This window comes from Bufo gargarizans, chromosome 1, assembly GCF_014858855.1.
Source record: "Bufo gargarizans isolate SCDJY-AF-19 chromosome 1, ASM1485885v1, whole genome shotgun sequence".
NCBI lineage: Eukaryota > Metazoa > Chordata > Amphibia > Anura > Bufonidae > Bufo > Bufo gargarizans.
Window position 1 is genome coordinate 387,516,434 of NC_058080.1, and position 144,179 is coordinate 387,660,612.

Genomic DNA, 144,179 nt, shown 5'->3' on the forward strand with positions numbered 1-144,179 from the left:
TTTTCAGTATAGGGTGTTGCCTTTTGGGTTGCATGGCGCTCCGGCTACGTTCCAGCGTCTGATGGATGTCGTCCTCAAGCCCCATCACCAGTATACCTCCGCGTATCTGGATGATATAGTCGTGTTTAGCCCAGACTGGGAGGGTCATTTGTCAAAACTTCAGGCAGTGATAGATTCTCTAAGGAAGGCGGGGTTAACTGCCAACCCAAAAAAATGCTCGGTGGGACTAGAGGAAGCTCGCTATTTGGGGTATGTGATTGGACGCGGAGTCATTAGGCCCCAAGTGAATAAAGTTGAAGCAATCCGGAATTGGCCCAGGCCTCGTACGTCCAAGCAAGTACGGTCATTTTTGGGCCTGATTGGGTACTACATGAGGTTCATTCCCCATTTTGCCACCTTGGCAGCCCCGTTAACCGGCCTCTTGAAGGGTAGAAAGTCGGTGATGGTTCGCTGGGGGGAGCAGGAGGAGGAGGCGTTCTCCCGTTTGAAGTCGGCCCTATGTGAGTCCCCAGTTCTGGTGACGCCCGACTTCAAGCGGGAGTTTGTAGTTCAAACAGATGCCTCGGGAGTAGGACTAGGGGCTGTGCTTTCCCAAGAGCTCAACGGGGAAGAGCACCCCGTGGTTTTTCTAAGCCGCAAGCTTACCCCAGCAGAAACCCGGTATAGCATTGTGGAGAGAGAGTGCCTCGCCATCAAGTGGGCACTCGAGTCTCTCAGATATTACCTTCTGGGGAGAAGGTTCCGTCTGGTGACCGACCACTCCTCTCTCCAGTGGATGAGTCGGGCTAAGGAGGGGAGCGCTTGGGTTACCAGGTGGTTCTTGTCCCTCCAGAACTTTAAGTTCACTGTTGAGCACAGGGCCGGCCGCTTACAGGGGAACGCAGATGCCCTGTCCCGGGTACACTGCTGTGCATGTGTTCACCCCCTCAGGCTTGAACAGTATGTTCAAGCCCTCAGGGGTGAACAAAGGGGGGGGATATGTAGGAGAGTCCCCGGAATAATAATGGACGGACGATACGTGCCACCAGAGGTCCTGGCCTCGGTGGAGTAAGAACCGGATCATTGCGGTTACAGCGGCGAATGCTGCTGGCGCAGCGTGTCCGGGCCGGTTCTTACTGGGAACAGGTAAAGAGTGGGGGGGTGCCTGTTCCCCACGGCCAGCCCAGGTTTTTGGTGGAGCTGGGCCTTTAAAGAACCCAGCCTGCTGATGATGGGGGTGGGGTGTGTCTTGCTGTGCTGGAGATTTCCACAGACAGAGTGAGTGCTGGTGAAGGAGAGTCTGGGCGCAGCACACATTGAAGGATAGCCTGGGACCTGTGGTGCTACGAGCCGGAGGGGCTCTGGCCTGAGGGAGACAAAGGCAGGTAGCTTACAAGCCTGCAGAACTGCTGTGGTCTGTCCAAACCAAGGTGACTCAAACCTGCTGTTTATTTTCTATGGAAGGACTTTTGTTTTATGCACTATGTGAATATGCCCCTGTGTGGTCTGCACATTGCCTGTTATGCCTTTGGTGTGAATAAAGTCACGGTGTATCACAAAGACTGTCTGTGATTGTTCAATACTGCCGCCGCTACCGTAGCCTACCACGAGCACATCCCCACAATATATATATATAAATAGATTACCCACAATCCAGGAGACAGGTTCCCGTTAACCCCTTGTCATGGTCTTACCTCCTTGCTGTTCTCCTTCGTTTGACATGTGCTGGCGGCCATCTTGGTTTCTGGGTTTCTTGTAGCCTCCCACCCTGCGGCTCCTCCTTCCCACTGGGAGGAGCTGGATGCCTAGCTCATATATATAGGAGGTCTGTGGCTTCAGTTCCCTGCTTGGTCCTCCTGTGCTCACATGCTTCTAAGACTGCTGCTGCTTCTGGTTCCTGATCCTGGCTTCGTCTGACTACCCTGCTGATTCCTGATCCTGGCTTCGTCTGACTACCCTGTTGGTTCCTGATCCTGGCTTCATCTGACTACCCTTCTGGTTCCTGATCTCTGGTTTCGCAAGACCCTGCTTCGGTTTAGCCATCCGTTTGGACTTTTGCCTTACAGCTTTATTTTCAATAAAGCCTTCTTATTTCCACTCATCTCTTGTTGTACGTCTGGTTCATGGTTCCATGACATTAGGACCAAGCCATGAATTCTGACGGTACAGGGCCATCCTCGCTACCTACGCTGGTTGCCAGACTTGATCAGCAGGATCACCTGTTGGGTCGGTTCGCTGTGGCGTTGCAAACCCTGCTTGAACGCACGGCTCATTTAGCTTCCGTTGCCGATGGGTCGGTTGTCGCTCCTGGGCCCGCTCCTACTGCCGCTCCGGTTGTTGCGCCAGAGTCTACCCCGACACCTGTTGCTGCGCCTGCAGTGTTTCGGGGTATGACCGGTTCTGCCCCCCTTCCACAGCGCTTTGGGGGAGAGCCAACTCAGTGCCGAGGTTTCCTTAACCAGGTGGGCATTTACTTCGAGTTGCTGCCACATGCCTTTCCTACTGAGAGATCAAAGGTGGCCTTCTTGATCTCGCTGCTCTCGGACAAGGCCTTGGCCTGGGCCAGCCCTTTATGGGAGAACAACAATCCGGTGGTTGCCGAGTTTTCCGGTTTTGTTGCTTCTCTTCGGAAGGTATTCGATGTGCCGGCTCGTGCTGCCTCTGCTGCGAAGCTCCTTATGTCCATCAGACAGGGTTCACGATCCGTAGCTGAATACGCCATTGAGTTTCGTACCCTGGCAGCAGAGGTGGGCTGGAATAATGAGGCTCTGGTCGCTGCTTTCTCTCATGGTCTCTCGGATGCCTTGAAGGATGAGGTTGCAGCTAAGGACCTACCTGTGGAGCTCGAGTCTCTTATTTCTTTCCTGATTTTGATTGACACCAGACTCAGGGAGAGACCTTCCTTTCAGGAGAGCCTGCGGAGGCCTTCTAACAGATTGGCGCCTACGTTTGCTGTCCCACCCGTGCCTCCCTCTCCTCCCACGCCTCCTGGGGATGACTTGTCTGGGGGTGAACCCATGCAGCTGGGGTTTGCTCGCCTGTCTGAGGGGGAGAGGGTACTCCGGAGACGCGAGGGCCGATGCATGTACTGTGGTCTCGGTGGGCATTTTCGGTTGGCATGCCCGAACCGTCCGGGAAACGCTCGCACCTGAGATCCTGTCGGGGGCAGATCTTGGGTGGAGTCTCCTCGTCCCCGGTTTCCCGTGTTGACAAACCACTGATTACTGTTGTCCTCTCCTGGGTCGGGGGCTCGGTGACGACCCAGGCGTTGGTGGACTCTGGTGCTGGTGGTTTGTTCATTGATAGTGTGTTCGCTGCCGCCAATTCCATTCCTCTGCAGCCTCGAGGTTCCCCACTGGCTCTTGAGGCGATAGACGGCAGACCCCTTCTGCCGCCACACGTGACTCATGAGACCCTTCCAGTGGGAATGGCCATTGGTGCCGTTCACAGAGAGTCGGTCTGTCTCCAGGTTATTTCGTCTCCACACTACTCGGTGGTCTTGGGGTACCCCTGGCTCCAGAAGCATAATCCGACTTTCGATTGGAAATCGGCCGAGATCCTCTCGTGGTCACCGCAGTGTGGGGCTAGTTGCATCCATGGGCCTGTCAAGTTGCTGTGTACTTCCTCGGACTCTCTGTTGCCTCCTGAATACGAGGAGTACCGGGATGTATTCGATAAGGTGCGTGCGGTTGCCCTACCTCCGCACCGCCCATACGATTGTGCCATAGAGTTACAATCTGGTGCCGTTCCTCCTCGTGGCAAAGTCTATCCACTGTCGGTAGCGGAGAATGAGGCCATGGAGGAGTACGTGAGGGAGGCGCTTTCACGCGGACACATTCGCAAATCCTCGTCCCCGGCAGGGGCTGGATTTTTCTTTGTGAAAAAGAAGGGCGGTGAGTTGAGGCCTTGCATCGATTACAGGGGTCTCAATCGCATCACGATCAAGAACGCTTACCCGATACCCTTGATTTCCGAGCTGTTCGATCGCCTCAAAGGGGCCACGGTCTTTACCAAACTCGACCTGAGGGCGGCATATAACCTGGTAAGGATCAAGGCGGGCGATGAGTGGAAGACCGCGTTTAACACCAGGACCGGTCATTATGAATCCTTGGTTATGCCCTTTGGGTTGTGCAATGCGCCCGCAGTCTTCCAGGAATTCATCAACGATGTTTTCCGTGACCTGTTGCAGCAGTGTGTGGTGGTCTATTTGGATGACATCTTGGTATATTCTGAATCCATGGAGGCCCACATTCTGGATGTCAGACGAGTGTTGCAACGGTTACGAGAGAACAAGCTGTTCGGTAAGCTTGAGAAATGCGAATTTCACCGATCCCAGGTAACCTTCTTAGGTTACATCATTTCCGCTGAGGGGTTCTCCATGGATCCTGAGAAGGTTTCGGCTGTCTTACAGTGGCCCCAGCCCAGTGGTCTTCGTGCCCTGCAGCGCTTTTTGGGCTTCGCCAATTATTATCGGAAGTTCATCAGGGACTTTTCCATGCTAGCCAAGCCTCTCACGGATCTGACCAGGAAGGGCAGTAATCCCCAGGTCTGGCCGCCCGAGGCCATCCGAGCTTTTGAGGCTCTAAAGTCCGCCTTTGTGTCGGCTCCGATTCTGTCGCATCCCAACCCTGGGTTGCCGTTTGTCCTCGAGGTGGACGCGTCTGAGACGGGAGTAGGCGCCCTCCTGTCTCAGCGTAGAACACCAGAGGGTCCTCTGCTTCCTTGTGGGTTTTACTCCCGGAAACTGTCTTCCGCGGAGTGCAACTATCAGATTGGTGACAGGGAGTTATTGGCCATCGTGCAGGCCCTTAAAGAATGGAGGCACTTGCTCGAGGGCTCGGTGGTTCCGGTTCTCATCCTGACGGACCACAAGAATCTGACCTACCTCTCTGAGGCCAAGAGATTGACACCACGTCAGGCCAGATGGGCTCTGTTCTTGTCACGTTTTAATTACGTGGTCTCCTACCTACCCGGTTCCAAGAACATCAGAGCGGATGCCTTATCACGGCAGTACTCCGAGCTGTCCGGGGAGGAGTCGATTCCGACTTCGGTCATACCTCCGAATCAGATCCTGGCCGCCATTCGCACCAGCCTGACCTCTCCCCTGGGTGAGCAGATTTTGGCGGCTCAATCTGGTGCTCCCTCTGGGAGACCCAACGGCAGGTGTTTTGTGCCTGAGGAGTTGCGCACTCGGTTGTTGCGAACCTACCATAACTCCAAGGCCGCGGGGCATCCTGGAAAGAATCAGCTGTCCTGGGCTGTTTCACGTCTGTTCTGGTGGCCTTCTCTACGTTCCGACATCGCCGCATATGTAGCGGCATGCTCCGTTTGTGCCCAGAGTAAGTCCCCTCGGCACCTTCCGTTGGGCCTTTTGCAACCCATAGCCACCGGGGAGCGTCCATGGTCACACCTGGGGATGGATTTCATTGTGGACCTCCCTGCATCCCGAGGCCATACGGTCATTCTCATGATAGTGGATCGGTTTTCCAAAATGTGCCACTGTGTACCTCTCAAGAAGTTACCCTCTGCACAAGAGTTGGCCTCGATTTTTGCCAGGGAGGTCTTCCGGTTGCACGGTTTGCCCAAGGAGATTGTGTCGGATCGGGGGAGTCAGTTTGTGTCCAGGTTCTGGCGCGCCTTTTGCTCCCAGTTGGGGATTCATCTCTCTTTCTCATCGGCCTACCACCCTCAGTCCAATGGGGCCGCAGAACGATCCAATCAGGCCTTGGAGCAATTCCTTCGTTGCTATGTCTCCGATCACCAAGACAATTGGGTTGACCTCCTGCCTTGGGCTGAGTTTGCCAGGAACACGGCGGTGAACTCTTCCTCTGGGACGTCTCCCTTCATGGCCAATTATGGGTTCCAACCTGCCGTGTTACCGGAGGTATTCTCTCCCCAGGATATTCTGGCTGTGGAGGATCACCTTTCCGTCCTACGTGCTTCTTGGGTACAGATCCAGAGGTCCCTTGAGGTCTCTGCGCAGCGCCAGAGACTCCAGGCTGATCGCAGACGAGCGCCCGCTCCTTCCTACCAGGTCGGAGACCGCGTATGGTTGTCCACCCGCAACCTCAACCTTCGAGTGCCCACTCCCAAGCTGGCGCCTCGCTTTGTTGGTCCCTTCCGAGTGCTTCGCAGGGTAAACCCGGTAGCCTATGCCCTTGCGCTTCCTCCTGGCATGCGGATCTCCAACGTGTTTCATGTCTCCCTCTTGAAGCCACTGGTGTGTAATCGTTTCACTTCCTCGATTCCTCGGCCTCGTCCGGTCCAAGTGGGCAATCGTGAGGAGTATGAGGTGAGCAATATCCTGGACTCACGCCTGGTCCGCGGCCGGGTGCAGTTTTTGGTCCATTGGCGTGGTTATGGTCCAGAGGAGCGTTCCTGGGTTCCCTCCGCAGATGTCCATGCTCCTGCCTTGCTCCGAGCCTTCCACGCACGCTTCCCTCAGAAACCGTTCCTTACTCCGCGGAGGAGGGGCCCTTGAGGGGGAGGTACTGTCATGGTCTTACCTCCTTGCTGTTCTCCTTCGTTTGACATGTGCTGGCGGCCATCTTGGTTTCTGGGTTTCTTGTAGCCTCCCACCCTGCGGCTCCTCCTTCCCACTGGGAGGTCTGTGGCTTCAGTTCCCTGCTTGGTCCTCCTGTGCTCACATGCTTCTAAGACTGCTGCTGCTTCTGGTTCCTGATCCTGGCTTCGTCTGACTACCCTGCTGATTCCTGATCCTGGCTTCGTCTGACTACCCTGTTGGTTCCTGATCCTGGCTTCATCTGACTACCCTTCTGGTTCCTGATCTCTGGTTTCGCAAGACCCTGCTTCGGTTTAGCCATCCGTTTGGACTTTTGCCTTACAGCTTTATTTTCAATAAAGCCTTCTTATTTCCACTCATCTCTTGTTGTACGTCTGGTTCATGGTTCCATGACACCCCTTAAGGACACAGCCTTATTTCACCTTAAGGACCAGGCAATTTTTTGCAAATCTGACCAGTGTCACTTTAAGGCCTCTTTCACACGGGCGTCATATTTTTGGTCCGGATAAGAGGCGGGTGCGTTGCGGTAACACCCGCGATTTTTCCGCGCAAGTGCAAAACATTGTCATGCGTTTTGCACTCGCATGAGAAAAATCGCGCATGTTTGGTACCCAAACCCGAACTTCTTCACAGAAGTTCGGGCTTGGGATTGATGTCCTGAAGATTGTATTATTTTCCCTTATAACATGGTTATAAGAGAAAATAATAGCATTCTGAATACAAAATGCATCTCACAAATATTTAGGACAGCACTCCTTAGGTAGTGAAAAAATAATGATTTTATTTCATGTTATTTCAGCCGGAATAGGTGGTATGTCAGTTGCAACGTTTCAGGCTTAATAATCGCCCTTCATCAGGCACTCTGAGGACCACACTGTGTAGACAGCCGGCGCTGTCTACACAGTGTGGTCCTCAGAGTGCCTGATGAAGGGCGATTATTAAGCCTGAAACGTTGCAACTGACATACCACCTATTCCGGCTGAAATAACATGAAATAAAATCATTATTTTTTCACTACCTAAGGAGTGCTGTCCTAAATATTTGTGAGATTTATAGTTCTGGAGGTGGAGCTTTAGAACACAACCTGGACGTGCACCCACCCTTGCCATTTTATGAATAGAGTGCTGTGGCCCATTTTCCTGTGAATACAAAATGCATAGTATAATAGTGCTGGAGGGGTTAAAAAAAAATAAAAACATTAACTCACCTTCTCCTCTTGATCGCGTAGTTCCCGGTCTCTTCTTTAATGATGAGCTGTGGGCTAAAGGACCTGTGGTGACGTCAGATCACATGCTCCATCACCACGGTGATGGACCATGTGATTGGAGCATATGATCTGACGTCACCACAGGTCCTTTAGCCCACAGCTCATCATTAAAGAAGTAAAGAAGAGACCGGGAACTACGCGATCAAGAGTAGAAGGTGAGTTAATTTTTTTATTTTTTTTAACCCCTCCAGCACAATTATACTATGCATTCTGTATTCAGAATGCTATTATTTTCCCTTATAACCATGTTATAAGGGAAAATAATACAGTGAATAGACTGTCACCTAGCAACCATGCGTGAAAATCGCACCGCATCCGCACTTGCTTGCCATTTTCACACAACCCCATTCATTTCTATGGGGCTTGCGTTAAGTGAAAAACGCAGAATATAGAACATGCTGCGATTTTCACGCAACGCATAAGTGATGCGTAAATAATCACCGTTAATGTGAACAGCCCCATAGAAATGAATGGGTCCGGATTCAGTGCGGGTGCAATGCGTTCAACTCACGGTTTGGTTTTTGGAAGGCAGATTTTGCTGGACTGGTTTTTTGACACCATGTCCCATTTGAAGCCCCCTGATGCACCCCTAGAGTAGAATCTCCATAAAAGTGACCCCATCTAAGAAACTACACCCCTCAAGGTATTTAAAACTGATTTTACAAACGTTGTTAACCCTTTAGGTGTTGCACAAGATTTAATGGAAAATAGAGATACAATTTCAAAATTGCACTTTTTTGGCAGATTTTCCATTTTAATATTTTTTTTCCAGTTACAAAGCAAGGGTTAACAGCCAAACAAAACTCATTATTTATGGCCCTGATTCTGTAGTTTACAGAAACACCCCATATGTGGTTGTAAACTGCTGTACGGGCACACGGCAGGGCGCAGAAGGAAAGGAATGCCATACGGTTTTTGGAAGGCAGGTTTTGCTGGACAGTTTTTTTTAAAACCATGTCCCATTTGAAGCCCTCCTGATGCACCCCTAGAGTAGAAACTCCAGAAAAGTGACCCCATTTTAGAAACTACGGGATAGGGTGGCAGTTTTTTTGGTACTAGTTTAGGGTACATATGATTTTTGGTTGCTCTATATTACACTTTTTGTGCGGCAAGGTAACAAGAAATAGCTTTTTTTGGCACCGTTTTTTTTTGTTATTTACAACATTAATCTGACAGGTTAGATCATGTGGCAATTTTATAGAGCAGGTTGTCACGGACACGGCGATACCTAATATGTATACAATTTTTTTTTATTTATGTAAGTTTTACACAATGATTTCATTTTTAAAACAAAAGAAAAGTTTTAGTGTCTCCATAGTCTAAGAGCCATAGTTTTTTCAGTTTTTGGGCGATTATCTTAAGTAGGGTCTCATTTTTTGCGGGATGAGATGACTGTTTGATTGGCACTATTTTGGGGTGCATATGACTTTTTGATCGCTTGCTATTACACTTTTTGTGACGTAAGATGACAAAAAATGGCTTTTTTTGACACCGTTTTTATTTTTTATTTTTTTACGGTGGTCACCTGAGGGGTTAGGTCGTGTGATATTTTTCTAGAGCCGGTCGATACGGACGCTGCAATACCTAATATGTATACTTTTTTTTTAAATGTAAGTTTTACACAATGATTTCATTTTTGAAACAAAAAAAATCATGTTTTAGTGTTTCCATAGTCTAAGAGCCATATTTCTTTCAGTTTTTGGGCGATTATCTTGGGTAGGGTATGATTTTTGCGGGATGAGATGACTGTTTGATTGTTACAATTTTGGCGTACATGTGACTTTTTTGATCACTTTTATTACCTTTTTTGGGAAGTAAGGTGGGCAAAATTTCAATTTCATCATAGTTTTTTATTTTTATGGCGTTCACCGTTCGGGTAAAGTAACATGACCGTTTTATAGATCAGGTCGTTACGGACGCGGCGATACCAAACATGTGTAGGGAATTTTATTTTTTTCATTTTTAATCAATTCTTTTCATTTTTAATCAGTGATAAATGTGTTTTTTGATTTTTACTTTTTTTTTCACTTTTCTTTTTTACCCAGACCCACTTAGTTCTTGAAGATCCAGTGGGTCTGATGTCTGTATAATACAGTGCAGTACTCTATATAGGGTACTGTACTGTATTTTACTTACACTTTGTCTAAACAGATCTATGCCTTCAGCACAGATCTGTTCAGCACCATGGACAGCAGGATGCCTGAGAAGGCGTCCTGTTGCCATGGGAACCTTCCCCGTCTGCTCAGTTGTAGCCACAACTTCGCAGATGGGGAAGGGTAAGGACGGGGCTGTCGGGGGGCTCTCTCCCTCTCTAAAGGCACAGCAGCCCCCCGATGGGAGAGGGAGGGAGCTCCCTGAGCTGTTAACCTTTTCCATACAGCGGTTCGTACGGACCGCTGTATGGAAAGGGTTAAACGGCTGACATCACATCACAGATGTCAGCCGTTTATACCAGGGTGTCAGCAATGTATTCAATAGGAGGCGGGCGGGGGATCGCGATCCCGCCTGCCGCACCGCCCGCAACCCCCCCCTGCACCTCCCACCGGGCTAAAATCATTCAGAGCTGCAGGGGGGGTGATAAATTTATATATTTTAGAAATACTAAAGTTTCTGATCGCCAGAAACTGCAGAAAGCGCAACAAACCGCAGGTCTGAATTGACCTGCGGCTTGTTGCGATCGCGGACATGGGGGGGGGGGGTCACGGGACCCCTCGCACATTTAGCCAAGGTGCCTGCTCAATGATTTGTGTCCTTAAGGACTCGGGAAACATGCCGTACCGGTACGTCATGTGTCCTTAAGGGGTTAAAGGGAGTCTTTCACGCAGATTCACCCTATTAACCTAATAGCAGTGTTATGTCCACGGCATCCCCCCCCCCCCCCTATTAAAACTGTGCTTACCGTTTGTTCCTTGCTAGCATCGTTGTGGAGAAAACCACTTTTAATCCGCATGCAAATGAGTCTGTGAAGGTGCCCAGGCCCCTGGGTCATTTTCATACGAAGGCACCCCCCCTCCGCCGTGTCTGCCCGCCCTTAGTCTCTGTTCTAACCTCCCTCCTCCCGTCCGTAATCCTGCGCATGCACCGATGAACGCGATATCGGCGCGTGCACATTGAATGAGCACTGTCGGGCCGCGGCATCTCAGTTTAGCGTGTGCATGCGTGGGATTACGGACAGGAGGTTAGAACAGAGACTAAGGGGCGGGCAGAAGCGGCGAAGGGGGGGAGTGCCTTCGTATGAAAATGACCCAGGGGCACCGACCGTTGTAACGCCGCCCCTGGGCACCTTCACAAACTCATTTGTATGCGGATTAAAAGTGTTTTTCTCCACAACGAGGCTAGCAAGGAACAAACGGTAAGCACAGTTTTAATAGGGGGGATGCCGTGGACATAACACTTATTAGGTTAATAGGGTGAATCTGCGTGAAAGACTCAGTTTAAGGTGAAATATGGCAGGTTCCTTTAAGGGGTTAAAGAGGACGTTTCATGGGTTAGTAGTATATCTGTATCTGCTGGGTACCCCCCGCTGTGCTGCCACCCTGCCAGTTTTTTTTATAGAGCTCCTGCACCCCGTTATGCCCCCCACCCCCCGCAAATTTCTCGCTCAGTATGCTAATAGTGAGCATTGGAGCAATGGGGAGGAGACACAGTCTCTCTCTATGGACATCTCCTTCTCCCCTGGCTGTACCGCTGTCCAATCGCAGCTCAGAGCATCACAGCCAGGGAGAAGAAAAATATATTTTTTAGGTTTTATTCTTTTTTTCAGTATTGAAACATAAAAGAACTTACACGCATGTGGTATGTTTGTAATCGACCCAGAGAACGAAGGGCCCGTACGGGTCAGTTTTGCCGCATAGGGAACAGATAGGGACAAAACCAGTAAAACGTGGCAGAATTCTGCCACCCTATTCGGAATGTTTTTTCCGGGTTCCCACTACACTGCATGCCAATGCCATTAGAAAGTACGACTTGTCTTGCAAAAAATAAGCTCTCATACGGCGATGTGAACAGAAAAATAAAGGTATGGCTCCAGGAAGACAAAATGGAAGCGCAAAAACGAAACAATCTCCATTAGGGCGCTTTCACACCTGCGTTCTTTTCTTCCAGCATAGAGTTCCGTCGTCGGGGCTCTATGCCGGAAGAATCCTGATCAGTTTTATCCTAATGCATTCTGAATGGAGTGAAATCCGTTCAGGATGTCTTCAGTTCCGGACCGGAACGTTTTTTGGCCGGAGAAAATACCGCAGCATGCTGCGCTTTTTGCTCCGGCCAAAAATCCTGAACACTTGCCGCAAGGCCGGATCCGGAATTAATGCCCATTAAAAGGCATTGATCCGGATCCGGCCTTAAGCTAAACGTCATTTCAGCGCATTGCCAGATCCGACGTTTAGCTTTTTCTGAACGGTTACCATGGCTGCCGGGACGCTAAAGTCCTGGCAGCCATGGTAAAGTGTAGTGGGGAGCGGGGGAGCAATATACTTACCATCCGTGCGGCTCCCGGGGCGCTCCAGAGTGACGTCAGGGCGCCCCACGCGCATGGATGACGTGATCGCATGGGTGAATGGGGCGCTCTGACGTCACTCTGGAGCGCCCTGGGAGCCGCACGGGCGGTAAGTATACTGCTCCCCACTACTACTATGGCAACCAGGACTTTAATAGCGTCCTGGCTGCCATAGTAACACTGAAAGCATTTTGAAGACGCATCCGTCTTCAAATGCTTTCAGTTCACTTGCGTTATTCCGGATCCGGCGTGTAATTCCGGCAAATGGAGTACACGCCGGATCCGGACAACGCAAGTGTGAAAGAGGCCTTATCTAAGTGGTTAAAGGACATAACTAACAGATACAGGTCAAACACAATAGTGTCCCCTGAAACCTTCTCATTTTCATCAGCTTGACCTTGAATTACTAGACATTTATCTGCATGTACTCTCTGCCATTCCTATCGGCAAGGCCACCCATTATCCCCAAATCTGCAGGCAACTGAATATGGCCGTGCCACCAGCCCTCATGGAGCTCTTTCCTACTACTAGGTAGCAAGAAGCACCTATATCTACAGAACGCGGGCACTGTATCTCTAATGTCACGTGGATCCTGCAGTCTGCAAATGCCAACCAAAGCTGCCAGCCAAGCGCTCATCAGAACACGCCCACTTCTCGGCTTTCCCCGCTACTGATTGGATAACGCGAGATTCAGACACGCCTTTCTAGACTGGCGCCAACCAGAGACTAGTGACGGTTGGAGCCGCGCGTGTTTCCTGAGGAGCTGGGTCTGTTTGGGCGTCTGACTCAGTACGAAGTGCGTCTGTCAAGGTTCTCTCAGACTTACAGTCAATACGAAGTACGTCTGTCTGTCAAGGTTCTCTCAGACTTACAGTCAATACGAAGTACGTCTGTCTGTCTGTCAAGGTTCTCTCAGACTTACAGTCAATACGAAGTACGTCTGTCTGTCTGTCAAGGTTCTCTCAGACTTAGGCCTCTTTCACACGACCGTTTTTTTTTTCCGTTTTGCGGGCCGTTTTTTGCGGTCCGTATACGGTCCGTATACGGAACCATTCATTTCAATGGTTCCGCAAAAAAAACGGAATGTACTCCGTGTGCATTCCGTTTCCGTTTTTCCGTTTTTCCGTTCCGTTTAAAGATAGAACATGTCCTATATTTGGCCGCAAATCACGTTCCGTGGCTCCATTAAAGTCTATGGGTCCGCAAAAAAACGGAATGCATACGGAAATGCATCCGTATGTCTTCCGTATCCGTTCCGTTTTTTGCGGAACCATCTATTGAAAATGTTATGCCCAGCCCAATTTTTAATATGAAATTACTGTATACTGTATTTGCCATACGGAAAAACGGAACGGAACAACGGAACGGAAACGGAACCACAACGGAAGCAAAAAACGGAACAACGGATCCGTGAAAAACGGACCGCAAAACACTGAAATGGACATACTGTCGTGTGAAAGAGGCCTTACAGTCAATACGGAGTGCGTCTGTCTGTCAAGGTTCTCTCAGACTTACAGTCAATACGAAGTACGTTTTTAATGCAGTGAGTATAGGATTCTCCCATACAGCGGCTGTCATTGGATGCTTGGAATTGTCTAACCACTGGCGGGGAGCAACAGGTTAACAGACAGTAAGGGAAAGCCATTATTGTGCACATGGGCATAGTTACCAGGGTAGTGGGCATAGCAACTACTACGGGGCCTATCTGTGCTCAGACATATGGCGCAATTAGGGGTAACAGGTCTGTATGGTGCCATGGAAAATGTAAGGGCTGTTTCACACTGCCCCTCTGAGCTCCAGCAGGATGCTCCACTCTCTGGATGCGGCATTGCCAAATGTTAGGGTACTTTCACACTTGCAGAGGATTCCGGCAATACGGACGCAAACTGATGGCAAATGCATTGAAATGCAGGATCCGTCTCCCGGTGTCATCTGGAAAAACAGATCCAGCATTTATTTTTTATTTGGTCTGAGCATGCGCAGACCACTATGCTGGATCCGTTTTGCCGGATCTGACATTCTGGGAAGTGTTCATTTTTTTGGGCCGGAGATAAAACCGTAGCATGCTGCGGTATTATCTCCGTCCTGAAAAGTCAAAAAGACTGAACTGATGCATCCTGAACGGAATTCTTTCCATTCAGAATGCATGGGGATATGCCTGATCAGTTCTTTTCCGGTATAGAGCCCCATGTGACGGAACTCTGTGCCGGAAAAGAAAAACGCTAGTGTGGAAGTACCCTACACATGTAGAGGCTTAAATATGCTTTTTACATTTACTCTTTGACTACTGATTGCCTCATTCTCCCATCATGTGTTTTTCTAACAAATTAAAAAAAACTTAACTTTTATTGGTTCTTTTATTTGTCTTATCTAACCCCTATTCTAATGCTGTATTGCAAGTGTTATTCTCTGCCCTGGTAGCTGCGCGCTAGCTCCAGACTTTTCCTGTTGTCTATTAGTTCCTTCTATATATTGCACTCATTGGGTTCACCTAATATTTAAAATCGCCTCATGCACTGCCCCCCGACATGTTTCACCAGCTACCTGGCGTCTTCAGGGGATCGGGCAGTGTGCAATAAATCGGCGTGGCGAGATCCATTTAACCGCCTAACGCAGGATCACGTTCTGGAGGCGGCAGCTCTGAGCACAGTCACGCATGTATGCGTCATCTCGCGAGACGTGAGATTTCCTGTGAACGCGCGCACACAGGATCGGAAGGTAAGCTAGTGGATCTCCAGCCTGCCAGCGGCGATCGTTCGCTGGCAGGCTGGAGATGCGACCACCAGAGGACACAGGCAGCTCAGTAATAAGTAGCACCAAACACCACTACACTACACCCTCCCTGTCACTTATTAACCCCTGATCACCCCATATAGACTCCCTGATCTCCCCCCTGTCATTAATCACCCCCCCCTGTAAGGCTCCATTCAGACGTCCGTATGTTTTTTACGGATACATGGATCAGATCCGCAAAACACATACGGACGTCTGAATGGAGCCTTACAGGGGGGTGATCACCCCATATAGACTTTCTGATCACTTTCCTGTCATTGATCACCCCCCTGTAAGGCTCCATTCAGACGTCCGTATGTGTTTTACGGATACATGGATCGGATCCGCAAAACGCATACGGATGTCTGAATGGAGCCTTACAGGGGGGTGATCACCCATATAGACTTTCTGATCACTTCCCTGTCATTGATCACCCCCCTGTAAGGCTCCATTCAGACGTCCGTATGTGTTTTGCGTATCCGATCCATGTATCTGTAAAAATCATACGGACGTCTGAATGGAGCCTTACAGGGGGGTGATCAGGGAGTCTATATGGGTGATCACCCCCCTGCAAGGCTCCATTCAGACGTCCGTATGTGTTTTGCGGATCCGATCCGTGGATCCGCAAAACACATACGGACCTCTGAATGGAGCCTTACAGGGGGGTGATCACCCCATATAGACTCCCTGATCACCCCCCTGTAAGGCTCCATTCAGACTTTTTTTTTTGGCCCAGGTTAGCGGATATTTTTTATTTTTATTTTTCTTACAAAGTCTCATATTCCACTAACTTGTGTCAAAAAAATAAAATCTCACATGAACTCACCATAGTGAGGGGTGTCCCAGGCTATGAGCTGTGCGCTACGATTGGCCAGCGCTGCAGCAAGGGACAACCCTAATACAAAAACTCCGCCCAGTACAACAGAGGGAGCTGCAGACACCGGAGCCTGTATCGGGCGAACGGAGCGGCGCCCAGACATACTAGTAAGTGCAAGGGGACCACTGGGCACCGCTCTGCCCACTGATATAGTTAGTTTTTAAACTAGTGAAAGGTCCCCTTTATATATGGGGTAAGTCAGTCTAATAGTAACTCATTCTGGAATGTCATGTTATTAGTAACTACATATATGAAAATTGAAATTGGGGTCTAAGTGTGACAGTTATCCTTAAATTTTTCTAGTATTGGCTACGTTCGCTCGCTGATGTTATTTTTTGGGATCTCGCGATAATTTTTTTTTTTTAAGGGGTCTCGCGATAATTGGCCTCATCCCACACATGTCTCTGCACTTTGATTCTTCTGGTATTAGCAATTGCTTTTGCGCTTATTTCGAACTTGGCAACATTGCCTTCTCTTGATCTGCGCATGTCCTAATACTTAGAATTTCGTTTTATCTTTATTAGCAGGTGCCTGATATGCGCTTTTACTTTAAAACATATGATCTTGAAATTGCTATTGCGATCTTCTGCACTTCTATTTTGTCTTGATAGTTCAGGTTTTCTTCTCTTTCTATAAGGGTACATTCACACGACCGTGTGTAATCCTTTCTGATTTGCGGTCTGCAAATAACGGAACCGTGTGTCCGCAAAAAAACGGAAGAAAAAATAATAATTACGGCCTTCAAAACAGACCTGCAAAAAACAGAGGACATACGGAAACCATTCCGTAGGTCATCCGCAATTTGCGGATCCATTGACTTGACTGGTGTTGCGGACCGATCTGTACGGACAATAGTAGGACATGCTTCATATTTTTGCGGAATAGAAATGCGGACAACATACTGAATATTGTCCACACATTTTATTCATCCATAGGAATGAATGGGTCCGCTTCTATTCCGCAAAATGCATAACGGATGTGGATCGAACGCGGAAAAAATAATACGGTCGTGTGAATGTACCCTTATTATGTATGTGCTTATCAATTCATCTTCCACTGGTACCTATTGGGTACTTGCGCTTTCTCCTGACTGTATATTTTTATGATCTTTCTGTATCTTTGGTCATTTTTATTTTTTATCCTTTAAGTTGACTTCAGTTTACTACTTTATGTTGGTTATTTTTTTGTTTTATTCTTTATGGATTTGGTTATGAATACTTATTTTTGCCATTCAATTTCTTAATGTTTTTTTATTTTTTGTTTTCCTAGGTTTTTCTGATTGTTCTCCTATCTCTGCCAAGGTAGGTACCTGTTCGGGTCTCGCCATTTTTATATTTTCTTTTAGGTTAGATTTTTATTATAATATTAGTATTTCTGTATTCCTATTTGTTCTGCTACATTCATAGAAACGATGCAAAGGTGAAGCCTTCATTTAGACCTAAGTGGGATAAACTTTTTAGTCGATGGATCAATTTTGTCTCTTCTTGCTGTAGCTTTCTACCCAAATCCCCTTGCCTAGGACCATGCCTTATTTTTTTAATTCTCCAAATTTTGAGGCTGTCACTTTTCCAACCATGTACTGCCTTTATATGTGTGGATAATGTTGTGTCAGTTTGTAGGTTGATGTCACTAAGATGTTTAGAAATACACCTTCGAAGTTCCTGTATGGTTTTCCCCACAAACAATTTTGGGCATTCGCATTGGATAGCGTACACTACCTTTGTTGTTTTACAGTTGAGATATTGTGTAATTTTGTATTTTTTCCTATCCACTGAATTTTTTAATTCCTTACAGGCTTGCATTTTTTTTTCCCTTTACCAATCCCCATTAGTTAATACCCACCCACCACCCTTGGGGAATGGGCGGGGCGAAGGAAAAAAAAAAACTTTATTTTTTTATTTTTTTTATATATTTTTTTGACACGTGTTCAGCCCTATAGCAACAATTTTTTCCATATTTCGTCAAGATTTATTTTATTTTATTTTTTAAATATGGCGCTCCATCACCCTTTCATCTTTAATCAGATTACCGATTGCTTTTCTCCACTGACCCATTGTCGGGGGTCTTCCTTTGCCTATTTCCATGAGGAGTCTAGCTTGGAATAAGACTGCTCAGGACCAATCTTATCTTTTTATTTAACTTCAAATGTTTGGTTGCCCCTAATATGCAAGTTACTGGATCTTCAGATATTTGAACCTTCAAGAATGGAAATACAGTCTCTGCTATTTCTGTCCAATATCTGAACAGTCTGGGGCATCTCCAGAAACAGTGTATTAAGGCTACTTTCACACCTGCGTTCAGAGCGGATCCGCCTGACACGGATCCGTTCATATAATGCAGACGGTGGCTCCGTTCAGTACGGATCCGTCTGCATTATAATGTTAAAAAATTTCTAAGTGTGAAAGTAGCCTCAGACGGATCCGTCCAGACTTTCAATGTAAAGTCAATGGGGGACGGATCCGTTTGAAGATTGAGCCATAGTGTGTCATCTTCAAACGGATCCGTCCCCATTGACTTACATTGTAAGTCTGGACGGATCCGCACGGCCAGGCGGACACCCGAACGCTGCAAGCAGCATTCAGGTGTCCGCCTGCTGAGCGGAGCGGAGGCTGAACGCCGCCAGACTGATGCATTCTGAGCGGATCCGTATCCACTCAGAATGCATTAGTGCTGGACGGATGTGTTCGGGGCCGCTTGTGAGTCCCTTCAAACGGAGCTCACAAGCGGACACCCGAACGCTAGTGTGAAAGTAGCCTTAGTCTGCTCTCACACCCATTCTATTCAGCATCCACGGGGATCTGTGTAGTCTATGAACTATAAAAAACTGTGAGATCTTGTGTGAACCCCTGTCCGAGACCCTAGCATAACTATAAGGGCATCTTTCCATTTCTCTTCCGTAAAAGATTCTAATTCTTTCTCCTATCTTTTCCCGGCAAGCATTATAATCCGTTTTCTCTTTCCCTCCGTCAAAATCTTATATCTCCTTGCGGTTGTACCTCCTCTTTCCCCTCTGTTAGTAAATTTATACAACATATCTGATTTTTCCCTTCTATACTTATCATCCTGCTCCACTGTCCGCAACGCATTCCTGAGCTGGGGGTATTTATACATATCCTTTTGGGAGATCCCGAACTCCCTGGCCAGTGTATTAAAGTCTTTCAACTTACCTTCCTCAAATATCTGATCTAAATATTTCATCCCCTTTTTTTCCCAGTCTATATAAATCCTAATCGATTACAGTTCCTTTAAATTCAAGTTTTTCCAAATAGGTGTATAGTGCAAGAACCCTTTGATCTCTAATATTTTTTTAATTTCCACCCATATATACTCCAGTGAATTTAATATTCTATTGCCTGTATTATTTTTCCCCAATGTACCTGATTCCAACACCTCTAAGTGATCCTATTCCTCTTTCCACCCCAATCTGTTTACTTCCTGCCTACCCACTAAGCCATTTAAATTGCTTTTTATGTGACCATATTGTGTTACTAAATAATAGAAAAACCAATTCGGAACCGCTAGTCCACCCTTTCGCACTGGGAGCTGAAGCACTTCTTTCTTTATCCGAGAAATAGCTCCTTTCCAAATGAAATCCCCCCCATTAGGCTATCGAGTAACTTAAAGATATTCTGTGATAATCTCAATGGGGTGTTTTGTAAAACGTATTTTTGGGAGGAAAACCATTTTTTATTAGGTTTACCCGACCCTGTATTGACATTGGTAATCTTTTCCAGATATGTATTTTGGTTCTAAGTTATTTTATTAAGGGGAGGACATTTAATTTTTCATATTCTTCTATATTTCCAGAGATTTGTATGCCTAGATATTTAAAATTCTCGTGGTTTTTAAGGACATGCACCCTTGAATCTCCATGTGATTGTCCATCTCCTAATAACATATGTGATTTCCCCCAGGTAATATTTAAACCGGAAAAAAAAAACTTTTCTATTATTTCTATTAAACTGATCTCCGGTATTGTGCAAAAACAATAAAATATCGTCTGCGTACATTAACACTCTTTCTTCTCCGCCCACATATTGAAACCCTTTAATCTCCCTATTATTTCTTATTATACTTGCCAGAGGCTCAATTGCGATAGCGAATAGAAATGGGGAGAGAGGGCATCCCTGCCTAGTGCCGCGGTAAAGGGCAAATGGCAGGGACAAGCTCCCATCCACTATTACTCTAGCCCTTGGATTAAGATATATATATAAATTGAATCCATCTTATAAATCCCTCCCCTATACCAACCCTTTTTAATACTGCCCATAAATACTCCCATTCAATACAGTCAAATGCCTTTTGAGCGTCCAATGAAAGTACCGCTTTCTCCCCTGCTTCTAATCTGTTGGCTTCGATATTAAGGAACAACCTTCTTATATTTGAGTATATCGTTCTACCAGGTATAAAACCTGTCTGATCTTCATTTATTACGACTTCACCTTCGACATAGGGGTGGGCGATATGGCCTAAAATCTATATTGCAATATAATTTTAAGCAAGTGCGATATATTGTTTTCTATGTTGGGGGGGGAGCTGTTTTTTTTTTTTACTTTTTATTTAATAACTATTAGCCTCCTTAAGGGCTTTGTGCACACAACAGCAGGGAGCTGACCATGGCGCCAGCCTCTCATGTACCCCCCCCCCCCCCGCCGCCTCTGATCTGCCCCCCCCCCCCCTTCCCAGCCTCTGATCTGTAAGCATTAGCTATCCGCCGCACAGACAGAAGAAGGAGCGGCCACAGCGCACGTGAGTATAATGCTGCTGGGTACCATGGCAGCCAGGAGTCAGTAGCGTGACTCCTGGCTGCCATGGTAACCGATCGGAGCCCCAGCATTACACTGCTGGGACTCCGATCGGAACTGCCCACTGCCACCAATGATGAGGGGGACCCTGTGGGATATGGCCGGCACATTCATTGATGGCGCAGTGGCCACAGTCCCTCCCCCCTCCTCCTACTCTGTCCTCATTGGTGTTCAGCGGCAGCCGCGCACAGTGGGGAGGGAGGGACTCCCTCCTTCTCCCTCCACTGTGCCGGCCGGCCGAGGAGAAAATGATGCGCGTAGAGAGCGTGATCATATCGTGGTCCGGCGATATGGCGAAAATCCATATCGTGGCCCAAATTTATATCGCATATCGCCTATACCGCCCACCCCTACTTCGACAGCCTATCAGCCAAAACCTTTGCCAGAATTTTAACATCCATATTTAGGAGAGATATTGGCCTCTATGACTCGGGATCTAATTGTTCTTTCCCCTTTTTTGGGATTAATGTGATAATTGCCTCTTTCATGGAATCCGGTAGATCACCTAGTCTTTGGGCCTCATTCAGTGTTATTTTTAACTCTGGTACTAAGGGCTCTTTCACACTTGCGTTGTTCTTTTCCGGCATAGAGTTCAGTCGTCAGGGCTCTATGCGGGAAAATTTCTGATCAGGATTATCCTAATGCATTCTGAATGGAGCCTCATTTATTTCCACCACCGATATTTCTTTTTCTAAATATTCTTTTTGGGCCTGGCATATCTCTGAAAGCAATCTGATCTAAGTATAGGTCTGGATCTTGTTTTGAATATTGTACCCTAGACTTATACAGTTCCAGGAAATATTCCAGAAACACTTTTTTTTAATACCTTCCAATGTACTGATTATTTCGCCCATTTTATCTCTAATCGTGTCAATCCAGGATTTCCCTCTTTGATTTCTTACTATACTTGCTAGAATTTTACCAACCTTTTCACCCTCTAAAGCTGACCGGATCCCTTGAAAAAGTAGTTCTTTCCTACTTCTATCTAGTTGGTGTTTTTTTACCTTTTCTTGTTCTTCCTCCCAGACTCTCTGATTGCAATCAGTGGGGTCCCCTCTCCCTCATCCCATAAATACCCCCCTACTCTAAATAGTCCCCCCCCCCCCCTCTGCTGGCCAGCAGTTGGGACGACTCCATAACCTAGCATAAAGACTCCTTTCCCCTCTGCCACCCCCAGCCTCAAAGGCCCTCCCCGTCCGCCCACTCGCTAACCTCCGGGGTCTGGAAAAAAAAACACTCTTTCCTTTATATTCCACCCTTAATTTTGCCGGGAAAAAGTAAGCTATACTTTAAGCCTGCCACCCTTAGTCTTTTTTTACAGTTATAAACTCTTTCTCGCTGGTATCATTGGGGGACACAGAACCGTGGGTATAGCTTGCTGCTGCCACTAGGAGGTGACACTAGGCTGAAAAAAGACTTAGCTCCTCCCCTGCAGGCTATACCCCCTCCAGCCTGGAGAGAGCATGTCAGTTTTTAGCTTAGTGTCGTAGGAGGCAGACCTCCCTGCTTTATGCAGGGCAGCTTTCTTTATTTGATACTATTTTTTATTTTTATTTTTTTTTATGTATAGTTTTCCTTTTAGGTTGGGAAACAGAGTTGCTTAGCCTCTCTGTTATCCCAGGGAGCAAGACCGGTGAGGAAATCCACCGCTTACCTCCCCACAGAAGAAAAAGGTGGACCAGGGCAGCCTCGCTCCCCTGCTCCCGCCAGCCAAGGGGTCACCTAGGTCCACCAAAGAAGAAGACCCTCCCGCCATGCCAGACTCCTGCCACTCCGGTGCCAGCAGCTGAGGAAGTGACCCTGCTGGAAAAGCTGACCTGCCGGTCCACGGGAGGGTGAAGAGAAGAGGAGGAAGATGGGGTGAGTACACGGGACTAGGTAAGTAGGTTTAACGCTCTCCCTGCCTCCCTCCCTCTTTGGACAAGTTCCGGACTCCCTTTTCCCTCTCTCTCTTCAGCCGACACCGGGCTCCACTCTCCCCCCACTTTTTCCTTGGCAGACACCGGGCTCCAATTTTTGTGCCCAGGATTTCTGAGGGCATCCCTCTACTATCCACCCTTCTAGGCAGCAGGCGCCGTGTGCGCCGCTCCGGAAGGGTTAAAGCCCGCACAGGACGACCGGACCCTGGCTTCACTTGAGCCTACCTCCCTTCCGTTTCCAGTCCCAGCAGCTCCAAGTCGCTCTGTACTCCGGCCGGCAGTGACATCCTGGTCGGCCGTTCTCCACAACTTTAGGCCCCGGCCTACTAGGCCGCAGCTCTCGTCCAGTTATGGGGGGGCGCGGTCTGGCCCGAATCCTTCCCGCCTAGCCTCCCCCTCCTCCAGTAGCTCGCTGAATAAGACCCCGGTCCTCCAGGAGGTTATCCCTTCCTGGCTAGCCATCCCTTTGAGGCTGGCACAGTATTATACTATCTGCGGTGCATTTTAACCCCTACCTGTCTCTTGCCCACTTGAGGCTGGGCATCCATTTTAAAATAAATAAATTAAATTAAAACAAAAGTGCATCCCGGATAGAGGAGGACCTCTGTGGTTTCCCAATCCACCATCCTGAGTTGTTTGATTGATGAGCACCGACTGCGCAGGACCTTCCCACTCACTCTCCGAGGTCGTGTGCTTGATAAGCTCTGCCTGCGCACTTCAGGGGAGCATCTCCGGACCTTCCCACTCACCCTCCGGGGTCGTTTGGTTGATAAAGCACCGCCTTCTCAGTCCAATAGAGCATCTCCGGACCTTCCCAATCCACCCTCCGGGGTCATTTGGTTGATAAGACAACGCCTACGCAGTCCGGTGAGTGAACCTCAACAGCTTCGGTGCTGCGAGAGATACATTTTATTTTATATATGCTAGGTTAACCTCTGGAAGTTCCCATTCCACCCCCCGGGTACTTTGGATGATAAATCCCACCAGGGCAGTCTGCGGCTGCCATGGACAAGACTCTGAGAGTCAAGATTGCACACAAGCGGACCAGAGCAGGATTTATTCCTCCTCAGTCACTCCTGCACCCCCAACCTTCCTCCCCAGGGTCTTGCTCAGACACACCCTTTCTCCCTGGAGAGGTTCTGTCCGAGGGAGGGGGGGTCACTGATTCGGACTGTCATTACCCAGCGCAATCTTCCAAGTTTGCGTTCATGATAGGCAGCAGTATTTGTTGAATGCATTGCTCCCTTCCTTAGGCAGAGTATTTGCACTTTTACTGAATACAGTACTTGCCTTAGACATTACCTCCTTTCATAGGTGGACTAACGGCGCTAGCACGGGCTTCAGTGCCGGCGGTAGGCGTTCCCCCTTCTGTAGGTTGCGGAATTGAATTTCCATGGGTACTATACTTACCGTATGCATTAGCCTCTTCCATAGGTGGCGTTATGGCACAGTGTTTCCCGTATGCATTAGCCCTCTCTAGGTGGAGTAATTACACTCTCACCGGGTATAGGACTCGCGATATGCATACCCTTTTCCTTACGTGGCATAATCTCTCTGCCATTGGATTCAGTTCCTGCAGTATGCATCACCCCTTTCCTTAGGCGGGGTGCTTTCACTTCCTCAGGATACAGTTCTTACCGTATGCGTTTTTCCCCTTTTTAGGGCTGATTTTTTGCACTATCTCTGAGGCAGTGCTCAACGTAGGCATTGTCAAACTCCATTGATGGGGTACTTCCAGTACTGTTGGATAGGGTTCTGAAGGTTGCGCTTCCCCCTGACTTAACAGGGGGTTCAGACCTGAGCGTTCTGAAACGAGCGCTCTGTATGCGCGATTGTACGGGCGTTTACAATCGCGCATACAGAGACAGGCGTGCACACATTGTCGCGCGTTCCCGAATATCTATGTGCGGGAACGCGCGACAAACGCCCCCAAAAAAGCTCAAGAACTTGTTTGAGCGTCGGGTATTTTACAGCGCGATCGTACGTGCTGTAAAACGCCCAGGTGAGAACCATTCCCATAGGGAATCATTGGTTTCTCCTTGTTGAGCGTTTTACAGCGCGTAGGAACGCGCTGTAAAACGCTCAGGTCTGAACTTGGGGTCAGCGTAATATTGCACTACCACTGGAGGTTATTTCTTCAGTTACTTCGACATCTCCATGCTTACCGTTATTTTACCCTTTCGTTAGTGATTGCTAACGGGTGGATAACTAAGCATCTTGAGATGCTGCACCTCCACTGTGCCAGGGCTCTAAATGCCTTAGTTTCTTTTGGGCCCTGGACTATTCATCTGGTAACTATGGATACCTACGGTGGATACCATGGCTATTTCCCCATTGTGGCCCTCTTTCTTGCCGGTACTGGTTTGGGGCTTGAATATGTCACCCTCTGTCCTCTCAGGGAGTTACCCGGCAACACTTCAGTATCCTAGAGACCAACATTTCATTTGGTCATGGTATTTGTCCTCAACAATGTGGAGGGCGTACGCTATTGCACATGATATTGTGATTTCGCTCCAGCGAGTTGAGGGTCGCACTGACTGTATTCTCTAGCTCCACTCCTCCTTATCTGGGAAAGTGGTTATGCTGACACTCTGGTTTAAGTTTTAGAGTGTGTTCTCCTCCGCATGTGCATCTTTTACTCTGGTGCTAAGGGTTGTAGCTGTTGCAGTAAGGCGGCCCCCCTCAGGTAGAGCTTCTTACCTAACTGGGGCAGTAGGGTTCCATGACTTACCGTATTTTTCGCCCTATAAGACGCACCGGCCCATAAGACGCACCTAGGTTTTTGGGGAGGAAAATAAGAAAAAAATTATTTTTAACCAAAAGGTGTGCTTTTGGTGGGTTTGGAACTAATGGTGGTCTGTGGGTGGCACTATTACTGGGGATCTGTGAAGGACACTGTTATGGGGGGATCTGTGGATGAAAGACACTGTTATGGGGGGATCTGTGGATGACGGACACTGTTATGGGGGGATCTGTGGATGACGGACACTGTTATGGGGGGATCTGTGGATGACGGACACTGTTATGGGGGGGATCTGTGTATGACGGACACTGTTATGGGGGGATCTGTGGATGACGGACACTGTTATGGGGGGGATCTGTGGATGACGGACACTGTTATGGGGGGATCTGTGGATGACGGACACTGTTATGGGGGGGGATCTGTGGATGACGGGCACTGTTATGGGGGGGATCTGTGGATGACGGACACTGTTATGGGGGGGATCTGTGGATGACGGACACTGTTACATGGGGAGGATCTGTGGATGACGGACACTGTTACATGGGGGGGATCTGTGGATGACGGACACTGTTACATGGGGGGGATCTGTGGATGACGGACACTGTTACATGGGGGGGATCTGTGGATGACGGACACTGTTACATGGGGGGGATCTGTGGATGACGGACACTGTTACATGGGGAGGATCTGTGGATGACGGACACTGTTACATGGGGAGGATCTGTGGATGACGGACACTGTTACATGGGGAGGATCTGTGGATGACGGACACTGTTACATGGGGAGGATCTGTGGATGACGGACACTGTTACATGGGGAGGATCTGTGGATGACTGACACACTGTTACAGGGGGGGGATCTGTGGATGGCACTGTTATATATGTGCCATCCACAGACCCCCCACCCCATAACAGTGGCATCCACAGCCCCCCAGCCCATAACAGTGGCATCCACAGACCCCCCCCCCCCTCCCCTTAACTGTGCCATCCACGGATCAGCTCGCCCACCCGCCTCTGCCGCCCCCAGTATACTAATATTAAATGTCTTATTCAATTAAAATGTATTAGATATGCCCCCTCACTCCTAAATTGCTAATCGTACCTTACATCCTATTCCTAGGTTCTGTAATGCAGGCCGGGCGGACGGCGCGTCACTCACTGACGTCACTTGCCTGCGCCGCCTGCTTCATTCATAAAGTAGGCGCCGCCGGCACATGACATCAAGGAGTTACGCTGCCGCCCGCCCGGCCTGCATTACAGAACCTAGGAATAGGATGTAAGGTACGATTAGCAATTTAGGAGTGAGGGGGCATATCTAATACATTTTAATTGAATAAGACATTTAATATTAGTATACCGGCGGGGCGGGGCTATAGTACATTGATTGCACCGCCCCGCCACTATTCCCGGCCCCCAGTTTCTCCTCCCCCGGCCCCCGCTCACTCTACATCGCATCCAGCGATGTTAAATTGTCAGCATTCGCCCCATAAGACGCAGGGGCATTTCCCCCCGATTTTCTTTTGGGGGGGGGGGGGGGAGTGCGTCTTATGGGGCGAAAAATACGGTATACTGCAAGTCCTCAGACCTTTCCCTCAGCATTGATGGGACATGCTGTGACTACAATGACACGAGGGGTCTTTACGTTGTCACAACATACTAGGGTTCTTCCTCCACAGCTCCTTCGTTTGGTGGCGGATTCTTCCAATATACTTGTGGTTCCCCTTACATGGGTTCCTTCTTAGGCAGAGGATGGCACCGCCACTATCATCCTGTGGCTTCTTCTGTATAGTGCCAGTCCCAGATGGGGAATGAGCTTTGTCCTGACTTTTTCTCTCCTTCCATCTTTTTCCTTCTCCGGCTCCGGGTTCACGGCCACACCGCAAGCCTTGGTGGCTCCTACGTTACTACTTTCCCCTCATCTGCATTGGCACGGGGTATTGGTTCTGATACCGGCTGGTGGACTGTGACGTCTCCACACCCTCCTTCTACAGGTGAATCCTTTCTATTGATTCTGGGTGCGCTACCTGTATCTACAGTTATCTCTCTTACGGCATGAGTAATGTCTGTCATGTCAGTCCGATGGTGATCATATCTTTTCACTACCCATTCCGTGGGTAGACTACGAGACTCACCATGCCAGGCGGAGCGGGGTTCCTGTCGTGCCTTACCACCGCTGCTGGACGTTTCGTTCCTGGAGCGGTACACCTTTTCTATTTCTTCTTCCTACTCAAGCCGCTGGTTGCTTGTCTCTACCGTCTATCGTGGCACTGCTCTGGACTCCCCTCATCATTTTTTACGTATCTGACCAGTGTTCTCTGGTATGGGTGGGGCGTTGGACGTCGTCATCGCACTCCATACAGCAGGGGTATTTCTCTTATCTTGGCCTGGTCAAAATTTTCGTCGAGCGGCGCTGCCACGCTGTCAATGTATGGTCACTGATGGAGCTCCTCACCGTCGGCGGTTCTCGCTCCGGCTTTAATCTACCTATCTCACATGTATTGGTTCCTTGGCCTGCGGTGGTGCGTGTCTGATTCAGGCATTTTTCTCTATGGGTTATCAACCAGCTTTTCAGTCTCCCTGCAAGCCTCTTCGGTTCTGGGGGCATCGGTCTGCCAATCGACCGCTTCTGTGGAGCGTCTATTTTGCAGAGGGGTATCCTGTTGTCTGGGATTTTGGCTCTGCATCCGGAGTTAGGGCCAGGTACCGGGTTTCGTCCAGACGACAGATGGTCGTTTGGTGGCGTTTCATTGAGGAACATGACCCCTCTCTGCAAATCTTCTCCCCCTCTTTTTATTTCTGGGAAGGTGGCATTCCTGGGGGCAGGCTTTTCCACCCAACGAATTTGGGAGTTGAGAGCGCCTTTCTTGTACGTACGTTTTTCTTGTCAAACTCGCATAAGGCAGTGCTCCGCCCATCACCTTCTTTTTTGCTGAAGGTAGTCGCCGCCTTCTACGTTGACAGGACATTGTTTTCCCTTCTTTCTCCTTCTCCCTAGCACTCGAGAGAGTGAGTTCTCCATCAGAATGAATTCGAGTTCGGAGGTTTGCTTGTCCATGACTAGCCCTTTCCACCTAGCAGATTTTTACCTGGTCATTCCTGGAGGTCCTTGGAAGGCTCGATGGTCTCCAAGGGGTGTTCCAGGTGGATCCGTTGGCGGCTGCTTAGGCATTCCGCTCCTGGGGCAAGGCACCGCCCAGTGGAGTTCGGGACATCTGACCAGCGGTCAGCTCTTCATGAGATGCACGTTTCACTCTGCATCAGCTTCGCGGTTGTATAAGGCAGCGCCTTGGTCTTCCTGGCACACGTTCACCAAGTTTTTTTTTTTTTTTGCCAGGTGCTTCCTAGGCATCGCCAGTGCTGCTCTGGGCCGCCGGGTCTCGCAGGCAGCAGTGCATTAAGCATTTGCGAGAGTTCTATTTCAATGGGCGTAGATTTTTTCCCTCCCCGTGGACTGCTTTAGGACGTCCCACGGTTCTGTGTCCCCCAATGATACCAGCGAGAAAACAAGATTTTTGTGAAACTCGCCTGTAAAATCTCTTTCTCGCGTGGTTCATTGGGGGACACAGCACCCACCCAGTATTTATTATTGTTGATAGTGTTGTATGGTTGGCGGTCGGGTGTTTAGCGGGTTTGCTTCCGCCGGTGTTTGTTGCATTCTCTTTTACTTGACACATGTTTTCTACTGCTCCTACTGCTTGAGCACAAACTGACATGCTCTCTCCAGGCTGGAGGGGGTATAGCCTGCAGGGGAGGAGCTAAGTCTTTTTTCAGTCTAGTGTCGCCTCCTAGTGGCAGCAGCAAGCTATACCCACGGTTCTGTGTCCCCCAATGAACCACGCGAGAAAGAGATTTTACAGGTGAGTTTCACAAAAATCTTGTTTTTTTGGGCATTAGTGTTAGCTAAGTAATCTGGAAAAAATCAAATCTTTACTCCCTGTATCTGATATTTTTCAGAATTTCTGGCATCAGATATTATTATATTGCGGTCCTTAGCTAATAGACATTTCACCAGTATCGGTCTGGGATAATTCTCTGGGACCCTATTTTTTGTGGGGACCCTGTGTGCTCTTTCAATAGCGAACAGGGGGGGAGAGAGTACCCTCTTTACAATTCTCCCTTATCCATTTCTCCATAAATTCAGTACAATAATCCCCCTCTGCACGCTCTGGGATCCCTACACATCTTATATTGGATCTTCTTGATCTATCTTCTTGGTTGATAAATTTTTGTTCCATCTTGCCATTCATCTGTTTTAAAAGTACCACCTCCTTCTCTAAATTCTGAACAGAATGTTCCACAACGGGGATCCTTTTCTCCATCTCATATAAACGCTACCTTACTTTCTCCATCTCATCCCTTATTATACTGACATCCATTTGCACTGCCCTGAGCTGCGTCACTATATTACCCATTACATTTTCCATCCTTGAGACAAAATATGTCCATCATTCTTGCATCTGTTTCTGTTAATATTGCAGAGGTTCCCCTCACTCCCCCTCCACCCATAGACCCATTCTCGTGCATCGAACCCTGAGACCCAACATCTGTAGTTTTTTTATTTTTGTGGGGATCTGGACCCTGGCGAGTTCGGAACCAAAAACGTATTTAAACCCTGTTGTTTGGACCCGCCCTCCAACCCTGTTACTGATCTCCTAGCGCTGCCCCCTGTAGGGCCGTGCTGTTCCTCCTTTTTCTTGGGTGACATTTTAACTCACTCCTCTCCCTCTCTCCCGCTTTCTTTGCCCTTTTTCTCCTCCCTTTTCCCTCCCCTCCTTCACCTCCTCGTTACAATACTGTGCTTATCCTACCCAGAAACCTTAAATCCAACGAGATTCCAGCCCTCGAATTTAGAATCTGTTGACATATTACAACAATCAGTTAAAATAACCGTACATTTGTTAGAAACACAAATTGTTAATATAGTAGGAGGTAAAAAGAAATGAGAGGAAAAAACAAGTCCTACAAACAGGTTATAGACACTTTCGTAATGTCTTTAAGTACCACAAAAAAAAGAAGAAAAAGTCTCCTCCTGTTCCAAAAAACGGGGAAATGGAAAAGTCACAGAGTTGGCAAAGCAGTTGGTCACTTAATGGTTTGACTCCAAGGATGAGGTGACATTGGGGTAGGTTAGTCCCTAGTTAATCCGGGAGAGTTTGAGGATGTTAAAGAGGGGAGGGTTAGTCCTGTATGAAAACGGTTTCTTTAGAGGGTTAGGGTCTAGGGTCCAGATAAGAATAGCAATTGGGGTAAATATGAAACGGCTACTGTAAGATGTATCAGCCGCTGAATAATATCGTCAGTCCCCCCCTTTCTTTTTTTCTCTCTTTTCCTTCCCTATTTCCCTCTCTCCACTTCTTGCTTGTTACTTTACTTCTTCCAGCAAAAAGTGAGGACATCAAGCCTCCAAATAGGGGTAGAGCAGCTTTTTAAGAAACAACCTCCCTCTTACACTCATTACACTCTCCACGCTCCATCTTCCAACTCCACTATTTACTCCACTCCTTTTTCCATCCGATCTGAATAATCATCCTATTATAGAAAAGGATGCATCAGGAACTATCCCTGAGAGCCATAAACTCCCTCTGTGTCTGGCCCAACAATACTTTCAGCTGCTGTGCGAATTACCCAGAGAAATGACACCAGACCGGCCCCAAGGCCTCAAACAGGAGCTACAGCCCCAACCTCTCCAGCTTCATTCGCTCACCGCCTCTGGAGTATATCCACTCCACTTCTCACCACAAATGGGGGACTCCTCGCTGCAGACAACGCCTACGGCGGCCCCCTGCAGTCAAACGATCAATATCACCTTCCGAGTTCTCCCGGCGGCGCGGTGACCAGCACAGATCAGGACCTAAACTGGAGCGTCAGTGTCGGCGTTGGGATCCCGCAAAACCTCTCAGGGCAGACTCCGCATCGGGTCAGCAGCGGCAGTGAGCGGTCAGTCGGGCAGCCAGTGTGCAGGGGGCGGAGCCTAGCATCACACGTCAGACGCTCCCATGCTCCTCTCAGGCTTGCATTTTACTGCAGAATTGGCAATTCCCACAAGGGTATGACCCTTTCGTGGTTAGCCATGTTGTTTTTGTCTCTGTTAATTGTTCCCTCTGATTTTTTCCTCTCCTGTATGTTATCATGGGATAGTCAGTAATGATATTTTTCAGGTCCTCATCTAACCTCAGAATATTCCAATATTTCTTTAACCACCTCAGGTCCGCCACACGCAGGATTTCCGCCACACGCAGGATTGCGTTCTGGCGCGTCATCTCGCGAGAGGCGAGATTTCCTGTGAACCCGCGCACACAGGAGCGAGCGTTCACAGGATCTGGAGGTAAACGAGTGCATCTACAGCCTGCCAGCGGCGATCATTCGCTGGCAGGCTGTAGATGCGATTTATTTTTATTTTTTTAACCCCCAAAAAGGTATATTAGACGCTGTTTTGATAACAGCATCTAATATACCTGGTCCTCTGGTGGTCCCTTTTGCTTGGATTGACCACCAGAGGACACAGGCAGCTCTGTAAGTAGCACCAAACACCAATACATTACATTCTCCTCCTCCGCCTTGTCACTTATTAACCCCTGATCAACCCCCTGTAAGGCTCCATTCAGACGTCCGTATGTGTTTTGCAGATCCACAAAACACGGACACCGGAAATGTGCTTTCCGCATTTTGCAGATACGCACATTGCCAGAACTATATAGAAAATGCCTTTTCTTGTCCGCAATTGCAGACAAGAATAGGACATGTTCTATAGGCTCTACAACAAACGCAATGTTCGCCCGATCTTGTGCGCACACTTGCGTTCAGTCCACCGCAGTGACAGAATTATTATTTTTTCTGATCACTGCACCAGAAATCTCGCGCAGGCGCAGTACCACCTGCATGATCATCAAGCTCCTGAGGCAACAGCGCTCAGATTACGTCACTGGGCTCGGCGCATGCCCAGTGAGACTTTTGAGGCTGTTGCCCTCAGGAGCTTGATGATCGCGCGGGTGGTACTGCGCGTGATTTGTGGCGGCCGACAGGAAGAAGAACGGGGCATTTCTTGAAGGTAGAAGATGGGGCGAGGGGGCGGAACCACTTGCCGGGGCTGTGGGAGGTTATTTCAGGATCAGGAGGCGTTCTTGGGCTTCAAATTAAGGCAGGCTGGGCACTGCAGGGGGCGGTCACTGGGCTCCTGAGAGGAAGAAAAAAAAAACGCCCCTCAGGGCACCTTGGAGCTTCATTAGCATATCTGAAAAGAGCTTCTTTTTTTTATCAAAATGACAAAACGAAATAAAGTAAGACCACCACTGCAGGAAATGAGGTATGAGGATGTTTTTGCAGGACTAGGCACTTGTATAAGTGAAGGGAATGGATAGTCAATAGTTCAAGACTGAAACTGTAAACCATTTGAAAAACTGCTGTCATTCAGCGAAGGCTATAAAAACTTGTAAACTCAGATTGTTAGCTTAAAGGGACACTGACAGGCCCAATAATCATATTTAGGCATATATGACAGTACAGGTCTTCTAAAGTGTATTAAAATCATATAAGTATATCCCCCCCCTGTCCACCTTATAAATACAGTAAACGGAAGTTTTATAACCTGGTAGAAGCGTCTTCATTCTGCCACTTGCGCCTAGCCAGCCTCGCCCCAACTGCCGTTTTGAAGCGCTGCCCAGCTCATCAATATTCACTTTGCTGGGCGGCTACTACTGTCCCCGACTTCACAAGATCCGGCGCATGCCCAATACAATCCTATCGGCATCGGCCTCCGTCTTATCTTCAGCGCATGCGCCCGCCACCCTCACTGGCCGGGATCACATCGCGCCTGCGTTCAGGCAGCATCTTCGAGGCCGCTACAGCCTCTTCGGTATGCACATGCGCTGGGCACTGTTGAGAGCGCTGCTCTCTTACACCTCAGAATGGATTAATACTAGAGGCCGATGCCCATAGGATTGTATTGGGCATGTGCTGGATCTTAGGATTGTATTGGGCATGTGAGGGGTTAATTACCACAGATCGCAGCTATTGCTCATAGAGGTCGGGAGCAGTCTGTGATTCTACAGCCAGCTCCCGCCTCCTGTGTATGAATTAATGAGATTTCTCTTCATTGGTGGCGCCGTGGCCACAGCCCCTTCTCTTGTCCTCCTTCCTCTCATTAGCGGCAGCACAGGGGGAGGGAAAACACTGCTTCCTTCTCCCCTGTGCTGCTTAGGGAACACGGAGAGCGCTGACAGCAGCGCAATCTGTGTTCCCAATACGTTATCGGGATATCGGCAAAATAGATGCTGATAACGGTCAAAATATTAAATATCGGCCGATTTAATATTGCTAAAACCAATATTCGGTCGATCCCTAATTTAACATGTATTTTTTATATCAGGACAAGTAGATTGTCATGAGGGACAAGTAGATCCAGCCCCCGCTTTAGTCCTTCGACAAGTAGTTTAAAAAAAAAAACTTCCACACCCCTGGTTTTGACTGATACGGCAGGCAGTTCCGGCGACGGAACTGTCTTCCGGATCACTCTTCCGCAAGTGTGAAAGTAGCCTTACCGCAACGCTCGCCGGTCCCATCGACTATTATATAAGATCTGGCAATGCCGCATCCAGAGAGCCCCGTACTGCTACATCACTGTGTGTACTATCCCCGTAGTGCGACATCACTCTATTTATAATCCCCGTACTGCGACATCACTGTGCATACTATCCACGTACTGCGACATCACTGTGCGTACAATCCCCGTACTGCGACATCTCTGTGCGTACAATCCCCGTACTGCGACATCTCTGTGCGTACAATCCCCGTACTGCGATATCACTGTGCGTACAATCCCCGCACTGCGACATCACTGTGCGTACAATCCCCGCACTGCGACATCACTGTGCGTACTATACCCGTACTGCGACATCACTGTGCGTACTATCCCCGTACTGCCTTTCGCCCTGGATTAGGGAGACCAGTCATAAGTGTTTCTAACATGTTGCTAATAGTGGTCATGGTGGAGAGAGGCCCCATGGTTATTTGTTACACCCCTGATTGCAGAGGCAATGCTTTGACAAAATGGGTCCTCCTTTAACCACTTCAACCCCCCTAGCTGAAACACCCTTAATGACCAGGCCACTTTTTACACTTCTGCACTACACCACTTTCACCGTTTATTGCTCGGTCATGCAACTTACCACCCAAATGAATTTTACCTCCTTTTCTTCTCACTAATAGAGCTTTCATTTGGTGGTATTTCATTGCTGCTGACAATTTAACTTTTTTTGTTATTAATCGAAATTTAACAAAATTTTTACAAAAAAATGACATCTATATATACATTTTTCCCTAAATTTATTGTTTTACATGTCTTTGATAAAAAAAATGGTTTGGGTAAAAGTTATAGCGTTTACAAACTATGGTACAAAAATGTGAATTTCCGCTTTTTGAAGCAGTTCTGACTTTCTGAGCACCGGTCATGTTTCCTACGATGGCCAGACAGTAGAAACACCCCACAAATGACCCCATTTCGGAAAGTAGACACCCTAAGGTATTCACTGATGGGCATAGTGAGTTCATAGAACTTTTTTATTTTTTGTCACAAGTTAGCGGAAAATTATGGAAATTTTTATTTCCTTACAAAGTCTCATATTCCACTAATTTGTGACAAAAAATAAAAACTTCCATGAACTCACTATGCCTATCATGAAATACCTTGGGGTGTCTTCTTTCCAAAATGGGGTCACTTGTGGGGTAGTTTATACTGCCCTGGCATTTTAGGGGCCCAAATGCGTGCAAAGTAGTTTCAAATCAAAATCTGTAAAAAATGGCCGGTGAAATCCGAAAGGTGCTCTTTGGAATGTGGGCCCCTTTGCCCACCTAGGCCGCAAAAAAGTGTCACACATGTGGTATCGCCGTACTCAGGAGAAGTTGGGGAACTTTTCCCATTTTTTTTATACAAAGTTGGCATTTGACCAAGATATTTATCTCACCCAGCATGGGTATATGTAAAATGACACCCCAAAACACATTCCCCAACTTCTCCTGAGTACGGCGATACCACATGTGTGACACTTCTTTGCAGCCTAGATGCGCAAAGGGGCCCAAATTCCTTTTAGGAGGGCATTTTTGGACATTTGGATCTCAGACTTCTTCTCACGCTTTCGGGCCCCTAAAATGCCAGGGCAGTATAAATACCCCACATGTGACCCCATTTTGGAAAGAAGACACCCCAAGGTATTCAATGAGGGGCATGGCGAGTTCATAGAAATTATTTTTTTTTTGTCCCAAGTTAGCGGAAATGGATTTATTTTTTTTGTTTTTTCTTACAAAGTCTCCCTTTCCGCTAACTTGGGACAAAAATTTCAATCTTTCATGGACTCAATATGCCCCTCAGCGAATACCTTGGTGTGTCTTCTTTCCGAAATGGGGTCACATGTGGGGTATTTATACTGCCCTGGCTTTTTAGGGGCCCTAAAGCGTGAGAAGAAGTCTGGAATATAAATGTCTAAAAAAAAAATCGCATTTGGATTCCGTGAGGGGTATGGTGAGTTCATGTGAGATTTTGTTTTTTTACACAAGTTAGTGGAATATGAGACTTTGTAAGAAAAAAATAAATAAAAAAAATTTCCGCTAACTTGTGCCAAAAAAATGTCTGAATGGAGCCTTACAGGGGGGTGATCAGGGAGTCTATGGGGTGATCACCCCCCTGTATGTCTCCATTCAGACGTCCATATGTGTTTTGCGGATCCACGATGTCATGTTTTACGGATCCGCAAAACACATACGGACGTCTGAATGGAGCCTTACAGGGGGGTGATCAATAACAGGGGGGTGATCAGGGAGTGTATATGGGGTGATCACCCCCCTGTCCTTGAACACCCCCCTGTAAGGCTCCATTTAGACGTCCGTATGTGTTTTGCGGATCCGATCCATGGATGCGTAGATCCGTAAAACACATACGGACATCTGAGTGGAGCCTTACAGGGGGGTGATCAGGGGTTAATAAGTGACGGGGGGGGGGGGGGGGTCCCGCTGGTGGTCGATCAAAGCAAAAGGGACCACCAGAGGACCAGGTAGCAGGTATATTAGACGCTGTTATCAAAACAGCGTCTAATATACCTGTTAGGTGTTTAAAAAAAACGCATCTACAGCCTGCCAGCGAACGATCGCCGCTGGCAGGCTGTAGTTCCTGTCTCTTACCGGACGATCCTGTGTGCGCGCATTCACAGGAAGTCACGCGTCTCGCGAGATGACGCGTAGACGCGTGACTCTGCCTGGGACCGCGATCCTGCGTTTGGCGGTCCGGAGGCAGTTAAAGGGCTTCTGTCACCCCACTAAACAGTTTTTTTTTTTTTTTTTTGTTTGTTTGCTTATAATCCCTATACTGCAATTTATGCATACATAATCAAATTAATCATTTTGGTTCAGTAGATTCTGTTAAAAACATACTTTTAAAATATGCAAATGACCTTGCTACCAGCAAATTAGGGCGGCTACTTGCTGGTAGCAGCCGCATCCTCCTATCCTAAAGACGCCCCCTCCGCATGTTGATTGACAGGACTAGCCAGAGGACTATCCCCTCCGCTGACCCTGTCAATCAACATGCGGAGGGGGCGTCTTTAGGATAGGAGGATGCGGCTGCTACCAGCAAGTAGCCGCCCTACTTGCTGGTAGCAAGGTCATTTGCATATTTTAAAAGTACGTTTTTAACAGATTCTACTGAACCGAATGAGCTCTCACACAGCTCTGTACACATAAAAATAAAGTTATGGGGGCCAGAATATGGGAATGCAACTTTTAATTTTTTTTTTTTTCAGTATTAAAACACAAGAACAATTATTGTGGTATCTTTGTAATGACTGCATCCTGGAGAATGAAGGTAGCATTCAGTCAGTTTTACAGCATAGGAAACTAAATACTAAACCCATAAAACTGGTGGAATGTTTTTTTTTTTTTTTATATATATTTAAATATATATAAAAAATCCTATCCCATTTTGGGATATATATTTAAATATATATAAATAATCCTATCCCATTTTGATTACCCCTCCCCCCCACTACATTAACCGTGCAACCGTAAATGGTGCCATTATAAAGTTCAATTTTTCACACAAAAACAAGCCCGTATACAGCTATGCGGCTGGACAAATGAAAAAGTTATGGCTTTGGGTAGGCTGCGAGTAAAAAAAAAACACAAATGGAAAATCAGAAAATCACCTGGTCATGAAGGAGTTAATGCTGGATGGCTTGGACATTGCCTCTAAATATCCATCACTTTGCCTAATTATCAACTGTCAACTGGACATTTAGGCCGAATGCACACGGCAGTGAGCGGTCCGTGGTATCCTGGCCTGGCAGTGCAGGAGCGCACGGAGTCATTGGTTGCTATGACGCCGTGCTCTTCATGCCGCACTACAGTAATACTCGTATGATCTATATGGCTGTATGCATTCGGCCTTACACGCCATTCTCCTCCGGTGAAGCCGTTTGTTGCCAGAGGGCGGTGTGAATAAAGTTGAATATAAGCTTTTCTATTTTTTTTTCTTGTTCTTTACCATTCTGTTTTCTTTTAGGCATGGCGGGGTCTTCATTGTTGTTTCCCGACATTGGATCTGTCTTTATGTGCAAAGTGTGCAACACAATACTGACAGAAGGACGCAAAGTGTGCGACTCCAGTGAAGTGTTGGACCTGATAGCGTTCCTGTCGGTTACTAAGCAAGTGCGGAAGGTAGTGCCGATACGCTATGATGTAAGCCCAAGTCTGGAAGGGTGCGTTTATATCCATCTGAAATGCGGAGTTTGCACAGCTAAAGTCGGCGTTCTTCTGATTTGTGCAGTTGCAGAAGTCGCTCACCTTAGAGATTTGTATTGTCTCTTTAAAAAATCAATTCTGTGCTATTCCATGAAGACAAAAAAACTGCTTGAAGGAAGCCGGTTTTATTTTAACGCTGGAAATTGTGTGAGACATCTTGAAGAACTGGAGAAGACGACGTTTGACACCTTCAGATGTATCCAGCAGTTTGCTGACACCGTACAGCTCCACATACCATTGCCTCTTGCTGAAGCGGAGTTAAAGAAAACCAAGGCTGTGAAATAAAACATTTTGGACCATGAGGATATGGCCTACATGAGCATTTGAATTTTTAGGGCTCAACCACACAAACGTGCGCTGTGCATTGGGGACCGCAAATTTTTGTCCCTAATGCACGTGGACACCGCTGATGGGTCCGTGATCCAGTAGAGCAGGTGGCGGCACGGACTGAAATGCTGCTGAAGCACTCCATAGAGCTTCCATGGCGTTCCGCTTGTGCCTCCGCACTGTATCTTCCGGATTGTGGACCCATTCAAGCGAGTGAGTCTGCACCTATTAAACTTTTGAAATGAATCTTTTGTTAGAAAATGTATGGTTCCATTTTACAACTAAGGTTGGGTTCACACCTGAGCGTTTTACAGCGCGTTCCTACTCGCTGTAAAACGCGCAACAGGCAAGAACCAATGATTCCCTATGGGAATGGTTCTCACCTGAGTGTTTTACAGCGCGTACGATCGCGCTGTAAAACGCCCGACGCCCCAAGAAGTACATGAGCTTCTTTTTGGTGTCTTGTCGCGCGTTCCCGTACATAGACTTCAGGGAACGCGCGACAATGGGCGTTCGCTTGTCTCTGTATGCGCGATTGCAAACGCCCGTACAATCGCGCATACAGAGCACTCCATCGCGAACGCTCAGGTGTGAACCCAGCGTAATATTCTCTTTAGATCTAAAATGCCAGTTGCACAGATTCCACCCTTTGTAATTGTAAGAACCCAAACAAAACCGTTTGCACTATGTTTAGCAGAAATTGGTATAATTTAGGCATACTACTAAGTCTTTGTTTCCAACTCCAGCAATTAATATAACCCTTAATATATATATTTTAATTATACATTCTAAAATGTGGAATAGTAGACGCACAGAACACAAATTGCTGAGCGTGAACTCAGATAATACCACAGCAGACAGCTTTCAAGGGTGGGGGACTATCCCTATGAACTCACCCTGGTCTAGTCCTCGGCCCAGGGACGACCCCTTAAGGTGGGGACTCCCTATACTCGAACCTGGACTAATAGAGTCCTACCGTAGCCCTGATATCATGGTAAGGATTAAATAGGTGCCTGCAAGTGGACGGTACAAAAGAAAAGACAAACGTTACATACACATTCTCCTATATAGATAGGGTCAGTTGATGGACTATGTATACAACCCTAGTGCTGTATTATAACAGCCAGAAGGTACGTAGTGCATCAAGGTGTACGTAATGAATACACCCACAAAAAGAATAACCCAACACGTTTCCCCCACTATGTGGGATCAGCAGGTGGTTAATAAAATCATAGATACCGGATATCAATAGTGATGTACCGATACCCGTAATTTGGGTGCGGACCACCAGTAATGATATATTAGTGTCCGTAATACATTAACGATGGTGAGGGAGCCATTTGATGATGGTAGGAGGAGATCAAGAAATCGTTAGGACCTAATGCAGACCATCACAAAGATAACTGATCGGAAATCGATATCCACTGAAATTACACTTCCATGGAGGCATCTGTGGAGGAGAAAAAAAATGTGGTATAGAATACAAGTCTAAGGCCTAGGTCACACGAACGTTTTTTGTTTTTTTTTGCGAGTGTACGGGCAGTTTTTTTTGTGTTCCGTATATGGAACCATTCATTTCAATGGTTCTGCAAAAAAAAAAAAAAAAATGTACTCCGTATGCTTTCCGTTCCGTTGAAAGATAGAACATGTCCTATTATTGCCCGCAAATCACGTTCCATGGCTCCATTCATTTCAATACGTCCCCCCCCAAAAAAAACGGAACACATACGGAAATGCATCTGTATGTCTTTTGTTTCCGTTCTGTTTTTTCTGAACCATCTATTGAAAATGTTATGGCCAGCCCAATTTTTTCTATGTAATTACTGTATACTGTACATGGCCTACGGAAGAACGGAAACACAACGTAACTCAAAAACAGAACAACGGATCTGTGAAAAACGGACCGCAAAAAACAATAAAAGCCATACGTTTGTGTGAACTAGGCCTAAAGCCTACACCTCCACCAGTGACCACCTCTAATAAAGCCAGAACTCAGTCTCTACAATCAACAGGAAGGTCCAACCAATGCTAGATGGCATCGATATACTTAGATAACCTAAATCAGGAAAGTACATATTCAGTTTCACCAGATATAGTAGGAATAATAGAAACTAATGGGAACTGTGTATCCCTACTTACGGTTAGTAGTCCATCTCTAAAGTGGAGCATCCTACTCCTCCAAAGGCCAGCTCCTATATGAGTCCCATACGCCCCTATTTAAATGCACTCATATTCAAAGATTCCCGCCCCCACTCAATGCGATGTATCCGTGTCGCCCGTCACTTCCGGTCTCTGGAATAAGTCATTTCTGGCCAATGGAACGCAAGTTGGTTCTCAGTCCGTACGCGCAGTTCCAGTCACGTGTTTTCTGAGAATGGAATACAGTGGACCGCAGATCTAAACGGAAGAATACTTATTCTGATTAGTACAGGTACAGACTGGCAATTAGAATGTCCCTACCATAAAACCGGCGCAGGGACAGCACTGAGGCACTGTATACCCTGAGAGAGGTATCCGGTCAGCAATGACCAATCCAGGTGGAATATATATATGGGGAGGAAGCTTCAAAACGGTTGAGCTGCAGTGATTACTAGAACTATAGTCTTATGCTATCCAAAGACACCTTCCTTTGATTATAGAGGGTGTCACATATGACAATGAATAGGTCAAATTCATTGAGCTAGATATTATTCAATTATAAGATGCTTCCCGCATCTGGCCAGTAAAGGGATACAAAATTTTACCATGGGCCCGGCCATGTCAGACAGCCAAGGCAGGGCACTAGCTGTTTTATTAATAACTGTCAGAGAAAACAGGAGAAAGTCAGTCTCTTGATCCCGTGGGGGGACTGGGACCGGGAACTATGTATCTATTCGCATTCCTTCTGAAGGATCTTCCTGTCCTGGTCACCCCCCAGGGGGAAGGAGGAACCAATCCAAGAACCGAGAATCTTAAACATCTCGGGTGTCCCCCATGATGATCATTTACATGTAATGCCTCTGGTGTTGCATTCTTCTTCATTATGTCATTCACATGTTTGAGGATCCTTCTTCTCAGCTCTCTCACTGTTTTTCCTATACAATCCATTGGACACGTACATTGACAGATGTAAATTGCTTCTACAGTTAATGAAATCCCTGACCTGAAAGGGCTGCCTGGTCACAGAGCTTGAATAATCTTGGATGTTGAGAGAAATTCACACACCTTACAAAAACCACATCTAAACATACCAATAGGTTTACGATCCAACCATGTACCCCTTTTTACCAAAGGTGTGAAGTGGCTGTGCACCAGGCGATCTTTTATACTTTCACCACGCCGATATGTGACAGGGATGCTCAGTGACAACATTGGATTGATCGGAATCCATCCGCAAAATGGGCCAGTATTTTTTCAGGACATTAATCACCTCTTGATTGGCTACGTCAAAAGTGGAGATAATCTGCAGCGGTTGAGGTCTATCAAGGGCTGTATGTCTTGGGACCAGCAGGTCAGTACGACTCTTCCCCTGGGCGTGTTTAAAGACCTCATTCAGAACTGTCTGCGGGTATCCCCTAGCCCTGAATCTGTCCTGTAGTCCTCTTGCTTCACTGAAAAAGGATTCGCCCTCAGAGCAATTCCTCCTGACCCGGAGATATTGACCCCTGGGTATACCCTGTTTAATGGAAATAGGATGATGACTATTCCAGTGGAGCAGGAAATTAGTGGCCGTAGCTTTCCTGTGTATATTTGTCACTAGTCTGTCACCCTCTTTAGTCACCCGCACATTTAAAAAGGTGATTGTGTTAGGATCGAGTTCATAGGTAAATTGGAGGCCAATCTCATTAATATTAAGGTCATCAATAAACCTTTTAAAATCCCCTGATCCACTTTTCCACACCAAGAAGATGTCGTCAATGTAGCGTGTCCAAAATACAATATTGTCAGCCCACCAGGCAGTCTGGTCAGGGAACACACAGGTGTCTTCCCACCAGCCCAGGAGGAGGTTGGCATAGGTAGGGGCTACCCTTTGCTGTCGCCCCTGAGCTGTTGGTAGAAATGTGCATTAAAGAGAAAAAAATTATGCGTAAGCGTAAACTCCAATAGCTGTAAGGCAAAGATGTTGTGTAAACTACAGTGTGTACCTCTGGTCCTCAAAAAATATTCAACGGCTATAAGTCCATAATGATGTGGAATGGAGCTGTAGAGTGACTCTACATTGATACTTGCTAATACACAGTCAGGGTCCAGGTTGAGTGTTTCGATCTTATTGAGGAAGTCCATCGTGTCCTACGTCTATGCGAGTAGGGACATAACAAACTGCCTCAGAACCTGGTCAAGGTAAACACCGCAATTTTGTGTCAGGGAATTTACCCCAGAGACAATTGGACGACCCCTGAGTGGTGTGGTACCTTTGTGTATCTTAGGGAATCCATAGAAAGTCGCTATACATGGGTTTCCAGGATAGAGAAACTCATATTCAGATAGGCTAATAACCTTATTGTTAAGACCCCCCAAAAGTATCAATTTTAAGTCCACCAGAAAGGACGGAGTAGGATTTGAGGATATTATCCTGTATCTATCCTTATCCTTCAAAAGGTCAAGGCACATAGGCAGATAGGCATCCTGGTTAAGAATGACCAGATTGCCGCCTTTATCGGACGGTTTGATGATAATGGAATCCTCTTTCTCGAGTGTCCTTAATGCCTGCATTTCAGCAAGAGAGAGATTAAAGGTTCTGGGATCGATTTTACCCAGTCGGTCTCAAATGATATTGTTATATGCCTTTTGTCAAACAACTCTTGTGAGTAGAATAAAACGTTTTAAAATCATTTGCTAAAGGGTGCTTCACTATTGTGCCAATCTTCTTAAACCCCATAGAGGAAACTGTCTGTGGAAGATCGGACCTTTTGGGGTGATAAGGAAAGGGGCCGGAGCCCTATGCCATCCACTGTTGACCGGGGAACATAGTTTCAAGCAGCGCGGTTCCAAAATTTTCATTATCTGTATCCAGTGTGAACGACCTACCACACTATCCCGGAACCTGCAGCAGCGCAAGTAATCGTCCTTACTGGGACACAGGACTGAATTTCATTTTTATTTAAAGTGAGTACAGAGGCTGGTCATTTTATCAATAGGAGAGAGCTCGTTTCACACAGTAGTAAAATACTTTACACACAAAGCCAGTTATGTGCGCAGTTTAGGACACATAGGGCCATGAGGGGGACCAGCATAAGATGCTATATGTGTGCCTCATATTGGCGCCCCTCATGGCCCTATGTGTCATAGCACAGATCCACCCCATAACAGTGTCCTCCACAGATCCCCCACATAAGTGTCCACCACAGATCCCCCACATAAGTGTCCTCCACAGATCCCCCACATAAGTGTCCTCCACAGATCCCCCACATAAGTGTCCTCCACAGATCCCCCACATAAGTGTCCTCCACAGATCCCCCACATAAGTGTCCTCCACAGATCCCCCACATAACAGTGCGTCCTCCACAGATCCCCCACATAACAGTGCGTCCTCCACAGATCCACCACATAACAGCGTCCTCCACAGATCCACCACATAACAGCGTCCTCCACAGATCCACCACATAACAGCGTCCTCCACAGATCCACCACATAACAGCGTCCTCCACAGATCCATTCCCCCACATATCAGCGGCATCTACAGAGCCCCCATAACAGTGCCATCCACAGATCCCCCATAACTATGTCATACCAAGCCGCGTCAGCGGCTCATATGGGAAAAGCCAAGTAAATAGACCTCTAGAACAATTCCCTTAAAATATTGCATATCGTTATCGCAGTTTTTAGGGCCCTAATCGCAATCGCACAAAATTCCCATATTGTGCAGCCCTAAAAGAGACTAAAGTTTGTGGTAGGGACAAATGCAAGTCCCCTCTTAAGAACCCCCATCTTCACCGCACTCAGAGATCTAGAGGTCAGGTTAATGATTTGAAGATCATTTACTGCCCTTTGTCCATCGTGGTCCGGTCCCGTAGTTGATAAGGAATGTTTTTTTTTCTAAAAAAGAAGGTTGTTGTGAGGACGGGTTACTGTTGGAGGCAAAAGATGGAGACGAAGAAGAGGAGGCATTTGGATAACCAGCCCCGCGTGCCGATCTCCCTCTTCCCCTGCCCCCATCACTTCGCCATCTTCTTCCCCCTCGTCTCCTAGGCCCAAACGAACCCCTATTATATGGGCCCCCGTATGGCCTGGGGTATGAATCTGTGTCCGAGGAGTCGAAGTCTGATGTCGAGATCTCAGACCCAACTACAGGTTCTTGATGCTGAATTTACGCTCTATTTTCCTTAAATTCACTGAGATCACGGATAAATTGCCTATTCTTCCGTTCTTTAATAAGGCTCTGAAACTTCTCAACGGAAGTCTGTAAAGACGCTTCACGTCTAGCAAAGTCCGGATCATCTTTGTGTTTAAGATCTACAGCTATCTGTTCTTGTAGTTTAGTGGAGGTTTTTTCAAACTGTTGTTTTTCTTCCTCCAACAGCATACCCATCAAGGTCAGAGAGCTGCGGGTAAGTTCATCGTCCCATCTAGTTAGTAATGTGGGTGAGGAAATCCTATCCGCAGGTCTCACCCGTAGATGAAGTCCCTTAGGGACTAGCCTGTGTTTCAGATAACTTTCAAAGGACCTAACCTCCCACCAAAATTTGATGTTGTCTTTATAGTAGTTATACAGGTCACTAAAAGCTAAAGTACCTAGTCCTGGAATATCTCTGTCTGAAAAGACATCTTTGGCTTCATTTATCAAGGCCTCAGTAAATATGGTCCCTGACAGGAAACTGGCTATTACAACAGTAATTCAATCTTAGTCCAGCAAATGGATATACAGTCTCAAATAGGGTTAATGAACATAAATCAAACTCCAGCAATTAATATAACCCTTAAAATATAAATATATATATATATATATATATATATATATATATATAAAAAAAAGCTTGATAAAGGCCTCATTGAGCAGGCCGAAACGTCGCTTGGATTAAAGTTTGGGGTCTTCACCCGTACATCTAAAGCTGGAAGTGCTGCCTCGTTATTTCACCTTTTGTATATCGTGGAGGAGTGGCCTACCTCTGTGGGGATTTGCACCCAGTCCACTAACTCTGACTGTGCTGCTGCACTATTTGTGTTTTATATATATATATATATATATATATATATACATATATATACATATACACTTTAATTATACATTCTAAAATGTGGAATAGTAGACACAGAACACAAATCACTGAGAGTGAACTCAGATAATACCACAGCAGGCAGCTACCGGTATCAACAAGGGTGGGGAACTATCCCTATGAACTCACCCTGGTCTAGTCCTCTGCCGAGGGACGACTCCTTAAGGTGGGGTGGAACCAGGACTAATAGAGTCCTACAGTAGCCCTGATATCATGGTAAGGATTAAATAGGTGCCTGCAGGTGGAAGGTACAAAAGAAAAGACAAATGTTACATACACATTCTCCTATAGAGAGAGGGTCAGTTGATGGACTATGTATACAACCCTAGTGCTGTATTATAACAGCCAGAAGGTACGTAGGGCATCAAGGTGTACGTAATGAATACACCCATAAAAAGATATACACAAAAAGAATACCCCAACGCGTTTCCCCCACTATATGGGATCATCAGGGGGTTAATAAGCTCATAGATACCGGATATCAATAGTGATGTACCGATACCCATATTTTGGGTGCGGACCACCAATATGATATATTAGTGTCCGTAATACATTAACGATGATGAGGGAGCCATTTGGGCATACTACTAAGTCTTTGTTTCCCATGTTTGAACTGTTCTTTTCAGGATTTGTGACATCGTGTTTTAAAGAAATGATGAATCTTAGATCACAAGCAGGTGGAACAGCTGCCTATCCTTAGGTGTACTGTGCATGGAGTCCATAGGCCCCACAGTATCAGGGACAATATCACAGAGCCTTTTTCAAAAAAACATGCAGGAAAAGTTTCTCATTATGCAGCACAATGTTTCAGCTTCCAAACTTTCTACTATTTGGGGAGTGAAGCTTTTCAGTTGGATTAAAAATAGTTTTAAAACCAGCACCTAGATCGGCTCTGTATGTTTTTGTAATTGCAGGTAATTAAACATTTATTACAGCTACTGACGTATTCAATGTATATCTGTATAACACCACCTGCTGTTTGCTTTCTTTCTAATTTCTCTGTCCTGCTCACTGAGATGGAAGCACACACTCCGTTACATTCTTCTACAGCCATGAGCTGCAGCAGAAGGGGCACACCCCTGAGAAAGGATATGCCCCCTAAACTGACAGCTTTAAATAAATCTAGCAGAGCAATATGAAGGAGGAAATGTCTGGATCTGTGTGAGTTACAGGGCTGGTTTTAGCTTTGTTAGATTGTGTATGATTTTCATTTTTTAGATTGTTCATGGGATAACCCCTTCAGGACCCTGCCATTTTTCACCTTAAGGACCAGGCCATTTTTTGCAAATCTGACCAGTGTCACTTTATGTGTGATAACTTTAAAACGCTTTTACTTATCCAGCCCATTCTGGGATTTTCTCGTCACGTATTGTAAACTTTTATTTATAAAAAAAATGCAAAATTTGCCAAAAATTTGGAAAAAATAGCAAATTTCTATTTCTCTACTTCTATAATACATAGTAATACCGCCAAAAAATAGTTATTACTTTACATTCCCCATATGTCTACTTAATGTTTGGATAATTTTGTGGATGCCATTTTATTTTTTGGGGACGTTACAAGGCTTAGAAGTTTAGAAGCAAATCTTGAAATTTTTCAGAAAATATCTAAAACCCACTTTTTCAGGACCAGTTCAGGTCTGAGGTCACTTTGTGAGGTTTACATAATAGAAACCACCCAAAAAATGACCCCATTTTACAAACTTTGTTAACCCTTTAGGTGTTCCACAAGAATTAATGGAAAATAGAGCTAACATTCCACACTTTTGGCAGATTTTCCATTTACAAAGCAAGGGCTAACAGCCAAACAAAACTCAATATTTATGGCGCTGATTCTGTAGTTTACAGAAACACCTAATATATGCTGTACGGGTACACGGCAGGGCGCAGAAGGAAAGGAATGCCATACGTTTTTTGGAGGGCAGATTTTGCTGGACTGTTTTTCTTTTTGACACCATGTCCCATTTGAAGCCCCACCTGATGCACCCCTAGAGTAGAAACTCCAAAAAAGTGACCCCATTTTGTAAACTACAGGATAAGGTGGCAGTTTTGTTGGTACTATTTTAGGGTACATATGATTTTTGGTTGCTCTATATTACACTTTTTGAGAGGCAACGTAACAAGAAATTGCTGTTTTGGCACCATTTTTTATTTTTTGTCATTTGCAACATTCATCTGACAGGTTAGATCATGTGGTATTTTTATAGAGCAGGTTGTTACGGACGCGACAATACCAAATATGACTTGTTTCAGTTTTACATAACAGCATTTTTGAATAAGATTATTTTAGTGTATCCACATTCTAAAAGCCATAGTTTTATTTATTTTTTGAGCGACTGTCCTGTGTAGGGGCTCGTTTTTTTTGGGATGAGATGACTGTTTGATGGGTACTATTATAGGGTGCATATGACTTTTTGATTGCTTGCTATTACACTTTTTGTGATGTAAGGTGACCAAAAATTGCTTTTTCTTTTTTTTGTTAGTTTTATTTTTGTTACGGTATTCACCTGAGGAGTTAGGTCATGATGTATTTTTATATAGCCGGTCGTTACGGACATGGCAATACCTAATATGTGTACTTTTTTAAAATTTATTTAAGTTTTACACAATAATAATTTTGAAACCAAAAAATAATTGTTTGTGTCTCCATATTCTGAGAGCCATATTTATTTCAGTTTTTGGGTGATTATCATGGGTAGGGTACCATTTTTGCAGGATGAGATGACTGTTTGATTGGCACTATTTTTGGGTGCATATGACTTTTTGATCGCTTGCTATTACACTTTTTGTGACGTAAGGTGACAAAAATTGCTTTTTTTTACACCGTTTTTGTGTTCACCTGAGGGGTTAGGTCATGTGATATTTTTATAGTGCAGGTTCTTACAGATGCGGCGATACTTAATATGTATACTTTTTTTTTATTTACTTAAGTTTTACACAATAACAGCATTTTTAAAACCCCCCCAAAAACTATGTTTTAGTGTCTCCATATTCTGAGCCATAGTTTTTTTTATTTTATGGGTGATTGTCTTAGGAGCTCATTTTTTACGGGATGAGATGACGGTTAGATTGTTACTATTTTGGCAGGCATACACCTTTTTGATCGCTTGGTGTTACTTTTAGTGATGTAAGTTGACCAAAAAATTGTTTATTTAGCACAGTTTTTATTTTTTACGGTGTTCATCTGAGGGGTTAGGTCATGTCATATGTTCATAGAGCCGGTCGATACGGACACCGGCGTCTACTTTTATTTTATTTTTTTCCTATTTTGTACAAATTTTTTGTTTTATTTTTTCACTTTACAGGGAGTGCAGAATTATTAGGCAAGTTGTATTTTTGAGGATTAATTTTATTATTGAACAACAACCACGTTCTCAATGAACCCAAAAAACTCATTAATATCAAAGCTGAATATTTTTGGAAGTAGTTTTTAGTTTGTTTTTAGTTTTAGCTTTTTTAGGGGGATATCTGTGTTTGCAGGTGACTATTACTGTGCATAATTATTAGGCAACTTAACAAAAAACAAATATATACCCATTTCAATTATTTATTTTTACCAGTGAAACCAATATAACATCTCAACATTCACAAATATACATTTCTGACATTCAAAAACAAAACAAAAACAAATCAGTGACCAATATAGCCACCTTTCTTTGCAAGGACACTCAAAAGCCTGCCATCCATGGATTCTGTCAGTGTTTTGATCTGTTCACCATCAACATTGCGTGCAGCAGCAACCACAGCCTCCCAGACACTGTTCAGAGAGTTGTACTGTTTTCCCTCCTTGTAAATCTCACATTTGATGATGGACCACAGGTTCTCAATGGGGTTCAGATCAGGTGAACAAGGAGGCCATGTCATTAGATTTTCTTCTTTTATACCCTTTCTTGCCAGCCACGCTGTGGAGTACTTGGACGCGTGTGATGGAGCATTGTCCTGCATGAAAATCATGTTTTTCTTGAAGGATGCAGACCTCTTCCTGTACCACTGCTTGAAGAAGGTGTCTTCCAGAAACTGGCAGTAGGACTGGGAGTTGAGCTTGACTCCATCCTCAACCCGAAAAGGCCCCACAAGCTCATCTTTGATGATACCAGCCCAAACCAGTACTCCACCTCCACCTTGCTGGCGTCTGAGTCGGACTGGAGCTCTCTGCCCTTTACCAATCCAGCCACGGGCCCATCCATCTGGCCCATCAAGACTCACTCTCATTTCATCAGTCCATAAAACCTTAGAAAAATCAGTCTTGAGATATTTCTTGGCCCAGTCTTGACGTTTCAGCTTGTGTGTCTTGTTCAGTGGTGGTCGTCTTTCAGCCTTTCTTACCTTGGCCATGTCTCTGAGTATTGCACACCTTGTGCTTTTGGGCACTCCAGTGATGTTGCAGCTCTGAAATATGGCCAAACTGGTGGCAATTGGCATCTTGGCAGCTGCACGCTTGACTTTTCACAGTTCATGGGCAGTTATTTTGCGCCTTGGTTTTTCCACACGCTTCTTGCGACCCTGTTGACTATTTTGAATGAAACGCTTGATTGTTCGATGATCACGCTTCAGAAGCTTTGCAATTTTAAGAGTGCTGCATCCCTCTGCAAGATATCTCACTATTTTTGACTTTTCTGAGCCTGTCAAGTCCTTCTTTTGACCCATTTTGCCAAAGGAAAGGAAGTTGCCTAATAATTATGCACACCTGATATAGGGTGTTGATGTCATTAGACCACACCCCTTCTCATTACAGAGATGCACATCACCTAATATGCTTAATTGGTAGTAGGCTTTCGAGCCTATACAGCTTGGAGTAAGACAACATGCATAAAGAGGATGATGTGGTCAAAATACTAATTTGCCTAATAATTCTGCACTCCCTGTATTTGGGGAAAATTACATTTTTTATTTATTTTTTTCACTTTATTTTTTGTTCTTCTTTGGGACTTCAACTTTTGGGGGTCTGATCCCCTTTACAATGCCTTACAATACTTCTGTATAAATACTTCACAGCAGCATAGGGACCCGCCCGACAACGTACGTGCCGCGGTCATCGCTGACAGCTCCTGCACCCGCCCGATCCCCATGAAGTATATGTACGTCATGGGTCTTTAAGTCCCGTAAAGGAATGACTTACATGTACGTCATAGGTCCTTAAGGGGTTCTCCGGGGAAAAAAAATGTTAGAAATAAACTCCTGAATGCCTTTATTTATAGTGGCTTGTTTTGTCTGCAGGAGCAGGAGCCCTGTGTAGACTGTGTTCTCTGCCTGCATCAGCACTGTGAACTACAATAATTTTCTGCTCACATAAGCAGAGTACAGAGCCTGCAATGGGGTTCTGCTTTGTGCTCTGCATTGTCACACAGGCTGTCCTGCAGTGTCATTGGGAGGACTAATTCCATGTCCGAGAATCTGACAGCGGCCATTTTAAGGGTACTTGCGGCAGAGTGATCCGGCAATCTGCATACAAACGAACAGCATTTGTAGACGGATCCAGATGAGGCATTAAGGCAAGTGTTCCGGATTTTTCGCCAGAGATAAAACCGTAGCATGCTGCGGTATTATCTCTGCTCTGAACAGTCAAAAAGACTGAACTGATGCATTCTGAACTGATTGCCCTCCGTTCAGAATGCATTAGGATAAAACTACGGAACTCAATACCGGAAAAGAAAAACGCTAGTATGAAAGTACCCCAAGTCCTCCACTGACTGGGTATAACTTGTCTTTTAGGGGGAAAAAAACTCATAATTATGTTGATGAAAAAAGGTTGCGGCTTTTCAGCAGATGACTCCTTAATTCCCAAATAGTCCATGTCTTTTAGAACTCAGACCTCATGCACACGACCGTAGTTGTGGTCCGCATCCGAGCCGCAGTTTTTGCGGCTCTTGTGCGGACCCATTCACTTCAATGGGGCCGCAAAAGATGCGGACAGCACTCCATGTGCTGTCCGCATCCTTTGCTCCATTCCGTGGCCCCGCAAAAAAAATATAGCATGTCCTATTCTTGTCCGTGATGCGGACAAGAATAAGCATGTCTTCAATGGGCTGCCCGTTCTGTTCCGCAAATTGCTGAAGGCACGCGGGCGGCTTCCGTTTTTTGTGGACCGCAAAAAACTGCACGGTCGTGTGCATGAGGCCTTAATGTCTATTCTTGTCCGCAATTGTGGACAAGAATTGGACAAACAACGGATGCGGACAGCACAGGGAGAAGCGGCGGTGCGGGGACCCAGGTAAGTATATTCCCTGTGAGTGGCCCGGCACATGAGGGGAGGTTATTGATATTGGATAACCCCTTTAACTGTAATAGATCAGTGTTCAGTTCTGTGCGGTCTGATCTACACTATTTTCTTTTTTAATGTACTTTCTGTTATGGAAATGTTCCAGTTGCAATATATTCTTTACTACTCAAATTAAACAGCAGGAGGCACCATTATAATGAAGTAATGTGCATGTCCACTAACTGAGCTTGAATGAGTATGGCTGCCACCAGCGTTTTCCACTGTAAGAAGGGTTGATGGCAGAAAGGGGACACACCCTGACCTGCCAGCCTGAAGAGGATCTAGCAAAGCAATGAATGAGGAGATCTTCATCCATGTCAGATACAGGTCTGGTTCTAGCTTTGTTAGCATTAGGCCTCATGCACATGACCGTTTTTTTTTTTTTTGCGGTCCGCAAAAACGGGTTCCGTAGTTCCATGATCCGTGTCCGTTTTTTCTTCCGTGGGTCTTCCTTGATTTTTGGAGGATCCACGGACATGAAGGAACGTAAAAAAAAAAAATCGTTTTGGTGTCCGCCTGGCAGTGCGGCGCCAAACAGATCAGTCCTGAGTTACAATGCAAGTCAATAGGGACGGATCAGTTTGACGTTGACACAATATGGTGCAATTGCAAACGGATCCGTCCCCCATTGACTTTCAATGTAAAGTCAGGAGTCCCTATTATACCATCAGATCGGAGTTTTCTCCAATCCAATGGTATATTTTTAACTTGAAGCGTCCCCATCACCATGGGAACGCCTCTATGTTAGAATATACCATCGAATTTGAGTTAGATCGTGGAAATTCAGATCCGACAGTATATTCTAACACAGAGGCATTCCCATAGTGATGGGGACGCTTCAAGTTAGAATATACTACGAACTGTGGACATGACTGCTGCCTCTCAGCACCCGATCTCTTACAGGGGGCTGTGATCCGCAAAATTAACCCCTCAGGTGCCGCACCTGAGGGGTTAATTGTGCGTATCATAGCCCCCTGTAAGAGATCAGGGGCTGCCAGGCAGCAGGGGCAGACCCCCCTCCCTCCCCAGTTTTAATTTCATTGGTGGCCTTGCGGCCCCCCCTCCCTCTATTGTATTCATTTCATTGGTGGCCAGTGTGCGGCCCCCCTCCCTCTATTGTATTAATTTCATTGGTGGCCAGTGTGCGGCCTCCCCCTGGCCCCCTTCCCTCTATTGTATTAATTTCATTCATTGGTGGCCAGTGTGTGGCCCCCCCCCTTCCCCGATCATTGGTGGCAGCGGAGAGTTCTGATCGGAGTCCCAGTTTAATCGCTGGAGCTCTGATCGGTAACCATGGCAACCAGGACGCTACTGCAGTCCTGGTTGCCATGGTTACTTAGCAATATTAGCAGCATCATACTTACCTGCTGCGCTGTCTGTGACCGGCTGGGAGCTCCTCCTACTGGTAAGTGACAGGTCTGTGCGGCGCATTGCTTAATGATCTGTCCCTTACCAGTAGGAGGAGCGCCCGGCCGGTCGCAGACAGCGCAGCAGGTAAGTATGATGCTTCTAATATTGCTAAGTAACCATGGCAACCAGGACTGCAGTAGCGTCCTGGTTGCCATGGTTACCGATCGGAGCCCCCAGCGATTAAACTGGGACTCCGATCGGAACTCTCCGCTGCCACCAATGATCGGGGTGGGGGGGGGGCGCACACTGGCCACCAATGAAATTAATACAATAGAGGGAGGGAGGGAGGGGAGCCAGGGGGAGGCCGCACACTGGCCACCAATGAAATTTATACAATAGAGGGAGGGAGGGCCGCACTGGCCACCAATGAAATTAAAACTAGGAGGGAGGGGGGTCTGCCCCCTGCTGCCTGGCAGCCCCTGGTCTCTTACAGGGGGCTATTATAAGTACAATTAACCCCTCAGGTGCGGCACCTGAGGGGTTAATTGTGCAGATCACAGCCCCCTGTAAGAGATCGGGTGCTGCCAGGCAGCAGGGGGCAGTCATGTCCACAGTTCGTAGTATATTCTAACTAAAGCTCTGAAAAATCTTTTATGCAGACGGATCTTCCGATCCGTCTGTATGAAAGTAGCCTACGGCTCACGGACACGGATGACAATCTTGTGTGCATCCGTGTTTTTTCACTGACCCATTGACTTGAATGGGTCCGTAAACCGTTGTCCGTCAAAAAAATAGGACAGGTCCTATTTTTTTGACGGACAGGAAACATGGATCACGGCCGCTGATGAACAACAGTGCATTTTCCAAGTTTTCAACGGACCCATTGAAAGTCAATGGGTCCGCAGAAAATCACGGAAAATGGACGGTCGTGTGCATTAGGCCTTAGTATGTGATTAGTGTGGTTTCGACACCCAGAACACCACCTGCCCCCCCCCCCCCCCACAGATCAGCTGTTTAAGAAGGCACCGACTCTTCTGTGAACACCAGTTATCTACAAACCGGATTCCAAAAAGTTGGGACACTATACAAATCGTGAATAAAAACTGAATGCAATGATGTGGAGGTGCCAACTTCTAATATTTTATTCAGAATAGAACATAAATCACGGAACAAAAGTTTAAACTGAGAAAATATAAAATTTTAAGGGAAAATATGTTGAATCAGAATTTCATGGTGTCAACAAATTTTCACCACTGTGTGGCATCTCCCCTTCTTCTTACAACACTCAACAGACGTCTGGGGACCGAGGAGACCAGTTTCTCAAGTTTAGAAATAGGAATGCTCTCCCATTCTTGTCTAATTCAGACCTCTAACTGTTCAATCGTCTTGGGCCTTCTTTGCTGCACATTCCTCTTTATGATGAGCCAAATGTTCTCTATAGGTGAAAGATCTGGACTGCAGACTGGCCATTTCAGTACCCGGATCCTTCTCCTACGCAGCCATGATGTTGTGATTGATGCAGAATGTGGTCTGGCATTATCTTGTTGAAAAATGCAGGGTCTTCCCTGAAAGAGATATGTTGTTCTAGAACCTGAATATATTTTTCTGCATTGATGGTGCCTTTCCAGACATGCAAGCTGCCCATGCCACACGCACTCATGCAACCCCATACCATCAGAGATGCAGGCTTCTGAACTGAGCGTTGATAACAACTTGGGTTGTCCTTGTCCTCTTTAGTCCGGATGACATGGCGTCCCAGATTTCCAAAAAGAACTTCGAATCGTGACTCGTCTGACCACAGAACAGTCTTCCATTTTGCCACACTCCATTTTAAATGATCCCTGGCCCAGTGAAAACGCCTGAGCTTGTGGATCTTGCTTAGAAATGGCTTCTTCTTTGCACTGTAAAGTTTCAGCTGGCAACGGCGGATGGCATGGTGGATTGTGTTCACTGACAATGGTTTCTGGAAGTATTCCTGAGCCCATTCTGTGATTTCCTTTACAGTAGCATATCTGTTTGTGGTGCAGTGTCGTTTAAGGGCCCGGAGATCACGGGCATCCAGTATGGTTTTACGGCCTTGACCCTTACACACAGAGATTATTCCAGATTCTCTGAATCTTTGGATGATGTTATGCACAGTTGATGATGATAGATGCAAAGTCTTTGCAATTTTTCGCTGGGTAACACCTTTCTGATATTGCTCCACTATCTTTCTGCGCAACATTGTGGGAATTGGTGATCCTCTACCCATCTTGGCTCCTGAGAGACACTGCCACTCTGAGAAGCTCTTTTTATACCCAAGCATGTTGCCAATTGACCTAATTAGTGTTAATTGGTCTTCCAGCTCTTCGTTATGCTCAAATTTACTTTTTCCAGCCTCTTATTGCTACTTGTCCCAACTTTTTGGGGATTTGTTGACACCGTGAAAATTTGAATCAACGTATTTTTCCTTTAAAATGATACATTTACTCGGATTAAACGTTTGATCTGTCATCTACGTTCTATTACAAATAAAATATTGACATTTGCCATCTCCACATCATTGCATTCAGTTTTTATTCACAATTTTTTTAGTGTCCCAACTTTTTTGGATTCCGGTTTGTAGCACCGTGCCATAGATTGTATCGCGCTCAGCCCCATTCACTTCTATGTGCATTGTCACTCGGCCTAGGGAAAGCTGCCTTCTCGAACAGCTGTTCGGTAGGGGTCCTGGGTATCGGACCCCCATCAATCAAATATTGATCACCTATCGATCATCATTATTAAAAGTTGGAAAACCTATTTAAGTGGGTATGGTCAAAATACTCATTGGAAAAATGTGTTGAGTATTTTCTGTGGAATCGACTGCAGAAATCCATGGCTGATTCTTGGATTTCTGCTACAGATTTATTTGTCATGCCGCGACTGCAGTGGTTACCTTACTACTCTCTTTAATTCAATTTTCCTTGTTCTTAGCTGAGCCTGAAGACGTTCTTCTGAGATGTGTTTTATTTCTCGATTCACAACTGTTCCAGGTGTTCTAATCTTGTTTGAACGTTTTAGGCCATGCTCGTTCCCACAGTGGTATCATTTTTGAGGTAATGAGTTCTCCAAAACGTTAACACAAAGATCTAAGTTTGATTAAATAGTTGTAAATACAGTGTATTCATACCAGGAACCTAATGGTCCATGTCAGTTCTGCTGTGGGAAAGCCTTTTTAGAAGGACAATTTTATCCTAAGGGCTGGATCTCACAGGCTTCCGTAGAAGGCAGACCCCAATGCCTATGGAAGGCATCAGGCTGCCATTGGGTCCCTGCCACTGCAGCACGGGGTACAAGAATGAGACACATATGCTCATTAGAGACTTCTCTCTCATACATCAGTGACAGTGTAGTCAATCCATGTGGTGATTGCTGGAAAGCACAAGATCTTTGAACTGCTGATCCTGGAGAGGCACTAAGTGACGAGTTGATCATTTCATTTATTTGCATGGTTTGAACTGATATGCAGTTTTTCTGCAGCCTGTATGTATTCTACTGCAGGCTGCTCATCCACATGACCATGTCTATTTTGTGGTCTGCAAATTGTGGATCAGCGGTCTGTTGCATCCGCATTTTTCGTGGACCCTTTGACATATAGATGTTCATCCGTATGTCCGCTCTGCAATGCATAGGGTCGTGCCTAAAGCTTACATCCCTTTAAATGTTATTTTATTTGGTTGTAAAGATGTAGGCTTAGATCTGTGTTCAAGAGAATGAAGGATACATGCCACATAATGTATATTAACCACTTCCCAACCACCCATTGACTATAAAAGTCCTGGGCGGTCAGGTTTATCTCTGATAGGACGTTTCTACATGTCTTTTCAGAGATAGCAGCTGCACGCTAATCATGCAGCTGCCGAACGGGGGCCCTCTGTCAGTGACAGCAGGGCACCCTGCCTTCTAGATCGCTGTATACACATTGATGAATGAGCGCTGTGTATACTGCAAGGAAGCAATGTGCTGCTTCCTGTCCTGGCCTAGTGGTCATGTGACCGCCGGGGCCCGGAGAATGCAGGAGCTGTCGGGTCTTCCATAGACCTCGATCAGCCCTGCTCTGAGGCTGTACCTCGCAGTATACCGCTGTACAGCCTCTCTGGGGGAGTGTATTTCCCATGTAACGGGCTACACAAAGTTTAAAATAAAAAGTGTTTTATAAAATAAAAAAGTTTCACATGTAAAAAAATATAGTTTTCCCTAATTAAGCCATTTAAAAAATAGAAAAAATAGAAAAAATAAAATAAAATAGACTTTGGTATCACCGCGTCCGTAACGATCGGCTCTATAGAACTATCACATGATCTACCCCATCAGGTGAACGCCGTAAAAAATATATAATAATAAACCTTACGTCAAAACAGATTATTTTAGTTACCTCACCTCCCAAAAAACGTTGTTAATCTATAAAAAAAGTCGCACGTACCCCAAAATAGTAGCAATAAAAACATCACCTTATCCCGCAAAAAAATGAGCCCCCACACAAGACCATAGCCAGAAAAAATAAATAAATATGGCTCTAAGAAATTGCAACACAAAAACTTTTTTTTTTCTAAAAATGCTCCTGTGTAAAACGTAAAAAAATAAAAAATACATATTTCGTATTGCCAAATCCATTACAACTGGCTCTACAAAATTATCACCCCATTAAGTGAACGGCGTAAAAAAATAAATAAATAATAAAAATTACTCCAAAACAGCTTCTTTTTTTGTCACCTCACCTCCCAAAAACATAATATCAATCAATCAAAGTTGCATGTACACCAAAATGGTAGCAATATAAACGTCACCTCATCCTGCAAAAAACAAGCCCTCACACAAGACCGTAGCCAGAAAAATAAAAAAATATATGGCTGTAAGAAATTGGCAACATTTTTGATCAAACATGTGTCTGGCCTGCATGCTAGCTTTATGGATGTGCACCTGCAACTAGGAATGTGCTAGTCTAAATTTTCTTGTAGATTTGCAAAATTTGGCCTGGTCAGGAAGGGGACAAATGCCCCGGTCTGGAAGTGGTTAACATGCCCTAAGTAATTTGTAACATAATTCAGTGTAATTGATGCTAAAAGCAAAAAATACTATCCAATAAAACAACCATCAATTTAACCCAAAATACACATCAATCTGGTATCAAATTGTGTCTTTATATCGGTGAAGTGTATACTTTTTGGGCTTGTTAGCGCAAAATCTTTTTTACTTTTTGCATTTTTAGTTTCAAAAAGTATTTATTTGGCTTTTTGCATATCAAAAAGGAAGGCAATTACATGAGCAATTCACGTAACAGGTAAATATGTCTCTTGGGTTTACACATGGTACATAGCACAATAAGCAATGCATGTTTGGTTGAATAAATAGAAACATATTGATCTGACATACATAAGATCAGAGGGAAATACTATATCTAATATCCGGAGAGTGAGGAGAAGCCAGCCAGGGTTCCCAAACCTTCTCAAAGGCAGCAAATGTATCAGTGCGAATAGCCGAAAGCTTTTCAAATATTAATATTTTATTGACCCTGTCCATAACATCTTGGAAGGATAATGAGTCTGAGCGCCATTTAAAGGCAATGTGAATCCTTGCTGCCAAAAGGATAAATTGGGCAAGTTTGAATTTAGCATAAGGAAGTTTGTGAGGTTTGTCACCTAATAGACAGAAGGGCACTGTCTTGGGGCAGCTACAGTCTAAGACTGAGGAAATCAGATGAGTCACCTTGTCCCAAAATCTTTTCACTATATGGCATGACCACCACGTATGAATCATAGAACCCACCTCGCTGCAGCCTCTAAAACATGTTCTGCAATGCGAACCTAAATCTGACCGACCTCCAAAGCAGTATTGAGTAATATGACAATATGGAGGTGGTGCGTAAAGCCTGCTCTATAATATTTTACAAAATCAGGTACAGATAAGCCCCCTTGGTATCTGTGTCTACATATCGTTACCCTGGATATGCGATGGCGCTTGTTTGCCCAAATAAACATCGGCACATCTCTCTGTAAGGATCTCAGATCTCCTATAGGGACTGGTATTGGTAGGGTCCTAAATAGATATAGAAGCCTAGGGAGAATCACCATTTTAATAATGTTTATTCTGCCTATCCAAGATGTCTGTAAGGTCTGCCATGACGTCAAATCCTGTCGTATCTTGCGGTAAATAGGTAGGTAATTTAACTTGTAAACTGAGTCTAGACTATTCGGCATCTGGACCCCTAGATAAGAGATGCGCTGAGGTCTGTACTGGAAGGGAAAACTGTTCAGCAGTGCCGATTTAGTGAAGGTAGGTGTATTGCATAAAAGTAGTTCAGATTTGGCATGGTTGATTGCTAGGCCTGAGGCTTTAGTGAAAGTGTCTAGGAGCTTTAGGAGGGAGGGAAAAGAAACAATGGGGTTAGTGATAGTTAACAGCAGATCGTCTGCAAACAGGCTCAACTTGCATTCTGATCCCCCAATTGAGTATCCTGTTATATCAGGGTGGGCTCTAATATGAGTAGCCAGGGGCTCCATGGCTAAGGCAAATAAAGCTGGGGAGAGAGCGCAACCTTGCCTAGTGCCTCTTTCAATGGGTATAGGGTAGGGTTTCGTGGTGGGGAGTTTAAGGAAGGCCTCTGGATTAGAATAGAGGGTTTGGATAGCTGCTAAGAAAGGGCCATTAACACCCATCTTTGAGAGTACCTTATAGAGATAGGTCCAGGTGACTGTCAAAGGCCTTTTCAATGTCAAGGGCTAGGAGTGCTAGTGGGGCTTTCAATTTGTTAGAGGAATGTATGACATTTAAATTCTTCCTAATATTATCAGGGGCTTCCCTATTCGGTATAAACCTGACTTGATCCTTGTGGACGAGTGATGGGAGAAAGTTTTTAAGCCTATTTGCTAATATAGAGGGAAAATTCACTTCCTCAGTGGTAATAGGAGTACTAAGCTCCAATTGAGCCTCCGGGGTCAATGAGGGAAGTCGTATAGACGCTAGGAAACGATCAATCTGAGTGCTGGAATCACCTACAGGGGCAGAATAAAGGGATCTATAGTATCTTTGGAAGGTTGCATAGATGGTGTCCGGATTAGAGGTATTATGGCCTGTCCTTGTAAGTATTTGAAATACATGATTGGTCCTTTGTTTAGCCTTAAGTTGGTTGGCAAGCAGCTTGTCTGGTTTGTTCGCATACTTATAATAAAAGGAGTTAGTCCACCGAAGCGCTTTTTCTGTATTATTCGAGAGAGCCATATTCAGTTGCTTAACTTCTTTTATTGCTTTGAGTAGGTATAAGGAAGGGGTTCTTTGGTGTGCCCAGACTAGCCTGTTCATTTTGGCCTCTAATCCTATCTGAGCTTGTGTTCTATCCTTCTTCCTTCTGGAGGCAACTCTTATTAACCTACCCCTCATAAAAGCTTTGTGGGTCAGCCAAAGCATCATTGGGTTAACATCAGGTGTATTGTTTTCAGTGAAGAAGTTGGAGAGGTCTTCCTGCAATTGGGAAAATATGGTCGGGTTAGTCAGGAGAGATTCATTTAACCTCCAGTGATAAGGGGTAGCAATTCGATGGGGTGTCATAAATTCTGCAATAACTAAATCATGGTCTGACCATGACGACACAACATGTCTACAAAAGGACATGTATGGTAAAAGAGAGGTGGAAGCCAAAATCATGTCAATACGTGTATAGGTCTAGTGAGCTCGTGAGAAATACGTATATCCCCTTTGCGGGCCATTGTGTTCCCTCCACGTGTCAGCTATAGCCAATGATTGCATAACCCGATCAGTTTCGAGTTGTCGGGTGTGGCATTGTAGGGGGAACAGAACGGTCTAAAACTGGATGGACCGTGAAATTAAAGTCCCCACACCATATTAATTTCTGAAACGTGAGTTTCTCAATTACTTTACTGACAGATTCAAAAAATTGGATGGGGTTATCTGTGGGCGCACATGAGTTAACAATGCAGAGAGCTTCCTCTTGGTGGGTCCCAACCAAAATCACATACCTCCCGTTAGGGTCAATACATGTCTGCGTTATAGTATATGAAAAGGAGTTTCTTAACAACGTTACAACCCCTCTACACTTTGATGTAAAAGTAGAGGAATGGAAGCTAGAATATTGTGGGTGGAAATACTTCGGGTGCGACGTTGGTGTGAAATGCGTCTCTTGGAGACAGATGACGTCAGGTGTGTGTTTGAGATAAATTGCAAAGGCGGTTTTTCTTTTCCTAGGGGAATTGAAACCCCTTACATTATGAGTTAGTAGTTTACACATCTTAGCAATATAATGACAGTCCCCCTATGGTGGTGCCGCCATCTGTCGCCTACACCCCGAAGCACTTCCACCCTGGCCTTCCCTCTCACCCCCGTACATACATTGACCATCGTAGCAGTATTCCCCAAGAGCACAACATCAAAATGTTATTTGCCCACTGGCTACTGGTATTGCCCATACGGCTCAGGTAGGAGAGTGTTAGGTCCCGGGCTACTTGAGAAACCTTGGCGTGGTGCCCGGGCTTAGACATGTTTTACACCGTAGGACATGTTGACTAATATCTCAATTTTAAAATCAGTTTGAGGTTTTAGTGAGACTGCAGAGTGCACCTGTCTTTGCTATTGTTTTGTTATATTGTTATATTGATTATGACATCCGCACTTGTTACCTTGTGTGAGATGTCTATTGTGGTACTTGTGGTTCGCCGCGGGCATCCTCCACCGTATGTATTTTGCTGGGGATCGCCATTAGCAACGGGCCACAAGTGCAGGATTTGCTCCCCTGTATATATACACACGACTGCAAGTGGGTTTGAGCACCTTCTGCTAATGCCACCCTGTCTTTTTAGTTTGTATATATAGATTCCTGGAGGTGTATAAACTCCAATTTAAATGTGCCTGTTTTCCATCTACAGGCCACATTTAGGTGCACCTGTTAAGCCTGGGCCATATCAGACAGTCTTGAGTGGGACTCGCAGACTCCTCCCTCCTCCCTCCTCCCATTGCAAGCATGGCTACATGCTGGAGGTAACTGGTGAGCTGTTTGTGAGTCGGCCTCATGCTCCTGTAATTTTCCCACTGGCTCCTGGTATTGCCCATACGGCTCAAGTAGGAGAGTGTTAGGTCCCGGGCTACTTGAGAAACCTTGGCGTGGTGCCCGGGCTTAGACATGTTCTACATCGTAGGACATGTTGACTAATCTCTCAATTTTAAAATCAGTTTGAGGTTTTAGTGAGACTGCAGAGTGCACCTGTCTTTGCTATTGTTTTGTTATATTGTTATATTTATATTAATTATGACATCCGCACTTGTTACCTTGTGTGAGATGTCTATTGTGGTACTTGTGGTTCGCCGCGGGCATCCTCCACCGTATGCATTTTGCTGGGGATCGCCATTAGCAACGGGCCACAAGTGCAGGATTTGCTCCCCTGTATATATGCACGACTGCATGTGGGTTTGAGCACCTCCTGCTAATGCCACCCTGTCTTTTTAGTTTGTATATATAGATTCCTGGAGGTGTATAAACTCCAATTTAAATGTGCCTGTTTTCCATCTACAGGCCACATTTAGGTGCACCTGTGAGGCCTGGGCCATATCAGCCAGTCTTGAGTGGGACTCGCAGACTCCTCCCTCCTCCCATTGCAAGCATGGCTACATGCTGGAGGTAACTGGTGAGCTGTTTGTGAGTCGGCCTCATGCTCCTGTAATTTTCCCACTGGCTCCTGGTATTGCCCATACGGCTCAGGTAGGAGAGTGTTAGGTTCCGGGCTACTTGAGAAACCTTGGCGTGCTGCCCGGGCTTAGACATGTTCTACACCGTAGGACATGTTGACAATCTCTCAATTTTAAAATCAGTTTGAGGGTTTAGTGAGACTGCAGAGTGCACCTGTCTTTGCTATTGTTTAGCACAACATCAATACAATGGAACATCATAACAGCCTGAGTGAACAGGCAACATAAAGTGTTACTACAAAGCCCCAACCTATGAGTAAAAAATGGCAGGAAATAGGAAAGAGGATACAGCCTAGCAACGGCTAGCAACCCTCTCTCACAACATCTCATAATCAGGGACAACATGAAAGTCCGCAAGATCGAGGCCCTATAATAATAAAACTGGCCCGATGTATTGGTTACGGGGATGAAATAAGAGACCCCGCAGTAGACCTGTGCAGAAAAACATAACTGTTACCGCTCTCTAGGTGAAGATAAATGGAAAGTCAAGTGTTCCTCAGCCTGGTCGGGCCCCAGGAGGCTGATGGTACTGTTGTCCAGACCCTTGCTGGCCTCTGTGGTTTCGGCGACGCTGACGGTAAGTCCTGATGGTCGTACTGGATCCCAGCCCGCTTCAGTGCTTCCAGGCCCTCTGCCACAGAATGGATAGTGTGAGGACGCGAGTTCAGTTGAAAGGATAAGTTGAAGGGAAATCCCCACCGGCATCTGATGTTAGCCTTCTGCAAAGCCTGCGTGACCGGCCTCATTTCTCTGCGCCTACGGAGTGTGGAAGGCGCTAGGTCAGCGTAGAGGTGGACTGACTGCGGGAGTCCAGGTAGGTCCGGATTGTCCCTTGCTGCAGCAAGGACCTTGTCCCTTGTATCAGGATGGTGGAACTTTAGGATTACATCCCTGGGGAGATCTGGAATCCGAGGTTTCCCCAAAGACCTGTGGACACGGTCCATTTTCAGGAAATGTGGTTCCGATTGAGGAAGCAGGGTAGCGAATAAAGCAGACAGAGTGGATTGTAGATCGGTAAACGATTCTGGTAGACCTCTAACTCTTAGGTTACCCCTCCGGGACCTGTTCTCGAGATCTTCAATTTTAAGTTCCAACTCTGCTAGTTGATTGTCATGGGAGTCAATGTCCTCCCGATCGCGGCCCAAAGCGTCAGACAAATCATCTGTTCCTGTCTCCAAGTCTGAGACTCTGTTACCAAGGTCTTGTATCTGGCGTGTAAAGTCCAAGACAGCTTGGGACAACTCTGTTTTAAATAGTGCCGCAATATTCTTGTACAAGTCGTCCGGACCCACCCAACTATCTGTTGTTTCTTGGGGCGGATCACCGCCATCCAACGAAGTTGGGCTGGCGGGAGTATCTGGCGCGTCCGCCATGACAGTCTGCCTGGTCTGTCGGAAGATCTCCGGCAAGGTCTGCGACGGGACTGGGGTGCCCGGAATTCTAATTTTCCCCTTGGTGTGGGTCATCTTCGGGGACCCCTGCATCAAATTTCAGGCTTAATGGAGCCCAGTAATAGGCGCTAAAGGTAGGGTAATCTCGATGTGCGGAGCGGAGCTCACTGAAGCATGACTTCCTCGTGAGCCGCCTTTTTGCATTTTTAAACCACTCACTGCAGTTCTGAAATATAGGTGGGAGGGTGGGTGTATTTAGCTATATTTGAGTTTCACTCACTTCAAAAAAGATAAATTTAGCCAACTAAGAGAGGCCATAGGCCTAACTAACTGGGACCTCAAAAATAAAAATACGCCACAAAATTGGATATCTTTAAAAGCATCCTAAAATCTCATTGTAAGAGGTACATACCGTATGGAAATAAAAGGTTAAGGAACAAAAAGAAACCAATGTGGATAAATAGAACTGTAAAGAAAGCAATAAATGACAAAAAGAAAGGATATAAATCACTAAAACAGGAGGGTAGCACGGAAGCACTTAAAAACTATAAGGAACAAAATAGAACATGTAAAAAACAAATAAAAGCGGCCAAACTAGAGACTGAGAGATTAATTGCCAAAGAGAGTAAAACTAACCCTAAAATGTCTTCAATTATTTAAATGTTAAAAAGTATAAATCTAAAGGTGTCGGCCCTTTAAAGTTAAATATTTTTTTCTCCAATGTATTCACTGAGAAAAATAAACTGTCAGATGAAATGCTGGATGTAAAAATAAATTCCCCATTAAAAGTGTCCTGTCTGACCCAGGAAGAAGTACAACAGCGACTTAAAAAGATTAAAATAGACAAATCGCCAGGACCGGATGGCATTCACCCCCGTATTCTAAGGGAATTAAGTAAGGCTACTTTCACACCTGCGTTAGGTGCATATTCGTCTGGTATCTGCACAGACGGATCAGCACCTATAAAGCAAACGCTTGTATCCGTTCAGAACGGATCCGTTTGCATTATTCTTTTAAAAAAAAGTCTAAGTCAAAACGGATCCGTCCTGATTAACATTGAAAGTCAATGAGAGACGGATTCATTTTCAATTGCACCATATTGTGTCAGTGAAAACCGATCCGTGCCCATTGACTTACTTTGTAAGTCAGGATGGATCAGTTTGGTTCCGCATCGCCAGGGGGACACCAAAACGCTGCAAGCAGCGTTTTGGTGTCCGCATCCAGAGCGCAATGGAGGTGGAACAGAGCCAAACTGATGCATTCTGAACGGATCCTTATCCATTCAGAATTAATTGGGGCTGAACTGATCCGTTTTGAACCGTTTGTAAGATCCCTGAAACGGATCTCACAAACGGAATTCAAAACGCCAGTGTGAAAGTAGCCTAATGTCATAGCCAGACCCTTAAGCCTCATGCACACGTCCGTGGAACAAGGACCGTGAGCTACCGGCCTGGATTCCTGCTGAGTGCATGAGCGCACAGCGTCATTGGATGCTATGATGCCGTGCGCCCGCTGCTCTACAGTAATACACTCTTATAGAGAATACGAGTGTATTACTGTATATCTGGACTTCTCCAAAGCATTTGACACTGTACCACATAAAATGTTAGTATATAAAATGAGAATGCTTGGACTGGGAGAAAATGTCTGTATGTGAGTAAGTAACTGGCTCAGTAATAGAAAACAGAGGGTGTGGTATTAACGGTACACACTCAGATTGGGTCACTGTCACTAGTGGGGTACCACAGGGGGTAGCATTAGGCCCTATTCTCTTCAATATATTTATTAATGATCTTGTAGAAGGCTTGCATAGTAAAATTTCAATTTTTACAGATGACACTAAACTGTGTAAAGTAATTAAAGAGGACCTTCACAGATTATGACAATGTGAACTAAGACATGGAGGGCGGCGCCCGGGGATCTCACTGCACTTACTATTATCCCTGGGCGCCGCTCCATTCTCCTGCTATGCCCTCCGGTATCTCCGGCCACTAAGTTATAGTAGGCGGAGATTTCAGTCACTAAGTTATGGTAGGCGGAGTCTGCCCTTGTTCTGCTGTAGCGCTGGCCAATCGCAGCACAGAGCTCACAGCCTGGGAGGTTATTTTCTCCCAGGCTGTGAGCTCTGCAATGGGATTGGCCAGCGCTACAGAAGAACAGGGGCAGACTCCGCCTACCATAACTTTGTGACCAGAGATACCGGAGGGCATAGCAGGAGAACGTTGTGGCGCCCAGGGATAATAGTAAGTGCAGTGAGATCCCCGGGCGCCGCTCTCCATGTCTGTATTCTTAGTTCACAGTGTTCAAATCGGTGAAAGGTCCTCTTTAACAGTGAAGAGGACAGTATACTACTACAGAGGGATCTGGATAGATTGGAGGCTTGGGCAGATACGTGGCAGATGAGGTTTCACACTGACAAATGTAAAGTTATGCACATGAGAAGGAATAATGCAAGTCACCCGTACATACTAAATGGTAAAACACTCGGTTACACTGACATGGAAAAGGATCTAGGAATTTTAATAAACAGCAAACTAGGCTGCAAAAACCAGTGTCAGGCAAGGTCAATAAGATAATGGGTTGCATCAAAAGGGGCATAGATGCCCATGATGAGAACACAGTCCTACCACTTTACAAATTGCCAGTCAGACCAGACATGGAGTACTGTGTACAGTTCTGGGCTCCTGTGAACAAGGCAGACATAGCAGAGCTGGAGAAGGTCCAGAGCAGGGCAACTAAAGTAATAACTGGAATGGGGCAACTATAGTACCCTGAAAGAATATCAAAATTAGGGTTATTCAATTTAGAAAAAAGATGACTGAGGGGAGATCTAGTTACTATGAATAAATATATCAGGGGTCTGTACAGAGATCTATTCCATCATCTATTTATCCCCAGGACGGTGACTGTGACGAGGGGACATCCTCTGCGTCTGGAGGAAAGAAGGTTTGTACACAAACATAGAAGAGGATTCTTTACGGTAAGAGCAGTGAGACTATGAAACTCTCTGCCTGAGGAGGTGGTGATGGTGAGTACAATAAAGGAATTCAAGAGGGGCCTGGATGTATTTCTGGAGCGTAATAATATTACAGGCTATAGCTACTAGAGAGGGGTCGTTGATCCAAGGAGTTATTTTGATTGGAGTTGGGAAGGAAATTTTTATTCCCCTAAAGTGGGGAAAATTGGCTTTTACCTCACAGGTTTTCTTTTTTGCCTTCCTCTGGATCAACTTGCAGGATGACAGACCGAACTGGATGAACAAATGTCTTTTTTTGGCCTTATGTATTATGTACTATGTTACTCCAGCAGGACGGTGGAGTAGTAAAATTGGAGTAGCTTTTCTAGACAAAGGTGTTAGATTTAAGCATAAGACAAATTAAACAACATGAGACATTTGATAAATGTGGAATAAAGTAACACAGGCTCAAGGAAAACTGACTACAAATATTCCTCTTATGATGAAACTCTTCCATAGTTCAATACTTACCGATAGACTGTGCTAAACCATACCACAATAAGTACTAACCCAAAAATTGACACACACTGTGCCCACTGCAAGTTTTTTCACAAGTTTTTTGACAATTTCTTTTACATGATTTTCTAAAGTATTTATGCTACGTCCATCAAGGAGTGTGGCTTAGCTGTGCCTCCAAAATGTTTGTACATTTTTGGAGTAAGTCTACACCAAGTTATAGGTGGTGTAAACCTTGTCAGTCTAAAGATGTATCAGATTTATCTGGCACAGTTTACGACTAAACTTACACTGTCTTAGGCCTCTACCGTTTTTAGCGTTCCATATATGGAACTCTTCATTTCAATGGATCCGCAAAAAAAAATGCAAGGTACTCCGTATGCCTTCTGTTTTCGTTGTTCCGTTCAAAGATAGAACATGGACACTAGCAGACTAGAGCCTATTGCTCAGGCATCTTCTCATTGGGGAATTTGCCTCATGCACACGGCCCTTGAGGCCTGCAAACAGCAGGTCTGCAATATGCGGGCATCGGCCGTGTGCTCCCCGCTTCACAGATGCGGACCCATTTACTTGAATGGGTCCGCAATCCGTAGCTGCGGTGCATAACGGAGGCACGGAACCCCATGCAAGCACTACAGAGTGCTTCTGTGGTGATTCTGTCTATGCCGCCGCACGGCAAAAAAAAAAATAGAACATCCTGGCCATATATTGAGGACTACAAATTGCAATCCCCAATCCATGGAACGGCCGCACAACGGCCTTGTGCATGAGGCCTTAAAAGGGTTTTCCGAGATTCTAATACTGACGACCTATTCCGTGGATAGGTTATCAGTATCTGAATGGGAACCAATGTGATCAGGTGTTTGAGAAGGCATTGGCGCTCCTGTAAGTGTTGGTGCCTTCTCACAGCTAGGCCAGTGACGACACATTTATCGGTCACATGGCCTAGGCGCAGCTAGGCCCCATTGAAGTGAATGAGGCTGAGTTGCGATCCAAACACAGACGCCATTCAACGTATGGCACTGCTTGGTAAGCACGGAGAAGGGCTTACCACTGCCTACTCAAACAGCTAATTGGTGAGGGTCCCAGGTGTCGGATCCCCAACAATCAGATACTGATGACCTATCCGGAGGATAGGTCATCAGTAATAAAATTTTGGAAAACGTAGCCCAGGATAGCCAGACATTGACTGGGGATCTCAAACAGAACGTGGATTCATTGCTAAAGACAATACAGTTCCAATCTGTAGCAGTCCAGGTTTCTTGTCCAAAACACCAGTGCAAACAAATATGAAGATGACTGACTATCAATGGCAGAACACGTAATGGGCACTGTGGCAGCAAATTTTCTTCTGCTAAGTGCTTGGAAATGGTCTTCAAGTGCATTGTAGATGAGTGTCTAGTAGTCAACAATCTCTCACCAAGAAGACACTACCAAAAAGTAGCCTCTGAGATCCTTTGTATAGGGCAGAGGGGGAAGCACTTTTACATCCTCTTGTGGCAAGACCCAGTGTCTGATCAGAGTTTTGCAGCATACTCGTTCCTTGTGTCTTTGGTCCTTCAATCTGCCTACTCAATCAAGAGCATGGTTCAACCAGTCTCTAAATATACAATATCAGAACAAAGTTAAGACCCTACATACACACAATTATTTACAATGAAACCTAACAATACTCCCTGAAAAAGAAAATTACTCTAGAAAAGACTTGAAGCTCTCAGCTTCATCCTACCAGTGTGGTAGTTTTCAGTAACATAATCCATCTTGTCTCTCTACGCAAAAAGCTTCATATTTTTTTTATTTCTTTATTTAAAAGGCATCTGTCAGCAGATTTGTACCTATAACACTGGCGGACCTGTTACATATGCACTTGGCAGCTGAAGGTGTCTGTGTTGGTCCCATGTCCATATGTGCCTGCATTGCTGAGAAAAATGTTTTAACTGCCTCCGGACCGCCTAACGCAGATCTGCGGTCCGGAGGCGGCAGCTGTGCGCTCAACGACGCATATACGCGTCATCTCGCGATAGCCGAGATTTCCTGTGAACGTGCGCACAAAGGCTGAAGATGCGATTTTTTTAACCCCTAACAGGTATATTAGACTCTGTTTTGATAACAGCGTCTAATATACCTGCTACGTGGTCCTCTGGTGGTCCCTTTTGTTTGGATCGACCACCAGAGGACACAGGTAGCTGTGTAAAGTAGCACCAAACACCACTACACCACACTACACCCCCTTTGTCACTTATTAACCCCTTATGAACCCCTGATCACTTCATATAGACTCCCTGATCACCCCCCCTCGTCATTGATCACCCCCCTGTCATTGATCACCCCCCTGTAAAGCTCCATTCAGACGTCCGTATGATTTTTACGGATCCATGGATACATGGATCGGATCCGCAAAACACATACAGACGTCTGAATGGAGCCTTACAGGGGGGTGATCAATGACAAGGGGGTGATCACACATATAGACTTCCTGATCACTTCCCTGTCATTGATCACCCCCCTGTAAGGCTCCATTCAGACGTCCTTATGATTTTTACGGATCCACGGATACATGGATCGGATCTGCAAAACGCATACAGACGTCTGAATGGAGCCTTACAGGGGGGTGATCAATGACAGGGGGGTGATCACCCATATAGACTCCCTGATCACTCCCCTGTCATTGATCACCCCCTGTAAGGCTCCATTCAGACGTCCGTATGCGTTTTGCGGATCCGATCCATGTATCCGTGGATCCGTAAAAATCATACAGACGTCTGAATGGAGCCTTACAGGGGGGTGATCAATGACAGGAGGGTGATCAATGACAGGGGGGTGATTACCCCATATAGACTCCCTGATCACCCCCCTGTCATTGATCACCCCCTGTAAGGCTCCATTCAGACATTTTTTTTGGCCCAAGTTAGCGGAAATAGTTGTTTTTTTTTGTTTTTGTTTTTTCTTACTAAGTCTCATATTCTACTAACTTGTGTCAAAAAATAAAATCTCACATGAACTCACCATACCCCTCACGGAATCCAAATGCGTAAATTTTTTTAGACATTTATATTCCAGACTTCTTCTCACGCTTTAGGGCCCCTAAAATGCCAGGGCAGTATAAATACCCCACATGTGACCCCATTTCGGAAAGAAGACACCTTAGAGTATTCCGTGAGGGGCATATTGAGTCCATGAAAGATTGAAATTTTTGTCCCAAGTTAGCGGAAAGGGAGACTTCGTGAGAAAATACAAAAAAAAAATCAATTTCCGCTAACTTGTGCCAAAAAAAAATATAATTCTATGAACTCGCCATGCCCCTCATTAAATATCTTGGGGTGTCTTCTTTCCAAAATGGGGTCACATGTGGGGTATTTATACTGCCCTGGCATTTTAGGGGCCCGAAAGCGTGAGAAGAAGTCTGGGATCCAAATGTCTAAAAATGCCCCCCTAAAAGGAATTTGGGCCGCTTTGCGCATCTAGGCTGCAAAAAAGTGCCACACATGTGGTATCGCCGTACTCAGGAGAAGTTGGGGAATGTGTTTTAGGGTGTCATTTTACATATACCCATGCTGGGTGAGATAATATTTTGGTCAAATGCCAACTTTGTATAGAAAAATGGGAAAAGTTGTCTTTTGCCAAGATATTTCTCTCACCCAGCATGGGTATATGTAAAATGAGGTGGGCAAAGGGGCACAAATTCCAAAGAGCACCTTTAGGATTTCACAGGTCATTTTTTACACATTTTGATTTCAAACTACTTACCACACATTAGGGCCCCTAGAATGCCAGGGCAGTATAACTACCCCACAAGTGACCCCATTTTGGAAAGAAGACACCCCAAGGTATTCCGTGAGGGGCATGGCGAGTTCCTAGAATTTTTTATTTTTTGTCACAAGTTAGCGGAAAATGATGATTTTTTTTTCGCCATGCCCCTAATGGAATACCTTGGGGTATCTTCTTTCCAAAATGCGGTCACTTGTGGGGTAGTTATACTGCCCTGGCAATTTAGGGGCCCTAATGTGTGCTTAGTAGTTTTAAATCAAAATCTGTAAAAAATGTCCGGTGAAATCCTAAAGGTGCTCTTTGGAATGTGGGCCCCTTTGCCCACCTAGGCTGCAAAAAAGTGTCACGCATGTGGTATCTCCGTACTCAGGAGAAGTTGGGGAATGTGTTTTGGGGTGTCATTTTACATATACCCATGCTGGGTGAGATAAATATCTTGGTCAAATGCCAACTTTGTATAAAAAAATGGGAAAAGTTGTCGTTTGCCAAGATATTTCTCTCACCCAGCATGGGTATATGTAAAGCGACACCCCAAAACACATTCCCCAACTTCTCCTGAGTACGGCAATACCAGATGTGTGACACTTTTTTGCAGCCTAGGTGGGCAAAGGTGCACACATTCCAAAGAGCACCTTTCGGATTTCACCGGTCATTTTTTACAGATTTTGATTTCAAACTTCTTCTCACGCATCTGGGCCCCTAAAATGCCAGGGCAGTATAACTACCCCACAAGTGACCCCATTTTGGAAAGAAGACACCCCAAGGTATTTTGTGATGGGCATAGTGAGTTCATGGAAGTTTTTATTTTTTGTCACTAGTTAGTGGAATATGAGACTTTGTAAGAAAACAAAATCAAAGAAAAAAAATCATCATTTTCCGCTAACTTGTGACAAAAAATAAAAAGTTCTATGCACTCACTATGCCCATTAGTGAATACCTTAGGGTGTCTACTTTCCGAAATGGGGTCATTTGTGGGGTGTTTGTACTGTCTGGGCATCGTAGAACCTCAGGAAACATGACAGGTGCTCAGAAAGTCAGAGCTGCTTCAAAAAGCGGAAATTCACATTTTTGTACCATAGTTTGTATAAATTTTACTCAAACCATTTTTCTTTTTTACCCAAACATATTTTTTTTATCAAAGACATGTAGAACAATAAATTTAGCGAAAAAGTGAAAAATTTCATTTTTTTGCAAAAAAATAGTTAAATTTCGATTAATAACAAAAAAAGTAAAAATGTCAGCAGCAATGAAATACCACCAAATGAAAGCTCTATTAGTGAGAAGAAAAGGAGGTAAAGTTCATTTGGGTGGTAAGTTGCATGACCGAGCAATAAACGGTGAAAGTAGTGTAGTGCAGAAGTGTAAAAAGTGGCCTGGTCATTAAGGGGGTTTCAGCTAGCGGGGTTGAAGTGGTTAATATATGCAAATGAGCCTCTAGGAGCATTGGGGGTGTTGCAATTACACCTAAAGGCTCTACTCTCTGCCACTCCCTCTGCACTTTAACAGGGCCAGGCATTATGATGTTTACACTGTCTGGCTCTGTCAAAGTGCAGGGGGCGCAGCAGTTGCAGTGAGAGCAGAGCCTTTAGGTGTAATTGCAACACCCCCAATGCTCCTGTTGCACATACAACAGGTCAGCCAGTTATATAGGTACAACTTTTCTGACAGATGCCCTTTAAAGAGGTTATCCCCACAAAAGGTATTATTGTGCAGTGAATAGGGCATTTCAAATGAAGTATTATTGCAACACACATACAATAAAATATTGTAAGGTTTTTATGTACACTACATTTTCCTTTTTGGCAGCACCCCTTTCTGTTTATTCTTCTAGTCCACCTTCTCCTGTATTTAGTAGTGGGTAACATGCTCAGAAGCTTCCCTACCCTTTGTGCTGGTGTGGTGGTCTTATAGAGAGGCAAGTGAAGTGGTCCAGACATGTTTAATTCATTCCTGCTTCTAAATTCATAGAAATATATTGCTAAATCATGTAGACAATGGGGAAGGAAATTGCTGGGGCATTAAATACAGGGTGGTCCACGAAAAAGTAGCCCACCTCCAATATCTCCAAATCAAACTGCCTAATAGTAAATGAGTCTTAGTTGCCCATAGCAACCAATCAGAGCTCAGCTTTCAGTTCCTACAGTGTTCCTACAGAAAAAATGAAAGCTGAGCTCGGATTGGTTGCTACGGATAGAGCAATTTTCTATAAGGCAGTTTTATTTGGAGATATTGGAGGCAGGCTACTTTTTGTGGGCCACCCTGTACCATATGAATCCTTGGGGTTATATGTGAGGGACTATTCTATGTAGGAGACGATGGGGTTAATGAGAGCTAACTATAGTGCATCCTGGCAGAAGCGGGTGCTTGATGAGTTTCTACTTACCCACAGACAAGGAAGAATATCCTCCAAATAAGCAGATAAGTGAATAAAAAAGTGTTTTAAATTCTGCAATCAAGACTGACTTTATCAATACCTTGTACTATCAAAATTTGGGGTTACACATGAGCTTCATGAAAATGCCTTGCAATTGGATGGAATTTTTACCTCCCTTTCTTTCACTTTGGCTGCTGCCCTGATTTTTTTCGCATGCTCCAAGATTCAGCCTTTCAGTTCTCTTGGTCATATCTAACTAGATAAGTCCACGTGGGCACATTGACGTGTCAGTTCCAGAATACAAACACTGTTAACAGTCACTTATTTACGGGCCATACAATTGCCACAGGAGAATGAGCCTCATTTGCAGCCTCAACTCCCAAAGGCAATGGCCCACTGGCCAAGGTTTACTAATCCTAAAGATGGCGTACAATTGCCTCATTTGCAGCCTCAACTCCCAAAGTCAATGGCCCACTGGCCAAGGTTTACTAATCCTAAAGATGGCATAAGCTTAGATAGGCCGTCTAGACCTGCACCAAGGCTGGATGGTAGATCTTGTGCAAAAGACCCTTTTCTATAGCTATGGGAGGAGAAAAAATAAAAATGTGGGATTTATGTAAATGAGGGGGTCGAAAAAAGTTGCTTTTTGATGTGTAATATCCTAATTCAAAAGGTTTTTCATTATTGATACACATATTGCTTGGTAAATTTGTGCTTGATTATAATGAATATTGAAATTTCCGAAAAAAAGGAATAAATTAATATAAACTCCACAAAAATTTGTTTAAGGAAGTAAAACAATTTTATTTATATTCTGTCTCTGATAATAAACACTGAAAACACATTGTAAAAATTTTTTTTAAAGCTTCAACCAACAATATTCATCAAATCTTGCTTCGATTCATTCCTAGACATCATTCTTCTGCTTGCTTTCTGGCCTCTAATAAATCCTTTTTGTTTCTCATGAGTACCGTATTTTTCGCCGTATAAGACGCACTTTCCCCCCCCCAAAAGTGGGGGGAAAATAGCAGTGCGTCTTATACGGCGAATGTAGCCGATTTTGCCTAGTTTTCAATGATACACCCGCCGCAATGCCGTGCGGCGGGTGTATCAGCTGTGAGGGAGGAGGGGCTGGGGGCGGCATCTGCATTTATGATGGCAGTGGGGCCCGTGCAGTGACTGTATTCTACTACACGGGCCCCGCTTACTGTATAATCATATCCCTAATAGTTAATTGTTGTGTGCATGTAAAAGCACAATGAGCGATAATGATGAGCGCTGTCTATTACTTACAATTAGAAGCGCTCGCCGTTCGGAGCAGAGAGGAGGGAGGAGGCAGGAGGCAGGCCGGGAGGACGGGCGCTGGGAGTGTGAGTCATAAGTCATGCGCCCACGCCGCCTGCTTCATTCATAAAGTGGGTGGCGCAGGCGCGTGACGTATGACTCACACTGCCAGCGCCCGTCCTCCCGGCCTGACTCCTCCCTCCTCTCTGCTCCGAACGGCGAGCGCTTCTAATTGTAAGTAATAGACAGCGCTCATCATTATCGCTCATTGTGCTTTTACATGCACACAACAATTAACTATTAGGGATATGATTATACAGTAAGCGGGGCCCGTGTAGTAGAATACAGTCACTGCACGGGCCCCGCTGTCATTATAAATGCAGATGCGACCCCCACCCCCATTATAAAAGCAAATGCGACCCCCACACTTATGGAGGGGATCTATGGATGACACATAGCATAAAATGCTATATATGTGTCATCCACAGATCCCCCCCCATAACTGTCATACACAGATCCTCATAACAGTGCCATCCAGAGAGGATCCCCCATAAGTGTCACCCACAGATCCCCCATAACAGTGCGTCACCCACAGATCCCCATAACAGTCCGTCACCCACAGATCCCCCATAACAGTGCGTCACCCACAGATCCCCCATAACAGTGCATCACCCACAGACCACAATTAGTTCAAAAGCGCACCTTTTGGTTCAAAATATTTTTTTTCTTATTTTCCTCCCCAAAAACCTAGGTGCGTCTTATACGCCGGTGCGTCTTATACGGCGAAAAATACGGTATACACTTTGCCAGAAGCCTCTGTTACTTGTTTCACACACCTCTCTATGGACTGTCCATGATATGGCCACCTTGGAACTTGCATTGGCTCTTGAACAAACTTTTGTATTTCTGATATTTTGAGTTAACAAGTAAGTGGAGGTTCATATACTTTTCCTGACCAGTCTATCAGTACCAAAAGTGAAGTTGCATTTGGATTTACTGCAGGTGTTTTCCTAGGCTAAACAGATGGGTATCCTGGTGTATCGTCATCTTCATTCCTTAATTCAACTATCTTCTGGACCCCTGCTTTCCTTTCTTCTTGGTCTTCCGAGCATAAAAGTGTCTGAAGCACCATTTCACTAAATGCGAACCACGATGAACGTTGGATTGTTTGCAAAACAATATCTGCTACTGCCTTCTTCTGGGATTTTAGGGGCTTCAATTGATAAAGAATGTGGTGGGGTCCTTCCACCCAAGAGAATTTCGATTTGATTGTAAACCAGCAGAGATAGTATACGCCAACAATGTATTCCACAAGCAGTTGCAACGTCTTCAAGTTGTTGCCTTTAATGCCATGTTTTGAAACCCATATGCGACAAAAGAAAAGGATTTCATGATACCAAAAAAGTAATAATACTTTTATTAGAGCATGATTAAAATGACATAAATAGAGAAAATTGATAAGTATGATGCCATAAACATGATAAAAAATTTGCGACAAATCCTATTTGCAGTTGTTAACCACCAAGAGTGGCTTATAAGCCTTATAGGACCAATTTCTAATAATGCCAGTTCAGTTGGAAGTACACCTGTCCTTATGGCCTGAGTTATCCTGTAACCATAAGCCTGATCTGTAGAGAGATCTTTGACAACAGTGTCACTCAATGGAACCAAAGGCTCCGGAAAGGATATTCTGACAAATGAGGGAATGATTTCAAGTTTAGTTGCACTATCAAGCATGTTGCAAATTTTACCACTCCACTTGTTGTTAGACAAAGTTTTCCCATCCAACTGTTTGATCAAGTGCCGCAAAGGTAGCTCATTAGTATGAAGAGCACAAACCAACCAGATGAGTTTACGATTCAGCTTTACCTCAACCCAATGCATGACTCCTCATTCACAACCATTGTTAACATTCGTTGAGTCACCACCAATAGCCTGCAAACTTTTATCAATGCTGTTTTTCTTAAAAAAAATCCACAAGATGGTTAGCAATAACTTCAGCAGGTTTCTTTTTCGTTAAGTCTTTCTCTGGAGTAAAATGGCAAAGATACCTTCCACCTGGCTCACTGCAAACAGTGTAATGCTCTTCTTTCACAATACTTGGAAACTGATGACTTGAGTTATCTGCTTGTAACAGAACTTTAGTGGAATCTTGGCGTCCATCAAAGAAGATAAATTCAATCTTGCCTATCCGGCATCGAGGATAACATTCTTCATCAAGTGATTTCATGACTTTTTCTTGTGCCCTTTTTACTTTATTGTGATCAACCACAAGTCTCCTGTCTCCTTCAGTAATTAATTCAGCATCCAAAAATGCAGCTGTTGTAATGGCAGCTGTAGCACGTAGACCAACACCATACCTAATACTTTGCAATGCAACATTGCGCAATTGTAATCTATTATACTGACTTTTACTTGAAGTAGAAGGTACATCAGAATCATCACATGGTATCTGCAAAGGTGAAAAGTATTTTATAGTATAATATAAGTATATTCTTAACCTTAGAGCAGAAGTACAGACAGAAATAATGAGAAGAAGGCACTTCTTGAAAGAAGACAGTCTGCTGCGAATTTTACATAAAACGTCAAAATATCACAAAATTGAAGTAGCTATTTACCAAGCAAAATAATGTAATTTCTTGTAGATATTATTGTGAATTGCTAACCAAAACACAACTTTTTGACCACCCTCATTTTTTTAATAACAAAGTCAAAAAATTTGACACGCCCTACTATTGGATAGCTTACTTTGAGACTGTTTTACAAAATAGCCCCCTTTCCAATGAAGCACCACCTACTTTTCTCTAAGCCCCACCACTTGTTGAACATATCAGAAAAGTCTAGGAACCCTAGATGTGCCAAAATTCCACCACCTTTTAGACATAGAAATTTTTAGCACAGGCACATCAGTAAATCTGAGCCATTGTGTTCAACAGGAGGGACATAAAGACTGCTTGTCAAAATGTCCCTCACATTACGTGATCTTCTGCATGTAATCAATGGGTAAGTGGGTAGGCACTTCAGTAAATCTCTGTCAGTCAAAACCATTAATCAGTTTCTATAGGGCATCCCATATCTGCCCAAGCTTCATTACTTGTTTTCTCTCCAAGGTAGAGTAAACCAATTCTCATATAGCTTTTCTTTAGGTGCCTCTCATTAAAGCTCCGTGCCTGATACATCTTTTGTCAATCCATTGCTTGTCTTTCAAACTTCACATTGTTAGAGCTGAATTGACCCACAGGGATTGCCTTCTTCATCTGGGGATAGTGAGAAGACCCCTTTATGTGGGCCAACACAGCCCAATTATCAGGAAAAAGGCAAAATTGCCGGAACGTCGGAGGAGGTGAGAGCGGCATTTATATGCAGTAATTATCTCCTCTCTATGGGTATGAGTGATTAGCTTGTCTGCAATGGAGAATCATTGTTTCTGGGCAGAAGATCCCTGCGCACCCTGCTCACAGCAACAACGATTTAGGTGACAGCATCAGCAATGCTTTCACCTGATGAACAAGCATTTGTTCTTTCTTCTGGCGATCACAGGCACCTTCATACATGGCAATTTTATTTCAAGACACGGAGGCTGCTATTGCTTCACCCTTCTTCACTGACCACCACATAGCAGCAAAGAAACAAAAGAACAAGGACATTAGAATAACATCATAACAGGCCCCTCCCATGTGTAGCCCGTATATATATATATATATATATATATATATATATATATATATATATTCCTTATCGCCCTAAATCCTTCTCTTTCTTTGCTGCTGCCACAAAGATAAGTACCATACCAATAGTTAAGATTTTTATTATTCGGATACTCATATATATTGATATTGGGATTATTAGTTTAGTTTTATAAGGGGTTTTACCTTGTGGTTTTTTTCCTTTGTGTTTTACCCTTATTTCCAGTGTCTTTTCTCTTTCCATCCCTATCTCCTAGGGATTTTTTTTTACCTTGTCCGCCTTTCTTGCCCCGTCCCCACGCCAGTCCCCTTGTGGGCTATTCCTATCATTTTCTTATCTCTTACCGGTCGGCGCTCGCTCTCTCATCCACTACCTCCCGATCCTGCTTGCCGCACTTCGGCCCCATTTTCTAATGTCAGTGGCGCGTCCGAAGTATTGCGAGACTTTGGCCGCCATGTTCATTTTCTCCTCCTTGTTGTTGTTAGCGCTTTTTGCACTGCCTAGCTCTTCGGGGCCAGCCTTCGGCTCCTCCCCTCCTGCCTACCGTAATCATGCCCCCTTCAGGGTCTTTCATCGCTTTTTCTTTGGCGCTTGCTCTTGGCCACGCCTCTTTTTGTGACACGGACAACACATAATGCAACAGCACTCTACGAACCAAATAAAGTACAAAGGTATATTGTATTGCAAATGATATGCTAATATATTAGAGATGCTTAGCAAATACATTTTGTACAAAATTATTTGAGCCCGTCTGCCGCACGCCAAGGCGATTTCTATAAGACGGGTCCTAACACTAAACTCACCTGTTGGGTGCCATAACATCCTTTTGTGACACGGACGGTCTCTCACGTCAGTTCGGCTGCTATTTTTGCCAGTGCAGTTTGTCTTCTACTAAGGTGCCTCATTAGCAGTAGGTTTTTGCTTTTTTCTGCCCCATTCATCCCTTTAGCTAGTGAGAAGTTACTTACTCTCACTAGGTGATAATAGCAGATAGGTTATATATATAGATTTATAGATTCCTTTGGTCCATTCCCAATCGCCCCAGCATGTCTGAACAGGGTTCTCCCTCAGTCCTCAAGCCCCTGAGGATTTCGATTTTGGGATCCAATCCCACAGCCTGACTCCTCATCCACCCACAGGGGATGACATACCTTTGTTGGATGAAGCCCAGGCAACGGCCATTCAGCATTCGGTCTCGAACGTGATTATAGTGGCCATGGGGTCCATGCCCCATACCCTCTCGAGGTCCATCTCAGAGGTTTTTCAGACCCAGCCATCTTCTTCCAGGGGTCAGGGCCACCCCAGTGCTGACGTATTTCAGCCGCAACCACCGGTCCCTTCTGCCTGCAGAAACCCTGTGAATAGTGTAGCTTTTACCACCCAGGAAAGAGCCTATCCGCGCCAAGCAGAAAAGGCGCGGCATTGGAAATGTGCCAGAGCACAGCCTGATACTGAATCTGATTCCGATGTCGGATCTGAGGAGGAGGCTAAGGCAGACGTTTTGTATGACTCGGAAAATGAATTGGAAAATATGTCGGGGGACCACGCCATCCCAGCCCCATCCTTTTTGGCCGGTAGCAAGACCTTAGCTGACGCCTCGGTCTCCTTGGTGGACACGTCGGGTGAACCACTTTTCAACCAGGACGTCCTCCATCATCCGAGATCGGCAGAGTGGCTCCCAGTGGACCACGTGGCCTAGTGTTTAGAGGCTCGAGTGCGCTGCTTAGTAAGGAGGCACTCAACAAGCTTAGGGCAGAATGTCCTAGACCGCTAGTGCCCAACAAAGTCTGCGATACCCCGGTCGTAGACCCAAAGATGGCTCAATTCTTATCTAAGTCAGGTTGGAATCCCCGCAAGGGTCTGGAGTCGGCTCTTAAAGCATGCCAAGATAAGCTTCTGGATATTTTCAGCCTATTAGCCAGAATTTTTGAGTTGGCAGAATCCGCTAGGGCGGAAGATAGGAGGGTGGACCCAGAAGAGCTTAGGGGTTGAATCCAAAGGGCTATTTGCATATCAGGCAATGTCAACACGTCCCTCTCCATTGAAAGGCACAAAGCCATTCTGTTCAAGATTGAGCCTAAGTTGGCCAATTTCGCCCTCACTGAGGCAGCCAAGGAGGCTCAGGGCTTGCTCTTTGGTGACTCCTTCATCAAAGATTTGAGCTGTTTTGTGGGCGCCTTTATGGCTCTTGACAAAGCTCAGTCCTCTATGAAGAGGGTCTTTCATGGTAGGGTTACCACCAGGGATGGCAATTTCAGGGGCCGTCTGTCCGGCCGCCCTACATATCAGACCCGAGGCTCGGGTCGAGGCTCCTACTCGCAGAGATCATCTTTTGCACCAAGATCCTCCTACCAGGATGCCAGGCAGCCATCGGGTTTCTTTCCTACCAGAGGTGGACAGGTCGCGGTAGAGGCTTCAGAGGGTCAACGAGCTCAAGACGACCTTACGGTAAGCATTCCACCTCAACTTTTTTCGGATGTTTGTGTAGCGAGCAGGCTCCATCATTTTTCTCACGCTTGGTCTCACATCACCTCGGACCAGTGGGTCCTTTCCACAGTCCGAGGTTTCCACGTAGAGCTGGTGGAGTACCCGCATCTTTTACCTTTTCCCCACCCTCAGGTTCTCCCGAGGTCATCTCAACGTTTGATAGACAGAGCGCTGTCAGACCTCTGCCAGAAGGAGGCGGTAGAACGAGCTCCAGACTCATATTCAGTTTTCCTCAGCAACATCTTTTTAGTGGAAAAGAAAGGGGACCAGTTGCGACCTGTTATCAACCTAAAGGCCTTGAACAGGTTCGTCCGATATCAGCATTTCAATATGGAAGGCATTCACTTCCTCAGAGACTTACTTCTTCAGGGAGATTGGATTGTGAAACTCGATCTCAAGAACGCATACCTTACTGTTCCAGTCGCAGAGTCCTCCAGAGACCTCCTTCGCTTCCTATGGAAAGGGGAGGTGTGGCATTTCACATGTCTTCCTTTCGGCTTTTCATCCGCCCCTTGGTGTTTCACCAAGTTCATGCGTCCAGCTATGGCGTGGCTCCGCAGTCGAGGAGTCCGCCTAGTGATTTACCTGAACGACATTTTCATTTTAGCTCAGGATCGTTCCATTCTTCTGAAACACCTGGATTGGACGGTCAACCTCCTCTCTGATTTAGGCTTTTTACTCAATCGCGAGAAATCTGTCTTGGTCCCTTCTCAGACCATGGAGTTCCTGGGTTTTACTGTAGACTCCTTAATGGAAACTTTAAGCCTCCCCCTGCGAAGGTCCGAGCAATTTGCAGGGAATTGCGCAGGGCATTGGCAGTGTCGTCGATCTCTCTTCGTCACCTGACCCGTATCATCAGCCTCCTGTCTTCTTCTATTCAAGCGGTCTTCCCTGCCCCACTCCATTATCAGGCCCTTCAACATCTGAAGGTGGCTTAACTCCACTCCGGAGCTTCGTATGAGGACCTGATATCTTTGGATTCGGAGACCAGGGACGAACTGACCTGGTGGATCCACAATCTCTCTGCTTGGAACGGCAAGGCGATTTGCGGTCCGCGACCAGACTATACGGTGGATTCGGATGCCAGTCTTCGAGGTTGGTCAACAGATGAATCCAAACCTCACATCAATGCTCTGGAACTTCTAGCGGGATTGATAAATTTGTTTAGATCGGCCATTTCCTCTGCACATCAAGGGTTCGACGGTTTATCGGCAGGCCAGCACCCTTTGGTGTGCCGTTTGTTGCGAGGTTCGCGTCTGTCTCGTCCTCCTAGGCCGAGGTTTTCCACTATGTGGGATGTCTCCTGTGTTCTGTCCCTTTTCTCTGCTTGGCCGTCTAATTCTGACTTATCCTTACGCCAGTTGTCTGCAAAATTGGTTACTCTGTTTTGCCTCATTTCCTGTAAGAGGGTCTCGGACGTCCGTGCCTTGGATCACAATGCCAGATCTTTTACCCCCGAGGGGGGTTTCCTTTAATATCACGCGTCGTACCAAGACTCACATTCGATCGGTCTCGTATCCTAGGGTCTCTTCTTCCCCGGCACTTTGCCCGGTGGCCTGCTTGCAGAAATATGAAGCTCAGACTCTAGTGCATCGATCTTCTACAGTTCCCCATCTTTTTCTATCCTTCTGCCGCCCTTTTACTCCGGTCACTAGCACCACTCTGGCGTGTTGGGTTAAGTGGATCATGACCTTGGCATTCATTTTTACAGCTCACTCTGCTAGAGGAGCTTCGGCTACCCCTATGGTTATCTCGGGTGCGCGGCTGGAGGACATAATGAGACTTGCAGATTGGTCTAGGGTTTCCACGTTTAGGGAGTTCTATTTTCGCCCTCCTCAGCATGCCTTTTCTTTGTTCATGGAGCAGCTTAGAACCAGCAATAGGAGCCTCCGTGTCTTGAAATAAAATTGCATGATTTTACTAAATTATGACGTAAAGTCATGATTTTATGAAAGACACGGAGGCAAGTATTGCCCCTCCCTTCTACCCACTCTCTATTAACTATCAGTTACAGGAATTTTTCGTTTCCTCCAAAGGGATTGTACTATTGACTGTTCATTTATGGATTTTTGTTTACCTCGTCTCCCAAGTGGAGAGTAATGTCCTTTTTCATGCATTTCTGTTTTTGCAGGATGATGGCTTGATGGGTGATGGTGTGCGAAGCTTGAGGGGAGGTCTGCAGTTTCCAGAGTTACTCATGTTATAGTTCCTCTGTTCCGTTTTTTTCTCCAGTTCGTATTGAAAGTTATCCGGAGTTTATGCAGTCATCGGTGTTGCATCCCGCCAAGAAAGAGGAGGATTTAGGGACATTTGGACTATATATATATATACGGGCTACACATGGGAGGGGCCTGTTGTCATGGTGTTATTCTAATGTTCTTGTTCTTTTGTTTCTTTGCTGCTATGTAGTGGTCCGTAATGAAAGGTGAAGCAATACTCGCCTCCGTGTCTTTCATAAAATCATGACTTTACGTCATAATTTAGTAAAATCAAGCAATTATCTCTCCTTCTCCAAGTGCCCCATTCATTGGCCCATGTAAAGAGGCATTAAGAGAGAGCTAGTTGTAGTGGCCTTTCTAAATACATCTGTGGATAAATATCCCTCCTCATCCTTTTCAGTCATGAGTCATGATGTCGAGAAATTCTGCCTGATTGACTGTACTTCCAAGTGAGCCTGATGATCAACTCTTTGGAAATCTGAAGTGTCAGTGTCTCCTGATGAAGGGACCTAACTAGTCTAGAAATCTGGCTATGTCTTCATTCATTTGATCAAATAAAAGCTATCAACTACACAGGTCTCTAAATTTTTGTCTTCTCAATCTACCAACTAGTAGTCGGGCCAGGATGATGTTCTAATATCGTGCACCTAAAGATGCAGATTCATTGAGGAGTGCACCTAGGAAGTATACACAGCATAATAAAACCTTTGGGGTCATCTGTGTAAAACGATGGTTTTAATACCGCTTGCACTAGTGCTGGATGCTCCGAAGTTATGTAGAGGCGCTGGCTTCCTTGCTGGCGTAGATTTAGATAATTCTCAACGCCTAAAACTGGCGTAGAAAATGATAAATGAGATGGGCCTGCTGGCCCGCCCACCCACGCCACCCCCCCTTTTTTATGCCTGGCATGAGCTGGGAAAAGTCGCAGATTCAGCCACAAATCACCTTTGCAACTGAATCTGTGACACACAGACGCCCAAAATTGGCAGTTATCTCATAATAAATGACCTCCATTGTCTAAATAGAAAATTCCAGAGGGGCAACATTTTTAGTAAAGTTCTAAGAATGATTTAGAAAAGCACCCATTACAATACTTACACATTCCCTGCTTATCTCACCTTTCTGGTTTCATCTTGTCAAGCAGGAAAGTCACTCACTAGTGTAGGAGGATCTCCCTGATGTAAAGTTCACACAAAGAATTGACATGCTGATCATCCAAAATCCACATGCCAATGTACACTTGTGGATATAACCTAATTTTACTAAATAGATTTTAAATAGATACATTTGATTTTAATAATCTGGCAGATCCATGCATTTCAAAACACTACTGAGTTTCAGAGGCTATTCACATAAAAAGGTGCTTGTACAAGAGCAGGTGTAATTATTTCTCGGCCGTCCAATTCACTCCAATGGGACGGCTCCTTCCTATTCAAATAGTAGAGAACTGCCGCTAATGTCTGCAACCGGCAATAATGCAGATCACAGGCATTTAACCATTTAGATGCCGTGGTCAGGCATGACCACGGCATTAAAATGGCAAAAAACCTGGAAGTGCGCACTTCCGAGTTAGGACTGGCTCTCTGTGCGGCGATCGAGGAAGCCAGTGCTTTGTTCTAATGCACTCTGAAGAGACCCAGCGTATTAGAGCTGCAGTTCCTATGAAGGCCAGCAGGTGGCAAGCCAACATAGGATAACCACAAATTGAGCTTATACTATAGTTCTATGGAACTACAGTATAAGCTAAAAGAAACCTGGTGAATATTGTAGCCTACTAGAGGGAAAAAATGTATTATTAAAAAAATATAAATTTTAATCACCCCCCCCCCCTTTCCCTACAATAAAAAATAAATACATAAGCAATGAAAGAAAAAACCATCATCATGGGCATCGCCGCATCCGAAAACTCCCGTACTAAAATATTAAAATATTTATCTCATATGGAGAATGACGTAATGGTAAAAAATATCTAAATGGCTGATTTGCCATTATTTCATTGCTTCACTTACCCCCCAAAAATTGAATAAAATGTGATAAAAAAAGTCACACACACTCCAAAATGGTGTCAATAACAACTAAACATTGCCCTGCAAAAAATTAGCCCCCACACAGCTCAGTAGATATGACTATTAAAAAGGTTATTGGGATCAGAATATGGTGATGTAAAAAATATTTTATTCTCATATTTTATTTTTTTCATTATTAAAACACAACAAAACCTATACACATGTGGTATCGTTAAAATCGTAATGATCTAGAGAAAAAAGGGCATACGTCAGTTTTGCTGCATAGGGAACGCCATAGGGACAAAACCCATAAAACTGTGGGGGAGTTTTTTTCCCCAATCCCACTCCATTTGGAATTTTTTCCGGCTTCCCTCTAAAGTGTATGACATTAAATGGTGGCATTAGAAAGTACAACTTGTTCTGCAAAAAAAAAACAAGCTCTCATACAGCTAAGTGAAAGGAAAAATAAAAAAGCTATGTCTCTGTGAAGACAGGGAAGAAAAATGAAAATGCAAAAACACAACCTCTGTTATCCAAGGGGTAAAGGGGTTGTCTGGATTTAATATATTCAGGCTCGGACTGGCCCACAGGGGTACAGGGGAATCCCCCGGTGGGCCCCTGAGCAAGGTTGGCCCCTAGTCTCCCACCCCTTGCACAATTGGCACATAACACAGAAGACTTACTACACTACATACATATATTCAATGTACAGCACCTCAACCAGCCTGTGTTTATATAAAAAAACTTGTTAAAGTATTTATTATATTCGGATGTATCCGTACGGTGGGCCCCCAAAATACATTTTACTGGTGGGCCCTAGGTACCCCAGTCCGACACTGAATATATTTAAAATAATAAATTATCCTGTTATTCAAGTTAGGCTTCTTTCACACTACCGTGTTTTTTTCCGTTTTGCAGGCAGTTTTTTGCGTTCCGTATACGGTCCATATACGGAACCATTCATTTCAATGGGTCCACAAAAAAACCGGAAGCTACTCCGTATGCATTCCGTTTCCGTGTTTCCGTATATCTCCGTACCGTGCAAAGATAGAACATGTCCTATATTTGGCCGCAAATCATGTTCCATGGCTCCATTAAAGTCAATGGGTCCGCAAAAGAAAAACATAATGCATACGGAAATGCATCCGTATGTCTTCCGTATCCATTCCGTTTTTTGTGGAACCATCTATTGAAAATGTTATGCCCAGCCCAATTTATTCTATGTAATTACTGTATGCTGTCTATGCCATACGGAAAAACGGAACCGAAACGGAAACAAAAAACGGAACAACGGATCTGTTAAAAAAGGAACGCAAAACACTGAAATAGCCATATGGTAGTGTGAAAGAGGCCTTAGGCCTAGTTCACACGAATGTTTTTGTTTGCGAGTGTACGGGCCGCTTTTTGTTTTCCGTATATGGTCCGTATTCGGAACCATTCATTTCAATGTAACAAGAAAAACGGTCCAGCTTCACTGAAGATACTTGAGGCTTTATTTAAATCCCGTGCAGATAAAAACCAACATACAGCAATGCAGAAAATCGACCGGTTTCGGATCACTGCAAGTACGGATCCTTAGTCATTTCAATGGTTCCGCAAAAAAAACTGAATGTACTCCGTATGCATTCTGCTTCCGTATTTCTGTTTTTCCATTCCGTTGAAAGATAGAACATGTCCTATATTTGGCTGCAAATCACGTTCCGTGGCTCCATTCATGTCAATGGGTCCGCAAAAAAAACGGAACACATACGGAAATGCATCCGTATGTCTTCCATATCCGTTCCGTTTTTTCTGAACCATCTATTGAAAATGTTATGCCCAGCCCAATTTTTTCTATGTAATTACTGTATACTGTACATGACATACGGAAAAACGGAAAGGAAACGCAAACACAACGGAACTCAAAAATGGAACAACGGATCCGTGAAAAACGGACCGCAAAAAACTATAAAAGCCATACGTTCGTGTGAACTAGGCCTTATTCTGTATGAACCCTCCTCTCCTCCAGGGCCAGCGCTACAGTCCGCCCAGGTGGGCTTTGTTTACATACGGGACATCATGACTACTGCCAAGAAGATGAAGTCATGGCTGGTGCAGCGGAGAGGATCGGATCAGAAGCATCGGAGTGGATCGGTAAATATGACGTGTTTTCTTATTTTAACCCCTTCTCTGCCATTTTAATTTGGACAACCACTTTAAGGTAAGATATTGTTTAGGTTGATTGTATCCTGCCACCATGGGGTTAATTACATCATGTATAGCTGACGAGTTGCTGAATACAGACCCTATACAGTACATTAGCCTGACTTGTGCAGATGTAAGCACTAAATTCCCTGTCTCATATAACAAGTGTGGGGGTTTTGCCCTCCTGAAGGGCGCCCCCCAGCCTGACTATTGCTTTATGTTAGTCCACTAAACATAAGATTTATCAGAGCATGTGTGTTAAGGCTTAGTGCTGTAGAAGAGGCTTCAGTCTCAAGTCAATTTTAATGTCATTATTGATAGAAAAGATCTGTGTCTGGGGAAAAGAGTTTTCTGCCTTTTTTTTCAATGAGGAATAATTCTACTCCCCCCCCCCCAAAAAAAAAAAAACATAATTTGGGGATGAAATTGCATTAATAATTACTGAAAATGATTAGAAAATAAATAATGAACACAATATGGTATTTCCAAACCATTATAAGCTTAACCCTTTGATGGGGCCAGACATGCTCAGATATGGTTCCTGTTGTGGTATTGTATTCTTTAAACATTTTTTACATTTTTGTGATTCTGATTAGGGATGAGTGAATTCGCATAAAACTTTGTTCCAATACCGTACGGAGCAGGAGCTCCGTACAGCATTAGAATGTATTGGCTCCGATGAGTGGTTCCTTGGAACTGAACCCAAGTTCGGAAGGTGGTTTTTTACAGTACAAATTAATTTACGAAGTTATTGCGCGAAGTCTCGTGGGACTTCGCAAAGCAATAACTTCGGCTCATCGGAGCCAATACATTCTAATACTGTACGGAGCTCCTGCTCTGTACAGTATTAGAACAAAGTTTTATGCGAATCGACTTCGGATGTTTTACCCAAAGTCGATTTGCTCATCCCTAAGGCCTCTTGCACATGAACGTTTTTTTTTTTTTCCCGTTTCCGTTTTGCGGATTCCATTTGTGATCCGTATGCGGAACCATTCATTTCAATAGTTCCGCATAAAAAATCGGAATGTACTCCGTATGCATTCCGTTTCCATATTTCCGTTCTGCTGAAAAACAGAACTTGTCCTATTATTGCCCGCAAATAACGATCCGAGTCTCCATTCAAGTCACCGGGTCTGCAAAAAATACGGAATGCATACGGGACACATCCGTAGTTTATCTGTTTTATGCGGATCTATGCCCACTTTGCTCATGTGTATACTGTTAAAATACATTACTGTACATTACATTAATGATAAAAAATTGTATGTTTCCATTTGCGATCCGCAAACAACAGATCGCATACGGAAACCATACGGAAATTTTGTGCGGAACTAAGGAACAGAAACACGACGGAAACATAAAACTGAACAACGAATCCGTTAAAAACAGACCGCAAAAAACTGAAAAATCCGTACGGTCATGTGCAAGACGCCTAAGGCCTCATGCACACGACCATTGTTTGTCTCCGCGTCCGTTCCGCCGATTTTAGCGTTTCAGGTGTGGACCCATTAATTTCTATGGAGCCGTTAAAAATGCGGATAGTGCACTGATTGCCATCCGCATCCATGATCCGTGGTTCCAGTCCGTCCAAAAAATATAACCTGTCCTATTCTTGTCCGCGGAAAACGGTTCACGGACCCATTCAAGTCAATGGGACCGCTAAAAAACGCAGAAGCACACAAGATTGTCATCCGCGTCCGCACCTGTTTTATTCCTATCATTTGCATGGCAAACCTGTCTTAGACTTTTTTTTTACCTTCCTTTATGTCTGCAAAAATAAAGGAAGACACGGAAACGGATCACGGAACAACGGAACCCCATTTTGCGGAACGGAACACAACAACGGCCGTGTGCATGAGGCCTAATTCTGATGTTTTTGACTTCAAGAATAGGGTAGATTATTTTAGTCTAAAACACTAGAAACCCAAATCTCGTGGACCTCTTTAGGGTGCCCTCACACGGTACAGATGTTGCAAAAATTTCTGCGACCCAAAATCTGTTCCATTTATCTGCAACACAATCTGCCTCGTGTGAAGGTGCCATTATAAGGCCTCTTGACCGTATGTATTTTGCGGTCCGCAAAAACGGATCTTTAAAAAATACGGATGACATCCGTGTGCATTCCGTACTTTGCGGAACGGAACAGCTGGCCCCTAATAGAACAGTACTATCCTTGTCCGTAATGCTATATAGGACATTTTCTATTTTTTTGACGGAACGAAATTACGAAATACGGAAACGGAATGCACATGGAGTACCTTCTGTTTTTTTGTAGACCCATTGAAATGAATGCTTCCGTATACGGTCTGGGTTAGGTGTTCTATTCATTTTATTATTTTCACTTATAAACATGGTTATAAAGGAAAATAATAGCATTCTTAATACAGAATGCTTAGTAAACTGTGGCTTGAGGAGTTAAAAAAAATAAACAAAAATTAACTCGCCTCATCCTCTTGTTCGCGCAGCCGGCATCCTCTTCTTTCTTCTTTCAGGACCTGCAAAACGTCATTTGATGACGTAACCGCGCTCACCACGTGGTGAGCGTGGGCACGTCAGCGCAGGTCCTTCTGAATGGAGATAGAAGATTACGCCATCAAAGGTCCTTTTGCAGGTCCTGAATGAAGAAGAAAGAAGACGATGCCGGCTGCGCGAACAAGAGGATGAGGTGAGTTAATTTTATTTTTATTTTTTAACCCCTCAAGCCACATTTTAGTAAGCATTCTGTATTAAGAATGCTATTATTTTCCTTTATAACCATGTTATAAGGGAAAATAATACAGTAAATGGACTTTTATCAATTTACTAACATCATCACCTAGCAACCATGCGTGAAAATTGCATTGCATCTGCACTTGCTTGCGGATGCTATACGATTTTCACGCATCCCCATTCATTTCTATGGGGCCTGCGGTGCTTGGAAAAACGCAAAATATAGAACATGATGCGATTTTCACGCAAACGCACAAGTGATGCATGAAAATCACTGCTCATCTGAACAGCCCCATTGCATTGCACCCGCATGGAATTCTCGCCCGTGTGAAAGGGGCCTAAGGGCAGATACAACTTCTCCATTTTTTCAATCCTCTCCTAGTTTTGGCTTCAACAACTGCTTAAAAAAACCTGAATGTGTGGTAGCACCCTAAGGGCTCATGCACACAAACGTATTTTCTTTCCGTGTCCGTTCTGGGTTTTTGGCGGACTGTATGTGGAACCATTCATTTTAATGGGTCCGCAAAAAAAGAAAAATTGAAGTTTTCATATGTCCGTATTTCCGTTCCGCCAAAAAATAGAACATGTCCTATTATTGTCCGCATTACGGACAAGGATAGTACTGTTCTGTTAGGGGCCAGCTGTTCCATTCCACAAAATACAGAATGCACACTGACGTCATCCAAATTTTTTGCAGATCCGATTTTTGCGGACCACAAAATATATACGGACGTGTGCATGAGGCCTTAGTTAAAGTGATCATTCAGAATCCGTTTGAAAGCAGATCTGTCATAGCTGATATTGTTCTGTTAGAGATTGAAGCCATGATGCTTACAAAAACAGAGACTTACCAAAGTGTATGTTGGTTGTAATCACAACCAGTAGTGTAATAACATACTAAAGTGAAATATAACATTATTAAAATATACACTCCTATCGACCGTGTGCTGCCCGTGGCCGTATTGTGGCCCGCATACGGCTGGTCCGCAATACACAGGCACTGGCCGTGTGCATCACGGATCGCAGACCCATTCACTTCAATGGGTACGCAATCTGGGAGATGCGGAACGGAGGCATGGAACGGAAGCCCATGGAAGCACTACGGAGTGCTTCCGTGGGTTTTCTGTCCGTGCCTCCACACCGCAAAAAAGTAGTGCATGCACTACTTTTTTGCAGTACGGACAGATCACGGACCCATTCAAGTTGAATGGGTCTGGATCTGTCTGCGGCCGCCGCACGGATGTTGTCGTGCATTGGCGACCGCAAATTGCGGTCCCCAATGCACGGAACGGCCAGCACACAGTTGTGTGCAAGAGCTCTTAAAGGGTAATAACATCCTTCCAAAAGATAGGTGATCATTCTGTGATTACTGAAGGTCCATATACTTGGACCCTAAGTGATCATAAGAATGGAGGTGCCCAAGTTACCTGGGTGAAAGGAGTGGTGGTGCACATTCGTGACCACCACTCCATTCACGTCTGTGGAACTGCCAGAGATAGCGGAGTGCTGTAATCTGTGAGTGATGGTCATGCATGTATACCATTGCTCCATTCACACGGCACATCTGTTCTCATGATAGGCGGGTGTCCCAGCAATCATACATTTATTACCTACTCTGTAGCTCACTGGGCTATGCTTTTTTCCAATTGCAGCACATGCCAACCAAAAGTGGTCAAAGCTTCACAACCCTACTCTAATCGTTTTCCTACTAACAGATTACTGTACAGTACCTGGTATATCAAGTGCTCTGCAGACATTCATAAGGAATACTGCAAGACTTCAGATTTCCACTCCTGGGCGAATGTGAATGCAGCCCTGTATATAATACAGGTTCAGCATTAATTTAATGGGAACCTTTCATATTGAACATGGCATCTGCAGAGCAGAAGAAGCGGATCAGATTGATGAATAGTTTGTGGGACAAAATTCAATAAAACTTGTAGTTTATACATTTATGTCCCTGCTCTTTTCCATGTTTAGGAGGCTACAGAAACCTAAGTTGCACCTTACAGCAGAAGAGGAAAAGTTCCTATTTAACCTCTTGGGGACACAGGACATACCGGTATGCCCTGATGTCCTGGTACTTAAGGACACAGGGCGTACAGGTACGTCCTGTGTATTTATGATCACCACCGCGCGGCGGGTGGTGATCGGAACAGAGTGCCTGCTGAAATCATTCAGCAGGCACTCTGTGACAATGCCGAGGGGGGTCCTGTGACCCCCCTGCTTCGGCGATTGCTGCAAACCGCAGGTCAATTAAGACCTGCGGTTTGCAGCACTTTTGGAAGTTTATGATCCCTGCGGTCCGTGACCGTAGGGATCAGAAACTTCAAAATGCCTTTTTTTTTATGTGCGGGGGTGTGGGCGGGCGCGCGATCATCCACCCGCCCCTTCCTCTCATTTTCAGGATGGCCGAGCTTGTAAAGCAGAGTGTCATCACATGTCAGCCGTTTAACCCCTTCCATGCCGTGGTCCGTAGGGACCGCTGTATGGAAGGGGTTAACAGGGAGGGAGCTCCCTCCTTCTCCCATCGCGGGCTGCTGTGCCTTTTCAGCCCCCGATTGTTGATGCGATCACAGAGGGGGGGCCTCCCTCCCCATCACCCTCTGCTCTGTTGTGGTAGCGGGTGATGATTACCATGGCAACCGGACGCCTTCACAGGCTTCTGGCTTTCCATGGTGCTGATCAGACGTCTGCTAAAGGCAGAAGTCTGATCAGACTAAGTGTAAAGTGAAAATACAGTACAGTACCCTATAAAGTGTACTGTATTGTATTATACAGACATCAGACCCACTGGATCTTCAAGAACCAAGTGGGTCTGGGTCAATATTTTTTTTAAAAAGGTGGAAAAAATGTTAAAATAAAATTCCCTACACATGTTTGAACGGTCATGTTACTTTCCCCGCACGGTGAACGCCATAAAAAAAAATTAAAATAAAAACTATGATGAAATTGAAATTTTGCCCACCTTACTTCCCAAAAAAGGCAATAAAAGTGATAAAAAAATTATATGTATGCCAAAATAGTACCAATAAAACCGTCACCTCATCCCACTAAAAATGAGCCCCTACATGAGAGAATGGCCCAAAAAATAAAAAAAAATATGGCTCTCAGACTAAAACATGATTTTTTGTTTCAATAAATGCTTTTTTATGTTAAACGTAAAAAAAAAAAAAAAAAAAGTAGACATTAGGTATCACCGCGTCCGTAAGAACATGCTCTATAAAAATACCACATGACCTAAACTTTGAGGTGAACACCGTAAAAAAATAAAAATAAAAACCTTACATCACTAAAATTGCAATAGCAAGCGATCAAAAAGTCATATGCCCCTCAAAATAGTGCCAATCCAACCGTAATCTCATCCCAAAAAAATGTTACCCTACCTAAGACAATCGCCCAAAAACTGAAAAAACTATGGCTCTCGGACTATGGAGACACTAAAACATGATATATTTTTTTATTTCAAAAATATTATTGTGTAAAACCTAAATGAATAAATAAAAGTTATACATATTGGGTATCGCCGCGTCCGTAAGAACCTGCTCTCTAAAAATATGACATGACTTAACCCCTCAGGTGAACACCGTAAAAATAAAAAATAAAAACGGTGTAAAAAAGCAATTTTTTTGTCACCATACATCACAAAAAGTGTAACAGCGATCAAAAAGGTATAGGCACCCCAAAATCATACCAATCATCTCATCCTGCAAAAAGTGAGTCCTTAATTAAGACAATCGCCAAAAAAATAAAAAAAACTATGGCTCTCAGACTATCGAGATAGTAAAATGATTTTTTTTGTTTCAAAAATTATATTATTGTGTAAAACTTAAATAAATTTAAAAAAATTAACATATTAGGTATCCCTGCGTCCATAACAACCTGCTGTATAAAAATAGCACATGATCTAACCTGTCAGATAAACTTTGTAAATAATAAAAAATAAAAATGGTGCCAATCCATTTTTTCCCGTAACAAAGCAAAACTCTATATTTATTGCCCTGATTCTATAGTTTACAGAAATGCCCCAGATATGGTCGTAAACTGCTGTATGGCCACATGGCAGGCCGCAGAAGGAAAGGAACGCCATATGGTTTTTGGAAGGCAGTTTTTGCTGGACTGTTTTTTTGACACCATGTCCCATTTGAAGCCCCCCCGATGCACCCCTAGAGTAGAAACTAGAAAAAAATGACCCCATTTAAAAAACTACACCCCTCAAGGTATTCAAACCTGATTTTACAAAGTTTGTTAACCCTTTAAGTGTTCCACTAGAGTTAATGGCATATGGAGATGAAATTTAAGAATTTCAATTTTTTGTTACTTTGCCTCACAAAAAGTGTAATATAGAGCAACAAAAAATCATATGTAGCCTAAAATAGAACCAACAAAACTGCCACCTTATCCCGTAGTTTCCAAAATGGGGTCACTTTTTTGGAGTTTCCACTCTAGGGGTGCATCAGGGGGCTTCAAATGGGACATGGTGTCTAAAAACCAATCCAGCAAAATCTGCCTTTCAAAAACCAAATGGCGTTCCTTTCCTTCTGCGCCCTGCTGTATGCCCGTACAGCAGTTTACGACCACATATGGGGTGTTTCTGTAAATTGCAGAATCAGAGTAATAAATGTTGAGTTTTCTTGGGCTGTTAACCCTTGCTTTGTTACTGGAAAAAAATTATTAAAATCGGATATCTTCCAAAAAAGTGAAATTCTGAAGTTTTATCTCCATTTTCCATTAAATCTTATGGAACGCGTAAAGAGTTAATAAAGCTTGTAAAATAATTTTTTAAAACCTTGAGGGGTGTAGTTTCTTAAATGTGGTCACTTTTAAGGAATTTTTACTCATGGGGTGCATCAGGGGTTCTTCAAATGGGACATGGTGTAAAAAAAAAAGGCCATCAAAATCTGCCTTCCAGAAACCATATGGTGTTCCTTTCCTTATGCGCCCTGCCGTTTTGTCATACAGTCGTTTACGACCACATATGGGGTGTTTCTATAAACGACAGAATCAGGGCAATAAATATTGAGTTTTGTTTGGCTGTTAACCCTTGCTTTGTTACTGGAAAAAATTGATCAAAATGGAAAATTTGCCCAAAAATGTTCTATTTTAATTTAATTTCCATTTGCCAATAACTCTTGTGGAACACCTAAAGGGTTAACAAAGTTTGTAAAATCAGTTTTGAATACCTTGAGGGGTGTAGTTTCCAAAATGGGGTTATTTTTGGCTGGTTTCTATTATGTAAGCCTCACAAAGTGACTTCAGACCTGAACTGGTCCTTAAAAAGTGGGTTTTGGAGATTTTCTGAAAAATTTCAAGATTTGCTTCTAAACTTCTAAGCCTTGTAACATCCCTAAAAAATAAAATGGCATTCCCAAAATGATCCAAACATGAAGTAGACATATAGGGAATGTAAATTATTACTATTTTTGGAGGTATTACTATGTATTATATAAGTAGAGAAATTGAAACTTTTTTCCAAATTCTTGGTAAATTTGGTATTTTTTTATAAATAAAAATGTTTTTTTTTTTACTCCATTTTACCAGTGTCATGAAGTACAATATGTGACGGAAAAACAATCTCAGAATGGCCTGGATAAAGTTTAAGGTTTTAAACTTTTAAAGTTATTAATATATAAAGTGACACTGGTAAGATTTGCAAAAAATGGCCTGGTCCTTAAGGCTAAAATGAGCCCGGTCCTTAAAGAGGACCTTTCATCAGAATTAAACTTCTAAATTAACTATACAGGCATGTAGAGCGGCGCCCAGGGACCCCCCTGCACTTACTGGTATACCTGGGCGCCGCTCCGTTCTCCGGTAATTGCCTCCGGTATCTTTACAGTTAGGCTCCACCCAGGGGAACCTGCCGGCGCCTCCTTCTCCCATGCTGCAGCGCTGGCCAATCACAGCGCTCAGCTCTCTCTCAGGCTATGAGCTGAGCGCTGTGATTGGCCAGCGCTGCAGCATTGGAGAATGAGCCGACGGCAGGTTCCCCTGGGTGGAGCCTAACTGTAAAGATACCGGAGGCAATTACCGGAGAACGGAGCGGCGCCCAGGTATACCAGTAAGTGCAGGGGGGTCCCTGGGCGCGGCTCTACACGCCTGTATAGTTAATTTAGAAGTTTAATTCTGATGAAAGGTCCTCTTTAAGGGGTTAATCCAGCTAACATAGCTGAAAGAGTACAGATATAGCAGAGCCTAATGTGTTTGCCTGCAATTTTCAAGCCAAAACCTGCTGATAACCAAGATACAGTTGGAAGATTGTTCCTGCTAAGTAAAGCTGTGTTCAACGTTAATAAAAGTCTGGACTTAAGTTCTTTCACCCTCATCCTTCACCACCTAACCATTACAGTTGCACCGCTGTGGACGACTCCGCCCGTGGTTCCAGGATATCCAGGTAGGAGCACAGTGACAAGTGAAAAAGCTGCACCTAAAGGGACACTATAGGCAACCCTATTTAGGGGGATCTAATCCCTCGTTGCTGAAATGCAACTGGCGTCGCAACAAAAACTTTTAACCACTGATAACATCTTAAAGGGACCCTTTGGCTGAAGTCCTACCAAGTAGCGTGCTGCATATGCACAGTCATACAAAGAAGGCTGGCAATCAATTATTAGGACTGATCACGTGGACCTCTAAGCATATAGAGAGCATAGACTGAAAGGCATAAAATACAAGTTAAACTAGTTTCACACTAGGCAGGCTCTTCCGGTAGGGAGCAGCCTACCTGAAATGTCTGGGTCCAGCACTGCTGAGGGCTACCAGACATCAGAGGTCACACTACATTTTTTCCAGAAAAGTAAAAATATTCCTCTGACCATTTTTGAGGAGTATTTTTTACCTGAGGAGCCAGACAAAAAAGCATTATATGAAGGACTTTTTTGTCTGGTAAAAAGACAGATCCCGAACTGAAACTAAACTGAATCATTGTCGGCGGAGTCTTTTCAGCTTCTTCCCTGTCAGCTAGGCAGGGTTTACATGACATTTTTTTTTATACATTTAGGCCTCATGCACACGACCGTTGTGTGTTTTGTGATCTGGCGCGGACAGCCATTGACCGCCTCCGAACCGCCTAACGCAGGATCGCGGTCCGGAGAAGGCTGTCTCAGGCAGAGTCACGCGTTGGTACGTCATCTCGCGAGATGTGAGACTTCCTGTGAACGCGCGCACGTTCACAGGAACTGCAGGTAAGCAAGCTGATCTACAGCCTGCCAGCGGTGATCGTTCGCTGGCAGGCTGTAGATGCGATTTTTTTTAACAGCGTCTAATATACCTGCTACCTGGTCCTCTGGTGGTCCCTTTTGCTTGGATCGACCACCAGAGGACATAGGCAGCTCTGTATTAAGTAGCACTACACTACACACCCCCCTGTCACTTATTAACCCCTGATCACCCCATATAGACTCCCTGATCACCCCCCTGTCATTGATCACCCCCCTGTAAGGCTCCATTCAGACGTCCATATGTGTTTTACGGATCCACGGATTGGATCCGCAAAACACGGACACCACGGATCCGCAAAACACATATGGACGTCTGAATGGAACCTTACAAGGGGGTGATCAATGACAGGGTGGTGATCACCCCATATAGACTCCCTGATCACCCCCCTGTCATTGATCACCCCCCTGTAAGGCTCCATTTATACATTTTTTTGGCACAAGTTAGCGGAAATGGATTTTTTATTTTTTTTGCTTTTTCTTACAAAGTCTCATATTCTACTAACATGTGTCAAAATATAAAATCTCACATGAACTCACCATACCCCTCACGGAATCCAAATGCGTAAAATTTTATATACATTTATATATATATATATATATATATATATATATATATATTTATACTGCCCTGGCATTTTAGGGGCCCTAAAGCATGAGAAGAAGTCTGGAATCCAAATGTCTAAAAATGCCCTCCTAAAAGGAATTTGGGCCCCTTTGCGCATGTAGTCTGCAAAAAAGTGTCACACATGTGGTATCGCCGTACTCAGGAGAAGTAGGGCAATGTGTTTTGGGGTGTCTTTTTACATACACCCATGCTGGGTGAGATAAATATCTTGGTCAAATGCCAACTTTGTATAAAAAAAGTTGTCTTTTGCCGAGATATTTCTCTCACCCAGCATGGGTATATGTAAAAAGATACCCCAAAACACATTGCCCAACTTCTCCTGAGTACGGCGATACCACATGTGTGACACCTTTTTGCAGCCTAGGTGGGCAAAGGGGCACAAATTCCAAAGAGCACCTTTAGGATTTCACAGGGCATTTTTTACACATTTTGATTTCAAACTACTTCTCACGCATTAGGGCCCCTAAAATGCCAGGGCAGTATAACTACCCCACAAGTGACCCCATTTTGGAAAAAAGACACCCCAAGGTATTCCGTGAGGGACATGGCGACTTCCTAGAATTTTTTATTTTTTGTCACAAGTTAGCGGAAAGTGATGATTTCTTTTTTTCTTACAAAGTCTCAAACATTTTTTTGATCAAAGACATGTAAAACAATAAATTTAGAGAAAAAATTATATATAGATGTCGGTTTTTTTTAAAAAAAAATTCCAACTGAAAGTGAAAAATTTAATTTTTTTAAAAAAATTTCAGTAAATTTTGATTAATCCGCAAAACGCACAAGAATAGGACAGGTTATATTTTTTTGCGGACCACGGAATGGAGCAAAGGATGCGAAAAGCACACGGAGTGCTATCCGCATATTTTGCGGCCCCATTGAAGTGAATGGGTCCGCATCCAAGCCGCAAATACTGCAGCTTGAATGCGGACCAAAACAATGGTCGTGTGCAAGAGGCCTTAATGTACACACAAAAAACTTACCATATTTTTCGCCCTCCAAGACGCACCGGCCCATAAGACACACCTAGGTTTTTGAGGAGGAAAATAAGAAAACAAATATTTTTAACCAAAAGGTGTGCTTTTGGTGGGTTTTGAACTAATGGTGGTCTGTGCATGACACTACTATGGGGGATCTGTGGAGGGCACTGTTATGGGGGGGATCTGTGGAGGGCACTGTTATGGGGGGGATCTGTGGATAGCACTGTTATGGGGGGGATCTGAGGGGGGCACTGTTTGCCACTTCCCCAAATACCACTTGGCTCACTAGGAATATCCTAGTAGGAAATTTCAGATGTGGGGGCTGCTCCCTGTGTAGACAGAACTCTCAGTCTAAGTTCATTAGGGTGGCTGGTTTGAACTATAGAATCCGCAGCTTTATGAACTGCCGCAGCACATATGTTGTGTAATCGGTTGTGGCCGATTTTCTATTGGCAAGACGATTCACTGCATGTATGAACGTGTTAGAGAACATTTGAGTTCAGTTGACACAGGGAAGGGATCCCCCAGACTCATTGAACATTTTAGGGAAGTTCACGCTGGAGATGCAAGTTCATTAAGATTTGCAGGGATTGAGTCTGTCCCTCCTCCTTTGAATGCAGTGTGAAGCACGATGGATATTGCGGACGCAGGCAACAGGAAACTCAGGCCTGAATGATAGATTAGATTACAGTGTTCTGTTGTAACTTATATATATGCTCTGTGACAAATATGTTAAATGTAGCAATATGTTCATAATTGTAACCAGTGTGTATTAGCACCAAGAGAGCGTCACGACACCTGATGCTCTGACATGAAGTGCTTTAAGAGGTGGAGTGTTTTAAATGGGGGCACTGTTATGGGGGGGGGGGGGGGGGGTCTGTGGATGGCACTGTTATGGGGGGTGATCTTTGGATGGCACTGTTATAGGGGGGTGATCTGTGAATGGCACTGTTATGGAGAGGGATCTGTGGATGGCACTGTTATGGAGGGGGATCTGTGGATGACACTGTTATGGGGGGTGGATCTGTAGATGGCACTGCTATACAGTCATGTGAAAAAATTAGGACACCCTTTGAAAGCATGTGGTTTTTTGTAACATTTTTAATAAAAGGTTATTTCATCTCCGTTTCAACAATACAGAGAGATTAAAGTAATCCGACTAAACAAAGAAAACTGAAGAAAAGTCTTTTCAAGATCTTCTGTAAATGTCATTCTACAAAAATGCCTATTCTAACTGAGGAAAAAGATAGGACACCCTTGCCCCTAATAGCGAGTGTTACCTCCTTTGGCTGAAATAACTGCAGTGAGACGGTTCTTGTAGCCATCTACCAGTCTTCGACATCGGTCTGAGGAAATTTTACCCCACTCCTCAATGCAGAACTTTTTCAGCTGTGAGATGTTTGAGGGGTTTCTTGCACGTACAGCCCTTTTCAAGTCACCCCACAGCATCTCAATGGGATTTAAATCTGGACTTTGACTTGGCCATTCCAGGACTCTCCATTTCTTCTTTTTCAGCCAATCTTTGGTTGATTTACTAGTATGTTTTGGGTCATTGTCATGTTGCATGGTCCAGTTCCGCTTCAGCTTTAATTTTCTAACTGATGGTCTCACATGTTCTTCAAGCACCTTCTGATACACAGTAGAATTCATCGTGGATTTTATGATGGTGAGCTGACCAGGTCCTGCTGCAGCAAAGCAGCCCCAAACCATGACACTTCCACCTCCATGCTTCACAGTTGGTATGAGGTTCTTTTCTTGGAATGCTGTGTTTGGTTTACGCCAAACATGTCCTCTGCTGTTGTGTCCAAATAATTCAATTTTGGACTCATCTGTCCAAAGAACATTATTCCAGAAGTCCTGGTCTTTGTCAACTTTATCTCTGGCAAATGTCAGTCTGGCCTCGATGTTTCTCTTGGAAAGCAAAGGTTTCCTCCTTGCACACCTCCCATGCAAGTTAAACTTGTACAGTCTCTTTCTGATTGTAGAGGCATGTACTTCTACATCAACAGTAGCCAGAGCCTGCTGTAGTTCTCGAGATGACACTTTAGGGTTTTTGGAGACCTCTTTTAGCATCTTGCGGTCTGCTCTTGGGGTGAACTTGCTGGGGCGACCAGTCCTGGGCATGTTGGCAGTTGTTTTGAAAGCCCTCCACTTGTAGACTATCTTCCGGACAGTGGAATGGCTGATTTCAAAATCTTTTGAGATCTATTTAAATCCCTTCCCAGACTCATAGGCTGCTACAATCTTTTTTCTGAAGTCCTCTGACAGCTCTTTTGCTCTCACCATGGTGCTCACTCTCACTTCAACAGTCAGGAGCACACCAAACTAAATGTCTGAGGTTTAAATAGGGCAAGCCTCATTCAACATGCAGAGTAACGATCTACTAATTATGTGCACCTGGTGTGATATACCTGTGTGAGATCTGAGCCAATTTAAGAGGGAATACATGTGAGGGTGTCCTATCTTTTTCCTCAGTTAGAATAGGCATTTTTGTAGAATGACATTTACAGAAGATCTTGAAAAGACTTTTCTTCAGTTTTCTTTGTTTAGTTGGATTACTTTAATCTCTCTGTATTGTTGAAACGGAGATGAAATAACCTTTTATTAAAAATGTTACAAAAAACCACATGCTTTCAAAGGGTGTCCTAATTTTTTCACATGACTGTATATGTGTCACCCACAGATCCCCCACCCACCCCATAGCAGTGCCATCCACATATCCCCCACCCCATAACAGTGCCATCCACAGATCACCCCCCCCCCCATAACAGTGCATCCACAGATTCCCCCCCCCCCCCCCAATAATAGTGGCATCCACAGATGCCCTAATAACCTGAGGGAGGGGCCGGTGTCATGCAAATGCGGCGGGGCCGGGCCGGTCACTGTACTCTGGTCACCGCTCACTCCTGCTTTATTGCCTAAATATTTTATAATAATAGCTTTCATTGAAGTTCTGATCCCCTGCCCCATCTGTACTACTTACTAAATGTCCTGAAGCAGGCAGAGCAGTGCGGGAGGCCGGCCGTAACTCACTGACGTCACGTGCCTGCGCCGTCTACTTTATTCATAAAGTAGGCGGCGCAGGCACGTGGTGTCAGTGAGTTACGGCCGGCTGCCCGCCCTGCTCTGCCTGCTACAGGACATTTAGTAAGTAGTACAGATGGGGCTGGGGATCGGAACTTCAATGAAAGCTATTTTAAAATGTTTAGGCTGTAAGAAGGAACAAGGAGCCGTCTTTGACGGAAGATACGTGTCACCGAGGTTCCTGGCCTCGGTGAGGTAAGAACCGGGTTTTTCCTGAAGTGTCAGGTCTGTAGTGCAATCTGACACTTCAACTGTTAGAATGGCTGTAAAGCCAATCCGGGCCGGTTCTTATTGGGAGCAGCCAAAGAGCAGGGTGGGTGGCTGTTCCCCACGGTTCCAGGCCGGGTTTTGGCTGGAATATAAAAAACCCAGCCAGCATGTTCAGGTGGTGGATTATCCTCCATGACAGAGGAGCTGAGGAGTCTGTGGTTTGGAGACACTGAGTCATCTGTTTGTGTGAGCCATAGGCTGGGTAAACAGGCCACTAAAGACTGCTGCGGACTCTGGGTGAAAATCATCTGCTGACCAGGTGACGTCTTTTTGCACTGTGAACTTTGTGTGGTGTGAACAGGCACCAAAACTGAACACTTTCTTTTGGCTTGTTTTCTTGCTATGTGTGAATAAACACTGAACTTTGATTTAAACCTTGTTTTTGCCTCTGTACTGCGTCCGCTTACCCTGCCTACCAAAGCGAATCCCCACATTTGGTGTCGGATGCGGGCAAACGCAGTGAGGCAGGCCTGAAGGCCGAAAAGTTTTTGTTTATCCGGGCACAAGTGCATGTCCTACATTAAGCCGGCAAGGTTACGACCCGTATCCCCTGACAAAATGGAGGCGGTCGTGAAGGCCCTTGTGGAGGCTAACTTGCAGCAGCGGGAGGCTAACAAGCAGCAACAAGAAACGAACCAGCTGCTATTGCAACATGTGATGGCGTTGCAGGCGTCAGGAGCGTCCCAGAATGTCCACGATGCCCGGAAAGCTGTCCGCGCGGCGATTCCGAAGATGACTCCCTCGGATGACGTCGAGACCTATCTGGCGGTCTTTGAAAAAGTGGCCGTGAGGGAAAAGTTACCCCGAGACCAGTGGGCTGACGTCGTTGCTCCGTTCCTGGCGTCCGGTCCCCAGCAAGTATTGTTTGATCTCCCCGATGATCAGGCGGCTGACTACCCGACAGTAAAAGGTGAGATCCTGGCGAGACTCGGGGTGAATGTATTGGTCCGGGCCCAGAGGGTGCATCAGTGGGAATTTAACCCGGCTGAACCCGCTAGACCACAATATTATGATCTGCTGCACCGTTTGCAAAAATGGCTGCAGCCGGACATGTTGACTCCCACTGCTATGTTGGATCGGCTGTTGGCGGATGTGTTTTGGAGGGCTCTCCAGCACTGGATCGGCCAGGTGTCTCCGAATAATGCCCTGGAGATGGTCGACCTGGTGGAGCGCTATGAGGCCACCAGAAATTTACAGGGGGGTTCTTTTGGGAGGGGGCCAGTCAAACCCCGGAAAACTCCACCCCAGACCCGGCGGCCGGTGCCAGCTAGACCCGCCCGGGATGTACCCCCTGCCGACCCCAACCCGGTGGTCTGCTGGCGTTGTCAGGAGCCTGGACACATAAGGGCTGACTGTCCCCATCGGGGGGAACCCATGGACACCAACTATGGCTTCTGCCACTCATTATATGCCAGGATGTTGTGTGCCACAGGAACTTCAGAGACTATGGACAAAAGGCACCTGTGCCAGGTGGAAGTGGGGGGCACTCTGGCGGTGGCTCTGCTGGATTCAGGGAGCCTGGTGTCCCTGGTAAGAGCTGCCCTGGTGCGGCCGGCTGAGTATACTGGCCGAAGAGTCGGTGTTGTTTGCATACATGGGGACTTAAAGGAGTATCCCACCGCCCTGGTCTCTCTGTCAATGGTGGCCGGCAGGTGGATGCATGAGGTGGCCGTCGCCACAAAGCTACCATATGACTTGATCATTGGGAGAGACTTCCCCGGGTTCCCGGCACTCTGGCCGGATACGAAAGTTACCCGGGAGACAGATGTACCCCTAGCAGAGTGGCCGGACTCAGGGGGGAGGCCAGAACCTTGGGAACCGGAGTCAGAAGGACCAGCTGTAGGGGTGACCGCCACTTCGGTGGAAGAGGGGGAGACAACCCCGTTAAGTGTGATGGTGGGAGACGTAGAGGATTTGCCGCCGGGTCCTGAGCTGGCAGACCTCAATGTCTCTAGGGATAATTTCGGTACAGCACAACACCAGGATCCGACTCTATCTCGAGCCTGGGAAAATGTGGTAGTAGTTGAGGGTGAGCCGCAACAACCGGGGGCCGAATCTATGTTCCCCCGTTTTGTGGTTCAACAGGAGATGCTGTACCGGGTAAATAAACTACGGGGTGAACATATTGAACAGCTGGTGGTGCCCCAGGCATATCGCAAGCTCGTGTTGAAATTAGCCCACCAACATGTTCTTGGGGGACACCTGGGCCAGCAGAAAACGCAGGACCGGATTTTACAGCGGTTTTACTGGCCCAGTGTGTTCAGAGAGGTAGAAGAGTTTTGCAAGTCTTGCCCAACCTGCCAGATAACCAGCCCCCAGCCACATTTCCGTAGTCCTCTGGTCCCTCTCCCGATTATTGAGGTTCCCTTCGAGCGGATCGCTATGGATCTTATAGGCCCAGTACCGAAGTCAGCTAGAGGGCACCAGCACATTCTGGTCATCCTCGACTACGCCACGCGGTACCCGGAGGCGGTGCCATTGCGTCATACGTCAGCCAAACTCATAGCTAAGGAGTTAATGGAAATGTTTTCTAGAGTGGGTCTGCCTAAGGAGGTTCTAACTGACCAAGGGACCCCATTTATGTCCAAGGTCATGAGGGAACTCTGTAAGTTGCTCCAAATAAAACAGTTACGGACATCCGTGTATCATCCGCAAACGGATGGCCTGGTAAAGAGGTTTAACCAGACGTTAAAAAATATGCTGAAAAGAGTGGTATCTAAGGATGGGAGGGACTGGGACCTTCTTCTGCCCTATCTCATGTTCGCAGTGCGAGAAGTGCCCCAGGCCTCTACTGGGTTCTCGCCCTTCGAACTACTATACGGCAGACACCCTCATGGTTTATTAGACGTCGCCAAAGAGGCGTGGGAACAACAAACCACACCGCACAAAAGTGTAGTTGAGTATGTCACCCAGATGCAGGGACGGATGGAAACAGTGTTACCTCTGGTTAGGGAGCATATGGAGGCAGCGCAGCGAGCCCAGAGTAGGGTCTATAATCGGCAGGCTCGGGTCCGAAACTTTAACCCGGGTGATCGGGTGTTGGTTCTGGTACCAACGGTAGATAGTAAGTTCCTAGCTAGGTGGCAGGGGCCCTACGAGGTACTAGAAAAAATTGGACCAGTAGATTACAAAGTACACCAGCCAGGGAGGCGAAAGCCGGAGCAGGTGTACCATGTGAATCTGCTCAAGCCGTGGAAGGAAAGGAAAACCTGTACGGAAGACAGCCCACGACCAGGGTTCCTAGGGGAAGCGGTTTTGGCCCCTCAGTCTGAAGCAGGGGAAGCGGCTGTCACAGTGAAAATTGCTGACAGCCTCTCCTCTAAACAGGCTCAGGAAGCCAGGGAGTTCATTAGTCGGAATACGGATGTGTTCTCAGACCTCCCTGGATGCACGTCCGTAATCCGGCATGACATTGTCACTGAGCCTCAGGCGAAAGTCCGGTTAAAACCTTACCGGGTACCCGAGGCTAGGCGACAAGCCATCACGGAGGAAGTGCAGCTAATGCTCCAGCTGGGTGTCATCGAGGAGTCAAAAAGTGAGTGGGCCAGTCCGATAGTATTAATACCCAAGCCAGACGGGACATTGCGGTTTTGTAATGACTTCCGCAAACTTAATGAGGTGTCCAAGTTTGACGCGTATCCCATGCCCCGTGTGGATGAGCTTATTGAAAAGTTGGGCCAAGCCCGGTATTTTTCTGTGTTGGACCTCACCAAAGGGTACTGGCAGGTACCCTTGACAGAGGCTGCCAAAGAAAAAACGGCTTTCGTCACGCCAGAGGGGCTGTATCAGTACAAGGTATTACCCTTTGGTCTACATGGCGCCCCCGCCACGTTTCAAAGGTTAATGGATATTGTACTCCGTCCACATCGTCGATACGCTTCAGCGTACCTGGACAATATCGTTGTCCATAGCAACGACTGGGAAAGTCACTTACCTAAAGTCCAGGCTGTAGTGGACTCCCTTAGGAAGGCTGGCCTAACCGCTAACCCAAAAAAGTGCTCGATAGGGTTAGAAGAGACCAAGTACCTGGGGTATGTCATTGGGCGCGGAGTGATCAAACCTCAGGTGAACAAAATTGAGGCAATTAGGAATTGGCCCCGACCTGTCTCTACTCGGCAAGTAAAATCGTTCCTGGGTATGGTGGGGTACTATATGAGGTTTGTCCCCAATTTTGCTACAGTCGCCGCACCATTGACAGGCCTTTTGAAGGGACGCAAGTCAGTGACGGTCCACTGGAATGAGCAGGCGGAAAAGGCTTTCTCCGCTTTGAAGTCGGCCCTGTGTGGGTCCCCGGTTTTGGTGACGCCCGACTTCAAAAGGGAGTTTATAGTGCAGGCCGATGCCTCCGAGGTAGGTCTCGGTGCTGTACTATCTCAAGATATTGACGGGGAGGAGCATCCCGTTGTCTTCCTCAGCCGGAAGCTCACCCCAGCCGAGACTAGGTACAGTATAGTGGAGAGAGAGTGCCTGGCCATCAAGTGGGCACTCGAGTCTCTCCGCTACTACCTTTTGGGGAGAAGGTTCCGTCTGGTGACCGACCACTCCCCTTTGAAATGGATGAGCCAGGCCAAAGAGAGGAATGCTCGGGTCACCAGGTGGTTCTTATCTTTGCAAAATTTTAAGTTTTCCGTGGAACACAGGGCAGGCAGGTTACAGGGAAACGCGGATGCCCTATCCCGCGTACACTGTCTGGCAAGTGTTTACCCCCTCAGGGTTGAACAAAGGGGGGAGGTATGTAAGAAGGAACAAGGAGCCGTCTTTGACGGAAGATACGTGTCACCGAGGTTCCTGGCCTCGGTGAGGTAAGAACCGGGTTTTTCCTGAAGTGTCAGGTCTGTAGTGCAATCTGACACTTCAACTGTTAGAATGGCTGTAAAGCCAATCCGGGCCGGTTCTTATTGGGAGCAGCCAAAGAGCAGGGTGGGTGGCTGTTCCCCACGGTTCCAGGCCGGGTTTTGGCTGGAATATAAAAAACCCAGCCAGCATGTTCAGGTGGTGGATTATCCTCCATGACAGAGGAGCTGAGGAGTCTGTGGTTTGGAGACACTGAGTCATCTGTTTGTGTGAGCCATAGGCTGGGTAAACAGGCCACTAAAGACTGCTGCGGACTCTGGGTGAAAATCATCTGCTGACCAGGTGACGTCTTTTTGCACTGTGAACTTTGTGTGGTGTGAACAGGCACCAAAACTGAACACTTTCTTTTGGCTTGTTTTCTTGCTATGTGTGAATAAACACTGAACTTTGATTTAAACCTTGTTTTTGCCTCTGTACTGCGTCCGCTTACCCTGCCTACCAAAGCGAATCCCCACAAGGCAATAAAGCAGTCAGTGAGCAGTGGGGCCGGAGTACAGTGACCGCACCGGCCCCGCCGCATTTGCATGACACAGGCCCCTCCTCCCTCCCCCCTCGTGCTGATACATCGCAGTCTGCGATGTAAAATGGCAGCATTCGGCCCATAAGACGCAGGGGCATTTTCCCCACACTTTTGGGGGGGGGAAAGTGTGTCTTATGGGGCGAAAAATACGGTGTATATGTTACCAGACGACTCAGACAGACGTCATACTGTGGCATCCATCACCATAGTTCCATTGTAAAATAAACATAAAATTAAACGTTAGCCTGTTATGGGCTATTGAAACAGTATGGATACTTGTTTGTTCCATACACTTGCGTTACACTGCTCAGAAAGCGCTTAGTAGAAAAATCCTGCTTCCTGGATGTACCAGGCGCACACAGCTTTTCCACTTTTCCACTATCTTGAAGATGGGAGGGGGAAGGAGTGCATTCCAAGGTCCTAGGTACAGTGAGGGGGTTGCGGAGCTGCGCTTTGAAGCTGATATCTTAAGGCTACTTTCACACTTGCGGCAGAGTGATCAGGCAAGCAGTTCCGTCGCCAGAACTGCCTGCCGGACCGGCAAAACGCATGCCAACTGATGGCATTTGTAAGACTGATCAGGATCCTGATCAGGCTTAAAAATGCCTGATCAGTCAAAAAAAATGCATTGAAATGCCGGATCTGTCTTTCTGGTGTCATCCGGCAAAACGGATCCGGCATTTATTTTTTTCACCTTTTTTTCGGTCTGCGCATGCGCCGACTAGAAGGACAGATCCGGCATTCCGGTATTTTGAATGCCGGATTCGACAATAATACATTCCTGTAACGGATCTCCTCGCACCCCGACTGGGTACCTCCGTTGATGGATGCTCCTAGTGCACCGTAACCACCACAAGAACAAGGAACATGAACAGCTCTTACAAGAGCTAGGGGTTATAGCCAGGGGAGTATACAGCGTATAGCAATCCCCACACACATGAGACATGGCTCTATGTTGAAGGCCAAAACAGGAACTCTCTTTATTGAAGACCAACTCAATATATATTCAGTTTAAGAAGTCTAACAACATAACGCAATCAACCAGGAACAACATGCAAACAGACATCTCCCCCCCCCCCCCCACTCTTGCAGTGCACTGTCGTGCTGCACCGGAGCTCCGCCCCCGTCCCCATTATAGTCACTAGGGACGGAGCGGCAGTCCGGAGGCACGGCAAAATAGGGGCATGACTGATCCGACAGGGTGAACAGCCGCTGCGGCCAACAGCCACCCACACTCCTCCAGAGGGTCTCGGGTTCAAGGGCAACATGATAGTCCAGCATGCCGAATCCCTGTTGAGAGAAAGGTTAAAGGTATATATAAACAATAAGAGGCTAGGACCTATGAGGTAGTGGGGAGAGGTGTAAACTTGCGTCAATCTTAGATACAGTCCGCTCTGCTTCTCCGCAGGCCTGCCGGTTGGCGGACCTTGGATAGCACTCTCAGGAGGCTGGGGAGTGAGATGTCGACAAGGTGGTAACTGGTACCTTGGTCCAGACCCTGGCTGGGCGTTGCGGCCTAGGCAGTCCCGCAGTTGGAGATGGATGGTCCAGCGAGATCCCCGCACGTTAAAGGACTTCGCAGCCCTTCGTTGGCAAATGCACCATATAGGTGCGAGAGTTCAGCTGAAATGTGAGCGCAAAGGAGATCCCCTACTGTAGCGAATTTTGACCTTCTGTTTCTCCCCAGAGAAACGTAGAATGGCTTTTCTTAATTACCTGAAGCATGAGCCCGACATTCTTTGTCTGCAGAAGTCCCACTTTACTGCTACCTCCCACCCAAAATACTTCCACCCACATTACGCTAGATTCTTTTCCTCCACATATCGCTCTAAAAGTAGAGGAGTAATCACTTTGCTCAAAAACTAATTTCCATTCTCTGTAACCCAATCCATCGTAGACCCTGGGGGTCGATATGTGATTTTGATAGGCACTAATAGGGTGAAACATTATGTATAGCTAATATATATGCTCCGACTGAGTGTATATGACATCAAGTGTATACTCGCATTGATATGATCCTTGCCTCTGTGTCTGTCCTGCCCTACTTGTTATACTCCAGGCATACAGTATCGCCATGGTCTGATCATGATGTGGTCATGGCTTAGTTTGCTTTCACAGGCCCCAGCTATGCTCCCTACTCATGGAGACTAAATGGATCACTCTTAACTCGCCCAGCCATTCTTGATCAGCTCCACACTGACCTACAGAATTTCTTTGCTGAGAACACTACTCCGGAGACCAATCCTATGTTACTATGGCTTACTCACAAAGCTTTCATTAGGGGAAAGCTAGTGGGAGTAGCTTCTCGATTGAAAAAAGAAAGGGACTCCACACAAATTGCACTAGAGGCAAAGCTAAGTAGATTAATACGAGCTCATCAACGTAATCCCTCTCTATATCTGCTTAAAGCAGTAAAAGATACTAAGCTACAACTGAATATGCTACTATCCAACAACACAGAGCAGGCTCTCCACTGGACTGCCTCCTACTAGTTTAAATATGCTACCCGATAAGATGCTGACCCATCAACTGAAAACCAGGCAGAAGATTAATCCGCACCCGAAATGGTTATACCAGTTCCAATCCAGATACCATTTATGATACCTTCCAGACGTACTATCAGCACCTATTCTCCAGACCCTTAACGGGTCCTGGGGCCACAGAGGATGACTTTCTAACATCAACCCCTCTCCCTTGGGTTTCTAATAAGGCATTGACTGACTTATGTGGTGACATCACCCCAGAGGAGGAGGAATACACCATCAAAACATTGAAGATAGGTAAAGTCCCAGGGCCAGATGGGTTATCAACACTTTATTACAAAAAAATTGCCCCTCTGTTGGTCCCACGTATCACCCAATATTGTAACTATCTGCTGCAAGGTGCCACGCCACCTACAGAATTCCGCTCTGCTAGGATTACTGTAATACCCAAACCGAATAAAGACCCTTTATTGCCCTCTAATTACAGGCCAATCGCCCTTCTCAACCTAGATAAAAAGATTTTTACTTCTATTCTAGCCCGTCGCCTTAACAGATTATTACCAGACATCATTCATAGAGACCAGGTGGGATTTATCCCGGGCAGAGAGGCTCCTGATAATATCCGAAAAATTCTGAATATAATCCATGAGGCCAACAGGACTCATACCCCCTTAGCTATTTTAGCACTGGATATAGAAAAAGCCTTTGATACTCTGGATTGGGATAACCTCTCCAGAGTCATGACCGCCATGGGCATTGGGGGCCCATTCCTGAGAGCCATTCGTTCCTTATATTCTACCCCTGAAGCCTATCTAAATCTTCCTGCGTCCCATTTTTCACCCATCCGGATTCAGAGGGGCTCACGCCAGGGATGTCCCTTGTCACCGGCTCTATTCGCTCTTGCTATGGAACCCCTAGCTATCCACATCAAATCTTATCTCCATATTACAGAACTCCCTATAGGTTGCCTCAAGCATAAACTAAGCCTATTTGGCGATGACCTCATCCTCTCCATTACCAATCCCATTATTTCCTTCCTGTCCCTGTTAAAGGTGTTGGGCTCCTCTGCGGCCTCGGGGCTCTCCATTAACCACTCAAAATCCGAGCTTATTTCTTTTAACATGACACCTCAGACCCAGTCCCCCAATCACAAAAATTCCCATTTCAAATTAGATATAACTTTATCCCGTATCTGGGAATATCCCTGCCTAATAGGGTGGATAGGGTCTATACAACTAATCCTCCTCTATATCGTAAAATTAGAGAGGACCTTAGAGGCTGGGGGTCCCTTCCAGTCTCTTGGGTGGGTAGAATTCATATAATCAGACTGCTATACCTATGTAGAACTCTTCTTGTAGTGGTGCCCACTTCAGATCTAAAATGGCTGCAAATAGACATTCAAAAATTTATATGGGCAGACAAACGTCCGCGTATAGCTAAGCACACAATGTATCACCAAAAATACCAAGGGGGTCTTTCAGTTCCTGACCTTCAGAAATATTATAAGGCTGCTAGACTAGCACAAATGTTGCTGACACATCTCAACCCTAAAGAACAACCGTTGTGGATTCTGTTGGAACAGACCCTGCTTGCCCCGTATTCTTGGAGGGCCCTGATCTGGTCTAGCCTCCCATTGCCAACTATTGTTCGAACTAACTCTTCACTATACCACTACTATTTGCTGCTCTGGAGGTCAGTTAGGTTTAAGTCATCCCTACAGTCCACTAGCTCACCACTAGAATATATTTAGGGAAATCCTGCGTTTCTGCCTGGCCTTCAAGCTCACGCATTTGATTGGTGAAAATCCAATAAACTTTGCTCCCCGCACAAGTTCCTGATTAGAGGCAAACATATTCCCCTGGTGGACTTCTGGGAAAGGTATGACCCCCACCCCCCTTCCCCAGTGAAGGAACTATATAATGCCAACCAGATCTTCTCATTCCTACATTCCATCCAGGCACCTACTGGAATTTTTGAATATACTCCCTTTCCTCTATTGTCTACTCTCTACACAAGCAAGGTTTACTGTCAAGGATATTTGGAACACTTAATGATATGGCTGAGGGATCTAAGTTGCCATATATGAAAGCATGGGAGGAGGACTTGGAGATGGAATAATTGACTTCTAGATGGTTCCAGCTCTCCCAGACTCTCACTTACGCTGGGTTCACACCTGAGCGTTTTACAGCGCGTTCAAACGCGCTGTAAAACGCTCAACACATGAAAACCAATGCTTCCCTATGGCCCTGGTTCACACTTGAGCGTTTTACAGCGCGTTTGAACGCGCTGAAAAACGCCCTACGCTCAAAAAAGTTCTTGAGCTTCTTTGGGGCGTTTTGTCGCGCGTTCCTGTACATAGACTTTCGGGAACGTGCGACAATGGGCGTTCGCTTGTCTCTGTATGCGCGATTGCAAACGCCGGTACAATCGCGCATACAGAGCGCTCCATCGCGAACGCTCAGGTGTGAACCCAGGGTAAGGGTTCTGGGCAAACTACCTTAGCATAATCATCAATAAAAATACTACATAGGACCTACATGGTTCCAGCTAGATTACATTGCATATACCCTGAGGTATCTCCCAGGTGCTTCTGTGGTTGCACTGATGAGGACACAATTTTACATGTATGGTGGACCTGTCCACTTGTGAAGAGCTTCTGGAGAAAAATTTGTACCCTTGTGTCAACTATATTGGGCTGCCTTTACCCTGTATCCCTACCTTTATGCCTCCTAGGGGACAAACCGTCATGGTTAACGTATGCCAAATTTAAGCTGTCACAATTCATTCTTTTATCAGCCAGAATCCATATAGCCTTTAAATGGCGCTCGGCTTCACTTAGTTTTCAGGCGGTATTAGACAGGATCAATAAGATACTCTTATTTGAACAGCTTAATGCCATACGCACTGACTCGTGACCTTTGAGAAGCTCATGGAGCCCTGGCTGTCCACTTCCCATTCTACTAATCTCCACTATTGCATTAATTTATAACATACCCCCACTGTTAAAATGTCATTCTACTGTACACCTAGAAGGAATTTGATTGATGACCTGCTTGAATGTAGATCCCCATTACATTTCTATGTACACATATTTGTACCTTTTTTTAAATGTTACTCGATATTTCTAATTTCCCTTTTCTTTTCTCTTTCCTGATTTATTTTCCATTGTTATATTTTATTATATATTATGATGATGATATCATAAAGTCATTTATTCTAAGAATGTATAGCCCCAATAAATAATTTTCGAAAGTAAAAGTACCACTCCATGATGCACTTTCATTTTCTTTCATGACCGCTTTAGCTCTTTCTCTTGTGGGTAGCTCCCGCTTTCGCTGCTCGGCTTTCCAGATTGAACAGTTCTTTTTCAGGTGACCAGCCTTTTTGCAGCAAAAACATACCCTGGTTTCTTTGCTTTGTCTTATGCTTTCATGCACCTTCAGAGCTGTCTGATCTCTCGTTCTCTTTACTATGCAGATTTTTCTTTCTTCTGCTGTATCCATCAATTAATTTACCCTTAACATATTCTAGCATCAGTTCAGTTTCCGGTCTAGTTTCTAGAGCATTTATAAGGAGGCTGCATAGCAGTAATGCTACTACATGATTGTCTTTCATTTCTTCGCCTATTGCACCCAGCTGGTCTAGCATAGCCTTTACATGTTCACCCATTTCCCGCCCTTTTTCCAGCCACAGTTTGCGCAGCAGATATAGTTTACTGTTTAGGCTTGCAAGTTCATACCTTTAGCTGTGTTTTCTTTCCTTATATGAATGAGTTGATCATCCTCCGCTAAGGCCTCATGCACACGGCCGTTGTTTTGGTCCGCATCCGAGCTGCAGTTTTGGCAGCTCGAATGCGGACCCATTCATTTCAATGGGGCCTAACAGGCTTATCACTGCCTTTGCTTGCCTGTTTTTTTCTGTCCCATTCTTCCGGGTTGTCATTGGGTCTGTGTGTATCTAGTCAAGTAAGTAGGCCACAGCACTCTTTTCATAAAATGGCAAGGGTGGGTGCACGTCCGGGTTGTGTTCTGTAGCTCCACCTCAAGAACTGTAGGTATCACAAATATTTAGACAGCACTCCTTAAGTGATGATAATTAATGATTTTATTTCATATTATTTCAGCCGGAGTAGGTGGTATGTCAGTTGCAACGTTTCAGGCTAACAATCGCCCTTCATCAGGCTGACAAGACATAATATACAAAAAGAGAATTCATATGGCGGCAATCAGTCAAAAATCAATGATACATGATAGTATAATTAAGTGCATAAATACATGATTACACAACTAATAAGTAAGACATGATTAAAAACTATTCGGAAGGTTCATACAACAATGTTACAGTCACATACTTCATAAAATGCAACCGGTGGGGCGGAAAACACATTATGTCACCAAGTATAAACAACTAGTCCAAAGGGCTAAATCATGTTCGGTAGCACTAGGAGCAACTGTGCTCAATGGAGGTATGTCAGTGCTAGATCTGTGCGTAGTGCAGGCTGTAGCCAAAGAACATGGGGTATTGGATGGCCTCAGAATGCACTAACATACAGGAACAATAATATCTGTTGCAGGAACCAGCCATAGGATAAAAAAGGGAGGTTGGCGGGGTAGTCAGGGCGTACCTGCGGCAGGCAGGCCTCAAGTACCACGTCTCCTATAGAGGGGCTGAAACAACATGAAGGGAAATATAGAAAATAAGAGAAAGTCTCCTAAGAGTGCATGGTTCAACCTCTAGGGAAAAATATCCCGGCATAAGGGAGGAGCATCTCGAGGTGTGGGGAGGAGGGCCTGCATTAAATAGCAAGGCAGACTAATGCAGAGAAAGGTACATTTGAGCATAGGTAACAGTAACTCACCACTCTGAGGACCACGGTATGCTTACAGCCGGCGCTTGGTTTGGTATGGGATGCACTATGTTTAAATATGCCCTAGCGGCATGGGGTAGGTGGATCAAGGTCATCTGACTAAGGCGATGGGCGGATCCAATCGCCAAAATAAGGCCTGGGACGCAGGACGCCAGCTGGTTGCTGGCAAGTGTGCTTATACGTCACTTCCGGTTATCGGAGAAGCCGTAACCGGAAGTGGGGTGCGTGTCAAGCGGGCGGAAGTGATTGATGTACCATGTGATGTAATCACTCCAGGTTATGGAGATGGGGAGTGTAAGGCTGTAGGGGGGAGGGCGGAGCTGCTAGTACAGTGTATAGCGGGAGCGCTAGATAAGAGGCAATTTGTAGAGCGCAGGGCAGGGGGTTGTCCCTATATGGTGCATGCGCATTTAGTTATTTAGGCAGCTATATTATCAAAATTGCTATATGTATCCACAGAAATACAAGGTATAACCATAATGAATAAGATCTGAGCAATAGTGTCACAAACATGGCCCCATGGCTCAATACAAGAAATTATCAGCCAGGCTACACAGTTCCAGGGGCATCATAGGAGGGTGACCATGGAGCTAAGTAAGCTCAGGACAATCACACAGGCGTCCACATTAGACCAAAATAGGAGAATGGACTAAAATCAGACAATAGCACAGTGGTCTGTATCCAAAGATGGATATGGATGAGGTTGGGATATAATACCATCCGTTAGTAGATAGAGATCCCGGGTGGTCTTGAATTCACCCTTTGGATGCTTAGCGTGGAGTGTATCGGGACCGTAAAGTGTGCTTTGCGGAAGTCACCATCCGCTACTGGACAATTCTGGTCCTATGAAGGAAATATACAGAACAGGTATAAGTAACATTTTCGGCATTAAAATAGACGTGTTACATAGTTAACCTAAAGATAATCCTTATTCAACCCAACTGGTTGTAGGTTACATAACCGACGAATCCAGGACATCTCTCTCTCCCGCAGTACCGCCTGACGATCCCCGCCTCGTCTTAGAGGAGGAATCCAGTCAATTACTTGGAAGCGTAATTGGCTGATGGCATGTTTGTGTTCAATAAAGTGTTCGACCAAGGGGGCGTCCTTTTTTTAGTACGGATATTGGACTTATGTTGGCAGATACGCTCTTTAATTTTCTGTATGGTCTGGCCAACATAGCCGAGGCCACAGGGACATTTGATAAGGTATATGACAAAGTTAGTCTGGCACAAGAAATGGCCCTGGATATTAAACGTTTTACCTGGCGTGGGGTGGGTAAAGGTAGGGCCTTTGGTGACGCTACTACAGGGTGGGCCATTTATATGGATACACCTTAATAAAATGGGAGTGGTTGGTGATATTAACTTCCTGTTTGTGGCACATTAGTATACGTGAGGGGGGAAACTTTTCAAGATGGGTGGTGACCATGGCGGCCATTTTGAAGTCGGCCATTTTGAATCCAACTTTTGTTTTTTCAATAGGAAGAGGGTCATGTGACACATCAAACTTATTGGGAATTTCACAAGAAAAACAATGGTGTGCTTGGTTTTAACGCAACTTTATTCTTTCATGAGTTATATACAAGTTTCTGACCACTTATAAAATGCGTTCAATGTGCTGCCCATTCTGTTGGATTGTCAGTGCAACCCTCTTCTCTCACTCTTCACACACTGATAGCAACACCGCAGGAGAAATGCTAGCACAGGCTTCCAGTATCCATAGTTTCAGGTGCTGCACATCTTGTATCTTCACAGCATAGACAATTGCCTTCAGATGACCCCAAAGATAAAAGTCTAAGGGGGTCAGATCGGGAGACCTTGGGGGCCATTCAACTGGCCCACGACGACCAATCCACTTTCCAGGAAACTGTTCATCATGCGTAGTCAAGTTTCTGACCACGCATTTTATAAGTGGTCAGAAACTTGTATATAACTCATGAAAGAATAAAGTTACGTTAAAACCAAGCACACTATTGTTTTTCTTGTGAAATTCCCAATAAGTTTGATGTGTCACATGACCCTCTTCCTATTGAAAAAACAAAAGTTGGATTCAAAATGGCCGACTTCAAAATGGCCACCATGGTCACCACCCATCTTGAAAAGTTTCCCCCCTCACATATACTAATGTGCCACAAACAGGAAGTTAATATCACCAACCATTCCCATTTTATTAAGGTGTATCCATATAAATGGCCCACCCTGTATATTGGGCACATGAGAGGCAAGGATAGGTACAGTTGATGGGAGAGCCTATGATGGTGGTCTGGATCCGGGAGCCCTTACTGCTCCCAAGGTCTGATTTGACTAGTAGATCCCTAATGTTCTTGGCTCTTTTGTAGGACATTAGTGGTGTGTCCTTAAAGATATTGGGGAAGTTACTGGTAAGGATATGCCAGTGTTTGTTAACTATTTTTTTTACCTCCATGCTCTGATGTGAAAACGTGGTTACACATGGGATCCGTTTCTGAGTGGATGTTTCCGAACGTATCTTGATGTCAGGAGGTTGCCTCTCGGGATCTCAGATACTTTCCGAGTATGTGAGTGTAAAATATGGGACGGGAAGCCCCTCACCGTAAATTTGGATGACATCTCATTGAGTCTGCGATCTATCATGGATGGATCGGAGACGATCCGTTTGACCCTCATCAATTGAGAACGAGGTAGGGATCGAATTAAGCCTGGGGGGTGGAGGCTATTGAACCTCAGTAAACTGTCTCTATCTGTAGGTTTAGTGTACAAATCAGTGGTGATGGTTTTGTCCCTTACCTTCAAGCAGATATCTAGAAAAGAGATTTCGGACCGTCTGGAACTCAGAGAGAGAGAGATCGTGGAAACGCCGGTGTTGATGTGCCGAAGGTATGGAGTTCTTCCTCTGTGCCCTGCCAAATACAGAAGATTTGATTCAAGGGAAATGTCGCACCAAGATGAGAAGGGGATCCAAGGAGAGGTGCACCCACTAACAGACAGCACCCAGTCTGATAGAGATAAGTAGATAAAAAAGTAGAAGTGGGGCACTCACTAAAAGTATAGGGATCTTGTGTTTATTAAGGTAATAACAATAACAATAGCGCAATAAAATATCATATGTCGGTATTACATTGAAGTATCAGAGTAATCATAAAAGTGGAGCAAATAAAATATGGTACTATCGACAATAAGCAATAAAATGTAACTAATAAAATGCAGTGGAAAAAGGGTTAAATACAGTACTAAAATATATAAATTAATATGGATCCCGATAAATATAGTTAAAGGTTATGAGTTCATATGTCAGCCATAGGGACATTCACTGATTAAATCCTGAAGAATAGTTCCATGTAAGGTGATCCGTTCCAACAACCAGTCTTTCAAGGGTGCTCTCAAGCAAGTAAGGTCAGAGTCCCAAGCGTATGCAGCTAAAGAGGTTTTGCTGTATGTCAGTTTGGCTGCTGATACGCACAGCGGCGTCCCGCTGTAAATGCGATCGCTTGTAAGTGGGGTATACAAGTGCTTACCCGAGGCTTCTGGATAACGATTCCTCGACACGGTGCGTTGGTGTACGGCTCCGGTCTCAAGGATAGATGTCCTGTTTCAAAATTGGCGCCAGTTGAAATGTTTGTTGCACGCGGTATGGGTAACCTGCGTAGTACAACACCGATGGTTCCGGTAATGGCTCTGGCGCACAGGTGATGACTTCCAGGCTTCTCGGACTTGTAGACCCACTTGTCCTGGTGGGGGGGGGATACCAGACGCGTTTCGGGGATATTCCATCATAAACCGTTTTGAAGACAGTTTTGAACATAATGGCATATTAGTGAAGAATAAGGGACCTACCTTGAGGAACCTCATAAAAAACCTTTTCATCAAAAATCTTTTCTAATAAATAAAAATAAAAAAATAAAAATGCCATATTAAAAAACGCACCATAGACGCATAAAAACATGTGCGACTATCGGTGCGCTTTTTATACGATAAGATTGCAAAATTAATATTGGAACTTTATATGACAGCTCTGTATACATATGGAAACTGCCTATAATCATTCTGCTGTCTTTGTACAGACATTCCACATGGTCCTCTGGATGATCTTATGTGCTCTCAATGAGAATTTTATTACTATATAGACTATATGTAATTACAATGTAACCTTTGAAATCTGAGACTGTTATGTTTAGATATCGCTTTCCTCTGTAACTAGATCAGTACTGAATGTATCTAATTAATTAACACATACTGAAAGGACCACACTTTTTTTCCTATAGAACACCTAGTAGCACATTAAGACGCAACAGAACCGCACGGATTTATTTGCAAGAACGACACTGTTCTGATTTGATTTTATTTGATGTGTTTTTAGAGAAACTGTCATAATGTGCATTTTAACAAGCTATGTAGGTTTTTATAGATGGAGATCCCGTAATTGTACATACCGTATATACTCGAGTATAAGACGAGTTTTTGGGCACATATTTTTGTGCTCAAAAAGCCCCCTCGTCTTATACTCGAGTCTATCTTACTTTGTCTTTGCTCCGGTAATAGCAGGCAGTGCGGGGGGCGGCGCTCACTCAGTGACGTCACGCGCCTGCGCCGCCTAGTGGGAGCAGGCGCGTGACGTCAGTGAGTGAGCGCCGCTCCCCGCACTGCCTGCTATTACCGGAGCAACGATAAAGTAAGATATCCAAAGAATACTGATAAATAAAGAATACTGATAAATATACTTTATAAATATACTGCTTATACTTTATAAATATACTGCTGTGAGCGTCGGGGAGGGGGATCTGTGGATGGCACTGTAGGGGGATCTGTGGATGGCAGTGCCATCCACAGATCCCCCTACAGTGGCATCCACAGATCCCCCCTCCCCTAAACAGTGCCATCCTGGCACTGTTTAGGGGAGGGGGGATCTGTGGATGGCACTGTTTAGGGGGGATCTGTGGATGGCACTGTTTAGGGGGGAGATCTGTGGATGGCTCCCTGTATTTAATGCAGAGTGTGTGTGTATATAATGCACACACTCTGCATTAAATACAGGGAGTCAGAGTCAGACTCCCATCAATCTGAGTCACCCTCTTGCAGATGTGTGTATATAATGTAGAGTGTGTGCATTATATACACATACACTCTGCATTATAGCTGCATTTCCCACCCTAGTCTTATACTCGAGTCACTAATTTTTCCCATTTTTTTGGGTAAAATTAGGGGCCTCGGCTTATACTCGGGTCGGCTTATACTCGAGTATATACGGTATGTCTATATGGATCTATATTGATATTTTTACTTTGTTTCGATATCCTCTATCTATATGATGAACTAACATTATTTACCTGATTATGTGAAGGATATATCTGACGATAAGCTGAACATAAAGTGACAGTCAGCTCCAACTGATCCTAATCCTTAAAATTCGGATTCCGAACCAGCTCTTTCTTGTCTCTCATGCCCTATAAAAACGGAACATGAACAGGGGGTTGTCAACCACTGAAGAAGGGGTCTGCCTTGTAAATCCCCGAAACGCGTCTGGTATCCCCCCCCCACCAGGACAAGTGGGTCTACAAGTCCGAGAAGCCTGGAAGTCATCACCTGTGCGCCAGAGCCATTACCGGAACCATCGGTGTTGTACTACGCAGGTTACCCATACCGCGTGCAACAAACATTTCAACTGGCGCCAATTTTGAAACAGGACATCTATTCTTGAGACCGGAGCCGTACACCAACGCACCGTGTCGAGGAATCGTTATCCAGAAGCCTCGGGTAAGCACTTGTATACCCCACTTACAAGCGATCGCATTTACAGCGGGACGCCGCTGTGCGTATCAGCAGCCAAACTGACATACAGCAAAACCTCTTTAGCTGCATACGCTTGGGACTCTGACCTTACTTGCTTGAGAGCACCCTTGAAAGACTGGTTGTTGGAACGGATCACCTTACATGGAACTATTCTTCAGGATTTAATCAGTGAATGTCCCTATGGCTGACATATGAACTCATAACCTTTAACTATATTTATCGGGATCCATATTAATTTATATATTTTAGTACTGTATTTAACCCTTTTTCCACTGCATTTTATTACAGTTACATTTTATTGCTTATTGTCGATAGTACCAAATTTTATTTGCTCCACTTTTATGATTACTCTGATACTTCAATGTAATACCGACATATGATATTTTATTGCGCTATTGTTATTGTTATTACCTTAATAAACACAAGATCCCTATACTTTTAGTGAGTGCCCCACTTCTACTTTTTCAAATACAGAAGATGTCGTCAATATATCTAACCCAACAGTAGGCATGATCTTTAAACATTGCATGGGGATATGCAACCTTTTCTTCAAAGGAATTAATGTAGATGACGGCGAACGTAGGTGCTACGTTACACCCCATCGCTGTCCCGGATGTCTGTAAGTAAAATTGGTCCTCAAATAGGAAATAGTTACGCTTGAGGACAAATGACAGTAGAGACAGTATGAATTCCTGTTCGGCTGGTGAGAATTCTGCCTGTTTAGATAGAGCGGCCCTAACGCATTCAATTCCTGCGTCTGTGGGGATGTTGGTGTATAGGCTTGTTACATCTATAGTTACCAAGTATGGGTCATTGTCCCCAAGTTGAACCTTGTGGATTTTATTCAAAAAATCTGTGGTATCCTGGATGTAAGACCTGCCACTAAAGGCATAAGGTCTCAGTAAGTTGTCCAGCATTTTGGCTGCCGTCTGGAACATAGAATCGCACCCCGAGACGATGGGTCTCCCGGGGGGATTATCCTTATCCTTATGGACCTTGGGCAGCGTATAAATTACGGGGATACGAGGATATTGGGGGACCAGGTAATCAACCATTTTGCTCGTCAGGATTCCATTGGCGTGGGCGTGTCCCACAATCTCAGACAGTTCTGTTAGAAACCTCCTAGTGGGATCCTGATCCAATGGTTGATAGGTACCGTGTTCCCTCCATTGTCCCAGGATCTCGTCTCTGTATTTTAGACGATCCATAATAACTATCCCCGAGCCTTTATCGGCTGGCTTGATAACTATGTTCCTATCATTGGCAAGTTCTTTTAATGCGCCTTTTTGACCCCTAGAAAGGTTAAATCTCACCTTTTTTGTGGTTGATTTCTTTTCAAGGCGGTTCATCTCGTCCTGGACCTTAGATATGCATTTTTCGATCATATCGTATTTCTTGGGGGGCATATATGTACTTGGAGGTTTACATCCTCTGGTACGTATTTGAAACGGTGAGGAGAGTAGTGGTTGTTCGTTCGTCCAGGGTGGTTTTTCGATATCCAGGTAGGCCCTCAGTCTGATGGCACAAAAGAAGCGAGACATCTCTTTATCCAGTACGTATGGGTTGGTGAGATTAGTAGGGACGAAGCCAAGGCCTAGGTTGAGTACCTGCCACAAGTCATCTTTGGATAACAACATTTCAAGCTTAAACTTCCATAGCTGGTAGTTGGTATTGTTGAGCTTTGCTATTGTAAACTTCACATCTGAAGCACTTGCCATCTTTCAGTGAATTGGATGCAGCTCTTGTTTCCTCGCACAGGATTTGGTAGGATCGTAGATTCTGCACTTACTTGCTTGTAGTTTTCCTTTTTCTAGTGTCTAGAGCTGGGCCCATAACCTGTTTTTTGTATTAAAGACACTAGTAGCTTGTGATGAGGCAGAACTTGGTTTACTTGTGTGGATTAAGTTCCAAACATACAAAACATTTCAGCAAACTGTACCAGCAGCCATCTTGGTATAAAGAGAGAGAGAGAAAGAGAAACCAACAAGTTTTACAGATATACACAACTGGTAACCTTAATGTACAGTGCCATCTACTGGTCAAGTGCTAATAATACACAATACTGTATATGGTACATGCTGTTGCATCCCCAACAGCTGGATGCCACAGTATGGCGTCCGTTGTGTGTTGAACGTATGACAAAAACCCATTTCCGTTATTTTCATTGCTCCATTAGATGAGCGGAACAACAGAAATAAATAGAGCTGGTGTGAACGGGGCCTAAGAGGTGGGTATGCAGGAGGACCATTATTGGTCTAACATCAGGCAATTATAAGACTTGCAGGCTTATAAGTGATAAAGTCCAGTCCAATATACTGTACTTTATAGCCTGCCTGCATTCACCACACGCTGCACCACATACATCACACTCTGCGCCACATACATGCGTGTGATGTATATGGCCCAGTGTGTGATGTATACATGTGTGTGATTTCTGTAGTGCAGTGTGTGATGTATACATATGTGTAATGTATATAGTGCAGTATGCGATGATCACACACTGCATTACATACATTACACACATCGATACATTACACCCTGTGCTGTCACCTTCTTCAGCAGGCTTCATCTCCTCAGCCGCCATGCTTCGCTCAGCGCGCCCGGCACTCCTTGCTTCAACCACCCCCGGGAGCCGACCCCTCCTCCTTCCAGCTCCCGCTGGGTTCCCCTACAGCAGGGTGCTGTATCGCTCCGGCATCCGCCCAAACGAACCAATAGCAAAGCTCCTTGCTGCTATTGGTTATTGCAGGCACAGGTAGCATTGCTGCGCTGCCTGTGCCGTTCACAACGTGCCATGCGCTGATGAAAAGCAGGGAAAAGTCTAAGGCATTTTGGTACTTCTTAGATTTTTTCCAGGGAGTAAAATGGCCTGAACAAGCGTCTCTGAGGCTTGTACAGGCGTTATTGCGACTGCTGCCTGACTCCCGCTGGCCACATTCACTATAATGGGGACTGGCGAAGATTCGCCCGCAAACCAGCAGATAAGTCAAGAATCAGCTGGTTCCAGACGAATCTCCATTATGGTAAATGGGGCCAGGCAGTGATGCGGTTACTTCTTGCAATGCTGGAATACAGAGAGATCCGTTAGGCCAGGGCCGGACTGGCCATAGGGCAGACCGAACACAATCAGCCGTTTTTTTTTTTGTTTTTTTCATTAATGTGGCAGGCAGCAGCCGGGCAGGAGTGGAGATGAGCGCTTCCCAGTGGCCGCCGCATACCTATCAGGGAAGCAGCTGCTTTGGGGCCCGAGAGCAGTCCCTGTACTTCGTCACCCCGGGCCCGTCAGAGCAGCTGACTTCTCCTGCACTTGCACTCTTTGCTCTGCCTCTCCAACTCCTCAGTTCGGCCCGATGTGGGCGGAGCTATCATAGCCCCGCCCCTTTTCTACCCGCGAAGCGATTCCTGCAGCCTGAAGTTACCTTTCCTGCCCAGCAGCATGCTGAACATCAGTTGGATTGTCACCAGTTAACTGCACCAGTGATGTGAGTGTCAGGGGAACTGGGGTTATATTCAGCTTTCCCAGACTGTGCACATGTGACCTGCAGTACAGTAGGAAAGCTGGGTGAATTATATCATGAAATGTCATCCAGCTTCCCTGCTATCCTGCATGGCACAAGTGCAGAGGCATTAGAGTATGGGGGAGAGGCACAGCAGGAAAGCTGGGTGTCTATATATGTGTATTGTATATGTGTGCGTCCATGTATGTGGAGAGTGTGTGCGCGTCCATGTATGTGGAGAGTGCGTGTATGACTGCGTCCATGTGGGTGGAGAGTGCGTGTATGACTGCGTCCATGTATGTGGAGAGTGCGTGTATGACTGCGTCCATGTATGTGGAGACTGCGTCCATGTATGTGGAGAGTGCGTGTATGAGTGCGTCCATGTATGTGGAGAGCGCGTCCATGTATGTGGAGAGCGCTTCCATGTATGTGGAGAGCGCTTCCATGTATGTGGAGAGTGTGTGTATGACTGCGTCCTTGTATGTGGAGACTGCGTCCATGTATGTGGAGAGTGCGTGTATGAGTGCGTCCATGTATGTGGAGAGTGCGTGTATGACTGCGTCCATGTATGTGGTGAGTGCGTCCATGTATGTGGTGGGAGCGTCCATGTATGTGGAGAGTGCGTCCTTGTATGTGGAGACTGCGTCCATGTATGTGGAGAGTGCGTGTATGAGTGCGTCCTTGTATGTGGAGAGTGCGTGTATGAGTGCGTCCATGTATGTGGAGAGTGCGTGTATGAGTGCGTCCATGTATGTGGAGAGTGCGTGTATGAGTGCGTCCATGTATGTGGAGAGTGCGTGTATGTGTGCGTCCAGTGTGTATGACTGCGTCCATGTATGTGGAGAGTGCGTGTATGACTGCGTCCATGTATGTGGAGACTGCGTCCATGTATGTGGAGAGTGCGTGTATGAGTGCGTCCATGTATGTGGAGAGTGCGTCCATGTATGTGGAGAGCGCTTCCATGTATGTGGAGAGTGCGTGTATGACTGCGTCCTTGTATGTGGAGACTGCGTCCATGTATGTGGAGAGTGCGTGTATGAGTGCGTCCATGTATGTGGAGAGTGCGTGTATGACTGCGTCCATGTATGTGGTGAGTGCGTCCATGTATGTGGTGGGAGCGTCCATGTATGTGGAGAGTGCGTCCTTGTATGTGGAGACTGCGTCCATGTATGTGGAGAGTGCGTGTATGAGTGCGTCCTTGTATGTGGAGAGTGCGTGTATGAGTGCGTCCATGTATGTGGAGAGTGCGTGTATGTGTGCGTCCAGTGTGTATGACTGCGTCCATGTATGTGGAGACTGCGTCCATGTATGTGGAGAGTGCGTGTCTGACTGCGTCCATGTATGTGGAGAGTGCGTGTATGACTGCGTCCATGTATGTGGAGAGTGCGTGTATGACTGCGTCCATGTATGTGGAGAGTGCGTGTATGACTGCGTCCATGTATGTGGAGAGTGCGTGTATGACTGCGTCCATGTATGTGGAGAGTGCGTGTATGACTGCGTCCATGTATGTGGAGAGTGCGTGTATGACTGCGTCCATGTATGTGGAGAGTGTGTGTATGAGTGCGTCCATGTATGTGGAGAGTGTGTGTATGAGTGCGTCCATGTATGTGGAGAGTGCGTGTATGACTGCGTCCATGTATGTGGAGAGTGCGTGTATGACTGCGTCCATGTATGTAGAGAGTGGGTGTATGACTGCGTCCATGTATGTCGAGACTGCGTCCATGTATGTGGAGAGTGCGTGTATGAGTGCGTCCTTGTATGTGGAGAGTGCGTGTATGAGTGCGTCCATGTATGTGGAGAGTGCGTGTATGTGTGCGTCCAGTGTGTATGACTGCGTCCATGTATGTGGAGAGTGCGTGTATGAGTGCGTCCTTGTATGTGGAGAGTGCGTGTATGAGTGCGTCCATGTATGTGGAGAGTGTGTGTATGAGTGCGTCCATGTATGTGGAGAGTGCGTGTATGACTGCGTCCATGTATGTGGAGAGTGCGTGTATGACTGCGTCCATGTATGTAGAGAGTGGGTGTATGACTGCGTCCATGTATGTGGAGACTGCGTCCATGTATGTGGAGAGTGCGTGTATGAGTGCGTCCTTGTATGTGGAGAGTGCGTGTATGAGTGCGTCCTTGTATGTGGAGAGTGCGTGTATGTGTGCGTCCAGTGTGTATGACTGCGTCCATGTATGTGGAGACTGCGTCCATGTATGTGGAGAGTGCGTGTCTGACTGCGTCCATGTATGTGGAGAGTGCGTGTCTGACTGCGTCCATGTATGTGGAGAGTGTGTGTATGACTGCATCCATGTATGTGGAGAGTGCGTGTATGACTGCGTCCATGTATGTAGAGAGTGGGTGTATGACTGCGTCCATGTATGTGGAGAGTGCGTGTATGACTGCACTATGGAGGCATCTACTGGGGGCCCTATATACTGGCACGCATTATAGGTGGGCACTATGGAGAAGTGGGGGACGAGAGCACTATGAGGGCATTATATAGGGGCATTTAATACTGGCACCCATTTTGATGCCACTATGGGGAAGGGAGGAAAGGAGCATTATGGGGGTATCTATGTGGGGCATTTTATAGTGCCACATTATGGAGGGCACTATGGAGACGGGGAAGGAGCACTATGGGGGCATCTTCTGGGGGGACTTAATAGGAGTATTTTATACAGGCACAAATTATAAGGTCACTATGGGCACCTAAGCTCAACTGGGCACTAAGTGTTTTTTGTAGTGGCACAGTGCAGGTCATTAGAACACATGAGGGCACTCTGGGGGCATTGGCTATACTGGGGGCACTAAGAGGAGGTGTTTCTTTTTTTACTGCCACACGACTGAGCATTTTTTGTACTGGTGCACATTATAAGGGGGGGGGGGGGTTCTACTGTCACACATTATAAAGATAATTATTACTATCGGGGCATTATGGTGGGCTTTATTACAACTGGGGGACTATGGGAGCATTATTACTTGTGGGACACATTACTGACTTTGGGGGCACCCTGGCACAGCATCAGTTTAGCACAGTTCTTTTTGCAGTATAGTTTTGGGGAGCACAGCTTCTCATTATTGGGGGTGCATGAATGATGGGATGTTAATTGGAGGATGATGGAAAAGTAGGAAACTAAGATGTCTGTCAAACTCTGCAGAGACGTGATATGGCTGAAAGAAATTATCACGGTGGTCTGGTCTGAATGGAGAAGATGAAGAAAGAGAACATCTACATCAGAGGAGACGTCACTGGATATAAGAGGTATGGGGTGCTGTATTAGGCTACTTTCACATCTGCGATAGTGATCCTGGCAGGCTGTTCCAGCTGAGAATTCACTGGATCCGGCACTGCTGGATGCTGACGGAATGCCCGCCAGCCCCATTAACTATAATGGGGTACGGCAGAAATCAGGCCACAATCTGGGAAAAATGCAGAGAATCAGAGGGACATAAGCTTTCCTATCTTACTATCACGATCGGCGTAACTGTCACATACGTGACACGGAGGGAGGAAAAGAGGGAGGCCCTGCCCTAGTGAGAGGGAAGGTGGTGACCCCTGACTCACCTTGCGTCTGGCACCTGGCTGCCCTGTCGTCCCTAGACGGGTTCCTCACCCGTACGCCGATCACGTGCCTAAAACCCTGGCTTTCCCTAGGATGAGCCCTAGATAGTGAACAGGGCGGTGGGAACACTAGTCCGCACCACTAGCTCTAGAGGAAAACACCAAGGGGAGGACAGACAATACAGACTAAACATATAATCCCAGGTGGGCAACAACAGGAGACAACAAAAGCCCAACAGGGATCCGGAGGGTAGCACTCTGGAACAACAACCAGATTCTCAGCTCCAGTGGGTCAGTATAGATGTCCAGGCAGGAAGCTCTATAACTGGCAACAAGAGAAGTGTGAGAGGAGAATATAAGGAGTTTGGGAGTGGCAGACAAGAAACAGCTGAGGAGGAGAAGCTACGGATCCCTGAGTGAGACAAAAAGGATAGCAAGGCAAACACAGAAAACAAACACTAAGAAACACCGTGATCTTTAGACATAGAGCGCGCAGCCACCCGCTGCGACTTCCTGACCCCGGGTATAACGGAGTCAGACGTGGCTCTTGACACCCTCGTGACAGTACCCCCCCTTTCACGAGGGGCCTCCGGACACTCAGGACCAGGTCTCTCCGGATGAGAGACATGGAAAGCCTGAATCAACCTGTTGGCGTTTACCTCTGACGCTGGAACCCACATTCTTTCCTCGGGACCGTAACCCCTCCAATGCACCAGATACTGAAGAGAGCGGCGGACCCGACGAGAATCAACAATTCTGGATATTTGAAACTCCAGATTACCATCCACAACAACAGGAGGAGGTGGCAGCGGTGATGGTTCTAGAGGTGGAACATACTTCTTGAGCAACGACTTATGGAAGACGTTATGGATCTTAAAAGTCTGAGGTAGCTCCAGGCGAAAAGCCACAGGGTTAATGACGGCTACAATTTTATAAGGACCAATGAACCTAGGACCCAGTTTCCAAGAGGGAACCTTCAACTTAATATTCCTAGTAGACAACCACACATAGTCATTCACTCCTAGGTCCGGACCTGGCGACCGTTTCTTATCGGCCATGCATTTGTATTTACCACTCATATTTTTCAAGTTAGCTTGCACCTTCTGCCATACCGATGAAAGAGATGAAGAAAACCGTTCCTCTTCGGGAACCCCAGAAGACACCCCCTCTTTGAAAGTACAAAATTGGGGATGAAAACCGTATGCACCAAGAAATGGTGACTTGCCAGTGGATTCCTGACGGCGATTATTTATGGCAAACTCGGCTAACGGTAAATATGATGACCACACCTCTTGGTTTTCAGACGCAAAACACCTTAAATATGTTTCTAGGTTTTGGTTGGTACGCTCAGTCTGTCCATTCGACTGAGGATGGAAAGCTGAGGAAAAGGATAAGTGTACCCCTAAATGGGTACAAAAAGCTTTCCAAAACTTAGAAATAAACTGGGTTCCCCGATCCGAAACCACATCGGAAGGGACCCCGTGAAGCTTCACGATTTCACTGATAAACACCTGAGCAAGAGTCTTAGCATTAGGAAGTGCGGGTAGCGCAATAAAGTGTACCATTTTGCTAAACCTGTCTACTACTACCAAGATAACTGTTTTACCCGCAGACAAAGGTAAGTCAGTGATGAAATCCATTGATAGATGTGTCCATGGTCTATTGGGGATGAAAAGTGGCAATAAAGACCCTGCTGGACGTGTATGAGAGACTTTCGCGCGTGCACAAGTAGAACAAGTAGACACGAAATCTATTACATCCTGACGCAACCTTGGCCACCAAAAACGACGAGACAATAGCTCCAAGGTTGCTTTACTACCTGGGTGCCCAGCAAGTGCCGAATTATGATGTTCCTTCAATAACTCAAGACGCAGGTTTAACGGTACAAACAATTTCTCTGAGGGGCAAGAGGCCGGGGCGTCCCCCTGGGCCTCTAACACCTTTCCCTCTAGAACAGAGTGTACAGCCGAGACAACCACTCCTCTTTGTAAAATAGGTACTAACATTACCCCCTCCAGGGAAACTACGAGACAATGCGTCTGCCTTGGTATTTTTTGCCCCAGGACGATAGGTGATTACAAAGTTAAATCTGGTAAAGAATAGCGACCACCTAGCTTGTCTAGGGGTGAGACGCTTAGCCGATTCTAGGTACAGAAGGTTTTTGTGATCCGTAATTACCGTGACGGGGTGGATTGCTCCCTCTAAGAAGTGACGCCACTCTTCAAACGCCAGTTTAATCGCCAACAGTTCCCTATTTCCAATATCATAGTTCTTTTCTGCTGCAGATAATTTTTTGGAAAAGAAAGCGCAAGGACGCCATTTGCCAGGAGACGGACCCTGAGACAATACAGCCCCCACTCCCACCTCCGACGCATCAACTTCAACAATAAAAGGCTGGGAGACATCAGGTTGAATTAGAACAGGTGCCGAGGTAAATCTCTCTTTTAGAGAGGAAAATGCAATTTTAGCGGCGTCAGACCATTTAGAAAAATCAGTCCCCTTCCTAGTCATGTCAGTAAGGGGTTTAACGATCACTGAATAATTTTTAATAAACTTTCTGTAGAAATTTGCGAAACCCAAAAACCGTTGTAGAGCTTTAAGGTTCTCAGGAAGATCCCAATCTAGAATTGCCTGGACCTTCCCAGGATCCATACGGAAACCTGAAGCAGATAATAGATATCCCAGGAATTGTATTTCCTGAACGGCGAAGACACATTTTTCAATTTTCGCATATAATTTATTCGTCCGTAGGACCTGCAGTACTTGCCTGACATGTACTTCATGTGTTTTCAGATCAGCCGAATAAATTAAGATATCATCTAGGTATATGACTACAAACCTGCCGATGAGATGACTAAAAATATCATTAACGAAATGTTGGAAGACAGCAGGGGCATTGGTCAGACCGAAAGGCATGACTAAATTTTCGTAATGCCCCTCAGGGGTGTTAAAAGCTGTCTTCCACTCATCCCCTTCCTTGATACGAATCAGATTGTAGGCCCCCCTAAGATCAAGTTTGGAGAACCACCTAGCACCCGCAATCTGATTAAAAAGGTCAGGAATGAGAGGAAGAGGGTATGGGTCTCGGACGGTTATCCGGTTTAGCTCACGGAAATCTAGGCAAGGACGCAGGCCCCCATCTTTCTTTTTAACAAAGAAAAACCCTGCAGCCACGGGTGAAGAAGAGGGTCTGATGTGTCCCTTGGCCAGACTCTCGGAGATATAATCTTTCATGGCTTGTCTCTCGGGACCCGAAAGATTATACAACCTGGACTTGGGTAATTTTGCACCGGGAATCAGGTTAACCGGGCAATCATAAGGACGATGAGGTGGTAGCTTCTGACAACCCTTTTCAGAAAAAACGTCCTCAAAGTCCGAAATAAATGTAGGTAGGGAAGCTATGGAGGCGATTAAGCAATTGTTATTTAAGCAATTCTCTCTGCAATGCTCACTCCACTCCAATATCTCCCTGGCCTGCCAATCCACCACTGGATTGTGCGCTACCAACCAGGGAAGACCCAATACCACAGAAGAGGGAAGGCCCTCCAGAACGTAACATGAAAGACGCTCCTTATGGTGGTCCCCTACCCGAAGATGTAAGTTATGGACAACGTGAGTGAGGTTTCTCTGAGACAGAGGAGCAGAGTCAATAGCGAATATGGGAATGGGTCTCTGCAGCGTACAGAGAGACAAACCCATAGTGCGGGCAAAATGGGCATCTATCAAATTTACCCCTGCACCACTGTCTAGAAAAAAAGAAATAGACTCCGTCTTAACACCAAAAACAATAACCGCTGGCAACACAAATTGAGATGTTCGTATGGAGGAAACGTATACCCCCCGGCTGACATCCTCCGCACAGCCTGGGGTTAGTAGTTTTCCGACGGTCTTTTGTTTTTGGGAAAGGAGGGACAGACATTAATGAAATGACCCTTCCCCCCACAGAAAAAACAAGCCCCCCACCTACGGCGAACCTCAGGAGGACGGACCTGACGAGAAGTTCCTCCTAGCTGCATAGGCTCATCCAAGTCCGTACAGACTAACTGCTGCTTGGGAGAGGTTACCGATTGCTCAGGAATTTTCGATCTCTCCCTAAGACGTCTATCTATCCTGATAGAGAGGGACATAACAGCATCAAGGGAAAGGGGGGTCTCATACAGCGCCAGCGCATCCTTAACCCTTTCAGATAACCCAGAGCAGAATTGACTCCTGAGAGCCGGGTCGTTCCACTGAGTATCCGTAGCCCACCTACGGAACTCTGAGCAATATTCCTCTGCTGGCCGATCTCCCTGTAGGAGTCTCCGTAACTTCGACTCAGCCAGGGCGACACGGTCAGGGTCATCATATATGAGACCCAAAGCCCCAAAAAATCCCTCCACTGACCGGAGAGCCTGGGAACCAGGGGGTAACGAGAACGCCCAGGATTGCGGGTCCCCCCGAAGCAGGGAAATAACAATCCCCACCCGCTGTTCTTCATTACCTGAGGAGTAAGGGCGCAGCTTAAAATATAATTTGCAGGCCTCACGGAACAACACAAATTTGTCCCTTCCCCCAGAGAATCTGTCAGGAAGAACAACCTTGGGTTCTGTAACAACCTGGTTACCCATAGCAACCGCTGGGCTTACGGTCTGCTGCATTTGCTGCTGCTGTTGGAGGACCGACGCCTTCAATCCTGCCACCTCCAAAGACAGGCCTTGAAGCTGTTTTGCCAAAGCAGCAATAGGATCCATATTGGATTCTAAGTAGAGAAAAAAAAAAATTAAATATATATATATATTTTTTTTTTTTTTCTCAAAAAATAAGGGCCAGTTATAATATCACGATCGGCGTAACTGTCACATACGTGACACGGAGGGAGGAAAAGAGGGAGGCCCTGCCCTAGTGAGAGGGAAGGTGGTGACCCCTGACTCACCTTGCGTCTGGCACCTGGCTGCCCTGTCGTCCCTAGACGGGTTCCTCACCCGTACGCCGATCACGTGCCTAAAACCCTGGCTTTCCCTAGGATGAGCCCTAGATAGTGAACAGGGCGGTGGGAACACTAGTCCGCACCACTAGCTCTAGAGGAAAACACCAAGGGGAGGACAGACAATACAGACTAAACATATAATCCCAGGTGGGCAACAACAGGAGACAACAAAAGCCCAACAGGGATCCGGAGGGTAGCACTCTGGAACAACAACCAGATTCTCAGCTCCAGTGGGTCAGTATAGATGTCCAGGCAGGAAGCTCTATAACTGGCAACAAGAGAAGTGTGAGAGGAGAATATAAGGAGTTTGGGAGTGGCAGACAAGAAACAGCTGAGGAGGAGAAGCTACGGATCCCTGAGTGAGACAAAAAGGATAGCAAGGCAAACACAGAAAACAAACACTAAGAAACACCGTGATCTTTAGACATAGAGCGCGCAGCCACCCGCTGCGACTTCCTGACCCCGGGTATAACGGAGTCAGACGTGGCTCTTGACACCCTCGTGACACTTACTGGTGGCTGGCCCTGCCTCTCAATTGTGCTTCCGGTTTTGGCCCCGCCCCTAGACTGCAAGGGGGTGGGGCCTGTTGTGGGTCATGTGATTGGGCTGCTCAGTCAAAAATGCCCGGGCCTATTTTTTGTCCCAGTCCGGCCCTGCGTTAGGCTGTTCCCTGCTAGAACAGTCTGCCGGATCTCAAAGCGCTAGTGTGAAACTAGCGTTATATAGAATCTTTTCCCATAAACTATACATCAATTCAGTGACATAGCTAGAAATGACTGGGCTCCACAGCAAATTTTTGAATGGGGCCCCCCTAACCCAGTAATTTTTTCGCAACCCCTTCCTTTCATGTCAGACCAGTCCTGGCAGCTGTTCCATCTGTTTTCTACACTGTCTATACTGTCACTGTATATAATTTCATTGTGTAATACTGTTCAGCAGGCCCTGACAAAATCTTTTAGTACTCCTCCTCCTGTAGGGGCCCCTTCTGGGTCAGGGCCACAAAGCAGCTGCTTCCCCTATAGCTACGTCCCTGCATCAATTTGCTTAGCTCCTCCTGCTCTATAATATGCTACCTGCAGATGCAATCTAATAAGTTCCCTTTCACATAATGAATATATATATATATATATATATAAAGAAAGATGTATATATGTGTGTGTATGTTCCGCGATCACTCAAAAATGCAACCATCGATTTCAACGAAACTTGGTATACACATCCCTTGCTACTTGGAAAGAAATCTTGTGGAGGGTCTCAGTTCTCTAGGACGTACCGTTCCTGAGATATTCCCAAAATATGATAAGGTCACATGTCCCTTATCAGCCAATAGAAGCTTGCAGGCCCTTAGTCTCCACATACACACAGTTTTACTCCAGGTTTCCATAACAACCCAGCCAGTTTTTTTCACTGCTGTAGGTCAGCTTTAAAGGGGCAGGTCACTGGGGATGACACTCTTACGGGAGCGGAGTGCTGTAAAGGTCCCAGTTCAGGGGGCAGGTAGGGTGTCACGCAACTATTTTTATAATGATAGACTATGGTGTTGCACTGCGACATGTGACATGTCGGCGACGCGACAGTCGCAGAAAAATCCATCTTGGATACTATAGCCTATCATTATAAAAATTGTTGAGACAAAATGTCACGCGACACACGTCATCATGTAGCATTAAAGGGGCAGGGCGCTGTGGAGGTCACTGTTAATGGGGCGGACACTGCGAAGATCACTGTTATGGGGGTAGGGCCCACTATTAAAGGGGCAACTGTTATGGAGGTCACTGTTAAGGCAGCAGGGTACTGCGAGGTCACTGGTAAGGCAGCGGGGTACTGTGGAGGTCACTGTTAAGGGGGCGTGCCCCTGAAGCAGTCACTGTCAAGGGGGTGGGGTGCTGTGAAATTCACTGTTAAAGGGGAGGGCTGCTGTGAAGGTCAAAGTTAGGAGATGGGCTGCTGTGGAGCCTGGAGGTCCCATTTTAAAGTGGTGGGGCACTGGGGCGGGGGGTTAGTGCTAGGGGTGGGGGACTGTGGAGTTCACTGTTAAAGGGGTGGGGTGCTGTTAAGGTCACTGTTATGGGGGATACTGTTGATATCTTTTAACGACACACACAAACATTAAATAGAATATATGAAATATACCCGTGCGAAGCCAGGTCTTTCTGCTAGTAACTATGAGTGAATCGATTGTATAAAATCAGAATGATATACTGGTGCTTGAAAGTTTGTGAACCTATTTTTTTATTATATCGTCTGCATAAATTTGACTTAAAACTACATAAGATTTTCACACAAGTACTAAAAGCAAATAAAGATAACCAAATCATATGAGTTAAAAATATTACATCTGGTCATTTATTTATTAAGGAAAATGATTTTATATATATATATATATATATATATATATATACACACAGTAAAGACCAAAAGTTTGGACACACCTTCTCATTCAAAGAGTTTTCTTTATTTTCATGACTATGAAAATTGTAGATTCACACTGAAGGCATCAAAACTATGAATTAACACATGTGGAATTATATACATAACAAAAAAGTGTGAAACAACTGAAAATATGTCATATTCTAGGTTCTTCAAAGTAGCCACCTTTTGCTTTGATTACTGCTTTGCACACTCTTGGCATTCTCTTGATGAGCTTCAAGAGGTAGTCACCTGAAATGGTTTTCACTTCACAGGTGTGCCCTGTCAGGTTTAATAAGTGGGATTTCTTACCTTATAAATGGGTTGGGACCATCAGTTGCGTTGTGGAGAAGTCAGGTGGATACACAGCTGATAGTCCTTCTGAATAGACTGTTAGAATTTGTATTATGGCAAGAAAAAAGCAGCTAAGTAAAGAAAAACGAGTGGCCATCATTACTTTAAGAAATGAAGGTCAGTCAGTCCGAAAAAATTGGGAAAACTTTGTAAGTGTCCCCAAGTGCAGTCACAAAAACCATCAAGCGCTACAAAGAAACTGGCTCACATGCGGACCGCCCCAGGAAAGGAAAACCAAGAGTCACCTCTGCTGCGGAGGATAAGTTCATCCGAGTCACCAGCCTCAGAAATCGCAGGTTAACAGCAGCTCAGATTAGAGACCAGGTCAATGCCACACAGAGTTCTAGCAGCAGACACATCTCTAGAACAACTGTTAAGAGGAGACTGTGTGAATCAGGCCTTCATGGTAGAATATCTGCTAGGAAACCACTGCTAAGGACAGGCAACAAGCAGAAGAGACTTGTTTGGGCTAAAGAACACAAGGAATAGACATTAGACCAGTGGAAATCTGTGCTTTGGTCTGATGAGTCCAAATTTGAGATCTTTGGTTCCAACCACAGTGTCTTTGTGAGACGCAGAAAAGGTGAACGGATGGACTCTACATGCCTGGTTCCCACCGTGAAGCATGGTGCTTTGCTGGTGACACTGTTGGGGATTTATTCAAAATTGAAGGCATACTGAACCAGCATGGCTACCACAGCATCTTGCAGCGGCATGCTATTCCATCTGGTTTGCGTTTAGTTGGACCATCATTTATTTTTAAACAGGACAATGAACCCAAACACACCTCCAGGCTGTGTAAGGGCTATTTGACCATGAAGGAGAGTGATGGGGTGCTGCGCCAGATGACCTAGCCTCCACAGTCACCGGACCTGAACCCAATCGAGATGGTTTGGGGTGAGCTGGACTACAGAGTGAAGGCAAAAGGGCCAACAAGTGCTAAGCATCTCTGGGAACTCCTTCAAGACTGTTGGAAGACCATTTCAGGTGACTACCTCTTGAAGCTCATCAAGAGAATGCCAAGAGTGTGCAAAGCAGTAATCAAAGCAAAAGGTGGCTACTTTGAAGAACCTAGAATATGACATATTTTCAGTTGTTTCACACTTTTTTGTTATGTATATAATTCCACATGTGTTAATTCATAGTTTTGATGCCTTCAGTATGAATCTACAATTTTCATAGTCATGAAAATAAAGGAAACTCTTTGAATGAGAAGGTGTGTCCAAACTTTTGGTCTGTACGGTATATACACAGTGTCTTGCAAAAGTATTCACCCCCTTGACTTTTTTCATATTTTGGTGCCTCACAAACTGGAATTACTGTATTTTTCGCCCTATAAGACGCACCGGCCCATAAGACACACCTAGGTTTTTGAGGAGGAAAATAAGAAAAATTTTTTTTTTAACCAAAAGGTGTGCTTTTGGTGGGTTTTGAACTAATGGTGGTATGTGCATGACACTATTATGGGGGATCTGTGGATGGCACTGTTATGGAGGGGGATCTGTGGATGGAACTGTTATGGGGGTGGATCTGTGGATGGCACTGTTATGGGGGTGTGGTCTGTGGATGGCACTGTTATGGAGGGGGATCTGTGGATGGCACTGTTATGGGGGGTGGATCTGTGGATGGCACTGTTATGGGGGTGGATCTGTGGATGGCACTGTTATGGGGGGTGGATCTGTGGATGGCACTGTTATGGGGGGTGGATCTGTGGATGGCACTGTTATGGGGGGGTGATCTGTGGATGACACTGTTATGGAGGGGGATCTGTGGATGGCACTGTTATGGGGGGGGGATCTGTGGATGGCACTGTCACGGGGGGTGGATCTGTGGATGGCACTGTTATGGGGGGGGGGGTGATCTGTGAATGACACTGTTATGGAGGGGGATCTGTGGATGGCACTGTTATGGGGGGGGGGTGTATCTGTGGATGGCACTGCTATATATGTGTCACCCACAGATCCCCCACCCCATAACAGTGCCATCCACATATCCCCCACCCCATAATAGTGGCATCCACAGATGCCCTAATATATCATAGCTAAACCTGTGGGAGGGGGAGGGAGGAGGGGCCGGTGTCATGCAAATGCGGCGGGGCCGGTGCGCTCACTGTACTCCGGCCCCACTGCTCACTCACTCACTTTCCTAATGCCTAAACATTTTATAATAATAGCTTTAATTGACGTTTCGATCCCCAGCCCCATCTGTACTACCGAACTTACTAAATGTCCTGTAGCAGGCAGAGCACGTGACTTCAGTGAGTTCCGGCCGGCCGGCTGCCCGCCCTGCTCTGCCTGCTACAGGACATTTAGTAAGTACGGTAGTACAGATGGGGCTGGGGATCGGATCGGAACGTCAATTAAAGCTATTATTATAAAATGTTTAAGCAATAAAGCAGTGAGTGAGCGGCGGGGCTGGAGTACAGTGACCGCACCGCCCCGCTGCATTTGCATGGCACCGGCCCCTCCTCCCTCCGCCCTCCAGCTGATACATCGCAGTCTGCGATGTAAAATGGCAGCATTTGCCCCATAAGACGCAGGGGCATTTCCCCACCCCCCCCCCTTTTTTTGGGGGAAAAAGTGTGTTTCATGGGGCGAAAAATACGGTAACATGGATTGTTTGAGGATTTGCATAATTTAATTTACAGAACATGCCCACACATTTGAAGATGTTTTTTTCATTGTGAAGCAAACTAATAGGACAAAAAAGTTGAAAAACTCAATGTGCATAACTATTCACCCCCCCTAAAGTCAATACCTTGTAGAGCCACCTTTTGCGGCAATCACAGCTCCAAGTCGCTTTGGATAAGTCTCTATGAGCTTGCCACATCTTACCACTGGGATTTTTGCCCATTCCTCCTTGCAAAACTGCTCCAGCTCCTTCAAGTTGGATGGTTTGCGCTTGTGAACAGCAATCTTGTAGTCTGACCACAGATTTTCTATTGGATTGAGATCTGAGCTTTGACTAGGCCATTCCAACACATTTATATGTTTCCCCTTAAACCACTCAAGTGTTACTTTAGCAGTGTGTTTTGGGTAATTGTCCTGCAGGAAGGTGAACCTCTGCCCTAGCCTCAGATCAGGCACAGAGTGGTACAGGTTTTGCTCAAGAATATCCCTGTATTTAGCACCATCCATCTTTCCCTCAACTCGTACCAGTTTCCCAGTCCCGGCTGCTAAAAAACATCCCCACAACATGATGCTGCCACCACCATGTTTCACTGTGGGGATGGTGTTCTTTGGGTGATGTGATGTGTTGGGTTTGCACCAGACATAGCGTTTTCTTTGATGGCCGAAAAGTTCAATTTTAGTCTTATCAGACCAGAGCACCTTCCTCCATACATTTTTGGAGTCTCCCACATGCCTTTTCGCAAACTCACAACGTGCCTTTTTGTTTTTTTCTGAAAGTAATGGCTTTCTTCTGGCCACTCTGCCATAAAGCCCAACTCTATGGAGCATACGGCTTATTGTCGTCCTATGTACAGATGCTCAAGCCTCTGCTGTGGAACTCTGCAGCTCCTCCAGGGTTACCTTAGGTCTCTGTGCTGCCTCCTTGTCCGGTCCGTGAGTTTTGTTGGGCGGCCGTCTCTTGGCAGGTTTGCTGTTGTGCCATGTTCTTTCCATTTAGTTATGATAAATTTGATGGTGCTCCTGGGGATCATCAAACATTTGGATATTTTTTTATAACCTAACCCTGACTTGTGCTTTTCAATAACATTGTCCCTTACTTGTTTGGAGAGTTCCTTGGTCTTAATAGCAGTGTTTGGTTAGTGATGCCTCTTGCTTAGGTGTTGCAGCCTCTGGGGCCTTTCAAAAAAGGTGTGTATATGTAATGACAGATGATGTGACACTTAGATTGCACACAGGTGGACATCATTTCACTAATTATGTGACTTCTGAAGGCAATTGGTTGCACCAGAGGTTTTTATGGGCTTCCTAACAAAGGGGGTGAATACATACCCACATGCCAATTTTCAGTTTTCTATTTCTATATTTATTTCTATATTTTTCTCATTTCACTTCACAAACTTAGATTATTGTGTTCTGATCCATCACATAAAATTCAGATTAACAAAACATTGAATTTAAGGCTGTAATGTAAAAAAAATACGAAAAAGTCAAGGGGGGTGAATACTTATGCAAAGCACTGCATCTGTGAGTGGCAAAACTATGTGAACCTTTGCTTTCAGTATCTGGTGTGACCCCCTTGTAGAGCAATAACCAGTGGCGTAGCGTGGGTTGCCAGCACCCGGGGTATTGCGCCCCCAACCTTTGGCCACGCCCCTTTTTACAGATAATGTAGTAGATATCACCTGCAGTCCTATGTAACACCACAGATAACACGGCGATAACTCTCTGTGTACAGATAATGTAGTAGATGGGTGTGAGCCACCAGAATTCAGAACACGCACAGTGTGATCTGAAGTCTGGGGCTAGGCTGCTACAGTGTGGGCCAAATTGTATATCCACCCTCCCATCACTAGAGAAAATACAGGGTAACACAGCGCCCCATACCTCTTACATCCAGTGATGTCTCCTTTGATGTAGATGTTCTCTTTCCTCATCTTCTCCTTTCAGACCTTCAGACCAGATAACCATTTTTCATCCTTTTCTCGTCTCTGCAGTTTGACAAAAAAAATCTTAGTTTACTAGTTTTCCATCATCCTTTTATCTTCTGGACAAATCATCCTACCATCCCCAATACTCTGCCTGCTGTGCTCCCCAATACTAAACTGCAGAAACTGATAAACCCCCTGGTAATACTAGAAACATGCAGATAGTGCCCTTTAATAATTATTGGCACACTGCGCCAAGCAAATAGTGCCCCTGACACTAATAGTGTAAACATAACGTCCCCCAAAAATAATTGTGGTAAGCTGATACTCTGCCAAGGTGCCCCCAAAGTAATAATGCTCCCAAAAGTCCAACCAATAGGAATAATTCTCTGCTAAAGCACACATCGTAGTAATAGTGCTCCTACAGTGCCCCCAACATGTCCCCACTATGCCCCAGAAGTAATAATGCTCCCATAGTGCCCATAGTAGTAATCATGTTCCCTCTAGACCCCGAGTAGTAATAAAGCCCACCATAATGCCCCCAGTAGTAATAATTCTCCTTATAATGTGACAGTGCAAAAAATGCCCCCTTTTAATGCCCCCAGTTGAGCTAATGTCCCCATAGTGCCCCATATTGTGCCAGTATAAAATACCCCCATAGTGCTCCTCTCCCCCTTCCTCTTAGTGCCCCCGATAATGTACCAGTATTAAATGCCCCATATATAGTGCCCCAGTAGAAGCCCTCAGTTTCCCCCATAATTTGCAAGTATAAAATACCCGTTCTTTAGTGCCCCTGTAGATGACCCCATAGTACTCCTCTCTCTCCTTCTCCATAGTACCCACCATAATATGCCCCTATACAAAGCCCCCCATATAAAATACTCCTTCTTTGTGGCGTCAGTAGATGCCCCCAATAATGTGCCAGTAAGAAGTGCCCCATAGTGCCACCCAATAATGTGCCAGTAAAAAGTGCCCCCAATAATGTGCCAGTAAAAAGTGCCCCCATAGATGCCCCCACAGTCCCCCCCAATAATGTGCCAGTAAGATGTGCCCCCATAGATACCCCCCAATCATGTGCCAGTAAGAAGTGCACCCCATAGATGGCTCCCCAATCATGTGCCAGTAGCCAGTATTGTACCATATAAAAATAAACAGTTATACTTACCTCCATGGCAGCGATGCGATGCAGGCCTCTTCCGGCCTGTGTCCCGCGCTGTACGACTCAGATGTCATCGCTCCGCCTGCACCAGCCTTTCATAGGCTGCAGAGAAACGGGGAAGCGAGACGCCTCTACCTCCCCTGCCCTGCAGCACATCCTTCTGTATCGCTGTCCTGAGGACGGCAATACAGATGACTATGGGGATGAGCGCTTCCTGTGCCCTGCTGCCGCCCCCCACTTTAGAGCAGGGCCGCACCGCCTGGGGCGATCGCCTTCACTTTGCCTAATTGGTGGAGTGGCCCTGCTTGCTCCCCCTTAAATTTTGCACCCGGGGCAACGCCCCCCCCCCCCCCCCCCCTCCCCCACACACACGCACACATGCTACGCCACTGGCAATAACTGCAACTAAACTTTTCCAGTAATTGTTGATTAGTCCTGTACATTGACTTGGAAGAATTGTAGCCCATTCCTCCAGACACAACAGCCCATTTTCTCCTATGAATTGCTGGCTTCAGGTCCTTCCACAACTTTATTATTTTTTAACTATTCTTTGGTAGAACGACTTGTGTGCTTAGGGTCATTGTCTTGCTGCAAGACCGATGTTCTCTTGAGGTTCAGCTCAAGCTAGTTTAGAATTTACTGTACCATCAATGATGCAAGCCATTCTGGCCCAGATGCAGCAAAACAGGCCCAAACCATTATACTACCACCACTGTGTTTCACGGATGGGATGAGGGTTTTAATGCTGGAATGCAGTTTATCCGATTCTTCAAACATAAAGTTTCTCATTTAAACAACAAAGTTCTTTTTTTGTCTCATTAGTCTCATCTCTTTCACTCCTAATACTCTTCTGTTTACTCCCTTACCTCCTCCCTTCCAGGAGATGAGACTGAACGGAAGGGTTGTCCCCTATTTCCCCTACTGTATGTTCTTAGTATAGAACCCCTAGCTGCCCTTATACGTAATCCCGATATCTGTGGTATTCCAACAAGAGATAAATCGTTTTCCATCTAGCTATTTGCTGACGACGTGTTACTCACCCTGACTAACCCTTTCCTTTCACTCCCCACTTTACATATGGTTTTAGACCAATATAGCCGATGTTCGGATTCTAAAATGAACACCACTAAAACGGAAGCGTTACCAATCAATATATCTCCAGCTCAGCTCCACACCCTCCACTTTTCGATATACTTGGCACTTTATTAACTACATATTGTAGTAAGGCGCAAGGGTCCGTCATTGATGGAAGGTATGTGTCACCGAGATTCCTGGCCTCGGTGAGGTAAGAGCCGGTAATTTCATGTGTCAGCGGCAGCTAGTGCTGGCTGACATGGCTTTGCTATTTAGTATGGCTGTAAAGCCGATCCGGGCGGGCTCTTACTGGGAGCAGCCAAAGTGCAGGGTGGGTGGCTTCTCCCCATGTTTCAGGCCTGGTCTTGGTTTGGGCTATAAAACACTGAAATCGGAGGACTGGTTAAATAGGGAACTCCCCTCGAGACCCTGCAAACTGTTTGGTCAGCTCCTCCTGTATCACCTATAGGGAGAATCAGCTAAAGATCCTGACACACTAGTACCACACACTGGAGAATGTGCATGCTTTAAACTCAGGGTTGTCAGATCTCTGCTGGAGATGCTCCCTGCCGAAAGCTTCCATGTTTCATATTTTCTGGTCCTGTCCAATGATTAGTTCATATTGGGCTGAGGTGATTTGCATGCTACAGATGGTCTTTGGCAGACATTTTCCCAGGGACCCACTAATACTATTACTAATATAGTCCCTGAGAACATGCTGGGGGATGGTGCCACAGCTCCATATTCCAACAGCTGCTAAATATTTAATTGCTCTTTACTAGAGATGCCCAGCTCCACCATCGAGATTGGACCTGTATGCTCGGATACAGGATATACATTCTATTGAATATTTGGTAGCCCTTCTTCGCGGCACAACCACGTTTTTGAAAATCAGCATAAGACACTTACACGAACTTGCTAACTTTATACATGTAAAGAGACATTTCTTGTTTCTTTTAAATATAACTCTAGTCTAGGTACACATGTCTTGGATCAAACTGCTAAATGTTCATTTATTGTATTATAAAAGCTGAAAATCAATAAAAATTGAGTTGGAAAAAAAGTAACCTAAAAGGGTTGTCCGGCTGTTAATATTAAGGACCTATCATTAAGAAAGGTCATCAATATCAGAATGGCTGGAGTCCCGAGTGTCGGCTGACGTCCGCATGAGTTTTGCGGATCCGATCCATGTATCCGTGGATCCGTAAAAAATCATACGGACGTCTGAATGGAGCCTTACAGGGGGGTGATCAATGACAGGGGTGTGATCAATGACAGGGGGGTGATCACCCCATATAGATTCCCTGATCACCCCCCTGTCATTGATCACCCCCTGTAAGGCTCCATTTAGACATTTTTCTG